At 42.9% G+C, this 129,162-nt stretch overlaps 3 protein-coding genes across 5 annotated transcripts; 1 reads left to right on the forward strand and 2 right to left on the reverse strand.

Annotated features, from left to right (window-relative positions):
• Positions 1 to 21,548: 21,548 nt before the first annotated feature.
• mturn (maturin, neural progenitor differentiation regulator homolog) lies at positions 21,549 to 49,836 on the reverse strand. The gene is made up of 3 exons (XM_033016867.1): positions 49,412 to 49,836; positions 29,110 to 29,232; positions 21,549 to 23,606 (listed from the first exon to the last, which is right to left on the reverse strand). Exons 1-3 carry the CDS (start codon positions 49,571 to 49,573, stop codon positions 23,496 to 23,498), a joined length of 396 nt encoding a protein of 131 aa, XP_032872758.1. The 5' UTR covers positions 49,574 to 49,836; the 3' UTR covers positions 21,549 to 23,495.
• A 678-nt stretch (positions 49,837 to 50,514) lies between these two features.
• On the reverse strand, positions 50,515 to 82,261 carry eaf1 (ELL associated factor 1). Its single transcript, XM_033016858.1, has 6 exons — positions 81,988 to 82,261; positions 68,450 to 68,544; positions 63,769 to 63,905; positions 61,130 to 61,296; positions 55,303 to 55,566; positions 50,515 to 53,059 (listed from the first exon to the last, which is right to left on the reverse strand). Exons 1-6 carry the CDS (start codon positions 82,088 to 82,090, stop codon positions 53,013 to 53,015), a joined length of 813 nt encoding a protein of 270 aa, XP_032872749.1. The 5' UTR covers positions 82,091 to 82,261; the 3' UTR covers positions 50,515 to 53,012.
• Positions 82,262 to 82,638: 377 nt separating this feature from the next.
• Positions 82,639 to 95,744, forward strand: mettl6 (methyltransferase like 6). Of its 3 annotated transcripts, XM_033016845.1 has the most exons (6): positions 82,639 to 82,777; positions 86,178 to 86,541; positions 87,466 to 87,600; positions 89,039 to 89,209; positions 90,667 to 90,808; positions 95,069 to 95,744. In XM_033016845.1, the coding sequence occupies exons 2-6, from the start codon at positions 86,203 to 86,205 to the stop codon at positions 95,221 to 95,223; spliced, it is 942 nt and encodes a 313-aa protein (XP_032872736.1). In that variant the 5' UTR covers positions 82,639 to 82,777; positions 86,178 to 86,202; the 3' UTR covers positions 95,224 to 95,744. The 3 variants fall into 3 exon arrangements, with proteins under 3 accessions (XP_032872736.1, XP_032872740.1, XP_032872743.1); XM_033016849.1 differs by lacking the exon at positions 87,466 to 87,600; XM_033016852.1 differs by lacking the exon at positions 90,667 to 90,808 and having other exon boundaries at positions 95,069 to 95,246.
• Positions 95,745 to 129,162: the final 33,418 nt, after the last annotated feature.

Consider the following 129,162-nt stretch of genomic DNA (forward strand, 5'->3'; position numbering starts at 1 on the left):
ATCTGCGCTCTGTGGACGACGCACTGAAGAGCTCTCCTCTCCGCCTCCGTGCAGCTGAGATACCACACAGAGATGCCATACGTTAGTATGTTCTCTGTCGTGCAGCGGTAGAAGGTTGTCAACAGCTGTTGGGGCAGACCAGTCCTTTTTAATGTTCTCAGGAAGAACAGTTGTTGCTGTGCCTTCTTGACCAGCGCAGCGGTGTTGGTGGACCATGTGAGGTCCTCTGAGATGTGAGTGCCCAGAACGTGTCTGATATTAATATATATCACAAACAATAAGGGTCCCAGCGTGGATCACTGCAGCACACCAGTAGTCATGGATTTCCAGTCAAAAAAACAGTCTTCCATCTCTAGTCTCTGCCTCCTATCCCAAACCAATTTTGGAGTTAATTAGCCTCCTTGGTTAGTATTCCAGTGTCCACGGACAGCTTCTTTGCAAGCATTGAGAGACCAATTGGTTCAACTAGCCTTTGGGCCAGATGATCATTGTTGGACACTCTAGGGATAACCATGTCTTCCCAGTGACCTGCCGGGCAGAGACTCTACCAAGGCTAAACCAATTATTTTCCTAAGGGATTATCCCCACTAGTGAACAATCCCAAACCCCTGACCCACTGGACCGAGCCGTCATCCTTCTTATTTCCCTACCAGGTCTTTAGTCAGCCCAGCATTAGCAGCATGACCCACCAATCTCTTCCTCACCTGAATCCACAGTGGATTTCCCCCCACAACTAACAGTACCATCGCCTCCACCCTCTCCAATCTGCTGAGATGGCCATGACTCAGCATTGGACCAACCATCACTTTCCACTTGAACCTCTAGTCAACCGAGGACCCAGATCCAGTGACATGTAGTCAGTCCTAAATGATACTCTTGAGGAAGCCTGATTTCCAACATGCCAGCCTCCCATGATCCCCAATGGATCTAACCCTGACTGCTCCCACTGCATCCCTCCACCCCCCCCCCCTCCCCCCCTCTCAATCGATCACCTAATCACTGACATGACACTTGCTTCCAACCAACCTCACATATCACTTGACAAAAACGTAACACTAAATCACGATGGGGTTTATAGCCACCATCCCTCTTTGAGACCATGAACCTGTCCTAGGCATCATTGACGTTCATATTTGCAGGTCCAGGACCAAAATTGCCATTCTCCGTTTATTTCTATGACCATATCGAACTTGCATGCCAGACCTTTTGAATTATCAGGAATACATTACTGACATGAATGAGACAGTTTATTTTATTTAGTTTTTCCCCCTCATCGTTGCTGGGGGCCGTGTTTCACAGGACACTCTCCCTTAGGAGATACGAGGGCGGGCACGTGACGTCATGGGCTAGAGGGAGTGTCCTGGTACTTAAGGTCTCTCACCGCGAGACCTAGAGGAGTCGACAGGTAGCTGAGCCCGAGAGAACAACCTCGCTCAGCTACAGCAACATTGTAATACAGTTAGAGCACCAACCTAACGTGTCACCACTGAATAAATGACTCTTTGAACCGGCCTGACGTCTCACCTTTATTCACCACGTATGGTGCCGCTACACATGTTTCTATTTTCTGATGACCATGGTTTTTGTTTAGATAATCCTGTGAACATACACAGGTTAAATTAGCATGAGATAATTTTATGAATTCAAATGCTGGCAGTTTTCTACAGGTGAAGATGAAAATACTGTACATCTGAACCCGCACAGCAGTAAAATCATTCCTATGGTTCTGTATTGCTTTACATAGAAACAAGGTGCAGGAGGAGGCCATTCGGCCCTTCGAGCCATTCATTGTGATCATGGCTGATCGTCCCCTATCAATAACCCGTGCCTGCCTTCTCCCCATATCCCTTGATTCCACTAGCCCCTAGAGTATCTAACTCTCTCTTAAATCCATCCAGTGACTTGGCCTCCACTGCCCTCTGTGGCAGGGAATTCCACAAATTCACAACTCTCTGGGTGAAAAAGGTTTTTCTCACCTCAGTCTTAAATGACCTCCCCTTTATTCTAAGACTGGTTCTGGACTCGCCCAACATTGGGAACATTTTTCCTGCATCTAGCTTGTCCAGTCCTTTTATAATTTTACTTCGGAGTCACGTGAAGAACGCCAGGACACATGCGTGTCATATATCGCTACACGCATTGCAACAAGTCACAGCAGGGGGAACGACGTTCCCCTAGCGGCAAAATTTGAAAACCAGGAACAGCAGACTCTGCGTTCCTTCCACTCACCTTTTAGGTGGAAACATGGACCGGATCCATGAAGGCTGCGGGAAAGCTGGCGGGTGAGAACCGCGGAGTCGCGGGCAGCCGGCAGCAGCAACCAAAGGCACGCTAAACTCCCGTAATGGCAACAGCTGTGCCCGACTTTACCTCCCGACTCGCTCCCGCACCGGACCGGGCGGGAGAGGGAGCAAAACTAATGTTTCCCCGCGCTGGGTCTGTACAGGAAGGGAAGCTGGACAAAGGAGTGTCCACAAGTACTGCTAGTGAAGCTGGCTGGGGCAGACAGCGGAGTCGCAGGCAGCCGGCAGCAGCAGCCAAAGGCACGTTAATCTCCCATAATGGGAAGAGCAGTGCCGACTTTTGGTCCCGCGCCGGCCAGAACACCACGGCCGGGCGGGAATCTATTCAAATGGGGCCGTTGACTTTTGACAAGTCAATAACGTCAGCAGACGGGGTGGAACGACGTTCACCCGTAGCAACAATTTTAACCTGGACCTGCAGGTAAGAACTGCGGTCTTTTTTGTATTTACCATGCTGATTGCAGGTGCAGAAACCAACGGGCTGCGACAAAGCTGGTGGCTAGATGGAATCAGCTGTGCCAGATGTCCTCCACACCGGCCATATCCACTCCACGGAAGGACAGTAAGGACAAAGCTGGAGAAGGAGGACCGTGGAGCAGCGGGCAGCCAGCAGCAGCCAGCGGCACTTGGATCACCCGTAGTGGGATCAGCTGTGCCCGATGTCGCCTCCGCACCGGCCAGATCCACGCGGCCGGGCGGAAAGGCTAGACACAAAACAAACAAGGTCGTGGACTCAGAGGAGTCCGACTTTGAACCACCGCGGGCGGCCAGCGCCCGAGAGCGCTGGAGCCGGAAGAAGCGGTGTATGGAGCTTTGCTCCAACGTGACAGACTCTGGAGATGGAGTCGGGTCACTCTGGGCCCTATGATAAACCCACAGCAGTACCTCTTGAATGGCTGCACACTGCTTCTACCTCATCAGAGGGGAGCACTGCGGGTCAGTTCTGGGCTGACCTGGAAGAGGGGTCCGCAGAAGAAAAGACAAGTGTGCAGGGGGTGCAGGAACAAGAGAACCTACTGGAACCCACTACGGCCAACGACAGCACCCCCACGCACCCACCAGCAGAACTGGTGAAAGCTCGAAGGACCGGTACCCAAAACATGAGTCTTTTTAGGCCATGGCCCATACCGGCCTTCTTGGAAGATGCGGGGACCTCCAACGCCAACCAAACCGAAAATCCAGACCCCAGCGCTACAGCAGCAGCGAAGAACCTACAAAAAGTAAACCTGCCACTGGTAACTATGGAGGTAGGTGGGTCTGGTTCCCTACAATATACAGTGGGCACGGAGATTGGGTGGAGATTACACTCTTTTCTGAATGCATGGAGCATGGTAACAACCGATACTTACATCTTAAGCAGTATCCAGGGATATACAACAGAGTTTATACACAAGTACAGCCCTCCAGTTCAACATATACTGAACTGAATGTTCGTGCCTTCTGATAAAGGAAAATCAAAAGCGCAAGCTGAACTGAAGCTGCTTCACATAAAAGGTGTAATTGAGAAAACTCAACACGAACCATTAGAATTCGTGTCCAATATATTTATCAAAAACAAAAAAGATGATGGTCATCGCATCATCATAGATCTGACAAAATAGATACCTTTGTTACTGCTTAACAATTAATTTCCAAAGGTTACTTCAATGGCCAGCATCGATTTAAAAGATGCTTACTATTCAGTGCCTATACGAGGTGACCACAGATGTTACTTAAAATTCAACTGGATGGTACAACTCTGACAGTATAAAGCACTGCCAAATGGGTTATCATCAGCCCAGACTGTTCACAAAAAATTTGAAACCAGCCCTAGCGTTTATACGGAAACGTACACACATGATCATGGCATATTTAGATGACATACTCATTATGGGCAAAACTTTGGAATTGGCCAAACAACCTGTAACAGCCACAAAAAAAGTTATTTGGAAAACTGGGATTCATTTTTCATCCAATTAAATCTAAACTAACGCCTTCCACTACTATGGACTACCTGGGGTTTCACCATTGACTCAGTTCACATGTCGGTGACTCTGCCTAAGGGAAAGGCTAGAGATTTAATAGAGGCTTGCAATAACCTCACTGACATCAGCAAACCATCCATCAGATTGGTAGCTAAAGTAATTGGCATAATGATGGCTGCCTTTCCAGCCACACAATTTGGACCTCTACATTACCAAAACATACAGAGAGCAAAATACAAGCACTCTAAATTATGCAGGTCACTTTGACAGATCTGTGAAACTACCAATCAAGCTAAAATGGAACTAAAATGGTGGATAGATAACATCTGGCCTTGTTCCAATCCAATCATTGTCCGTAACCCTTCCATGGTACTACAAACTGATGCCAGTGCACTTGGGTGCAGAGCCACCAATGCCATACCACCGTGGTAGCATACATTGACCACAGGGTGGAAACAAATCGACATCATGTGACAACCTGGCTATACAAATTGGCAATGGTGTATCCAGAGAGATATTTGGATATCAGCCACTTATCTACCAGGAAGACTAAATTCAGTGGCAGACACCAGGTCACGCAAATTTAATGAAAACAACAAATGGATGTTGAATAAAATAGTACTGCTGATATCACAGCAAAATATGGAACACCAGATATCGATTTATTCGCATCCAGACGTAACCACCAGTTATCAAATTATGTTACATGGGAACCAGACCCTGGGGCAGCGGCGACAGATGCATTTTCGCTGCATTGGGGGGAGGGGGGGGGGGGGGGGAATTACGCATTCCCTCCTTTCCTGCCTCATCAGTCGGGTATTAAGGAAATACAAGACTCTGCATCTGGTATTGGTAGTACCCGATTGGCCTACACAACCATGGTTCCCAGTGGTATCAAACATGGTATCAAAGACATGAACATCCCGTCTGTTCTGGAATATCTGGCAGGCCTCCACTATGATGAGGGGCTCAGTTACAGTGCCATCAACTGCGCCAGAAGTGCCCCATCGACTTACCTATGGCAGGGGACAGACCATTACACTGTTGGGACTCACCCACTGGTACAAAACCTATGAGGGGAACCAGATACTCCCAAATATGGGATGTGAGAATAATCCTGAAGATGCTCAGGAATTGGTCTCCAGCAACAGTTCTATCCCTACGCAGACTGACATTAAAACAGTCATGCTAATGGTATTGGTCACGGCACAGAGGATACAGTCACTGCAAAAACTAGAATGGACAACATGACTTCCTCAACAGAAAATATTACGTTTCATATTTATGAGATAGTAAGCAGAACAGAAAAGGGATCAGCAGGCCTCTATATACAATTAGGTCATACCCAACAGATGACCGTCTGTGTATAATAAGACATCTGTCGTTATACATGGAGAAAAATAATATCCTAAGAGGCAATGAAAAGGCACATTTTGGTCAGCCACTAGCAACCACACCAAGAGTGACGGTCCAGACCACCTCAAGATGGCTAAAACAGGTGCTAACACAGGCTGGGGTGGATACTAATTTTTAAAAATCTCTTTCCACCAGGGCTGCAGCTACATTGGCCGCGATACAGTTGGATGCACCAATGGACCAAATCCTCAAGGCAGCAGGATGGTCTGGAGGGGAAAACATTCCAATTATTTTATAATAAACCAGTAATGAAACCTGGAACGTTTGCAGAAACAATTTAAGTTCTGTAAATTAATTTAAACCCATAAAAAGAAGTTATAAATTTGTGTTAAACATTTTTATGATTTCAATGTCGAATTCATGTCCAAATTATGTTAACACAATTCCTCCCACAGTCAAGGCAGACGTGATGCATGGACTCGTTTCCACGGCATGAAATCACAGAGCTTTAAAATCTTCACGTAGTCACTCACGTGACTCCGAAGTAAAATAGTAATATTATACGAGAACTTACCAGTTTGAAGTTTGATCTGTATTTTATGAGGAGTTACGATGAGGGATTATGTGCCCTCCGCTCCCACCCTGATCATATACTTAACTGGTATCTCTTCTCTAATCTTACTATGTTTAGTCATTACAGTTATCTGTGATTTCACACCGCTGCTTTGAAGAATGACACGCATGCGTCCTGGCGGGGTTCTTCACGTAATCCCTCATCGTAACTCCTCATAAAATACAGATCAAACTTCAAACTGGTAAGTTCTCATTTAATCTTACTATTTTATCTGTTTCTATAAGATCTCCCCTCATCCTTCTAAACTCCAGTGAATACAAGCCTAGTCTTTTCAATCTTTCCTCATCAGATCACCAGATTGCTTCCATAGGAAGGCAGAGGGCATTTTAAGGTTCCATAAATAATGTTGTTGCAATCCACTAAATATGCCAGGTGATCTTTAGCATACCCACTATGTAAACAGCAGGTTAGCTAACTTATTGCATAGTTAATCAGCTGTCAGCTCTGCAATGTTAATTTAATGACGACCTTGCTTTTTTTTCCCCCCACTGTGCTATCATTTGCAGAAGTCTGACCCGTCACGTCTGCAGCCTGAGCTTAATGTCCTTGGAAAACCACAGATGGAGGCAACAATCCCACAGGCTAAAGCAGAAATGAGAAAACTGCTTTGTGAATTCTGCATAAAGGCTGCAGACAGAGAAATACTCACAAGAAAATCATTCTATTTCACAAAAGGTGAAAGATGAGAATCTCCCCCATTTACCCCTTGCAGAGGCTTGGCACAAGCTATCAAATTTGTTCACCCAGACTCCATCGGAAATCAATACATTTCATTACCTTGTTCGTGATTGCCATGTCACTCGACCTTGAATATCCCCAAAACGTGTGGGTTCGTAGGTTAAATGCGTACTGTAAATTTCCCCTGCTGTGGAGAAAGGGGTTTAATGTAAGATGAGTGTAAATAGATGGTTGATGAACAGTGTGGTACCGGAGGGCTTCAAGGCTGCTTCTGTGTAGGAAGGAACTACAGATGCTGGTTTATACTGTAGACAGAAAATGTAACTCAGCGAGTCAGGCAGCATCACCGGGAGAAGAGGAATAGGTGACGTTTCGGGTCGAGACCCTTCTTAAGGCTGTTTCTGGATCTCTCTGAATCTATGACCGCAGAATTGTCCACCATTTCTGACAAAGGGAACTGACCCAGCATAGAATGTAAATATTCTTCTGCATCATTGATGTAAATTGAATAATGACTTCCCGATTTTTTGTGCCAATTGAACGATGAAAGGATATTCATGCAGAGAAAAGGAACGTTTGTTCCTTTCAGGTGACACTGAGGCAGCATCAGTCATTTTCAGCTGAAACGTGGCAGAATAATACTATGTCAAGCACAGAGTTCCACCTTCTCTGTTCTTTGGTCCTAACCTCAGAGTTCACATGTTACCAGTCTGAATGCATTGTGATTCCTCCCAGTGAAATAAATCCCTGTTGGCCCGAAACGTTGCCTATTTCCTTCGCTCCATCGATGCTGCTGCACCCGCTGAGTTTCTCCAGCATTTTTGTGTACCACATTAAGAGTATTGTGTTCAGTTTTGGGCATCATGTTATAGATATTGTCAAGCTGAAAAAGGTGCAGAGAAGATTTACGAGGATGGTGCCAGGATTCGAGGGCCTGAGCTAGAGGGAGAGGTTAAGCAGGCTGGGACTATTCCTTGGAGCACAGGAGGATGAGAGGCGATCTCATAGAGGTGTATAAAATCGTGAGAGGAATAGATTGGGTAAACGCACAGAGTTCTTGCCCAGAGTAAGAGGATTGAGAACTAGAGGACATAGGTTCCTTTTAATTTTTTCCCCTCATTTAAACCTAGGGGGTAACTTTTTGCAGAAAGGGGTGGTTGGTGTACAGAAAGTGTTGCCGGAGGAGGCAGTTGAGGCAGGTATTATCACAACATTTGTGACAGAGATTTGTGAGTGTGGAATTCTCTGCCTCAGAAGGCGGTGAAGGCCAGTCCTCTGGATGCTGTAAAGAAAGATTTAGGTCGAGCTCTTAAAGATAGTGGCGTCAGGGGATATGGGGAGAAGGCAGGAATGGGCTACTGATTGTGGATGATCAGACATGATCACAATGAATGGCCGGTGCTGGCTCAAAGGGCCGAATGGCCTACTCCTGCACCTATTGCAGGGCTGCCAACTCTCACGCTTCGAGCTTGACACTCACGCATTTCAGCCAATTCTCACGCCCTCACGCTGATGACTGAATTCTCACGCTCTGTCTTCAGTCTCTGTCTTCGGTCCCTGCACAGCAAAGATCCTATAGCGGAGCTGTATAGCGGAGCTGTATAGCGGAGCTATAGGATCTTTGCTGCACAGTTTGTCTCTTTGCGCCACATGACAGCGATCTACACGGATTGGGGAAGCGCGTCGGTCCCGAGCAGCGGGTGTCAGCGCTTTTGTGCGCCGTCTGCGAGCGTTGCGCTGCCGGCTGCCGCGGCAACCTCGCTCCTTCCCTCCCTCCTGCCCTTCAACTCACACGGCAGCGCCAGTGCCGCCAATCCACGCTACACCGTGCCACCAGACACGGCCGGTAGTTAGAAGAAAAAAAGGGAGGGATGGAGGCAAAGAGAGACAGGGGGAGGGAATGTAGAAAGGGGATGAAGGAAGGGAAGGAGAAAGAGGGAGGGTGAGGAAAAAGAGGTTGGCTGAGGAAAGAGAGGGAGGGGGAGGAAAGAAGGAGGGGGAGGAAAGAGGGAGGGAGTGGGGAGGATGTGGGGGGGGAAGGAAAGGTGTGTGTGTGTGTCTGTCTCCCTCTGTGTGTCTCCTTGTGTGTGTGTGTGTGTGTGCCTTCCTGTGTGTGCCTCCGTGTGTGTGTGCGTGTCTCTGTGTGTGTATCCCCTTGTGTGTCTCCTGTGTGTGTGTGTGTGTCTCACTGTGTGTGTGTCTGTCTCCCTGTGTGTGTGTATGTGTCTGTCTCCCTGTGTGTGTGTGTGTCTGTCTCCCTGTGCGTGTGTGTGTCTGTCTCCGTGTGTGTGTGTGTGTATATGTCTGTCTCCCTGTGTGTGTGTATGTGTCTGTCTCCCTGTGTGTGTGTGTGTGTGTGTTTCTTTCTTTGTGTATGTGTCTCCCTGTGCGTCTGTTGTCACATCCTGGCCTTAGACAGGGCTGCCAACTATCACGCTTTGAGCGTGAGAGCCACGCACTTCAGCCAATTCTCACGCTGATGACAGAATTCTCACGCTGTCTTCAGTCCCTGCACAGTTTGTCTCTTTGCGCCACATCACAGCGATCTGTGCGGTCTGGGGAAGCGTGTCAGTTGGCGGCTGTGATGACGTCGCGTCACTTCTCTTCTCTTCTTTCTTGGTTGGATGTGCAGCCGCCGACAACATGAAGCAGCCGGAGATAAAACTAACCAGGTGAATCGGTTGTAAAACATGGGGGGACCACATTGAGGCCAAACATCTAGGACAGGGTTCGGCAACCTACAGCACACGGCCCGTAATCCGAAAAAACGCGTTTTGTTTCAATTCGTTTTCGCAAGGTCGGGGCAGGCGAGCCGACCTGAGAACTGCAGCCAGCCCCTGGGACGCGAGCTGATCTGGGAACGGTAGCCAGTCCCTGGGCGCGCAGAATGCCAACTTGATCATTATGGACAAATTGGGCCAGCCACGTACATGTTGTATATCCTCTCTGGTTATACAACATGGTACAAAAGCAGATCTGAATGGGCTTAGAATGACCATTTAAGCAAAATTGCCCCCACTTTTGAGATTAATATCGCTTTGCTCTGTTAACAGCGTTAAACTACTTATGAGGTCGAGTCAGGAAAGGGAACATGTTATTTATTTTTAGTTTGCTTTAATTTGTTAGTTGATTGTTTGTTGACTGCCATCATTTCTGAAATGGTCTTAAAGTAACTTAACTGTTATAAAGCAGTAATAAGTGATCTTTGTTCAAACAATTGGAACTTGCATAAAATGTTTGCATTATTAGCAGGGCTGCCAACTCTCACGGATTGAGCGTGAGACTCACGCATTTCACAAAATTCTCATGCTCTCACGCTGATCACAAAATTTCTCATGCTCAAAAATCTGCGGGTGCTGAAAGGTCAAAATAAAGCAAAAATTGTTTTAAAGGTGAGTAAAAACCATGAGGGGAATATCAGGTGAATGCATAGTCTTTTTCCCAGGATATGTGATTCAAGCACTAGCATTGGTTTAAAGCAGGGCTGTTAAACTACCGGCCTGTGGGATGATTTTGGGAGAAAAAAAAGTAGTTTAGTCTCTCCCATGCAGATGGTGTGATAGGTGAGACACGACGGCGGTGGTCCCAGCACCAACCCCCCTCCCCTTCCGGCACAGCACACACCTCCCACCCTCACCTCCAGCGGCTCTATGTCCACACCCCATGGAGTTTTAACCCTGGCCCGGAGCCAGGAGCGGACCGGGTGAGTGGGGGCCGCCTCCGGAGCCTATTATGGGAGGGGGAACACATCCTCCAACACCCCACCCACCCCCCCCCCCCTCTCGGTCGCTACGCTCCCTCGCAGTTTCTCTCAACTCTCAGCCAATGTTGGCAGCCCTGCTATTGTCTATTGAAACAATAATACAGGTACATGGATGGGCTAGGTTTAGAGTACTCAGCGGGTCAGACAGTATCTCTAGAGAACATGAACATTTCTGGTTGGAACAGTCTGAAGATGGTTCCCAACCAGAAACGTCACCTATCCATGTTCTTCAGAGATGCTGCCTAACCTACCGAGTTACTCCAGCACTTCGTGTCATTTCTTTTTAAACTCAAAGGTATTGGTTTATTATTGTCATGTGTCAGGTTTACAATAAAAACATAGTATACGTCCTATTCATTGAATTCATTATACACATAAGTACAAGCAAGCCACAGACAAGTAAAACAATCAGTGCAAAGCAAATAAAATAAGAGTGCAGAATTTACTCTGGCATGTTAAATGTTACAGAAATAAAGTGCAAGGTTTGCAATGAGAAGGTTTGAAGATCAGGGGATATGTAGCTTATTTCCATAAGCTACATATCCCCTGATCTTCGAACCTTCTTATGGAAATCAATTAATTATGAGACGCAGATTGAGAACCCCAAATCAAGACAACCTCTCTCTCAATGTCAGCAAGACAAAGGTGATTGAACCGGCCGATTCGCAGAGCTCGGATTGAGCCGCGAGACTGACCCGGCGGGGTCACAACATCGGAAGCCTGGATCGCCTCAGCGCAGAGGGAGAACAAGGAGGGAAGAGACAAAGACTTTTGCCCTCCATTACAGTGAGGAGGGGCCTGGTGAACTCGCTGTGGTGAATGTTAATTTTGTGTTTATTGTGTGTTTCTGTTATTTTATTATATGTATGACTGCAAGGCACGAAATTTTGTTCAGACTGGAAAGTCTGAATGACAATAAGGATACTTTACTTACTTTACTTTACCTGTGAGTGGCAGAAAATATTCCGTTGATATATGAAAGATGGGGGGGAAAAAATATTTAGGTACAGAACTTAGCTCAACATCTGACATTCGTAAAATGTTAGCTTTTAATAATTAAAGATATGGCAGAGAATTTCGAAAGCTCAAGGTATTAAGGCAAAGACACCATGGTTTTAATTGGACTTTGAATAAATAACTTGCCATTGATAAAGGGAACCAAAGATTGTACTGCAGACAGATACATCAGAAGGAATATGCCATGGTGCTGAGTGAAAACCTATTGCAGAAAATATAATTGTATGATGTAGAAAGTAACATATTGGCATGTATAGAACTTTGACAGAGAAGGCATAAATTGGTCTTTTTCTGGTTGGCATGGGATAAAGTGTACACCATGGGGATCAGAGTTAGGCCTCATTTTTTTTACAGTTGACATATATTATGTAACAATGAAGATAACTAAACCTGCTGATGCCAGAAAGTAGAAAAATAAGTTGTGAACAAGAACCAAGGAAGGTACATATAAATCTTGATGTTAAGAGAGTAGGCAAATGGGATATAATAGGGGAAAGTATGAGATTATCCATTTTGGCAGATAAAAAATCTACACATTTGCTAAATGGTGTATGATTCCAGACCTGAGAGTTCATGAGACTGATACTTGGAATGCTGGGGTGGTCTTATGAGCAAAAGATAGACATCCTAGACATGAATGATGGTAGTGTAGCACTGATCTAGAGTGGAAACAACCTGCTTGGGGGAGGAGACATAATGATGGTATTTGGGATGGATATTTCTAAGGTTTGCTTGTAAATTTGTCAGTGACAATTAATAGGATATCAGGGTTTGCTGTCTCAAGAGAGTCGAAGACGGAATATAATTTGTCCAGTGCCATCTTAGCATTGTTGACCGTTGATAACATTTTAATTTTAAGTATAAATTTAGGTTTACACTTATCATTGTCACATGTACCAAGGTACAGTGAAAATCTTTGTTTTGCATGCTATCCAATCAAATCAGATACGAGGCATAAATATAATCAAGTACAATAGGTAGCGCAAAGGGAAAGATATGGAATGCAGAATCTGATTCTGGAAATGGTACACCACAGGGTCAGAGTCAATGTTCAATACCTGTAATGGGGTAGAGGTGAATCAAACAGTACTCTAGTTCATGGACTGTTCGGAAACCTGATAACAACGGGGAGGAAGCTATTCCCGAGTCCGATGGTGTTCACTTTCAATCTTCTGCCTGACGCAAGTGGGGAGAAGGAGGAATAACCGGAGTGGGATGTCTTTGATTATGTTGGCTTCTTTTCCGAGACAGCGTGATATGTAGATGGAGTCAATAGTGGAGAGTCTGGTCTGTGTGATCGTCTAGGGCTAGGCTACATCCATAAGCTTCTGCAATTTCTTGCATTCTTGTGCAGAGCTGTTCCCAAACCAACCTGCGATGCAACTCGACAGTGTGCTTTCTATAGTGCATCTGTAGAGGTTTGTAAGACATACCAAATTTCCAGTCTCCTAAGGAAGTAGAGGCATTGGGTAGTACGTTATGCAGTACATGCAAACACTCAAACAGTCAAGTCTTAAACCCGTCTCACGGTGCGAGTCCACCCACGAGTGATCCCGAGTTTAAAACAAATCAAACTCGTGGTAATCACATAGAATTAACGTAGCGGGAACGTCAGAACTCGTAACACTAACGGCAGGTACTCAGGAAACTTGTTAACTCGTGAAAATCTTTCAACATGATGAAAGATTTCCATAAGTCAAATTTACTATTGAAGTAAAAATTTTAGACTCGTTGTAAGAACGAAGTAGCCCGTAGGTTTACCGTAGTGACTCGTGAGTCTACCGTGGGCGCTCTTTAACTCAGCGGGACAGGCAGCATCTCTGGAGAAGGAATGAGTGACGGGATGACGTTTCCAAAATTCTGCTGCGTCTTTGTGTTACTCCAGCACTGTGTGTTCCCTTTTTGTCAACCAGCATCTGCCCTTTCTTGTGTGTGACATTATTTGTATCCGTGGCAGTTGATTGTCGCTCGCTTCAGTTTCCCAGTGGATCGGGACCGGGGGTGGGGGTGGGGGGGGGGGGGGGGGGGGGGAGGTGCTGCCTGGTGACAATCTCATTTATCCAACAAGTTATGCTCTCTTTAAGGATTAATTTCTAAATAACCCGCCAATTTCTCTTCATTCGCTGTTGTATCCCAGAATTGCTCCAGATGAACTCCTGGATTTGATTTTTTCCCCTCCCGGGGGTAAAAGAAAAAACAAATGCAATTAAAGCACCAGGGGTGGAGTAGAGGTGTACGACCAACGAACGGGGCGATATTATCCAGAATTAGTAAATTAAAACAAAAATTGGAGTACTGAATAATGGCACAGAGTTGCGAAGGAACTGCATATGCTGGTTTAAACCGAAGATAGGCTCAAAAAGCTGGGGTAACTCAGCGGGACAAGCAGCATCTCTGGAGAAAAGGAATGGGCGAGATTTCGGGTCGAGACCCTTCTTCAGACTGCAGTCGCCTAGTCCATTTCTCCAGAGATGCTGTCTGACCCACTGAGTTACTCCAGCTTTTCGTGTCTCTCTACGGATTTGAGAGAGTGAGATTCACTGTCAGACATCGCCGCTATATTAAATGTACAAGAGTCGTTTCACATGACCGTAGTCAAGGAAACAGCAGCGTACCAATAGTCCGATTATTGTAGCAGTATAGCAAAGACATCTCTGCTGTCCGTTGTTGGTGTTTCATATATTTGTTCTTCCCCCCTCCCCCCCACCTTTCCCTCCCAACTCCAGTCCCGTCCCGACCCCCTGGGAAACTGATGGGTGCGACAATCAACTGCTACGGATACAAATAATGTCACACACAAAAAAGGGCAGATGCTGGTTGACAAAAAGTGAACACACAGTGCTGGAGTAACACAAAGACGCAGCAGAATTTTGGAAACGTCATCCCATCACCCATTCCTTCTCTCCAGAGATGCTGCCTGTCCCGCTGAGTTAAAGAGTGCCTACGGTAGACTCACGAGTCACTACGGTAAACTCACGGGCTACTACGTTCAAACAATGAGTTTAAAAGTTTATAATTTTTACTTCAAGAGTAAATTTAACTCGTGGAAATCTTTCATCATGTTGAAAGATTGTCACGAGTTAACACGTTCCTCGAGTACCTGCCGTTAGCGTTACGAGTTCCAACGTTCCCGCTACGTTAATTCTACGTGATTACCACGAGTTTGATTTGTTTTAAACTCGGGATCACTCGCACTGTGAGGCAGGGCCATTACCATTTTCAGACCTGGGTGTCATGGTACACCAGTCATTGAAAGTAGGCATGCAGGTGCAGCAGGCAGTGAAGAAAGCAAATGGTATGTTAGCATTCATAGCAAAAGGATTTGAGTATAGGAGCAGGGAGGTTCTACTGCAGTTGTACAGGGTATTGGTGAGACCACACCTGCAGTATTGTGTACAGTTTTGGTCTCCAAATCTGAGGAAAGACATTCTTGCCTTAGAGGGAGTACAGAGAAGGTTCACCAGACCGATTCCTGGGATGTCAGGACTTTCATATGAAGAAAGACAGGATAGACTCGGCTTGTACTCGCTAGAATTTAGAAGATTGAGGGGGGATCTTATAGAAACGTACAAAATTCTTAGGGGGTTGGACAGGCTAGATGCAGGAAGATTGTTCTCGATGTTGGGGAAGTCCAGGACAAGGGGTCACAGTTTAAGGATAAAGGGGAAATCCTTTAGGACCGAGATGAGAAAAACATTTTTTGTGGTGTGGCTCTCTGGAACTCTCTGCCACAGAAGGTAGTTGAGGCCAGTTCATTGGTTATATTTAAGAGGGAGTTAGATGTGGCCCTTGTGGCAAAAGGGATCAGGGGGTATGGAGAGAAGGCAGGTACAGGATACTGAGTTGGATGATCAGCCATGATATTGAATGGCGGTGCAGGCTCGAAGGGCCGAATGGCCTACTCCTGCACCTATTTTCTATGTTTCTATGTTTCATCCTTTTGCCAATACGATCCTTCATGTATTTAAAAAGATGTTTTGGGGCCCTCTAGCGGTGAAATGTGGAATCCTTATTAAATTGGTGCCTTTGCTGTTAGAGTGTGGCATTGCTCAACAAAGACTATAGTACTAGAACAAAACCTGGCAGATTCGCATTTTGGAGCAATTAATATCTAGATTTATGTTGCTACTGATTTTCAATAACAATTTTTTGAAACATAACTGTGCAATAACTTAAACATGGAGATATTGCAGTTTAGGGCATTTAAATGCATTTGTGATCTTACGTTAGCCCGATTGATATGACGTCTTTCTGGCTAATGTACAATCATCAGACAAGAACACTGAAGACCAAAGAGCAAGATTGTTGTATCAGAGGGGCATGAGAGATTGTGGAGTACTCTGTTTCATAGAAACATGGCTGTCACTCAACTCTCCAGCCACGGTGTTCCAGTCCAAGGCATTTTCCATCCTACATGGACCAGGTAGTGCCATCTGCTTCATGGTGAACTCATTATGGTACTTGAATGTGGTGGTCTTGCCCATTATTGCTCTCCTGACCTGGACCATCTGATGGTTAAATGTCAGCTGAACATTCTACTGAACACTCTTCTGCAATCCTGACTTAATCTTCCAACCTATATGCAAGAATTGAACTTTTTTTCTGGAACTGATAAGCTATAAAGCTGAAAAACGAGATTCTGCACTCTTATTTCTCTCTTCAGTTGTACCTATTGTACTTGTGTATGGCTTGATTATGTACAGTATTATCAGATTTGACTGGATAACATGTCAACAAAAGCTTTTCACTGTAATTCAGTATGTGACAATAATGAACCAACATCAACATTGCGACCACCAAATTGGATTGGAAGAAATGCAAACGAATTGTTCCTTTACCATGGGTCCATAAGACATAGGAGTAGAATTAGGCCATTCGATCCATCAAATGTGCTACTGCCATTTGATCATGGCTGATCTATTTTTCCTTCTCAACCCATTCTCCTGCCTTCTCCCTGTAACCTTTGACACTGGTAATTGGAAAAGTGTGAATAGACAGATGTTGCATCTCCTCTAGTTGCATGGTGGAGCAGACCAGAGTCACAAAGTGAATGATCCCTGCTGAAAGAGGTTAAGATGCCACCAGTGGAGGGATCATGTTAGTGCTGACAACATTTGTTTTTATTTCAGATTCTGCACTTTTATTTGTTTTCCATTCTTGGTAAATGGGATAGTGTAGATTAGTAATTGATAGTTGGCATATACACAATGGGCTGGAGGGCCTGCTTCTGTGTTGTAAGACTGTCATCTTCAGGATTAAAAACTTTGTGTGTTGCTTGAAACCTGATACAAATGGGATAATAGAAAATTCAAACTGTATCCCCCAAAAAGCAGTTTATACAAGACCAATGTTAAATTTGATAACTTTGATAAATTTACCTCCAAATCTTTTCCCGTGTATTGGTAAAGGGAATTGAATTATACAAGTGGTTTCAATGGCTGAAAGGGCCTTGTATGAGACCAATAAAAAGGATTAATTAGTTTCAAGTGGGCTATTAATCACACTTTGTCTGTCAGCCATTTGGATAACTTTCCTATCATAATTGCAGAATGCATACAATGTTCATCATATGAAACTGGCAGTGTTTAGTTTTGAACATTTTATTTTATGAAAAAAATAGAATGATTCAGAAATATTTCTTAAGTTTGTTTGCAGATGCAAAGAAGAATATTTTTGATAGTGTACTGTCTTTGGATATGGACACAGCCCAGCAATATACTTATTGGTTCAGGGCAGGACTCTTACATGTTGTGGATTCAAGCTTCATTCTTGAAGTTTAAGTGATTAAACTGGCAGAACAGTGCACAATACTATCTTTCAGGTAAATTTTCCATCTTCAGTGACTTAAAAATCCCATGGTAGTATTTGTAAAGCGGGGGAGCGCTCCTACAGATATTTAAGACCACTCCTCTGCTAATCACTGATTTTTATTTCCAAAGTAATTGTTGTTGAGATGTGCATAATTCTACTAAACCAGCAATCTAATGGCCATCTGCAATTGTTCTCATGAGCAATAAGAGTAAAAGCAGTGTCAGAGCAGTAATAGTGACAGTTCACCCAATTTGAAAGGAAACATCAAATATGTTGGTTTCCATACCATTATTTTTAAGAGTTTATCATTCTTGTTTCTTAACTTTCAATTTACCAAGTTGATTGAATTTCATTTCATAAATTTGTGGGGATTTTATAAACAATGGATTAAATAGTTCACATTACCAAATTATCTTCACCATTTTAGGCTGGGTAATGAGAGAAACAATATGGCTTGAGAAAATGATGACAAATGAAGCAGTCTGCACTACATGTGTTTTTTGCGCTGATGGTCCATTCAAATATTTTTTTTATCATTATTAATATTCAGCAAATTGCTAAATCTGGCCACACAGAACAAATATACATACCATCTTTCCTGTCAGTTCTTTATAGGGAGATGTATCTTTCCTGGATAATATTTTTCATACTTACTCTGTTATTTCAGGTGACATTGGTTGATTCTTGTGCTCGTTGGGCAATTGCTAATGGACTATATATTTGGACAGGTACAGGGATAGGAAAGGTTCAGAGGGAAATGGACCAAACACAGGCTAACCAGACTACCTTTTATGGGGCATCTTGGGGGAAAGGGCCTGTTACTGAGCTGTATGACTAAGTTGCCATTTTATCTGCTTAGATTCTCTTAGATTGCCTCTTTTAAATTTGCTATCATTAGATTACATCTTTGTAAAAAGAAACCTGTTGAGATAATTTCTATGAATTGCCAACATCCATAACAGTGTATCAAGATAAAATTGGCAATTTGCAATTAATAGGAACCCAAATATCAATATATTCTAGAGGGAACAGTTAGATTGGATTCATTCTAAAAAAGAGAAAATATTTAGAATAAGGCTAGAAAAGCCCAGAAATATTAGAAGGGACATGACTCTAAGGTTTGGGTTTACATAACTCAATCTTCACCAGACTGACTAAACATATTCAGGATGACTTCTGTCTTTAGAATTAATGTCAAATTTCCCTTTTATCTATAAATACTTTATAGAGATTTTTATGAAGCATCACAGGTGTGTTTTAAAAAAAAGTATAACACATATGATTGAAGTAACAAACAATAGGCAAGAATAAAGTTCTTAATATCTGAATCTTTGCCAAAGTTGCTGTGACCTGCCATTGTTTTACCATGGTGAAGGAGATGATTGTTACATTTTGTTTTGTCTACATGACCCATCCTGCTGCCAAGATGTATATTATTGTCACCACTAATACAGGAAAAATTAATTATTCGTCCCCCCATCAAATTCAGAAAATATCCATGGGTGTTGTAATAGTAAGAGGCCCAAATAATTTAGAGAACCAAGTTCAAATCCAGATGAAAGTTTAAACATTAAAACATCAGTTTAGTAAATTCAGTCAGTTTATAGTCTAAGGAAGGTCAACATGTCTCTGAGGACTCTTACCAACTTCTAGAGACACACCATAGAAAGCATCCTTATCCAAATACATTACAGCTTGGTGTGGCAATTACTCTGCACAAGACCACAATAAACTGCAGTTGTTAAAGCAACCAACGTAATCAAGGACAAAAAGCTTAAAAGCATGTACCACCAAATTAAGAAGAGCTTCTTCTTCAGTTATCAGACTCTTAATTGGATCTCCCGTTTCCTAGAATGAAATCCCAATCTTCCAATTAACCTCACTGCAGCCTATGCACTTTAAAAAAAACCTGTACATTCTCTGTATCTGTAACATTATTTTCAGCAGTCCGTTTTCACTTTTGCATTTCCTGATGTACTCATGTACATGATTTACCTGGGTAGCACGTTTTATTTTCACATCTCAGTACATATGACAATAATAAAACCATAAATCTGTAAATACTAGTCAGTCTTTACTAGATTGATACAAAAACATATTTTTTAAGTACTAATGGTTTACAAATGGCCCCCATGAAAATAAATCAGATATCCCCCATTTAATCTGGCCTATCCGCAATTTCACACCAATAGTGGCCGATTCAGATGGCTGACTAAACTGCTTGGATGCTTCCTCCCAAGGATGATGATGAGTGAAGGGTGGTTTAGTTTAGTGAGATAGCGCGGAAACAGATCCTTCGGCCCACTAAGTCCTCACCAACCAGCGATCCCTGCTTATTAATACCATCCTACACCCACCAGGGGCAATCTTTACATTTACCAAGCCTACAGACCTGTACATCTTTGGAGGTGGTAAATGCTGATGAAGCCATTGGTCCCTATACCATGACTAAATTACATTAAAAAAAAATCATACTTACCTGTGTGATACTTTAGAAGCCTTCCAAGTTCTCAATTTTCAGCCGTCACTATTTAACTGATTAATCAATATCCAGCTTCCATATCCATTTTCTTGCTGTCAGCAGTAATTTCTGCTTTTCTGGTAGCTATCAACAGTGACCATTATTGGAAGATTCATAACAACTAGACCTTCACAACATTCTCTGGCAATCAGGAAAAACTCAATTGAAAAATATACACGATTAAGCAACAGATGGAATGGGTCTTGTTTTCACACCAGTAGATCACCTCCCAAAATAGGAGTCAACCAATAAAAATGTTGATTAGATCATATTTAATCTATAAAAAAGGAAAGCCTAGAAATGCAATTGCAACCACAGGGACGGGTTAATCCCATGATTGTTTTGACGTGGGTCCAAACGCTCAAGAGTAAAATCAGTAATGCCCAAGGCATATTGCTTAGAGAAGTATTAAACAAGCTTTTCAAACTTGCCTTTGCATGCATTGCCACTAGAGAACATGAAGGAAAATAGCAGGCAATTCTCAGGAGGAAAATGCAGGAAGGGAAAGAGATACACTATCAGCTTGAGGCAGGATTGACACGAAAAAGAGCAGGTTAAAGTAAACAAGATTCCGCTGGGATAAGGCCTGCTTCTTTTATATGGTCCTTCTGACTGCAAGCAGCACTTTTAAATGTGGCTGTTACAAGAGAATGCACAACAGATGGGCTTTGGAACGATTTTTCCAGCATTATTCTAAATGAGCATAACACAAGGGATAGCATCATTAAGTGCATGTCGAATGTTATAAACATCAGCACAAATACAATTTACAGCCAGAAATATCTAGTTGAAACTCCAGTGGTGGAATTTGACCTCGTAATAACCGTCATTATGGTCTACCCTTAAAAGCTTTAAAAGATAAATCAACTTAGTACACACAGCACTATTAAGAAGCAGTGCTTCAAATCTATTCATACATGTTTAGCTAGCAATTGAATAGGATTAGTAGTCCATAGGTTAATTAGAATTAACAATTACAGAAAAATCCAGTAATGCCAGATGAATACAATTAAGGTGCAAAGTAAGAATATACTACAAAAGATAGACACAAAAAGCTGGAGTAAGTTAGCGGGACAGGCAGCATCTCTGGAGAAGGAATGGGCGACGTTTCGGCTCGAAACCGTTCTCCAGAGATGCTGCCTGTTCCGCTGAGTTACTACAGCTTTTTGTGTCTATCTTCGGCTTAAACCAGCATCTACGGTTCCTTCTTACACAAGAATATACTACAATTTTACCTGGTGGGAAGAGATACATAGCAGAATTTCTCCACAGATGGTTTGGAGAAATCTTGATCCTACTGCCCAAGTAGCTAGTTAAATTGACTGGACTGATTTCTTTTCCCTAACTATTCATTATTGTAGACAGATAATTGAAAGTCAGAACAGATGTCTCACTAAGTTTTGTCATTATTTTACAGCTGTTCACCAAACAGTAACAAGGATTTTTTTTTTTTAATTGACGATTTGAGTGAACATTTTACATATTAAGAGTTCAGAGAAAGCAATGTTTGAATAATTTATTTTCAGCATATTTAGTGTTGAGCATGTATTACAGTAGCCGTTTGTTAACCATCATAACTATTAAAACAAATAAACATGTGCTTTACAAATTGAGTCTAAATACATTAAAGTAATGCTTTAATGTGAAAGGAAAGATAATACTATATTTTATTAAATCCAATATAATTTTAAAGGTTTAAGAGGCTAATTTATATTAGAAATTGATTGGTTCAATTTATTTTTAAACTTTTTTTATACCCAGACTGATAGGTCAACAAAAGCATTGAGGTATCTATAAATGAAGTGCTGCAGATTGCAAAAGACCAGGACACATCAACTATAAAGTATTTTTTATAAACTACAGAAATTAAAATACCTCCTATATCAACCAGCCATGCATTGAGGTGCAAATCAACAGCTATCAACAGTATACTCCCTCCTTTGCAATGCAAAATACCAGATACTTAACTGTCATAACATTAAAACACTGGGTACTGCTTCACAAAGTACAGACCAAGCTTTTACTTTGATTATCTGTACAGTACATATACTGTAGAACAGAATATTTACATTAAACACTGCTGCTATCTATAGCCTGCCTTACCCAAGTCAATAACTAACTGCAGGCAAAGGAATACACCGACTTGCTTTAAACCATCAGCTCATTAAAAGGCATCTTAAAACATCACGTTTTTGTTTTGCAATCTCAAATGTTCTAGGATTACACAAGCCATTCTGTTTTATAATATTGACATACAGTACAAAGGATCCACAGGCCACATACAATACAATTTACCACTTACAACATACCAAATAAAACATTCATTATTCAATGAGTGTTACCTTTGTAATTCTTTCATACACAGTACTGTCCTCCTCCAACTAAAAGCAAGTTTACAGCTCCTTCTATTAACACACATTCACAAAGAGCTAAAGACGGTGCAATTTTTGATCTACAACTGGGAATGTCAAAGCTGTAAATTTGTCTAAGATGCTCAGGAAGTAAAACAGTAAAGTACCCAACAAACCGCAGTGCATTAAAAGCAAGCAATAATTAATGCAGTACAGCATAGAGTATCTGCAATAGGTACAGCCGTAGCAGAAAATAGTAATGTCCTCAAGCTTCTACTTAACAGCACATTCTTTTGATTTTGCTATGTAACGGTTTATGCAAGCAGATGTCAATTCTAAGTCAATGTTGCAGTTTAATTAAAGTGTCCTCAAGGACATTTAAATTTAAATAATCACTATAAAACTACCTGATGGAAACTTAGAGAAATCTATATCAAACAGTTACTCTCTGGACATCACAACTGATTGCTTAGTTTCAAATTTATTGTTGGGCAACTATACTTAAATAAGCACAATTAATATCCTTTAAACATTTTATCAAGAGGGTATTTGAAATACAATTTATGAATGATATGCAGACTGGTTTACATAAAGTAGGGCATGTATGGAACACAATACCAGCACAGTCTATTTGGGTCTATTTCAGTGCTGTATAATCTAAGCAATTCCATCTATTAATCTAATAATACTTTTTTTCCAGTAAAAATCCCTAACGACGTTGGAGTATTTTGGCAGGGAATTGTCCAGTGCTGCTTAAAAGTCACATAAATTGAAATTAATGGATAAATCAATCAACAACAAAAAAATCCCCATCTAAATAAAAGCCCAACTTAAAATACTCACCGCAAATCTCCTCAATGTAAGTATGACCATACAGTGAATTTTATTTTCCTCAAAAGGCAGTTTAGTACATTTACCTCCATACCATGACTCATTTTTTAAAGTTTTCAATGAGACAATTATGAACATTAAGCAATGTACAGAACAAATTTAATGTAATTTAGGTATGTTATTTGAACTTGATCCAAATAAAGGCTGAAAAGATGAAACAATAAAACAATTGAACTTCATGCAAGCCGACTTTGCTCTGCACACATTTATTGTTGGCTGACGCTCATGTGCTGGCTGTCTGCTTCAGGCTCCTCCTCTTCAACATCAGCATTGTAATCTTCAAATGCGTCGTCATCTACGTCTGGAAGACCCAGCAACTATGCACATGAAGTACAGGGTTAGTCAACAACCAAAAACAATAGACAGTAGACAATATGTGCAGGAGTAGGACATTCGGCCCTTCGAGCCAGCACCACCATTCAATGTGATCATGGCTGATCATCCCCAATCAGCACCCCATTCCTGCCTTCTCCCCATATCCCCTGACTCTGCTATCTTTAACTCTGTCTAACTAGAGCCTCTTAAAGATAGTCCCCCTCCTATTTCCCTCATCCCCCTCTCCCGCCACCCCAACTCTCCCCTCTATATCTCCCTCCCCCTCTCCTTTCCTCACTCATCATCTCTCCTCTTCTGAAGCCCTCCCTCCGGGCTCAGAAGCACCATGGGTCCAGTGGAAGACGCTCAACCGCCTGAGAACAGGAACAGGGCGATCAAAAGCTGCCATGGCCAGATGGGGCTATGAAACTGGCCAAACCACCTGTGAATGTGGAGAAGAGGACCATACAATGCAGCACTGCCTTGTCTGCCCCCTACTACCCAACCAGTGCAGCTCAAAGGATCTTGCAGTGTTCAACAAAAACGCAAAGGACTGTGTAAAGGAATGGGAAACTGTCATTTAGTCAACCAGCTTCAAAGACTCGAAAAGAAGAAGATCTCTCCTCTCTCCCTCCCTCATTCCCTCTCTTCATTCCCCTCCCCCTCTCTCTTTCTCTCTCTACCTTCTCCTCCTCTCTCTCCCCCATTTTCTCCCCCTATCCTCCCTCCCCCTCTCTCTCCCTCATTCCCCCCCCCCTCTCTCTCCTCTCCTCCTCTCTCTCTACCGTCTCATCTCTCCTCCTCCCTCATTCTCTCTCCTATTCTCTCCCTCATTCTCCCCCTCCATGCCCTCTCCACCCTTCCCCCTCTCTCCTCCTCTCTTTCCTCATTCTCTCCATTCTCCTCTCCCTCATTCTCTCCCTGATTCACTCTCTCCCTCTTTCTCTCACTCCCTCATTCCCCTCTCTCCCTCAATCCCACATTCTCTCTCCCACATTCTTTCTCCCCCTCCCTCATTCTCTCTCCCTCACCTGCAGCAGGAGCGGGAAGCCGCTCTTGATGCCGCAGACGTGTGAGCTCAGCAGGTCGTGTGTGAGCAGCCTCATGGCGGCCGGAAGCCAAATTTAAATTATTGAGGAAATTGCTAAGTTTCTCAATAAGGAGAAAAAATCTAATAAATAGCATTTATCTATTTATTTATCTTAATTACTATGCAACAGAATTATCAGAAATGCCAGTCAGATGCACAATGTAAAGATTGTATAGATCCCCAACAGACAACTGTATGCGCTTACTCTGGTTTGAGCCAAATTATTCATTGGGGGAATCGACATAGACAAGTGGCATGTATTGATTTGTTTCATGTACTCAAAATAACCCACAGTACATGTCTCCTCACAAGCAAGAGGATATTAGTGGGAAGGAAAAACTGTAAGTAGCTTCCTTATCTGAGCACTAGCGAGAGTCAGCAGTAACTAAAGTTCATACTAAAATTGCTGACCATTTAACATATCAGCAACACAAACAAAGCATAAACAACTCCTTCTGCAGTTGTACAGAGCCCTAGTGAGACCACACCTGGAGTATTGTGTGCAGTTTTGGTCCCCTAATTTGAGGAAGGACATTTTTGCAATGAGGGAGTGCAGCGTAGGTTTACTAGGTTAATTCCCGGGATGGCGGGACTGTCATATGCTGAGGGAATGGAGCGGCTGGGCTTGTACACTCTGGAGTTTAGAAGGATGAGAGGAAATCTCATTTAAACATATAAGATTGTTAAGAGCTTGGACACGCTAGAGGCAGGAAACATGTTCCCGATGTTGGGGGAGTCCACAACCAGGGGCCACAGTTTAAGAATAATGCCCCTGTCCCACTTAGGAAACCTGAACGGAAACCTCTGGAGACTTTGCGCCTCACCCAAGGTTTCCGTGCGGTTCCCGGAGATTTTTGTCAGTCTCCCTACCTGCTTCCACTACCTGCAACCTCCGGCAACCACCTGCAACCTCCGGGAACCTTGGGTGGGGCGCAAAGTCTCCAGAGGTTTCCGTTCAGGTTTACTAAGTGGGACAGGAGCATAAGGAGTAAGCCATTTAGCATGGAGACGAGGAAACACTTTTACTCACAGAGTGGTGAGTTTGTGGAATTCCTCCGTGGTTCAACTTACGGAGGTACCGACCCCGATAACGGACATTGTGACAATGGACACCAAGGACAATGACCATTACGGGATCTTTACTGTACTGTATTACCTTTTTGTTATGTATTTTTCTCCTGGTATTGATGATGTATTTCCCTAGCCCATTATCAAAACGTATACGTATGAGGGGCCATATGAAGTTTATTTATGAATTAAATATTCATGACTAAATGTGACAGTTTCTAATGTCACACTTTTGGTGTCCAAAATGATGGGAAAACAATGAAAAATTGTCTTTTATGAAACAAGTTTTTGACTTTCGGTCTTGAAGTTATCTAAGTTATATCCGCTATTTATAAGGTTTCACATGATGGGTAGATTTTTGTTAAGAACAGTGTGTTGGTGTAGAAAAGTGAATACTAATCTTGTTCGTCGAAAACTCTCCAGTATTGCAAATAGACACATATAATGAAAGGCCTGGATAGAGTGAATGTGAAGAACATGTTTCCACTAGTGGGAGAGTCTAGGACCAGTGGGCACAGCCTCAGAATAAAAGGACATATCTTTAGAAAGGAGATGGGGAGGAGTTTCTTTAGCCAAAGAGTGGTGAATTTGTGCCACAGAAGGTTGTGGAGGACAAGTCTTTAGGTATTTTTAACGCGGAAATTAACAGGTACTTGATTAGTGAGCGTGTTAAAGGTTATGGGGAGAAAGCAGGAGAATGGGGTTGAGAGGGAAATATAGATCAGCCATGATTAAGAGGCAGAGTAGACTCGATGGGCCGAATGGCCTAATACTGCTATTATGACTTATGAACGTATGAGCATTTAAGCATCTAAACAAGCAACTGAATAGCCAAGGCAAAGACAGCTATAGACCATGTGCTGGGAAATGGGATTATTATAGGTGGGTACTTGATGATTGGCATGGCCATGGTGAGCTCAAGGGCTATATCTATAACGTATGAATCTATGAACAAACTTTGTTTTCACCTACCACCACTCTATTTAAGTTTATTTAATTTAAAGGATTTCTAATAATGTGCATCATTTACCAAGCACAGTTGTGGTAAGCAATACCAAGCAATATTTTAGATTCTTGCAGGACCCATTTTCTCCATGAGCAAATTAAAGGCCAATAATACGAAGCAATTTCTTTCAACAATTAAACATTCATGTTTTATGGCATTCCATTTAAGTCCTTCTATGGAACCCAAGAACCAATTAAAGTTCTTAGTGTTAGGGTACACCTGTTCCAGACAACATCACCTCCCATTAATCTGTTTAAAATAGGCTCAAAATCCAATCCCATTCAGATCTATTCCTCATGAGAAATAATGCAAAGCAACTCTCCCAGCCGCGTTGGGAGAGATGCTGCGTTGAAGTGAAATGCTTTATTGAGGGCAAGTGCTTTGGCTTAGGCTTAGGGGGCTTTGTTGAAGGGAAGTGCTGAGGCACTATCTTAGATGGGCATCTTGGTCAGTGCATTGAGTACAAGAATTAGGAAGTCATGTTGCAGCTTGAGAGGACTTTGTTTAGGTGGCATTTGGAGTATTGTGTGTAATTTTGGTCATCCTATTACTGGAAGCATCTGGAGGCTTTGGCGAAACTTTGCAGACAGGGTTTACCAGAATGTTGCCTCAATTAAAAGGTATTAGCAATAAAGAGAGGTTGGGCAAACAGCATTGTTTTCTCTAGAACGTCTGATGGTTGAAGGACCTGATAGAATTATGAGAGGAAAAGGCACGTGACAGTGGGTCAGGTAGCATCTTTGGAGAACATGGACAGGTAACATTTCAGGTCAAAACCTGTAGGGAAAGGTCCAACCCAAAACATCACTTACCCATATTCTCCAGAGACGTTACCTGCCCTGCTGATTTTCTCCAGGACTTTGTGTCTTATTTTGTACCACCTGCGGTTCCTTGTTTCTAGAATTATGCAAGGCATATACGGTCGATAGTCAGAATATTTTTCTCAGGGTGGAAATGTCAAAGACCAGAGGGCATCACTTTAAGGTAAGAATGTTTTTTCTTTGTACGGTTGGTGCCTGGAACATCCATGCATGTTGGGGGAGGCAGATGCATATTTAAGAGTCTTATAGGTAGGCACATGTAATGCACGGAATGGAGGGATATGAATAATATGCAGGCAGAGGAGATTAGTTTAACTTGGATTCATGTTTGGCATGGACATTGTGGGCCGAACGGCCTGTTCCTGTGTTGTACTGTATTATGTTCTAATAACTCAATCTTATCCCTGTACCAAATAAAGTTTAAAGTAGCATTTATTTCATCCAAGATAGCAAAAATCAACATGGCCAGACCAAAAGCTACACTTTACAACATGTCATAATAATAATAATAATAAATTTTATTTATGGGCGCCTTTCAAAAGTCTCAAGGACACCTTACAAAAATTTAGCAAGTAGAGGAAAAACATGTAAGCGGAATGAAATAAATAGTAGACATGACTAGTACACAAATTAAAGACAGAATTCAATTCAAAACACAATATGAGGCAATTCAAGCACAGATGAAAAGGGAGGGGGACGTGGGGCTAAGGATAGGCAGAGGTGAAGAGATGGGTCTTGAGGCGGGACTGGAAGATGGTGAGGGACACGGAATTGCGGATCAATAATAGATTTTTAATAATAGATGTCATGATCAATAATAGATTTTTTGGATCAATTGTAATCCCATTCTGGCATATCTGACAAAGATACCATGTCTCACAATGAGCACATTATTGAATTTTTAAATTTACTTTACTGAAGGACAGATAATGGAGGGAGCATGTAGAGAAATTAAGAGGGAGATTGTTGGGAGTTAATACATTTAGTGGAGAATTTAGGACAGAAACAAAAAATTGTGCAAATATTTATAAAACTACATCTATGAATCTAAAGGAGAAGCTACGTTTGATAAGTTTAGAAACACAACTGGATGATCTACAGAGAAGTACATTTCGACAAGGCGCAACATCATTCAAAATCAAGTTTAACACAACCATAATTCATAGGAGTCAACAGTTATGATTAAATCTCAACCAAAGGGCATTGTACCATACCACAACAATACCACCATTATTAGCACCTGACAATATCAGGGGTTGAATGCAAAGATGGAGAGAACAAGGATAATAGAAAATGCAAGCAATTTTCTAAATCATACAGTCCTTGGACTGCACGTGAAAGGTAAATGTGTAATCTACTGCAGCATCTAGATTCTTCCTCCAAATAACCAGTGTCTATCAATGATCGTAATCAAAATTCCTTTGATTCCACATGTAATGGCTTAAAAAAATGGGGGGAAAAGGAAAATTAACCAACTGCACTGTATACTTATCTTAAGAATACTATAATTTAATACTTACAGGCTTGAATGATTTGAAGACTTTTTCCAGTACTTCAGAGAGTGTCTTCTTTCCACAGGATAAAATGTATTCTTGCACCAATTGTAGGAATGGTAGACAGTCTTCACTTTCACTCCACACATGCTGAAGAGATGGAGACAGGGATAAAGATGTTATTGTTAAATGGAACAGTTTATTATTACCAGGATACTTAAGGAAGTGACTCTAGAAATCGTGGATACATTGGTCACCATTTCCCAATGTTCTATAGACTTAGGATCAGTTCCTGTGGATTGGAGGGTAGCTAATGTTATCCCACTTTTTAAGAAAGGCGGGAGAGAGAAAACAGGGAATTATAGACCAGTTAGCCTGACATCGGTGGTGGGGAAGATGCTGGAGTCAATTATAAAAGATGAGATAGCCGAACATTTGGATAGCAGTAACAGGATCGGTCCGAGTCAGCATGGATTTACGAAGGGGAAATCATGCTTGACTAATCTTCTGGAATTTTTTGAAGATGTGACTAGGAAAATGATTTGGATGAAGGGATTCAAAGTAACATTAGCAAATTTGCAGATGACACAAAGCTGGGTGGCAGTGTGAACTGTGAGGAGGATGTTATGAGAATGCAGGGTGACTTGGACAGGTTGGGGGAGTGGGCAGATACATGGCAGATGAAGTTTAATGCGGATGAATGTGAGGTTATCCACTTTAGCAAAAACAGGAAGGCAGATTACTATCTAAATGGCGTCAAGTTGGGAAAAGGGAAAGTACAACGGGATCTGGGGGTCCTTGTACATCAGTCTATGAAAGTAAGCATGCAGGTACAGCAGGCAGTGAAGAAAGCGAATGGCATGTTGGCCTTTATAACAAGAGGAATCGAATATAGGAGCAAAGAGGTCCTTCTGCAGTTGTACAGAGCCCTAGTGAGACCACACCTGGAGTATTGTGTGCAGTTTTGGTCCCCTAATTTGAGGAAGGACATTCTTGCTATTGAGGGAGTGCAGCGTAGGTTTACAAGGTTAATTCCCGGGATGGCGGGACTGTCATATGCTGAGAGAATGGAGCAGCTGGGTTTGTACACTCTGGAGTTTAGAAGGATGAGGGGGATCTCATTGAGACATATAAGATTGTTAAGGGCTTGGGCATGCTAGAGGCAGGAAACATGTTCCCGATGTTGGGGGAGACCAGAACCAGGGGCCACAGTTTAAGAATAAGGAGTAAGCCATTTAGAACGGAGACAAGGAAACACTTTATCTCACAGAGAGTGGTGAGTCTGTGGAATTCTCTGCCTCAGAGGGTGGTGGAGGCAGATTCTCTGGATGCTTTCAAGAGAGAGCTAGATAGGGCTCTTAAAAATAGCGGAGTCAGGGGATATGGGGAGAAGGCAGGAACGGGGTACTGATTGGGGATGATCAGCCATGATCATATTGAATGGCGGTGCTGGCTCGAAGGGCCAAATGGTCTACTCCTGCACCTATTGTCTATTTTCTACCACCACCTCCCACAATTGCAATATTAATTACAACATTACAAAGTGTGAAAAAATTGTCTTGTGTAATACCTGTCCAATTTTATTCCATGAATTTCAATAAACCATACTAAATTGCTAATTAATATACTTACATGACACATTAATTTGTTGCAAGTTTATTCAGTTCTTCTATGCAGTCTTTTATGCAATAATTTAAGGTTGTCTTACAAATTATAACTTTAATTACTCTCATTGTATAATTATTCGAACTTAGGTATCCTGTCACACAGAAGCTTTTAATTAACAAATGGGTTATTTCATGCCATTGCTCATGCATAGTTAGAAATGAGTACTGTTTAGTGACTTGCCCATCAATTTCTAGAATTGAGTTAGGAAATAGAGGAAACAAGAGCCTGTTAGAATATAGGAGTAGGCCACTTGGCCCCTCAGGTCTATCACATTAATAAAATTGAAAATCATCCATTCATCGCAGACTGGAATAACCAACAAAATAACATGATTCAAGGAGTTAATGAACTTTGATAGCAACTAGCTTAGTTTAGTTTATTGTCATGTTTACTGAGGTACAGTGAAAAGCTTTTGTTGCATGCTAATCAGTCAGCAGAGAGACTATACAAGATTACGATCAAGCCATCCAGTGTACAAATACATGATAAAGGGAATAACGTTTAGTACAACATAAAGTCTAATATAGTCTGATTAAAGATAGTCCGAGAGACCGAGGTAGATGGTATCTCAGGACTGCTGTCTTGCTGTTGGTAGAACGGTTCAGTATTCAATTATTATACCTGCTACTAGTAGGTAAAAACTGAAGGTGTTTGCCATGAAGAGCAACCTTTGGTCAATTTCTAATCTTCTCACTATTCTCCACTCACTGCCCCCTCAAACCACCACATCAATACAGTCAATCCAAATCCTATTTAGCACATGCGATGTTTGCTAGCACTCGTAGACAAAGTTATACCTGGTATTGAAATTTGAGAATTTGAACATTTTTTAATAAGGCATGTTATTTAGAGGTACAAGTTGTATTAATATTGAGTTTTTAAAAAGCAAAAAAATTCCCATGAGGGACCTGAATTTATTACCCAAATCATCTAATGTGCCAAAACAACTAACACCAGGTCCATAAGACCTACCTTGCTCAACGAGATATTCTAAAACTAGGCAGGAACGTTATCAAATGATATTATCAAATGACATAAAAAGCTGGAGTAACCCAGCAGGACGGGCAGCATCTCTGGAGAGAAGAAATTGGTGACATATCAGGATGAGACCCTTCTTCTCGACCCGAAACGTCACCCATTCCTTCTCTCAAGAAATGCTGCCTGCCCCACTGAGTTACTCCAGCTTTTTGTGTCTATCTTCAGTTTAACCCAGCATCTGCAGTTCCTCCTTACATTTATCTAATGACATAATCAGATCACAGGCCAGCCACAGCAATCACATCCAAGAAACGCCTGCAAGCTTTTAGATACATAGAAAATAGGTGCAGGAGTAGGCCATTCGGCCCTTCGAGCCTGCACCGCCATTCAATATGATCATGGCTGATCATCCAACTCAGTATCCCGTACCTGCCTTCTCTCCATACCCCCTGATCCCTTTAGCCACAAGGGCCACATTTTGAAAGACAGCTGACACTCACAGCTTTGCTGTGTGCCAGGCCTGTTCAAGATCTTTGAATGCCCCCGATTAATCATGGTATAAAATCAGTCAAGTCACATTTATTTATATAGCACATTTAAAAAACAACTCTCGTTGGCCAAAGTGCTTTACATTTGTTATAAGAATAGTATAAGCAAACAAACTACATTACAAATATACATATAGCCCTCGCTCAGTGGACGTCAGGAAAGGCTTGGGAGTATAGATAATGAATGAATGAATGAATGAATCTCTTTATTGTCATTGCACATGGTACAACAAAATTTAAAAGTCAATCCCACGGTGCGATTCACAAGAGCAATTTTAAATATATAAGAAAAGGTAAAAATATATATATATTTTTTTTTTTAATTAAAAAAAATTACAGATAAATAACAATAGCAGCTGAGGTAGATCCATTCAGTTGAATGTGAGTGTTATTTCTTATTTTGCATTGTTAAGTTCACGTATGGCTATGGGGTAGAAGCTGTCTCTGAGTGTTTGTGCGAGTTTTGAAAGACCTGTACCGTCTGCCAGAGGGCAGCAGGTGGAACAGGTTGTGTCCAGGGTGGGAAGGGTCCTTCAGGATGTTGGCTGCCCTACCAAGGCAGCGAGAGCTGAAGATGTCCTTCAGGGAAGGCAGTGGGCAGCCAGTGATTTTTTGTGCGGTGTTGATGACCCTTTGAAGGGATCTCCTGTCCGCTGCAGAGCAGCTGGCATACCATGTGGTTATACAGTACGCCAGCATAAGATTTTAGTCTTGACTTAAAGAGTCGATGGAGGGGCAGTTCTGATGGGAAGGGGGATGCTGTTCCACAGTCTAGGAGCTGCAACCGCAAAGGCGCGGTCGCCCCTAAGCTTATGCCTAGACCGCGGGATATTCAGCAGCCCCAAGTCGGCCGATCTGAGGGACCTGGAGGTGGAGTGGTGGGTGAGAAGACTTTTAATGTAGGAGGGGGCAAGCCCATTGAGGGCTTTGTAGACATAGAGGAGGGTCTTGAAATGTATACGGAATCAGAATCAATTTGGTTTGAGTTACAAAACAGCAGAGTGAAGAAAACCTTGATGGGGATTACGTACAGGCTAAATAGTAGCTGTAATACTGAAACAATACAAATCAGGAAATTAGCTTTAGTTTGTGTAACTGGGGTGATAAGAGTAATTACAGGAGCCTTCAACCTACATAACGGATCGACAAGTCAAATTTGCTGTAATAAAAGGTGGAAGATGAAATTATGGAATGCATTTGAGATTCATTTCAAGATGACCCTGCTGAGGAACCAACTAAGGGTATTTGAATGTTGTTTAATGGAATGAGAATGGGTTGATTGATATGGAGCTTTGAGGGACAGAATGACCAAAGCATGACTGAACTCTACATTGAACTATATACCCAATGTGTAAACAAGGTAATAAATCCAATGTATGAAAAACCATGGCGGTATGAGAGGAGAGTTGTCTGGCAAATTAGGATTGAGAGAATATATTAAAAAACATGATAGAAAACAAGCAATGGTCAGCATTTAAAGAGAAAAAATGTACTGGCTGCATTATTTCAGGCTCAAAAACCCAATAGGAAAAAAGTGGTTCAATTGTAACAGATCAGACAAATTAATGCTAGTATTTAATCTAAGGCTTATAAAATTGACAGAGATAGCAAGAGGCCTGAGGGGTTTTTTTTGGAAGCCAATAGAGGACATGGAAATGTCCTGGTGTGGTGCATGCCTAGAATGCGCTGCTGGGGGTGGGGTGGAGGCAGATACAATAGTGGCATTTAGGAAACTTTTCGACAGGCATATGGATGTGCAGGTAATGGAGGAATAAGGATTTTGTGCAGGTAGGTGTTAGTCTTGGCATCGTTCAGCAAGCATTGTGTGCTGGTATCCCGGGGAGCCCCTCACACATAGTAGGAGTATCCCGCAGAGCTGCTGCCTGATAACTCGCCCAGTAGAACTGACTCGCCCACTGTGGGCCGGGGACCCCCCCCCCCCAGCGGGTCGAAGACCCACCCAGTAGGCCCGACTCGCCCTCCACGAAAGGAGGACCCATGTCGCAGACAGGAACCCACCTGGAGGCCCGGTTCGCCCGTCCAGGGTGGAAGGACTCGGATGGAGGGCTGGGAAGCAGATCGGCTGCGGGAGGCAGTGCAGTACCTTGATGGTGGAGTGGGCTGCTGAAGGCCCTGCAACAACTTGGGGCTCTGCTGGACCGGGCACCGATCCATGAGGCCGAGCACATGGTGGAGGACACCAACGCTACACCTGGTCAGGCCAGGAATTTGAACGATGAAATAACAACAATCATGGCGGTGCTGGCATTATATGCAAAATTAATTTTACTATGTAATATTTAATTGCATATGTGACAATAAATATCCATTGAACCATTAAAGGCCTGTGCTATGTTGTATACATTGTGAGCTGGAAAGATGATAAATGCTAAGGACTAGATGATCAACATCCCAGAGATTTTGCAAGGTACCTTTGGGGATATGGACCTTCTGGTTATCTCAAGGGTTCTATACATTTTTGAATATTGCTTGAGAAAATATTTGTTTTAAATGTAGTCAACTGTACTCAGGAAGGGAACTCTGTTGTCTCTAATCTTTTGAATCTTTTAAAAAACGTGATTGGCAAAATACATAAGAGAGAGCCAGTGGATTTTTGCATTTGGATTTCTGGAAGGCTTTCAATAAGATCCTGTAGAGGTTGATTTTCGAGGATAGAACATGGTATACCATTATGGATTGAGAAAACAGTGCTGGAGGCACCATCTGTGGGGAGAATGGATAATGTTTCAGGTTAAGATTCTTCTTCAGACTGATTGGAGTGGGGTGGGGGAAAGTTAAAAGAGAGGTGGAGGACAAAGCTTGCCAAGTGATAGGTGGATGTGGGTAGGTGTGTATGTGTGTGTGTGTGTGGAGGGGGGGGCTATTGGCAAATGGGGGGAGTAAGAGCTGAAGAGGGAGGAAATTCATAATTGAAAATTGGTTATTGGACATAAAGCAGTGTGGAAGTGGGAAAATGCAGGGGCTGGGGCATATCAGCTATTCATAATTTTTAACCAATGATTTGGCTGAGTTTGAAATGTCATATTTCCAAATAAGTTGACTAGGTGGGATTATTGGGTCAGGTAAGCATTTAAAAGAGACTTCAAGGGACATCCTGAATGGGTAAGGACAGATCAAAGGCAATGTGAATGCAATTTGATATAGTAAAGCAGAATACTGGTCAAATAGTGAGAGATTGGATAATGTCAGAAATCATAGTCACTTGAAGCCTTCAATAAATGATCAGAAGAGAAAATGGCCCAATAGCTCTTATTATGAGGTTATGATTACAAGAGGATGCAAGTTTTAGCACAATAATACAAGGACTTGATCAGCTGCACCCAAAATATTATTTTTTACCACCTGACTTAAGGAAAAAAAAATGTTCCATACAGCGGTGGCAGGTTTGCTATAAGAGTATCAAACGACATTCTATCACGTAAAAACAAACATTCATGCAGCAATGTCTGGTTCTGCAACGTTTTAAGAATATTAAATCGTATGAATTATACTTTATTATCACATGAACCTAGGGTACCTAGGTGCAGTGAAATGCTTTGTTTTGCCTTCCACAACATGTGACAGCAGCCCCACCCCACCAGTTCCTCCTTCGTTCTTGGCGCTCCTTCTGCCAGTTTCCCCTTAGTTCTCAGCGGCCCTCCCTTTGTTCTTGGGGGCCCCTCTCTGTTCTCGGCACACCACCCCTCCTTTGTTCTCAGCGGCCCATATTACGTAGCTCATACTACCAGGAATTTCACAGTTCTCTGCATTAATATGACCATTTCATTATTTGTCATATTTCTAAATTTCCTTATTAGTTGAAAATTCTATTTTGAGTCGCATAACCTCGCAGTTCTTTGGGAACTAAGTCTGCTGATTGTCCCCAAAATTTGATTCCTTTGACTACTAAGCACTATACTGCAAATGCATATTCAGACTGTTATTTACTAGTAGTAGGCCCCCTTCGGTCATGACTGACCATGGGTGATGCATCCTAGTTTGCAGATGATGTGTGGTCGGATGCAAGCCTGTTAGTTTGGCACCAGCGCATCGCAGGAGCTGCCAGAGCAAGGTTGTAGACAACAACGAACTGCCTAGGGGGCCCCGACTCCGGATTTTCTTGAGGTTTACTCCTGGAGCCTTTTCCATGACTGGATATGGCCACAAGGCAGTGGAGGTTTTAAATCAGAGTTTTCCCATCACCATGTGCTCGGCCTCATGGATCGGTGCCCGGTCCAGCAGAGCCCCAAGTTGTTGCAGGGCCTTCAGCAGCCCACTTCCCCATCTGCCTGAGACTCATGGGGGCAGGAGCATCTACCTTCCCGTGCAGGTCTATAGCACCTGCCCACTGCTATGATTTTTACCATGAATAAATAAATAAAATTCTAGTTTAATTTGACAGCATGCAGAGATTTCTACTGGTGAGTTGAGAGAACTGAGAGAAGTGCTTTGGATATTACAGGCTTCTCTAGATTCAGATTAGTTTACTTTCATATACACCAGGATGCAATAAAATTCCATGTTCACATGAAGATCACAATGTATACATACAGCAATGATATATGCAACAACAAAAAAAACAAGTACATAACAGCAAAATTGTAGTGCAATGCGAAGTAATGCAAAAAAAACATTGAAGTACAATAATGAAACAAGGTAGAGTTAAAAGCAAAAAACGTGGCCTTCAAGAAGGTGGTGTAAAAGAGGTGATTGCCATATGATAGTAGTGGGAAAGAAACTGTTCTCAAGTGGATGTCCACGCTTTCAAGCTCCTGTCCCTTCTCCCAGAAGGTAGAAGATAGAAAAGGGATTGACCAGGATGACAGGCATCCTTGATAATGCATCAAGCCTTCCTGATGTTAGGCACCGTGAAGGTGGACTGGATGAAAGGATGGAAGGAATTAGTGACACCACTGTCCGCAGATTCTGGTGGTCAAGATCTGAATAGTTACCATATCAGGCTGAGATTCATCCCATCAGAATACATTCTGTAGCACATCAAAAGAATGTTTGTTGATATGCGGAATCTTCCAAGATGCGTATGAAAGTAAATATGTTTATGCTCTTTCTTGATCACTGCACCAGTGTGAAGGTTAGGTTGCCAACAATATAGGTGCTCAGTAACTTGAAGCTGTCGACTGTCTCCATATCAGTTCCATTGAAGAGGTCATGTTTATGTTCAGCTCCCCGATTCCTTAAGTCAACTAACTCCTTCATCTTGCTGACACTAATGCCTAGGTTGACCTGACACTGTGACACTAGGTTCCCAATCTAGGAGTAGGGAAAGGAACTGAGAACGCAACCCTGAGGAGCACCTGTATGGAGAGTCAGGATGCAGGAAATATTATGACTAATTCTAACCAACTGAGGTCTGTAAGTCAGGAAGTCTAGAAGCCAGTTGCAGACAGAGGTTCCAATGCCAAGGTCCAGTAATTTGGAGATTAAATTATTTGCTATTATGGTGTTGTAAACTGACTCGTAGTAAATAAATAGCATTATAGTCAATGTTAGAACATAAACAGGCTAGCAGTCATTAACTCAGGTCATTTCACTTTATATAACGATGGAATAACGATGATTTCGTTTGAACTTCATTGGAGGTTCAAATGAAAATAAATAATTGTATTGTATTTCCTTGAAACAAAAGTGGGCAGCAGACTGTTGAAGTGAGAGGTGATTGGCAGACTGACCAGTTGATTGACACACAATTTCAGAACTTGTCCAGGGACTCTATCCACCCACTTTTCAAGTTTAGCCTTGTGAAAGCAATTCTGACTTCTGCCTTCAAGATGTATGGTACAGAGCCAGAGTGGATGGCCTGGGGCGGCGAGCCAAGATGCAACTTTGGTTGCCTGATTAAAATGGGCATAGAATGCATTGAGCTCATCCGGTAGAGATGTGATGTACACTTTAATTTTCCAGAGTACATAAAGTTTTCTATGTTGAAGATTGTGTTTGACACAACAGGAGAGTGTTTTTGGAGACTTCTACATTCATAATTGTAATGTATAACTTTGCACTTGACAGAATATTCCCAGAAATCTGAATGTTGGGATCTATTAAACGTGTTCTGCAATAATTCCTACTAAATAAATTTGTAATTCCTCATATACAGGCAACCCGTGTTACCCGGGACGGCAGTCACATTTCCTGGAAAATGGCTCTTATCATAATTTTTTGTTACGTGAAACCGCTCCTGCGCACGAGTCAAGAAATGAGCATGGAAGTAAAATAAATTTCGAACCCCGGTTATTTACAATATATATAGACAAAGGCACCAAGTTGGGTGGCAGTGTGAGATGCGATGAGGATGCTTTGAGGCTGCAGGGTGACTTGGATAGGTCAGAGTGGGCAGATGCATGGCAGCTGCAGTATAATGTGCATAAATGTGAGGTTATCCACTTTGGTGGCAAGACCAGGAAGGCAGATTATTATCTGAATGGTGTCAGATTAGGAAAAGTGGAAGTGCAACGATACCTGGGTGTGCTTGTACATCAGTCACTGAAATAAGCATGCAGGTAGAGCAGGCAGTGAAGAAAGCTAATGGAATGTTGGCCTTCATTGCGAGAGGATTTGAGTTTAGGAGCAAGGAGGGCCTACTGCAGTTGTACAGGGCCCTGGTGAGAATGCACCTGGAGTATTGTGTGCAATTTTGGTCTCCTAATTTGAGGAAGGACATTATTGTTATTGAGGGAGTGCAGTGTAGGTTCACCAGGTTAATTCCCGGGATGGCAGGACTGACATATGATGAAAGAATGGGTTGACTGGGCCTGTATTCACTGGAATTTAGAAGGATGAGAGGATATCTTATAGAAACATATAAAATTCTTCAAGGATTGGACAGGCTAGATGCAGGAAAATGTTCCGAATGTTGGGAGAGTCCAGAACAAGGGGTCCCAGTTTAAGAATAAGGAGTAGGTCATTTAGGACTGAGACGAGGAAAACATTTTTCACCCAGAGAGTTGTGAATCTGTGGAATTCTCTGCCACAGAAGGCAGTGAAAGCCACTTCACTGGATGTTTTCAAGAGTTTAATTTAGCTCTTAGGGCTAAAGGAATGAAGGGATATGGGGAAAAAGCAGGGTACTGGCTCGAAGGGCGAATGGCCTCCTCCTGCACCTATTTTTCTATGTTTCTATTATTCAAGGGAAGGCAAGTGGATACTATGGGTGTCCCTCCTCTCTTCCAGCTTTCTTTCCCCTCCCCCCCCCCCCCCCCCCCCCCCCACCATAATCAATCTGAAACGTCACAACCCAAAATGTCATCTAACCATTTTCTCCAGTGATACTCCTAACCAGCCAAGTTACTCCAGCTCTTCATGTTTTTAAAATTATAGGTCTGTTAGCTAACATGTGCGGCACAGTGGCGCAGTGATACAATTGCTGCCTTGCAGCACCAGAAACCCTGGTTTGATCCTGACTACGGGTGCCTGTCTGCAGGGTGTTTGTACGTTCTCCCTGTGACCTGCGTGGGTTTTCTCCGGAATCATCCCACACTCCAAAGATATACAAGTTTGGGGGTTAATTGGAAATTGACCCTAGTGTGTGTATGACAGCAGTATGTGTAGTATGCGGGAATGCTTGTCGGCTCGGTCTCGCTTGGCCGAAGGGCCTGTTTCCTCGCTGTATCTTGAAACTAAAATCTGATGTTGACAAAATGATGAAGTCTATTTCCAAGCAATAACAAGTCATTTAGATAAGTTTAATGTAATTAAACCAAATCAATATGGTTTTATTATAGGTACATCATGCTTGACACATTTGCTGGAGTTCAAGGCTATGACAAGCAGCGTTGACACACGAGAATCTGTTAATCTGGTGTATTTGAATTTTAAGAAAGACAATATATATAAGTTGTATATATGACTAAGATACTGAATAGCATATGAGGGTTTTTTTTTTTTTTTTGTATGGCTTTGTAAATATTTGATTAGTGTTTAAATGTAAATAATTTGGTGTACATATAGTGGCTGGTGTACATATGGTGTACATATAGCTGCTAAATTTGTATAAGATAATTATAAGCAGTTGAATAAGGGGTGGGAATTAATAAGCTTTGGCTTCTTCCTGCTCCTTTTCAGACATATGATTTTATTTATTTATAGATATTGTTTATGACACTTTATAAATATTTTTGTTTTGTTTTTTGTATGCTGTTTCACACTTGCTTTTTATTCTTTTATTCTGTTCGAAATAAATAATAAAAATAAAAATAAATAAAAATAATATAAATAAGTGCCATGCTGATGTCAAGTGAATGCAGATTCTAGAACCTCGAGTAAAAAATGAATTTCTGGGGGAATTCAGCTGTTCAGCAGCATCGGTGGAACAAAATGGACGTGTTTTTTTTTTAAGAAGGACCCCGACCCAAAACGTCATCTGTCCATTTATCTCCACAGATGTTGTTTGATCTTCTGAATTCCTTCAGCATTTTGTTTTCTTGCCACTTAAAGGCTGATGCATGATAAAAACACATATTGTGGGGAAGGGGACAAACAGAAAGTGTTAGCATGGGTTGAATATTGGTTCACATAGAAGACCATCAGAATGAACAGGTCTCTTTGTTAGGCTGGTAGATGGAATTTATGGACTGCCTCTACAATTAGTTTTGGTCCTCAGTTATTTGCCATACATAATAATGGCCTGGAGGAAGGGAGTCTAGGATATTCAAGTTAGGCAATTTTATATAAAGATAGTTTGGAGGACATATTGCCATGAGGATATTTGGATATTACAGCACGATACAGATAGGTTGAGTGGACATAAAAATTAGCAAATAGAGTTTAATGAGGGAAAATGCGGAGGTTATATACTCAATCGGAATTGAAATTAAGACAATTATCTAAGTGGAGTAAGATTGCAGATGAGTGAACTACACAGGATTTTGTGTGCACTAATAGCACACATTTGGCAGAAAGGTACAGCCAATGGTTCAGGAGGCAAATTACATGGCAGCCTTTGTTGAAGGTGGTTTGGAGCTTAGAAATAGAGAAATATTGGTACAAGAGTAGGGGTATTTGTGAGGCTTCACCTGGAGAAGTGTGCAGTTTTGATACTCTTATTTTAGAAAGCTCGTGCTGGCACTGGTGACTGTCCAAATAGCACTGAGTTAATTCCTGGGATGAGAAGCTTGTCCTATCACGTGGTAAATAAATTAAAACCATGTTTGTGCTCTTATTAAAATATACCAGCTCCTGAGGCACACAACACAAATGATGTTAAGATATTTCCACTAGCAGATAGTTACAAGACTAGGGAGCAATCATTTAAAACTGAAGTGTGGGAATTTATTCTCGCAGAAGATGGTGAATCACTGGTACACATGACAATAAATCTAAACCTATGAATTCCAAAGGGAATAATGTAAAATAAATGCAAGTCCTTTATTTTAAAATTTAAGATTGTCTAGAATAAAGGACAAAAAGTGATGGAGTAGCTCAGTAGGTCCGACAGCATCTCAGGAGAACATGAATAGGTGACGTTTCAGGTCCTGACCCTTCTTCAGTCTGATTGTAGGGTGGGAGGAAATGAAAGCAGGGAGAGAGAAGAGGCAAGACAAAGCATGACAAGTAAATGGTAAACACAGGTGAGGTTTTTCTGATTGGCAGATAGCTAGAACAAAGGCAGAGATTAAAACAAAAGGAGTATGACAACAGGATTAAAGAGTTCAGAGCTGTGAAGCTAGAGAAAGGAATGTGGGTGGAGGGGGAGGAGAGCAATGGGTGCTCGTCCAGGTGGGGCACAGGAGAGGGAGTGTGTGGGAGAAGAAGGGGAGGGGAGTGTGGAGGAGAATAGAATATTGTTTAGACTGACTTCAGGACACGTCTACGTGTTTTGTATTCAGTCTTCATTTGATAAATCAAATGCCACTGTATATGGAATATATAAAACTACCCTCATGATGTTTTAAAAGAATCCTTGACATCATGCCACAAAAAAAGTGGTCACCTAACAAAATGGTCAAATCCAGTCAACCCTTCATTTGCAGCCAAGATGATAGCTTGTTCCATGGTGATATTATATTTACTATTTGATCACTCAACTAAGTGTTTGTTGTCAAAAGCCATGAGGCAAAAATGTGGCTAAAATTTGATCATTTTGTTATTGAAGTAAAAGAGTGCAATTCAGATTCTTTCAGAGGGTAGCGAATCTCTGGAATTCTCTACTCCTCAGGGTGATGGATGCTCAATTATTAATTATATTCAAGGGAGGAAGATAAACATTTGAAAGCAAAGACTTTGGTGTACATGTCTGATCTTTCAAAGGATGCCAGAATAGATCAGCCATAATCATATTGAATAGCATGGGTAGCTTGACAGACCTGGTGGTCTATTTCTGTTCCATCTTTTCTGTGTTCTTGGATAGATGGTGAAATGAAAGACTTGCAATGTATTTTCAACAGAATGGATGGAGTGTGAATTGATGGATGCACTCCCATATGCTTGACCTTTGGTGTTCTTACTGGTGGAAATCACAGGTGTGGGAGGTGCCATTGCTGTAGTACAGGTGGATAACTGCAGCACACGTTGTAGTTGGTACAGACTGTATCTGCTGCTTAGGGTAATGATGCTGATCGAACAGGCTGTTTTGTCTAGGATGACGTTTACCTTCTGGATTTGCCAGCACTGAACTCCAGTGGAAAGTATTCCATCTGATTCCTGACTCACACCGTAGAAAATATTTAGTAAGTCACTCTCTGCAGGATATACAACATTTGGCCTACTCTTGTAGTCATTGCATTTGTAGCTGGTCTGGTTTAGTTATCAATTAATGGTGTCTCTATATTAACATTGTGGCACTCAGTGATAATAATGCCATTGCCAGGTGGTTAGATTTCCTTTTGTTTGGATATATTAAATACCTGATACATTTGTGGCATAAAGATTAGCCTCATTTAGCAGGACGTGATTGAATGCTGCATATATCTTGCTACATGAGACATGAACGGCTTCATTTGTTGTATTGTAAATACAATTGAATATTGTACAATCATCAGCAAACATCTCCAATTCTGACTTCATAATGGAATGAATGTAATTGAAACAGCATTTGATGACAGCTGGGTCCAGAATACTGCTGAAAGGAACTCGCTCAATGATGTGCTGGAATAGGTTGATTGCTTGCCACATCTCGAACCATCGTCCTTTGTGCAAAATACAAGTCTAACTACTGGACTTGTATTTTCCCGTTTGGTGCCTAAGGATCAAATTTACCAGAGCTCCTTGATGCCATACTCCTAAACAGTAGCGATCAAAAGGATAACTGGCTTGATCAGAGAAAGCCAGAATAGATCTGTTAAAATAAATCTCTAGTTACAAGTCTTGTTGATTAGGTAAGGAGAGTTAGGCATGAGAAATACACATGTATAGAGTTTCAAAGGCAACTGATAATGTAACTTAATAGGTGTTGGACGAAGACTGAAACCCATAGAATAAAAATACTAACAGCGTGGATGAAAAAAAAATTGAGAAAAGCCAAAGTTCAGTGACTGGAAGGAAATATATAGCTGAGTTCCTCAGGGTAGGTCCCAAGTTCTGGGTATACTGGGTAGATTCCCAGATTACAAAAATTGTACACAAATGAACAGCAAGCATGACACAAAGCTTGGAGGCACGTCCAATTGTGTGGAAGATCGTAATAAGGAAATATTGTGATAAGGGAATCACAATCTCACATTGGCAATTCAAGAAAAGATTACTTTTTTTTCACACAGAAGCTAAAGAATCTTTGAAATTCTGTGCCCTGGCTGCAGGTTCAGTTGCAGTGTATAGTCAAGACAGAGACATGGGATATAAATATTGAAAGGGGCAAGGAAGGTTGTACTTTAATTAAAGATTTGCCATGATTTCAAAAATGCCGAGAAAGGCAGGGGGAGGTTTTTATAGACATGTTTGTGGAATGGGCAATTGATGACGTGAAATTCAATGCTGAGAAATGCTAGCAATACATTTAGGTAGGAAGAATGAGAGAAGGCAATATAATCAAGAGGACATCATTCTAAAACGGATTTAAGAGCATAAAAGGTATTGAACATGGTACGGCAAACTGAGAGTGATTAAAAAGGTACACCCATTCCTGAGTTTCATAGAGTCAAATGAAAAGAGCAAGGAATTCATGAACTTTATAAAACACTAGTAAACCACTGAAGTACTGTGTTCAGTTCATAACATTTAAGGAAAAATACAAAAGCTTCAGAATGTGCAAAGAATTTACTCAAATTATTCCAGGGCCGCAAAGTAATGTGTCAAGTCAGAAGATGAGGTCCATATTCTGTTAGTTTACATTGAGTTTCATTTGAATAACATAGAAGGGTAAAGAGACAAAATTTATAGTAGGACTGGGAATGGACTTGCTTTCTGAAACCAGAGGCAACAAGGGAATCAGGGTCACACTTGCAGACCAAGTGAAGGTTCCGCAAAATTATCACACAATATGGATTTGGTTTCCCCAGTTAGAATAAATAAATCGTTGCTGCATTGGGGCAGAGTACTTGGTCTCTTGATTACCGAAAGGTAGTAGATGAAAAAGTAAAATGATACACCTCCAGCAGTTACATGGTAAGCATGCAGGCTATTTAAAGCAGTGGTTCTTAACCTATGGGGGTCGTTTGGGGCTTTGCCGGGGGTCATGAAGGGGACACAAATAACATATCAATTTATTTAACAAAGGTACATACCACATACAGTATTTTGTTCGCCTATGCCAAAAAGGTTAAGAACCACTGATTTAGAGTATGTGATAGCTTTATGAAGGGACAGGACAATGAATTCAACTTTGTTGGCACCAACAAACAAAATTGTTCAATATTTACAATTCCACAAAATTAACTCTTTACTGTTACTAATAACTCTTATTATTTTATTCCCATTGTCCATTTTGCAACATTGCCTACTTCATGTTGCAACTCCCAAAACACTTTCCCATTTCCCTAGATCATAATTTTTCTGTCCGAACAGAAAATCTACAAACTGACACTCCCAAGACTTCTCACCCATCAAACATTGCTGATTTAAAAAAATAATCTGCAATCTTCTTTATTATGCCCCCAACATTTAGTTATACAAAAAGGTGCTAAATACTGAACCCAACTTGCCACATTTTTTAATTAGAGAACCAAAAAAAAGCAGGCATTGAAGAAAGCTTTTTTGAAGAATTGGCCTTCATAACAAGAGGAATTGAGTATAGGAGCAAAGAGGTAGTTGTACAGGGTGAGACCACACCTGGAGTATTGTGTGCAGATTTTGTCTCCTAATTTGAGGAAGGACATTCTTGCTATTGAGGGAGTGCAGCTGTTAATTCCCAGGATGGTGGAATTTAGAAGGATGAGAGGTTATCTTATAGAAACACATAAAATTATTAAGGGATTGGACACACTAGATGCAGGAAACATGTTCCCGATGTTGGGCGAGTCCAGAACCAGGGGACAGTTTATGAATAAGGGGTAGGCCATTTAGAACTGACATGAGGAAAAACTTTTTCACACAGAGTTGTGAATTTGTGGAATTCTCTGCTTCAGGAGGCAGTGGAGGCCGATTCACTGGATGTATTCAAAAGAGTGTTAGATAGATCTCTTAGGGCTTGCAGAATCAAGGGATATGGGGAGAAGGCAGAAACGAGCTACTGATTGTGAATGATCAGCCATGGTAGCATTGAATGGCGGTGCTGGCACGAAGGGCCGAATGGCCTAATCCTGCACCTATTGTCTATGTATCTATATAAATATCCACCAAAGCCCTTTGCTTCCTGTCACAGCCAATTTTGGATTCCATTTGCCACTCTCCTTGAGATCTGTCTCGCATCTTCATAGCTGCTTCAACCCACTATTTTTTTTAATTCACTCCTTACTGTGGTAAATAAGCCTTAATTCATCACTGTTTCATTTTTTCCTTTTTTGATGTACAGGCTCAAACAGAATGATGGTTACTACTACAAAAATCATGTTCCACTAATACTCTTTCTAATTAGCACGTGTTTCATAAAAATAAATCCAGAATATCTTGTTTCTCTGTTTGGGCTTGCAACATACTGGTCCCAAAATGAAATGCAGGAATTCTGTGCCTTTTTTGTCTATGTATTAATTATATCCCAGGTACTATTCGGATAATTAGCACTTTAACACTTTTAAGAATTTTTACGACAAATATGCTCTTCAATTGCCCTTGGACCATTTGTCGGTGACATCCTTTTTTGTTCTTTAATTCAATGCAGCTAAACTTACTTGATGGGGTCAATGAAAGAGTGTTCACGTCGCAGCCCTGTTTCCAGCAATCTTTCCACCACCACGCACAAGAAGCGCAAGACAGACACCATTGTATGTAGATGCCAAGAAGTGTGCTCAGCTCTGGCTGAACAACTTCTAATCTGTGTGTGGACTCGAAAAGATCTTATTTGATTGTCTTAACATGCAATACCTTCTCACGCCTAACTTTGATTATGTCTTAAAAGAGTATTACTACCGAGTACATTTAGGTACAACTCAGCAAGAGTAATGAACAATTCAGTCCACTTTTAATTTTAGTTTCTAGGCCGGTTCATAGAGAACTCAGGAAGTTTAAAGGTCAAAAAGCAAAGTGATATAAATACTATTCTTCAGTGAACATTTGTTTCATTTAGGGGTTTTTTGGACTTAAAATCGACTGATTCTGATTAAGTTGGTTCAGACATAGAATCCCAAAGATTTGCATCACATACAAACACTTCTGAGTTGAAGCATTTGTGGTTGTGTTAAAAAAAAAAAAAGGCACAAAGTGCTGGTGTAACTTAATGGGTCAGTCAGCATCTTTGGAGAACATGGATGGGTGACGCTTGGGTTGGAACCCTTCCAATTAATTGAGATTTGGGGGGGCTAACCAAATTCCTATGAAGCTGCATCATGACATCCCAAATCTTATACTCAATGCCCCGAATTATGTAGACAAACATGCCTTCTTTACCATTCTATCTACTCGTGTTGCCACATTTAGAGAACCATGGACTTGGATGTGTAATTAAGTGTAATGCCATTAATTGTATAATCATGCATAGTCCACTTGTAGATACAAGTTGTAAGTACATATTCTGCATCTATCACTTTTTGTAAAAGGCCATTTATTTCATGATCGAACATTTCTCTGCTTAAATAAAATGAATTACCTGTCTGATTTACAGTGAAAGACTGATCACATTTGAAGTTTATCTTCCACGTTATGGTTATTTGTTGCTAATTATGCAAATACTGTTATCAGTTTAGCAATGTGACACAATTATTTTGAGACAATTTAATAACAGTAATTTTTAAAACAATTAAATTTGTTATACCATTGGCCCAACTGAGTCCCTGTAACAGGTCTGGTTCAAATGATAGATTTTCTTAACAGCTGGACTTTGCCCTCCCTACTAGAAGGCAACTGCAGACTAGGCCAATTACAATCTCAGAACTTCTCTTTCAGTGGCATTACCATTGTTTTCCCCACCATAAGCATTGAGGCCTAGCCAGATACACATCTTGACCGACACAATTAATTAGTTGGTGAGAGGGGGGTCTGAAGAAGGGTCTCGACCCAAAACGTCACCCATTCCTTTTCTCCAGAGATGCTGCCTGAGTTACTTCAGCATTTTGTGTCTACCTTTAATTAGTTGGTAACATGGATAAGTTAAAGGCGAGTTATCTACTGAGTTACACTTCGCCCCTTAATTTTCAATGGCCATTTGGCATTTAGATGCACAAATCAGGAGTGTGGCTGAATAAATTAAATTAATCTAGATGCAATTCGATCACTTAACTCACTTTTGGCTCTCCTGTTAGACCCTTAAACTTTCACCCCTTCAGTCCCAGCACATCATGCCTGTAGAAGGTAGGAATTGCAAGATGCACTGCAGCAACCTGTCAAAAGTTTATTTGATAGTATCTGTGACCTCAGCTTCCTGGAAAGATCACCAGGTACTAAGTAATGCCACAAACTCCCAAGTTTCATACCACCCCAATTTGGACCCATCAGTTTTTCTTATTGCTGGGATAAAATCCTTTAAATTCTGGACTAACACTTGTGCGTAGTTACATCACAACAATGCAACAGTTCAAGAAGGCGCCGTTTCTCATATGGTTAATTCTGGATGGACAATAGATTCTGGTTTTGCCAGCAATTACATCATATATCAATAAAAATGTAATGCAAAAAAAACTTCAGTGCTGCATGTTGTGATTAAAATGCTCTTCAACCATCAGTAGAAGCAACCAACTAAATAGTAAACGTCTCCTTCTGATGAGCATGCTTGTGGGGACAATGTACCGAGTGAGGCAAGGGGTATAATATGACAACCCAGCACGGTGATTAAATTATTTGATGTGAACAATGATTGTATTAATCCATTATATCGAGTAGGATGCATGCTCACTTTTGCACAGAAAATAAAGTCAGCTCATTCGACATGCGGGGCGGGGGAAGGGCTAGAGGCAGGATTCCTGCATGAATTATTTAACATGCAAAATGGGCTCTCCGCCTGCTGCTAGGCAATAACGCATTCGAAACATAATAATATAAACATACAGGTAGTAATAAATATTATATTTAATTTAAGGCATGCAAGTGTGTAACTTTTCAAAGAGGATTTAGCAGCCAACAGCAATACACGCTAAGGGCAGCTGAGGGAAGGACACCAGCCGCAGCTTTATTCGACTGCGTTTATACCGAAGTCAGTGTGGGAGTCGACTCGCTGTCCACTAGACAGGCACTGACTGTAAAACCTCAACCTCATAATTCCATAACTATCTCACAAGACTGTATTTAATAACGACAGATAACGAAAGGCAAGGGCGGTGCAGCAAGGTCTGCCGCTTGGCTTGGTCTTTGTTTTGCAGCATTGCTGAGGAACGAGGACACCGGCCAAGCGCCTCCTGTAATGTAGAAGCTTATTTTGGGGCCACGGTTCGGGAGGGGCGGAGACCACAGCCATTAACCCCAGAGAGATTTTGATGAGCATTGAGCAAGGTTTGAATGGTAGGGACCCCCCTTACACGGATTTATTCTCACTGTCATGACCAGGATAGCGGCGGCGGCCAGATGGAGATGGCAGGGACCGGCGGCCGTGACGCAGCAAGGCCAAGATTGACCAGAGAGCGAGAATCACCCCCCACCCACCCACCCCCTCACCAACTCACAAAATTATCCCTGAAGTCACTGTCTGGGCACAGGACGTAGAAAGAAACGCCGGGATCCGCGTAGAAATCCAGGCGGCTCTCAGCCTCCTCGGTGGCGATCAGCTCGAACGGGGTGTTGTAGCACCATTTGTCCGCGATGTCGACGAACTGCTGGAATTCCATGGCGACCGGCTCCTCCGGTGCGGGCGGGCGGGCGGGCGAGCGTCGTCCGTTACCTCAGCCGCGACCTGGCCCGCCGCATCAGCCTGGGGGAGTGAGTGAGTGAGTGAGTGGAGGGAGAGAGGAGAGAGAGAGAGAGAGAGCGGCCCAGCCAGCGAGCTCACCGCGCTTTGTTTGACTTGTCGCTCGCTTTGTGGCGCACTTCCGCCGCTCAGACTGCCCCCTCCCCGCCAGCCCCCTCCCCTCCTCACACCCACCCACCCACCAACCCGGAGCACGAGGCACAAGAGGGCGGGTGTCAGCGGCGCGTGCTGCGCCGTGCTGGTGTAAACGCTGCAAGGATGAGTACGGCGCGGCGCAGCGCGCTTTCTTTCATCCTTCAAGGACACCGAGATACCCTGTCACATTGATGCTCGGATTTAGATCTTGCCGGCGGTCTATAAGCACCAGATGTAACATTGATCAAATAGTGTTATAACACAATGAATTGCAGTTATGACCTCGCATAATCATAAAACAATCCGCAGGCAATGAACTACTTTCCAAGTGCAGTCAGTGTAATGTAACAAAATTACTTATGGAGACCAGGAATTGCATCAAAATAGTTATAGTACTGGCGTACAGTAAATTTAGCTAAATACCTACTGCAGATTATTAATTTGAATTACTGATTGGTTAATATCAAAACTAGCATATTGTTTTTTTAGACAAATATCCCTTAGGGAAGATATGTCATCATTATCCAATGTAGCCTATTTGACACTACGTTGAATCTGTTACAATTTACTCAGTGATACATTCAATTGACAACAAAATGCTGTGAGCGACCATATCAGATGGTCTGGATAAATTATGTAATTACTGTGCTGTAATCCTTCACCATTTAGGTTGGAGGGGAAAAAGCAGAAGCCACGCCGAGAAGCAGTGTAAAATAACACACCAGACATAGACAATTGTGTATATTTAGCATTTGTATATACATTCAAATTGAGGCCAAGGAATAGATCACTTGACCTTGCTTCAGTCTGGGCAATGTAATTTCATAAAACAATGAAGTTTAATATTGTTCCTCAAATCTGTATTTAAACCATGAATTTGCTATGAATAAACAAAAACTTTGTGAACAACAGATTTTACCTCACCAAACAGGTTCTGTTCATTATAGGATTGAGTAACCCTATATTAGTATTGCAGTGTTATAAATTAATTAAAATTACAAACCTACAAAATACAATTGTAATATTTTCAATTAACTCTCAATCTGATAAACAAAGCAAACTCAATATAACAAGATAGCTCTGGATTAAGAATAGACACAAAGTACTGGAGTAACTCAGCAAGTTAGGCAGCTTCTCTGGAGAACATGGCTCAATGACATTTCGATTTGGAACCCTTTTTACCCCTGCAAATTTGGATTAAGAATGTTCATCTTGTGAGAATACATTACTCTACATGCTGGATCGAGCTGCTGTATTAAAATCACTTATGAAAAAAGCAGAAAATTAGTATGGGTGTGAGGGTTGAATTAGAATATCCTTACAGTGTGCCAGTTATTTAAAAAAAAATCAGGTATCAGGTGTAACTGGTTAAATGTTTAACTCTAATAGGCTATGGCATTAGTGGTACAAGGTCACATTAATCAGAAGTACTACAAATATACAAGCTAATCAGATTCATCAGCTAATCTCCTCTATGGTCCTCTAATTATTGGAAGAGTAACTCCATCCTTGTGTAGTGAGGCATCCATACTCTCAGATTTTCAATTTTCACATATCCCCCAAACAGTTTTCCGTGGAAAAGAAAATTGTAAATGTGGAAAAAAGGAGTAAGAGAACTTTAGTGGAATAGGATATAACAAAAGCAGCCATAAAATGACCACCGGAGCTTGGTTTAAGGAATAATTAAATGTGGAGAGAGGAAGAAAGGTGATTGAAGATAAGCTAAGACATCTTCTTCCAACCTATATAATGTCATGGAGAAATTAGGCATTTCTAATCAATCACTATTTCTCAATTCATTATTTAGCAGAATATAACAAATTCTCAATGCATCTACTGTCATTTCTTTCATATTTAATTCATAGCCTCATGGCTTGGCAAACTGAAGCATTCAGTATCTGTTTACATTCTTACACGTCAATTTTGTTGGAATACGTTAAATATTATCTGAATTTACTAAAATTTTGTTGGATGCTTCATTTTGAAGTAGAAATCTTTTTTCATTCATAGGATTTAATTGTCAGAGTTGGAAAACCAATGAAGATCAATACTATGGTGAATTGATACCAAATTTCTGCTTCAATTGGAATTTTTTGAATAATCTTTCACAGGCACGTGCATATACAAATCATTAGCCACAGATGATGAGGTCTTTAACCTGTTGCTTGAAAGTAGACTGACCAATCTTACAAAAACAGAAAGATACACCAACTGTTGAGATAATAATTGAGGTCTGGGAGAAGATCATCAGCCCACTCAGGCCAGTAGTGATATGTAAAATTTGTGAATCAGATGTTGACAGAATAGCCACGGAGCAGCAATGTTTTTTTTCTATTTCATAGATACAAGATTGAAGAGCATCATGAATTAAATTAAAGAATTTAAAAAAAATCAAAATAAAATGTTTTTCAACTGAAACATTAAATAGTAACAAATGTGTAGAAATTCTATGTATGTAGAAATGTGTAGAAATTCTAAAACGATAGGAGAACAGTCAGAATATCCAGTTTCAAACAAGTTCCTCCATAAATAATGGTGTTCTTATACCACTCAAGAAGTACTACAAGTATATCGTTGTTTTTACATTGAAATGTCTTGTTTTAGGAAATTAAGCCTAGTCTCATAACTTGTCTCACCCAAAATACTCTAAGATTTCAGAAACATTGTTGCTGTTAATTTCTAGAGTTGCACATCTGTGGTTCTTAAATTCAGGTTTGTAACCACAACTGTTTCCCACAATTAATCCCAATAAACCACATAGCTCAATACCTATTACCTCACATAATATTGGTATTTGTGGGCATTGGCCCTGCCAAAGGATTTCTACACTGTGTGACATATGTTCTGTTTATACAAACTTATTGTATAATTACACTTTAAAATGCAAGATAAACATTGCACATATACATGATTCAGCATCAATGTCATTCCTGTTTGGTAGTTTTGAAAATGCATGTTTACTTAAAAGATCATCAAGCCTTAAGAAAATGAATTAGAATACCTGACAAAATATACAAGTGAAATTAATGTTTCTAATTTAACTTTTAAAAAGTAATTAAATATATTTCTAAATCGTACAGCATTAATCACCCCATATTTGATCTTCTGTAAGGACACACACAAGAAATGTTTTGTTTCACACAAAATCTCTAATCTAACCAATGTAACAGCACACTTTTCCTTTTGGATGATTGTGGAGGTAGATGGCCCGTTTTCCTCAGACTTTAATCATCACTGTCACTCCCAGATTCACTCAATTGTAAATCACTTCCTGAAAACAAAGATTTTGTATTATTAACAAGAGGTTATGGACAATAGACAATAGGTACAAGAGTAGGCCATTCAGCCCTTCGAGCCATTCAATATGATCATGGCTGATCATCCCCAATCAGAACCCCGTTCCTGCCTTCTCCCGTCCCCTGGCTCTGCTATCCTTAACAGCCCTATCTAGCTCTCTTTTGAAAGTATCCAGAGAACCGGCCTCCTCTGCCCTCTGAGGCAGAGAATTCCTCAGACTCACAACTCTCTGTGTGAAAAAGTGTTTCCTCATCTCCGTTCTAAATGGCTTACCCCTTATACTTAAACTGTGGCCCCTGGTTCTGGACTCCCCCAACATCGGGAACATGTTTCCTGCCTCTAGCGTGTCCAAACCCTTAATAATCTTATATGTTTCAATAAGATCCCCTCTCATCCGTCTAAACTCCAGAGTGTACAAGCCCAGCAGCTCCATTCTCTCAGCATATGGCAGTCCCACCATCCCGGGAATTAACCTTGTAAACCTATGCTGCACTCCCTCAATAGCAATAATGTCCTTCCTCAAATTAGATAACCAAAACTGCACACAAAACTCCAGATGTGGTCTCACTAGGGCCCTATACAACTGCAGAAGGACCTCTTTGCTCCTATACTCAACTCCCCTTGTATGAAGGCCAACATGCCATTCACTTTCTTCACTGCCTGCTGTACCTGCATGCTTACTTTCATTGACTGATGAACAGGGACCCCCAGATCCCATTGTACTTCCCCTTTTCCCAGCTTGACACCATTTAGATAATATACCTTCCTGTTTTTACTACCAAAGTGAATAACCTAACATATATCCACATTAATCCACATCTGCCCACTCACCCAACCTGTCCAAGTCACCCTGCATTATCATAGCATCCTTCTCACAGTTCACACTGCCACCCACCTTTGTGTCATCTGCAAATTTGCTAATGTTACTTTGAATCCCTTCATCTAAATCATTGGTGTATATTGTAAATAGCTGCAGTCCCAGCACTGAGCCTTGCGGTACCCCATTAGTCACTGCCTGCCATTCAGAAAGGGACCCGTTAATCCCTACTCTTTGTTTCCTGTCTGCCAACCAATTTTCTATCCATGTCAGCACTCTACCCTCTGTCATCCGTCATTAAGCAGTTTTTAATATCTATTTTCACTTTGTTGCTGATTTCCTTTCGTAGGAAAAATATTAAGTCTTGCATGTGCCACGTGCCCAAGAAAAGCATTATGAATTCATTTCAATTTCTGTTAAAAGGTCTGCCAATTATCAGCCTGAAATGGCAGTTACATTAAATTTGGCTGTGCAAAGAACAGGCAGCTCTAAAGCCACAAGTAAACACAGGTAGCAGAATGAGTGGGACGTGGAAATAATTATTTTTTATGTGGGATTCAAAGAACTACACCTTAGTAGATTATAAGGAAGAAGAGCTTAAAGTCAATTCAGATATTATTATTCATTTTGTCCATTAGTTGGAAATTAATATAGCCAAGCTAAATAATGATGCAGATGTTTTTAAAAAAGTGGTTTTACTGATGATTATTTTATATAGAGGTCTTTAGATAGCAATCAAGGACAGCTGAAGCCTTTCATAGTTGAAATATCGTTGGTTAAATTGCACAGGCTGGTATACTGTGTGCAGTGTGGTCTTACTTACAAATGTACTAGCATTTGAAGCAGTTTAGAAGATATTAGAAGAAGGGTTTCGGCCCGAAACGTCGCCTATTTCCTTCGCTCCATAGATGCTGCTGCACCCGCTGAGTTCCTCCAGCAATTTTGTGTACCTTAGAAGATATTCAGTAGGCTAGTTCCTAAGATATTCAGTAGGCTAGTTCCTAAAATGAGATGGTTGGCCTTCCACAGATGATCTTAATGGAACATATAAATTCCTAAGAGGGCACAACATAGATGTTGAGATAATTCCATTAAAGGGCAAGGAGAGAAATCAATTAGGACTGGGTTGCCTGGGAATTTCTTCTCACAAAGTGGTGAAACTCTAGAATTCTCTGTGCCAGGGTGTTGTGAAGGCCATATTACTGCTGATACTTAACAGGGTGAGACACATTTTAAAAATGGGGAGAGATCAGCTATGGTCATGAGTGATGGGGCAGGATTGAGATCTCAAATGTTTTGATGTTTTCAAAATCCTTCAATTAATTCTTTATAAAATAAAATTTGTATTTTACACAATTGTGATTATTTTTTTTTAAAGCAATTATATATTGAATACTTACTCAGTGTGGTCATGAGCTGGTTGCTTCCAGGTCTGCTGGTGCCATTTGTAGCTGCACTTCTGTTACTGTAATTCTGTGGCTGCTGTTGCTGATGGGGTTGGGAATGGGATTGCTGCTGTGTTTGCAGCTGTGGCAGTGTAGATGGACAAGCTTCATTTTCCACATCACTACTGGAGCTGTCATCACTGCCAGATGAACTTCCAGATTCTGAAGAACTACTGCTGCTACTCATCTGTTCAATAATATCAACTTCAGCTCTCAGTTCTGGAAAATTGTAAGAGAGAATTGTAAGATACGAGCTTTCTTTCAACAAAAAAAAAAATATCAGAAAGCTAAAATTCTCAACAATCTTACACCATCTTGCACCCAAATTAATTTTTTTGTAGGCATGGCTGGAAAGATGGAATACTGTTCAAGAAACTAAATGGTAACAATTCAAACCTATATTACTGATCCAGTTAATCTAAAAATCTGATCTCTTCCCTTTTGATATTTCAATCTAGGGACTTTAATGATGTTATTGTTTTATAATCCTCATCTTTAATAGTGCCTATAGAACCTGCTTATATTTTGAAAGGAAAAGTGCAAACTCTGAAAAGTGCCTATGATAGTCACAGATATTTTAATTAATCACAGTTAAAATATATTAGCAGCAAAAGTGTAGCTAGGGAGACTCAATATCAAATGAAAGAATTTATGTGTAGTCACAAGAAGTGGGCAATATGCATTTGCGAAGGTAAGAAATGTTTGAGGATGGCTTTGTACGTGGGAAATTTGAATATTAATGAGGCCAATGCAATAGACATTGTCTACATGAACTTTAACAAGGCCTTTGACCAAGGTACCGCACAGAGGGTTGGTTTGGAAGATTAGATCACAAGGGTTCCAGGCTGAACTAGCCCATTGGATACAAAAGTGGCTTAAAGGTAGGAAACAGAGGGTGGTGATAGAGTTATTTTTTCAGAGTGGAGGACCACTGGTATACCAAGTGGTTTACCACATTGATTTGTGCTGGGTCCACTGTTGTTCATTATGTGTATTGACGATTTGGAGGCAAATACAGGTGGCACAATTAGTAAGTGTGCAGTGACACTAATATTGGTGGTATAGTGCACAATGAAGAATGTTAACCAAGATTACAGCAGCATCTTGATCCTGATACATTGGGCTAATGGAGTGGCACAGGGGAGTTTCTCAAATTAAGGTAAAGTATTGCACTTTGGTAAGACAAACCAGCAATGGACTTGCACAGTTAACGGTGAGTCTACATGCCCTGGGAGTATTCTAGAACAGAGAGATCTAATGTTGTAAAAGCATTGATCCAAGAAAGTGGTAGCATGGTTAAGAAGGCGTTTGGCAGACTCAACTTCATCAACACAGAATTGATTACAGGAGCTGGGATGTCATGTTACAACTAAACCATCGTTAGTAAGGCTGCATTTGGAGTTCTGGTCACTATTGTAGGAAGGATGTCATTAAACTGAAAAGGGAGCAAATAAGAGGCTGCTGTTGGATCTGGAGGGTTTAAGTTAGGAGAGGTTCGACAGGTTGGGTCTTTTTCGCTGGAGCATAAGAGTCTGACCTTATAGATGCATATTAAATGAGGCATTAATAAGATGAATGGCCAGTCTTTTCCCAAGGCTAAGGGAGTCAAATGCTAGAGAGCATAGGTTTAAGGAGAGAAATGAAAGATTTAAAAGAGACCCGAGGTCCAACGTTTCCACAGAGGGTGGTGCGTACATGGAAAGAGCTGCCAAAGGAAATGGGTACAATTATGGCATTTAAAGGCATTTGGATTAACATTTGCTTTAAATCCTATAGCCTGAAGTCCTGACCTCCCACATATTCATAATTTTGATTATTATCCAGTGACACAGAATTTTGCCCGGGTAGCAGGAGAGTTAGATAGAGCTCTTAAGGAGAGACGAGTCAGGGAATATGGGGAGAAGGTAGGATCACAGTGAATGGAGGTGCTGGCTCGAAGGGCCAAATGGCCTACTCTTGCACCTATTGTCTATTATCTAAATCAAAGCCAGCAAATCATGAACTAAGTAGTTTGCTCTTAATCATCAGCAAACCGCTAATTTATTCACTTATAACCTGGTCATCGATATTCTGTTTCAGATTTGTGAGGACCACTCAACTCCTGAACTTATCACAATCTTAGACTAAATATGATCCAAACAACTAGTGTAACTGGGACATGTTGGCTGGTATGGGCAAGTTGGGCCGATGGGCTGTATCATGTTCCATGCTGTATCATTTTTTGACTCTCACCTTAAACATACCTCCTCTTGTTTTTGATTCCCCAATGCCGGGTAAAAAAACTCTGTGCTTTCACCCTATTATTCCCCTCATGATTTTATAAACCTCCATAAGATCACCCCTCAGCCACCTGCACTCCACGGAATGAAGTCATAGCCTGCCCAACCTCTCCCTATTGCTGAACCCCTCAATTCTTTAACAAATGAAGCAAAGCATGCCTGTGTGAAAATAGACAATAGGTGCAGGAGTAGGGCGTTCGGCCCTTCGAGCCAGCACCGCCATTAACTGTGATCATGGCTGACCTAAACATTTCGGCATGAGCTGATAACAGGCAAGAAACATTCACACAACAAAATAGCACGAGTGTTTATGTGCACGTGATAGTGAGAGGGAGAAGGGGCGATGAGGTAGCTGTGACAAGAACAAGGAGTGCAGAGGAAAATCCTGATCCATATTCTCCACGTTATCCTGAAACTTATTCCATTCATCTTGGGATGGGTGGCATGGCACAGCTGGTAGAGTGCTACCTCACAGCGCAATAGACACAGATTCGATCCTGACCTTGACTGCGATCTGTGCGGAGTTTGCATGTGATTGTATGGGTTTCCTTCAGGTGCTACAGTTTCCTCCCACTTCCCAAAGATGTGCTGGTTTGTAGGTTAATTGGCATCTGTAAATTCCCCTAATGTGAAGGAAGTGGATGGGAAAGTGGGATAACAGAAGTAGTGTTTCTATAATGGCATGTTTCTATGTTGCATCTTTCAATCTTGAAACAGTCACCTTGCTCTTCTCCTCGTGATGTTACATCTAAAAATACTTGGTAACACAGAGGTAGGGCAGAACTCCACAGAGACTGACGCAAATTTTAAATAGACAATAGATAACAGGTGCAGGAGTAGGCCATTCGGCCCTTCGAGCCAGCACCGCCATTCAATGTGATCATGGCTGATCATCCACAATCAGTACCTCGTTCCTGCCTTCTCCCCATATCCCCTGACTCCGCTATCTTTAAGAGCCCTATCTAGCTCTCTCTTGAAAATATCCAGAGAACCGGCCTCCACTGCCCTTGAGGCAGAGAATTCCAGACTCACAACTCTCTGTGAGAAAAAGTGTTTCCTCATCTCCGTTCTAAATGGCTTACCCCTTATTCTTAAATAATCTCACTCGAGATTATAAAGACAATGCGTTTTATGCTAGGCTGTCGACGAACAAGAAAAATACTTGGTAGTAAGTGCAACCAAGCCATTTGATGACAAACATCATAAATGAAGGAAACTAGGAATAAAAAAGTCCAGGACAGTAGGCTATGTGGTCTATAGAATGAATAGAGGTAGGGCACAACCCCACAGGGAGAAACAAATATGATGACAATTTTAAATGATCTCACTAGAGGTTATCAAAGCAAAGTGTTTTCCACCAGACTGTACAAGAACACCTGTACTCTATTATTGTTTAACAGTCTGATTAAACAAGGGCAGCACAGTGGTGTAGCTGGTTGAGCTGCTGCATCACAGCTCCAGAAACAGGGGTTTGATCCTGACCTTAGGTGCTGTCTGTGTGGAGTTCACACGTCAAGACGCGTGGGTTTGTAGCTTAATTGGTCTGTAAAATTGACCCTAATGTGAAGGGAGTGGATGAAAAGTGGGATAACATAGAACGAGTGTGAATGGGGAAAGTGGGTTCGATGGTCAATGTGAACTTGGTCGGTCAAAGGGCTTGTTTCCATGCTGTATTTCTAAACTAAACCACAAATAACAAATCTAGAAAAACAACATTTGCTTGGCAATCCTAGAATAAACTTTGAAGAAAAATCAGAACCTAAAAATATTACTCCAAAAATGACACAACGTGCTGGAGTAACTCAGTGGTTCAAGCAGCATCCCTGGAGGACATAGATATGTTTCAGGACAGGACCCTCTTCGGAGAAGCAAGTTTGTATCTCTAAACTAAACTAAAGATGCTGCTTGATCTGCTGAGTTACCCCAGCACTTTGTGTCCTTTTTGTGTAAACTAGCATCTTGCAGTTCTTTGTTTCTACGTCCAAAAATGATTCTGATGCTAGATCAAATAAAAAGATGAAAAGCAGCTTCCATTTATATAACATTCTTAAACTGGCAAGCTCCAGAATACTTCAGAGAGTTATTAATAAATCTGTTTTGGTTCATTGTTACTGAGCCACATAAGCAGATTTCAGAACATATGACAAAAAGCTTGTCAGATATGTGTTTTTTAAGAAATGTCAGAGAAAAGGGGCAGAAAGCATGGATATTTTTGTAGGGAATAAAGAACTAAAGTGATTTTGCAGATAGGAAACGATTGACAAATGTACACCCCTTATAATAGGGAAATAGGGAAGCCTCAGAACACCAGAAATAGAGCGAGGGGAACACAAACTTCTTAGAGAGTTGTAGGGCTCAAACTATGGGTAAGAGGCAGCACCAGGGAGAAGTTTGAAAATATTTTAAAGCAGAGATATTGGTTCATCGGGAGCAAGTGTGGTGCTTGTTGCATGCACAGGGATGATGGATGAAAAAGTGAGAGTTACAACATAAGCATGAGAGCTTTGGATGGCATTATCATGTTCATATGTTCTTGGAGCAGAATAAAGCCATTTGGCCCATCAAGTCTACTCTGCCATTCAATCATGGCTGTATTTACAGTATTTTCTGTTTTTATTTTAACCAGAAATGTCCTGCCCTCTCCTCATTGTGTGGCATCTTGGTCTATTTGGTCAGCTTTATTTTAGAAGTACCAAGTCTCCATTTCAACTATTCCAAGCCCCAACACCACTGCATTATTTTGTTTAGCAATTCTTAAAACACCTTGATCATTCTAAATTGATAGCCTCCGCTGGAGCAGAAAGACATCTCCAAGATTTAAAAACAAAAACAAAATCTCTTCTCCACTCCTTATATTCTAGTGATTGCTGTCCCAATAATTTGAATATCTCACCTTCATTCAAATCCCCTTTTTTGGAATATCTATCTGGTGAATGCAGATATTGAATGTGTGACTTTAATGCCTTTTAATGTAAACAAGACAAATTTGACATATTGAAATGCATATTTGTGTCTCTGCACTGATCACCATGGACTACCATCAAGAAGGTTTTTGTAAACCAAGAAAAACCTAATTAACCGAACCCTCAATTTCTAATTCACCGTCCTATCTGTGCAACTATAATTATGTAGCAAGCCTCTTATGAAATATTTGTTTCCCCTAAAATTTCATCAATACAGTTAAAAGAATGTTTTAAACATCCAAATTAGTCATTTAATCATTTATGTACATGAAAGAAATGTATCCAGATCTATCAAAACTTGCATATGAAACAGCATTCGAGCTTGGTTGACTTTGACTTTATAAACACCTTCAGAAGGGCAAACTCATTAATACATAGAAATAGAGATGAATTGTAGAGAAACCAACTGGGCTTTTTTTTTTAAAGAGAATATATAGGAAATATATACAAAACCATAAAAGATGTTTTGTGGCTTGTTGCATCAATTATTCTGAAAAAGTCTCACGTTCCTTTCCACACAGACCATATGTATTTGTTTACCTCTTTTAATGTCATCCAGCTGTGGTTCAGGTGATGGGTTGTCCTTCGAGGGAGATGTTTTGGGCCCAGTGCATGGTTTATTTGGGGCTCTATATTGCGAAGTAGGCTGAGATCGTCTCACTGCCTGTGATTCCAATTGAGCTTGGATTTTACTGCTTCCTTCAGCTCTAAAAAATGATTAATGAGAAAATAGTGTTTGGCCACCAATCACTTTATACTAGTAAGAAGGTAGACAAAAATACTGGAGAAACTCAGCAGGTGAAGCAGCATCTATGGAGCAAAGGAATAGTTGATGTTTCGGGTCGAGGCCCTTCTTCAGCCGAAGGGATAGGTGAAGTTTCAGGTCGAGACTGAAGAAGGGTCTCGACCCGAAACGTCACCTATTCCTTCGCTTCATAGATGCTGCCTCACCCGCAGAGTTTCTCCAGCATTTTTGTCTACCTTCGATTTTTCCAGCATCTGCAGTTCTTTCTTAAACATTTATGTAGCAAGCCTCTTATGAAACATTTCAGATTACTATATCAAAAGTTTACCTCTGAACATGTAAATATATGTACTAAACCCATATCATTAATATCATCAACATCCAAAAATCTATAAATCCTTGACCCTGAAAGTACTATTGACTGAGCCTCCAAAGCACCTCTTACACCGAATTCCAAAGATTCACAAACCTCCGAGTGAAGAAATGTTTTGACTATGACTCAAGTTCTAAACCAAAGTGGTGCAGCTGGAAGAGCTGCTGCTTCACATGACCAGAGACCCGGCCGGGTTGGATCCTGACCCTGGATGTTGTCCATGTGAAGTTTGCACTTCATTCCTGGAACCATGTGTGTTTCCTCCAGGTGCTCCATTTTCCTCCAACATCCCAAAGACGTACAAAGTAATTTCCTTCTGTAAAATTGCCCCTAATGTGTGGGGAGTGGATGAGAAAGTGGGATAACGTAGAACTAGTGTGATCGATGCTCAGTGTGGACTTGGTGTGCCAAAGAGCATTTTTCCATGATGTATCTCTAAATTAAACTAAAATCCCAACTGGTGAAACATCATCCTGCATTAAAAAAAATTATGTTTCAATTAGATCCCATCTCTTTCTTCTGGAGAGTTTAGATTCAGCCTGCTTAACTAATACCCCTTGCAACACCCATCTAGGAATTACCCTGTAAACCTTAATTGTATTTCCTCCTTGATAAGTATACATTTCCTTAGAAAAGGAAATCAAACCCTTAATATTTGAAATAGGGATCTCACCAGCATCCTGTATTTGTTCACCAGCATCCTGTATTATTTCACTCCATGGTGTGTATATCCTTTTTCACACAGGGAATTCAAACATAAACAATATTCCAGATACTGTCTCAGCAAGAATTATATACATTGGTAGGGCACCTGCACAAAGATCTCTTAATGAAGGCTGTTGTACCTTCTGTGGTAATTTTCAGTACTCTGCCTATTCAATCTGTATCTTTATTTCTATTAAAATTGGTATCTATGAATGTTTGTATATCCTTCTGTCATATTCTGCCAGATTTACAAGGATGTTGCCAGGACGAGAGGGTCTGAGCTATAGGGAGAGGTTGAGTAGGCTGGGACTCTATTCCTTGGAGCGCAGGAACATCTTATTGATGTGTATAAAATCATGAGAGGAATAGATCGGGTAGATGCACAGAGTCTCTCGCCCAGAGTTGGTGAATCAAGGACCAGACGACATAGGTTTAAGGTGAAGGGGAAAAGATTTAATAGGAATCTGAGGGGTGACTTTTTCACACAAAGGGTGGTAGTTACAGGGAACAAGCTGCCAGAGGAAGTGGGTGTATGGAACAAGCTGCCAGAGGGACCATTCCAACATTTAAGAAACAGTTAAGACAGGTACATGGATAGGACAGGTTAGGAGGGATATGGACTAAACGCGGGCACGTGGGACTAGTGTAGCTGAGACATGTTGGCCGGTGTGGGCAAGTTGGGCCACACTGTGTCATTCCATGACTTTATTCTGGTCAATTTACTTAACCTATTGATATCTCCTTGAAGCCTCTTTGCATGCTCCTCACAACTCTCATTTACAACCATCTATGTCTCATCAACAAATTTGAATACATTCCACTTAATTCTCTCATTTAAATCACTGATATGAATTAATTAATAAAAATAAAAGGCATTAATCCTCACAGCACCACACTTGGTACATCCTCCAACCCTGGTATCTTGTTAAAAAGGGTTTAGAGAAAGAACAATGATTTCAACTGTTAATAGCTCATATGTGATGGATTAAATAAACTCTGTCTTGGCATAACTAAATCTAAGATGCAATTAACACCAAGATTTTAAATGTATTCATTACAGTCTGATTATCAAAAATGTATCATCCAAAATTAACACAGAATAATCAACACTATACTATGTATGAAGGTACACAAAAATGCTGGAGAAACTCAGCGGGTGCAGCAGCATCTATGGAGCTCCATAGATGCTGCTGCAACCGCTGAGTTTCTCCAGCATTTTTGTGTACCTTCGATTTTCCAGCATCTGCAGTTCCTTCTTAAACACTATGTATGACATTGTTAAGAAGCTATGTAACTATTCCTCACACGCAAAACTGCTTTGCAGATTCAATTGAAAAAATGGCTTTGTGTTCTTACCTAGTTTTCTTCACCTGTATACTGCTACTGAGCTTCTCAAGCACAAACTCTCCAGTGTCATGGTTAATGATAAGTACACAGTCCTTCTGATATGGCCTTTTGTTACCTTTGAACACAGTCATTGGTGGGGTGGAGCCCTGGTGACCAAAAAACATTTATTGTACATCATTAACATTTCCTTGCCTAATTTGAGAATTGTTTGGGAAAATAATACCGATAACTTCTCCAAGTATTCTACGCAATTATAATATAGCATCTGGTTACATCTCCTTTATTATATAGATGTTATATGGAAACAGACAAATTGACTTGATCCCATATTTAATATTGATGCAAAGTAATTTTTTTTGGACGTTAAATATACAACAAGTTGAATGGACCAGCACCCATTACAAAGGCGCAGGGAATTTAATTTAAAAGGAACTGAAAAAAATGTCCACATTATTTCAAAAGCATCTGCATTGATGCATCTTATATGCATTTTTGGACACAGCAGTGTGATTAAATATCAATCAAGTAGTGCATTGGTGGCTGAAAGAAGTCTTTTTATTATGTCATGAATACAAAGTAGCAGCGTAGGCAGGTAAATTCAAAAAGCAAATTAAATATTATCCGAAGTAAAGACAATCCAAAAGTAACAATAGGTGGGATTACTATCCAAAGTAAACTGAATCCAAAATATAAAATTTGATTATTAAACAGCTTTTATTTCTTAATTTTTTCAGTTCTAATGACTCATGCATTAACACTCTCTCCCTACAGATACCATCAGACCTGTTGATTTTATAAAAAATAATTTGTTATAAATAGCCAGACTGGGCATGTGTGGAACTGACAAACATTGAATCAAAAACTCCTGAAACAGTCATTCATAAATATCTCCTTTCTCCCAACTCCATCAATTATTTTCTCTTTGTGGATTCACTGATCATCCAGTGTGACCTGTTCAGGCTCAAGAGACACTATCACTGTTACTAGAGTTTATTTTATTATTATTATCACATGTACCGAAGTACAGTGAAATTCTTTTTGTTGCATGCTAGTCAACGAAAAGATAATACATTATTAGGTGATACAAAGCAAATATAAAACTCTTTGTAAATTAACCCCCATGACAAATGCCTGTTCGGCCTAGAGCTAGGTACTTACAAAATTAAGTAACGGATTTGGTGGTTTCCAAATAAAACTCATGCAGCTCACAAAGCCCTAAACATTGCCTCATTGTACGGTGAGCCCAGTAACTAAATATAGAGTTCAGCGAGTCATACAGCTTGGAAACAGACTGTTCAGTCCAACTTGCCCATGCCAACAAAGATGCCCCCATCTACACTAGTCCCACCTGCCCACATTCGACCCATACCCCTCTAAACCTTTCCTATCCGCTGAGGCGGCGTTCTGGCGGCGGCGACCTGGATCCGGGGCTCGGCCGCGGGCCAGTGGAGGACAATGTCGGGAGCTCGCAGGTCACAGGCTGGTGCCTGTTTTCCGGAGCACCCGTTGCAACAGCTGCGGGCAGCTTCGACCACCCCCCGGGCCGCCATCGCCCGGTGGGGTAACGCCTCGGCGCAGAGGGAGAAGAGGAGGGAAGAGACAGTAACTCTAAGACTTTTGCCTCCATCACAGTGAGGAGGTGTTTGGTGAACTCACTGTGGTGGATGTTAATTTGTGTTTATTGTGTTTTGTTATTATTACATGTGTGGCTGCAGGCAACAGCATTTCGTTCAGACCGAAAGGTCTGAATGACAAATAAAGGATTCAATTCAATTCAATTCAATTCAATCTATGTACTTGAGTAGTTATAGCATCTCCAAATGTCTTTCAAATGCTGTTATGATGATAATCTTTGTGCCTTTCGATATAAAAAGATTCTGAATGCAACTTCTTATGATACCCATAGCAGAGTAAAAAAAAATCTACCATTGATGACGAGGCAAGGCAGTCCATGAACTTATTTCCTCAAGATACACACACAAAGTTGGAGTAACTCAGTGGGACAGGCAGCATCTCTGGAGAGAAGGAATGGGTGACGTTTCAGGAAAAGACCCTTCCTCAGACTGGTTCAGGATAAGGGAAACAAGAGATATAGACGGTGATGTGGAGAGATATAGAACAATGAATGAAAGATATGTAAAAAAATAACGATGATAAAGGAATCAGGCACTTGTTAGCTATTTGTAGGGTGAAAATGAGAAGCTAGTGCGACTTGGGTGGTGGAGGGATAGAGAGAGAGAGGGAATGCCAGGGCTACCTGAAGTGAGATAAATCAATATTCATAACAGCTGCCCAAGCGAAATATGAGATGCTGTTCCTCCAATTTGTGTTTAGCCTCACTCTGACAATGGAGGAGACCTAGGACAGAAAGGTCTTTGTAGGAATAATAAGGAGAATTAAAGTGTCCAGCAACTGGGAGATCAGGTAGGTTCAGGCGGACTGAGCGAAGGTGTTCCGTGAAACGATCGCTCAGGCTGCGTTTGGTCTCGCCGATGTATAAGAGTCCACATCTTGAACAACGGATATAGTAGATGAGGTTGTGGGAGGTACATGTGAACCTCTGCCAAACATGAAAGGACTGTCGGGGTCCCTGGACAGAGTCGAGGGAGGAGGTATAGGGACAGGTGTTGCATCTTCTGCAGTTGCAGGGGAAGGTACCTGGGGAGGGAGTGGTTTAGGTGGGGTGGGCTGAGTTAACCAGGGAGCTGCGGAGGGAAAGGTCTCTGCGGAAGGCGGAAAGGGGTGGAGATGGGAAAATGTGGCTAGTTGTGGGATCCCATTTGAGATGGTGGCAATTTCGGATGTTTATGTGTTGTATGCGACGGCTGATGGGGTGAAAGATAAGGACTAGGGGACTCTGTCTCTGTTGCGACTAAGGGGAGGGGGAGCAAGGGCGGTGCTGCGGGGTACCGAGGAGACACGAGTGAGGGCCTCATCTATGAGAGGGGATCCCCCGTTGCCTAAAGAATGAGGACACCTCGAATGTCCTGGTATGGAACATCTCATCATGGGCACAGGTGCGGCTTAGACAGAGGAATTGGGAGTTGGGGATAGAGTCTGCAAGAAGCAAGGTGGGAAGAAGTGTACTCGAGATAGTTGTGGGAGTTAGTGGGTTTGTAATAGACGTTAGTCATTAGTCTATTTCCTGTGATGGAAACTGTGAGATCAAGAAAGGGGAGGGAGATGTCAGAGATGATCGAAGCAAATTTGAGTGCAGGATGAAAATTGGTGGTGAAGTTGATGAAGTCCATGAGTTCTGCATGGGTGCAGGAGGTAGCATTGATGCAGTCATCAATGTAACGGAGATAGAGTTCGGGGATGGGGCCAGTGTACGCCTGGAACAGGGAAACAATGTGTCTGCCAGGGCAGTTGTGTTTATGGATTTTGAGGAGACGGTAAAGGTTTTGAGAAGGTTTTGTGGGGCTGGGAAACGATTCTGTTGAGGCTGTGGAAAGCAGACAGCCTTCTCTTTATTTCCCTATATGGAACAGGTAGCACAGCCATAGCTCATTCCACTTATTATATGTTATTTATTCCAACATAATAAGCACATTTTTAATGATGTAATCTTTAGCAAAGTTTAAAGCAAAAGTCTAATGCAGGACATTTAAGGTGCATCTTTTGAATGAAACATTGCAAATGATATTATTCCAGAGCAGTGCAGTCTCCCAGTGCTCTAACCAATAACGTATAATGATAAAGCGTCATATTAATGCAGTGTTATTTTCTTTCTTACAACTTCTGTAGATCATTTTCATTATACATGATACATATTTTGAAAACCCTTGATCTATCTCATAGCTACCATGCTGACTATATGCCCATCTTAGTGCTGTTAGATTGCTTTCCCATTATCAGAAAATCAGCAATTGAATATCATACAAATTGAGGGAGTTTATTTGACTACCACAGTTTTAGTGGTTATTCCATTTTACTGCATGCCTTTGTGGGGGTGGACTATTGCATTCTGAGTTGGGCGGTGGTTTGGAGAGAAAGCAGCTGGAAATGGAACTGTGTGGATATGGGGACCGATTATGCATCGTATTTATCTGAACTAAGCTTCAAACCGTTCAATCAGTCACCATATTCTTGTGGGCAGCAAGGTGGTGCAGCGGTAGGGTTGCTGCCATAGCGCCAGAGACCCGGGTTCGATCCCGACCACAGGTGGTTGCCTGTACGGAGTTTGTACGTTCTCCCCGTGACCTCGTGGGTTTTCTCCGATATCTTCGGTTTCCTCCCATTCCGCAAAGACTTACAGGTTTGTAGGTCAATTGGCTTGGTATAAATGTAAATTGTCCCTAGTGTGTGTTGGATGGTATTAATGTGCGGGATCAATGGTCGGTACAGACTCGGTGGGCTGAAAGAACTATTTCCGCACGATATCTCTCAAACTAAATTAAATCTCTAAAAAACTAAACTAAACGTCTTCCAATTCCATCAATATTGTTTGCTCCAGCATTTGCTTCCTCTTCCAACCTACCCGTATATTCTTCACAGCTCCGAACTACATCTGCACTGTTTCCACAATAAAAAAAGACACAAAGTGCAGGAGTAACTCAGCAGGTCAGCTAACAACCCTGGAGAATATGGCCAGGTGACGATTCGGGTCAGGACCCTTCTTCGGACTGATTGTATGTGTGTGGGAGGTCTTCCCTCCCCCCCACATAATCAGAAAAGAATGGAAACTTACTGGAATGTGTGGCAACGTTATGGTGACTTGGTCACCTTTTCCAACTTGTAGCTCACCCTCACAAGATGTATCGATTGATGCTGGTTTAAAATCATCTGAAAGAAAACAGATGCACAGATTAATTGACAAAAGAGAGACCCTTTTTATTAAAATCATTTTGTATGTTTTTGTGAGAACGAGTTATAGGGAAATGTACCCCAGCTAATTTGATTGCATTTCTGTTTAACCTCCGACATTTAGTTTAGTTTATTGTCATAAGTAGAATTAGGCAATTCGGCCCATTAAGTCTACTCCATCATTCAATCATGGCTGATCTAGCTCTCCCTCCTAACCCAATTCTCCTGCCTTCTCCCCATAACCCCTGACACCTGTACTAATCAAAAATATATTTATCTCTGCCTTAAAAATATCCGCTGACTTGGCCTCTACAGCCTTCTATGGCAAAGAATTCCACGGATTCACCACCCTCTGACAAATAAATTTCTCTTCATCTCTTTCTTAAAAGAACATCCTTTAATTCTAATGCTATGACCTATAGTCCTAGACTCGCCCACTAGTGGAAACGTTCTTTTCACATCCAATCTATCCAAGCCTTTCTTTTTTTGAATATACTCTTTTATTGGCATTCCACAGCAAACACATTTCCATAAAACGGGTTTCAGATATAATACTATATGTATACATCATCCACTTATGTTTGTCTTGAATTGCCTCTTTTTGAGATTTGTACAAAACAAATATAGAAACAGGAACACATTAAAAACTACAGATACTTAGGGAGTCATCCTTTCTTTACCATATAATCAAAAATTTGATTATATGGTAAAATAACCAAAAGTCTGGCCTACGAGGCGTTACATAGTTAACCCAGTTTTCCCAGCGTGACACAAATAAATCCAGTTTATAGTTAACATATGCTGTTATTTTCTCAATTTTATAAATGTCCATTGTGATGTCCATCCATGCATTCAGAGTTGGGCTCTCCTGTGATAACCATTTCTTTGTGAGAGCTTTTTTATCAGCTACCATCAATATATTCAGTAAGTATGAGTCCAAAAAACATGGTCTTACTCTCCAGGGGCACATGACATCTAAAACTGTCTTGTAAGGCATCATGTAACTCTCTCCAAAAATCTTTAATAACAGGGCAATCCCAGAGAACATGGTAATGATCTGCCTTTAAATTTCCACATTTTCGCTAACAAACTGGAGAGTTCCCACCATAATGGGATTTCTGAGAAGGCATAATAAAATACCGTATCAGGCTTTTCCAACTAAACTCCCTCCAGTTTTGTTAGCTGGTACACTTCCATTGATACCTCCTTTTGCTGTCTATTCTTCCTCGGATATAATTATTCCCCCTTCCTTCTCCCATTTCATTTTAATATATAAGGTTGAGTGTGATTTAAGATTCAGTAACCCTTTATACATACATTAAATAATTTTACTACCTATATTTGAGTTATACGCTTTCCTAAATAATCCCATCAAACATATACTCGACTCCGTTATATTTTTATTAACATAGTTCCGCATCTGTAAGTATCGACAGAAGTCTTGTTTTTCTAACAAAAAATTTTCTTTAAGCATTTTAAAACTGAACAGTGTTCCTTCTTTCATTATGTTACAAAGAGCAGTTATGTCCACTGTCCACTCTTTAAACCCACTATCTAATTTATTAGGAGTAAAGTCTGTGTCATATGCGCACCATTTAAGGATTGTAATGTCTTCCTCTAAATTATACTCTGTTATAAGTTTTCTATATTTTAAGTTAATTTTACCCAAGGATATTCAATAGCATTTATATAGTCTTGTAGGTTGCTGCCAGCTATGGTCGCTTGTACAGGAATGGCGAGTGTTCTCTCTTCAATATTTTTCCATTGAGCATCATATGATGGGTTGAATCAGCATATCATAGGTCTTAACTGTGCTGCCTAATAATAGTCTTTGAGAGAGGGTAGACCCCATCCCCCCTTTTATTTTGTTAACTGTAAGGTTTTGAGACGGGTCCTAGGCCTTTTACCTTGCCATATATATCTTGACAATATTTTGTCCCATTCTTTAAATAGTTTTTGATTAATCTCTATTGGTAGGGTCTGAAATAAATATAAGTCTTGGCAATATGTTCATTTTAATAGATTCAATTCTCGAGCTGAGACTAAGAAAGGAATTAGGTTCCATCTAGCTATATCCTCCTTAATTTTTTGGTGTTTGGGTGAATATTTGCATTCTGATAGTTCTGATCTCAAATATTTGGGCATCATTATAGTGATGCCCAAATATTTGAGATGTTCTGCTTGCCATGCCAGAGGATACCTACTTCTGACTTCTCCTGATGGGCTGTAGTTGTATGTAAGCAGTTGTGTTTTACCTATGTTAATCTTGTGTCCTGATAGTTGACCGTATTGTTCGAGTGATTGCATCAATTTAGGTAGAGAGTTTGTTGGTTGCCCCAAATAAATCAAATGTCATCCGCATAACAGGCCAATTTATGTTCAGTCCCTTGAATAGTAATACCTTTTATTTCTTCATTTGGTCTTATATATTGAGCTAGTGGTTCCAAATATAATGGTGGTTCCAAGAGTAATGGTGACCACGCACATCCCTGTCTTGAATCCCTTTCTGGAGAAAACCTCTTTGATAAATACCCGTTAACTTTAATTCTAGCAGTGGGCTTATTATATAGTGCCTGTATGGATTTTATAATAGTGACATGCAGGCCAAATCTATGTAGAACTCAATCGAGAAAGTTCCAGTTCTCAGAGTCGAATGCCTTTTCAGCGTCCACACTTCTCACTATTGCTTCAATTTTATTTTTTTGAATGTAGTCCACAATATGTAGTGTCCGTCGTATATTGTCCTGTGTTTGACGCTGCCGAATAAAACATGTCTGGTCATTGTGTATTAATTTAGGCAAGAACTGTTCTTACCGTTTGACCATGCACCGATAGAAGTGAATAATTTATAATCTATATTAAGAACTGATATCAGTCTAAATGACCCACACTCTGTTTTATCTTTATCTTCTTTTGGTATAGCAGAGATAATTGCCTCCCTCCAGCTCGGTGGTGTTTGAGTCTTTTATAAAACCCAGTTTAATATGCGGAGTATAATAGGTGTTAACTCATCTTTAAATTCCTTATACAGGTGCACAACCTTTTATCCGAAGATCCAAATAACGAAAACCTCCGAATAGCGGACATTTTTTCGGTCCTTGAAGAAAGGTCCTTGAAAACGTTCACCGAGGACGGCCCGCAGAGGTGACAGCGGAACCTCCGGTCGGTCCTCGAAGAAAGGGGAACTAAATCCCCATTCATAAAAGAGAAGGTGAGGGTATATTGCGCGGGAGGGTTAATAATTGACAATATGCTGCTGCCTGCCCGCTGAGTTAAAAAGTTCCCACGGTAGACTCACGATACACAAACTTTTTAACTCAGCGGGCAGGCAGCAGCAGCAGATTGTCGCTGCCTTCAATTTCACCCCACCTACACCCCTCTGCTTCCTGGCCATGTGTGTGACCCCTTCCCTCCCCTCTCCAGCTCCCCGCCCATTGCACCGGCGCGGGGGCTATGCACTGTCTTCATGTCGGCGATGCTAGCAGGTCAGTGCCAGTCACCGGAGACGTCAGGACCAACGGCACACCGACCCCCAGGCCCACTGCAAGCACGGAGATCCCAGAGACCCACAGCCAGCAGCAGCCCAGCCCCGTTCCAACTCCAGAGGAAAACTGCAAACTGGCCGGAGACGTCAGGACCACCAGAAGCCGCTCCCCGATGGGCCGCTACGGCGACAAGTGGCAGTTCGCCCACAGCCCCCTCATCGGGACACCGACCCCCAGGACCACTGCAAGCACGGAGATCCCAGATCAGCAACTCCAGCCCAGCCCCGCTCCAACTCCAGAGGAACACGCTCCCCGTAGGGGCAGAAGCTGATGGCGTGCAAGGTACGTCTTTTTCTTGGGCTCGGGCTGTGGGCGAACTGCCACTTGTCGCCGTAGCGGCCCATCGGTGAGCGGATTCCTCTGGAGTTGGAGGTGGAGGGGGGTATTGTGCTGTTTGATCGCCCCCTGCTATCCCAGGGACACAGGACGTTCACCGAGGGCGGCCCGCAGAGGTGACAGCGGAACCTCCGGTCGGTCCTCGAAGAAAGGGGAACTAAATCCCCATTCATAAAAGAGAAGGTGAGGATACATTGCGCGGGAGAGTAGGAATCCCAAGACAAAGTTGAGTGAGCGTTCACCGAGGGCGGCCCGCAGAGGTGACAGCGGAACCTCTGGTCGGTCCTGGAAGAAAGGGGAACTAAATCCCCTTCATAAAAGAGAAGTGGAGGGTATATTGCCCGGGAGGGTATATCGCCTACCTGGAAGAAACCGGACATTTTTTCCAGGATGTCGTCTGCACACCAAAGCTCACGTTTGGCGCCAAACGCACGTCACCTCTGCTGCACACGCATATAAGAGTGTGAAAATGTCGCCTTAGGCCGCCTAAGGGCATGTAGCCCCGCTAGGGTGACATGAGTGCGAGAGGTGATTCAATGCTGCGGTCACATTTACAAATTCAGGAATTCATTCAACACACTGCATTTCATACAGACATTTATTCTGCAAGAAAAAACTACATTGAAGACTCAAACTCGCGACCGAGGAACTGCCGGGATCAAGGCGCAAACTCGCGACTTTGCGGATATGAGCCGAGCACTCTACCACTGAGCCAGCCATTAAAATCTACGCTAAAAAATGTCCATTCCGAAGGCCGACAAATTCCGAATTACGAAAAGTGTCTGGTCCCAAGGCTTTCGGATAAAAGGTTGTGCACCTGTACCATTTTGCCGTATAACCATCAGATCCTGGTGACTTACTCAACTTGAGCCTACTAATTGCAATTTTTAATTCACCCTCTGTTATGTCCAGTCATTGTCTTGGTTTGTTCGTCAATTAAGGTGGGCAAATCTAAGGAATTCAGAAAGGTGTCTATTTGAGTTTGGCTACCTACTGGAACTTCAGAATAGAGAGTTCTGTAGAATACTTCAAAGACTTCCTGAATTTCACTTAATTTACGTTTCAATATTTTTGTTCTTGGGTCTTTGATTCTGTGAACTGTATTTCAGTTTCAGTTTCAGTTTCCACCCCAATACTTTCATAGATTTAGAACCACTTTCATAATGCCTCTGTTTAGGGAACATTAACTTGTTCTTGATTTCTTGTGCAGCCAGATTGTTGATTTCATTCCTAGTGTTCCTAATTTCCTCCAATGTATTCCGCGCCAACGTCAATTTGTGTTTCCTTTCTAGTTCCTTCAGCTTATTTTGCAAATCCTCAAATGTTTTATTCCTTATTTTTTTCTTATATGAAGATATTGCTATAATGTTTCCTCTTAGGACAGCCTTCAAAGCATCCCACAAAATAGGGGGAGAGACCGCTCCATTATCATTGGGTTCTAAATAAAGACTTATCTCCTTTTTAATTTGTTCCTTAAATTTAAGATCATTGAGTAGGCTCAAGTTCAGTTTCCATGTAGCATTCTGTGGACGGCGGTCTAAATCAACAGATAGGTTAATAGGTGCATGGTCACTTAAATCTATTGTTCCAATTCCACAGGTGTGTATTTTATCTTTATCCTTTCCAAATGTTATATTCTTGTGTATAGAGAGTGTGGGGCCGAGTAACGGGTGTAATCCCTTCTATTAGGGAAAAGGTCCCGCCATATATCAATTAAACCGACCTCTTTAAAAAGAGTTTTGACTTTCTTATATAAAGACTTTGTATCCTGAGTTTTTCTACTGGACGAGTCTAGCTCTGGTTGTAAATGTATATTTAGGTCTCCCCCACAAATAAGAAGGCCTTCCGTTTCCGTTATCATTACATTAATAATTCTCTGGAAGAAATTAAAATCACTTCCATTTGCATATACATTCAGCAACGTTACTTGATTCCCATCCATATTCCCCCTTACTAAAATAAATCTACCCTCCTTATCACTCATTTCAAATACTTTCTCAAAATGTAACTTGCTTGAGATGAGTAGCGACTCCTCTCCTACGTCCCGATATATATGAGCAGAAAAATATGAGCAGAAAAAGAGATTAGTGAAACCCATTCTTTTAAGTTTTTTGTGTTCTTTGTCATTTATGTGGGTTTCCTGTAAGTATACTATATGGGCTTGTTCTTTCCTCATTTTAGTTCGAATTTTGTTGCGTTTAATTGGGTTTAACAGTCCGTTCACATTAAAAGAGATGAATTTTACCTTGCCACTAGCCATTTGTATTTAACTTTCTGTTTATCAGTAACATGGTGAAATATGACATAACAGATCTACTCCCTGAACAGACAAAAACAAAAGAACATATGAAAAAACAAAGGCGTGATTCCCAGGTAGGGGTCTCCTGTGGATGACCCTGGGCTAGGCTTGAGGAAAACCTAGTTGTGGGGGAGAGCCTCTCTCATCTGTGAGCTGAGGTCCCCACTGCAGCATCCAAAAAGAAAAAAAGCTCCGTCCATAAGGCAGAACACACTTCCCTGTGCATTCCTCCCCTGTATTTATCTTCATTTAAATAGGGGGAAACAGTTGAACGTAACAAATTAAATAAAGCACCATCGACCTTTAAGTTCTGTTCAGCTCACCCACATTTTTAAAGTTATCCTTAATGACTTAAAGCTCTTCTGAATATGAGGGCTTTCTTCTGAAGACCCGTAGTCTCTCCGCGATGTCCTTCTCCCGCTCCTCAGCCGTCCCCTGCGGTCTTGATCTTCCTACCATCTCCCTCGCAGTGCGGGACAATTGCTCAGCCAGGCTCTCTTTCGGTGTGGTCTGACGGGCAGCCCTATGTTTCTCATGTCAGTGGTCGCCTCAACCACCTTCTGGTACAGCCGTGTCTCGTCATGGTAAAATATTCGTAACTTGGCGGGGAACTGCGTCTCGAAGCGGATCTTGTTCTGCTTAACACCCGTTTCGCCTCAGAATATTCTTTTAACTTCTGTAGCACTGCTGGGGCGTAGTCTTGATCGAAATATATTAGTGTCCCGTTCAAAAACAGCTGTTTCTTACCCCAGGCCTTGCGCAAAATCTCCCCATTCGTTTTGTAGCGGAGAAATCTGATTATTATGGATTGTGGTTTTATTTCCTGGGTCTCCGCGGGGTTTGGGGGCGAGCGATCGGTGCGCTCTCTCGATGTGAAACTCAGTGGTGGGTGGAAATTCAAGTGTGTCCCGCAGTAGCTTATCCACAAAGTCCACCAGACAACCCCTCAGCTCCTTCAGGAACATTATATATCCGTATATTCTCCTGTCTAGATCGCCCTTCTTGGTCGTGTAGCTTGTTTTCTTGCTGGTTTATCACTTTTATCATCTTAGCTAGCACCTGCTCCACGTTTAGCACACGGTCTTCCATCCTTTCGAGACGTGTCTCCGCCACCGCTATTTTTTGATTAACATTGGTGAGTTTGCCCTTAATATCGATTAGCTGTTCTTTTGTGTCTTTGCGAAAGTCCCATATCTCCTCCAAAACAGTTGCTAAACTTAGCTCTATGTCTTTCTGGTGCGGGTTGTTACTAGCTCCACCATCTTGTACCTTTGTAGGTGAGACGTCCGTGTTTTCTTAGTTTTCGGTTTGTTCAGCGACGCTTTTTTTATTTACATCTCGTCTTCCCTTTCTTGCCCCTTTCATCATAGAAACATAGAAAATAGGTGCAGGAGTAGGCCATTCGGCCCTCCGAGCCTGCAGCTCTGAGTAAAGTCTGCCTGTGCTTTCAGGTCAGTTATTCTCAATAAATGTTATATTTGACAAACTAACAGGGCAAAATAAGTATTTTTCAGAGCTGTTATCTTATGCTGCTATTCAGGATAGTGACATCACCAGAACCCGTTATCCAAGCCTTTCACTATTCTGTATGTTTCAATGAGGTCCCCCCTCATTCTTCTAAACTCCAGCGAGTACAGGCCCAGAAATGACAGACATTTGTCATTAGTTAACCTAGTCATTCCTGAGATCATTTGTGAAAAACTCCTCTGGACCCTCTCCAGCGCCAGCACCTCCTTCCTCAGATATGGCGCCCAAAATTGCTAACAATATTCCAAATATGGCCTTACCAGTGCCTTATAAAGCCTCAGCATCACATCCGTTTTTGTATACATGAAATAGTCAAGTGTTTTACTGTCATATGTCCCAGATAGAACAATGACGTTCTTACTTGCTGCAGCACAATAGAATATGTAAACATAGTACACTGTAAACAATATGATAAACTAGAGAAAAGTTCAGTGTATATATATACCCACTCATGTTACACACACACACAGATTTATATATATAATATATGTGTACATACATACACAAAAAACAAGCAATAGTAGTGCAGTAATAATAATAATTATTTATTGTTCAGAGCTTATTTGAGGTTGTAGTGTTTAATAGCCTGATGGCTGTAGGGAAGACGCTGTTCCTGAACCTGGACATTACAGTTTTCAAGCTCCTGTACCTTCTTTCCTATGACAGTGGTGAAATGAGTGTGTGGGCATGATGGTGTCGATCCCGGATGCTGGCTGCCTTTTTGAGGCATCAACTCCGATAAATCCCTTCGTTGGCGGGGAGGTCAGAGCCGATGATGGACTGGGTAGTGTTCACAATATTTTACAGTCTTTTCCGCTCCTGGCCATTCAAGTTGCCGAACCAGGCCATGATGCAACCAGTCAATATGCTCTCCACTGTTCACCTGTAGAAGTTCAACAGAATCCTCTTTGACATACCAAATCTCCTTAATATTCTCAGGAAGTAGAGGCGTTGATGTGCTTTATTTTTAATTGCATCAGTGTGCTGGGTCCAGGAAAGTTCTTCGAAATATGCACGCCCAGGAATTTGAAATTTTTGACTCTCTCCACCATATAAACAGGATTGTGGGTCCTCATCCTTCCTCTTCCAAAGTCCACAATCAGTTCATTGTTTTTACTGATATTGAGAGCCAGATTGTGTGCTGGCACCATTTGGTCAATCGATCGATCTCACTTCTATACTCTGACTCATCAGCATCTGTAATTCGTCCAACAACGGTGGTGTCGTCGACGAACTTGATGATGGAGTTCACACTATGTCCGGCTACACAGTCATGTGTATAGAGTAGAGCAGGGGGGTGAGCACGCAGCCTTGAAGTGCTCCCGTACTGATTGTTACTGAGGATGAAGTATTTCTGCCAATTCAGACTGTGGTCTATGGATGTGGAAGTGGAGGATCCAATTGCAGAGGGATGCGCAGAGACCCAGTTCAGTGAGCTTAGTAACCAGCTTGGAGGGGATGATGGTATTGAACGCCAAGCTGTAGTCTATAAACAACAGCCTGACGCAAGTATTTTTATTATCCAAGCGGTCCAGTGCAGATTGGAGAGCCAGTGAGATTGCATCCTCCATTGACCTGTTGTGACGGTAGGCAATCTAGTTGGTCGAGTTTCTTATTGAGGTGGGAGTTGATATCCACCCTAACCAACCTCTAATAGCACTTCATCACCACAGAAGTTTGTGTCACTGGTCGAGGGTGGTTGAGGCATGTCACCTTACTCTTCTGGGCACCGGTATTATTGATGCCCTATTAAAGCAGGTGGGAACCTCAGACCTCGGTAAATGAGAGTTGAAAATGTCCGCAAAAACCTGAGCCAGTTGATCTGCACAGGTTTTGAGAATTCGACCGGGAATACCATCAGGAGCGCTTTCCAAGGGTTTGCCTCACTGAAGGATCTTCTGACTCTGCCTCTGTGACTGTGATAAAATCAGGGCGTATGGGGGCTCGGGAAGGCACGTCAGTGTTCTCCCTGTCAAAGTGTGCATAGAACACATTGAGCTTGTCAGGGAGTGATGCTTCTCTGTCGCTTGAGCTACCTCTTGGTTTTGTCTTGTAGGTGATGGCATTCAAACCCTGCCACAGTTGCCAAACATCCGCCCCATCCTCCAGCTTTGAGAGGAAGTCCCTTTTGATGGCCTTGTCAAGGTCCTATCAGACCTCTTATAGACCTCTGCGTCACCAGACCTGAATGCCCAGGATCAGGTCCTCAGAAGAATGCGGATTTCCTGGTTCACCCAAGGCTTCTGGTTTGGAAACACTCGGCAGGTTTTTGTAGGAACACAGTCCTCCACACATTTCCTTATGAAGTCTGTGACGACTGGCGTATTCATTCAGGTCCGTTGCCGAGTCCTTGAACATTGCCCAGTCTACTGATTCCAAGCAGTCCTGGAGTTGTTCCTCTGCCTCCCCACACCAGCTCTGTGCAGTCCTCATCTTTGGGGGTGCGCTCTTCAGTTGCTGCCTGTATGCAGGAAGAAGCAACGCAGCTGAATGGTCGGATTTCCCGAAGTGAGGGCGAGGGTTAGAGCGATAGGCATCCTTAATGGTCGTATAGCAGTGGTCAAGGGTGTTTAATCCTCTGGTGCTGCAGGCGACATGTTGGTGGTAGTTTGGGAGTGATTTCTTCAGGTTGGCTTTGTTGAAGTCCCCGGCTATGGTGGTAAATGCTACGGGGTACGCTGTCTGGTGCTTGTTGACCATGGCGTGCAGCTCCTCCAATGCTAGACCGACGTCTGCCTGGGGTGGGATGTAGACCGCGGTCAGGGTGACGGAGGTGAATACACTCGAGATGTAGAAGGGACGGCACTTCACTGACAGATGTTCCAGGTGCAGAGAGCAGGAGTTAGACAGAACTGTGACGTCTGAGTACTACGAAGAGTTGACCATGAGGCAGACGCCTTTCCATTTCCCAGATGCATGCGTAGGGTCCATACGATGGATGGAGAAACCTCCAGGCTGGACGGCTAGGTCTGGGGAGCTGGGAGTTAGACATGTCTTTGTGAAACAGAACACAGAGCATTCCTTCAGCTTCCTTTGGTAAAGCAACCTTGACCTTAAGTCCTCCACTTTATTTTCCGGTGATTGTACATTGGCTAGTAGGATGGTAGGGAGAGGGGGTCGTAGTCCCCTGCGCTTCAGGCTGACGTAGTCCTGCCCGCCAGCCACGTTTCCGGACACCATGGAGACCTCTCCGGTGTTTCCAGGAACAGTATTTACTCTTCTTGCGATCGGGAATTCCCTAACAGTCGGCACCTCCGTTGCGGCCGGTACATCGCAATAGCACAAATATGTTTAAATGCATTAGCAGCTTGTCAGTTGCATCGCTGGTTTCTGCTGTTTCTTTTAATCAGGTAAGCTGAGAACTAATATATTTGATGATTTTCTGCTGTGCTGCTGGCCAGACAGATGCCATCTTGCTAGCATTAAGTTTGCTTTCTTTACTACAGATTCGATTTGCAGATTCACTTTTTGGGAATCCTGCACGAGCACTCCCAAGTCCCTTTGCACCTCCCATTTCTGGATTCTCTCCCCATTTAGAAAATAATCTACGCCTTTATTCCAACTAAAATGCATGACTCCACATTTTGATACACTATATTTCATCTGCCACTTCTCTGCCTACTCTCCCAACCTGTCCAAGTCCTTCTGCAGAGTCCCTGCTTTCTCTACACTACCTGCCCTTCCACCTATTTTCGTACCATCCGCAAACTTGGCCACAAAGCCTTCAATCCCCTTGTCCAAATCATTAATATACAAAATGAAGAGTAGCAGCCCTAGCACCGACCCCTGCGGAACGCCGATAGTCACTAGCAGCCAACCAGAAAAAGCCCCCTTTATTGCCACTCTTTGTCTTCTGCCATCCAGCCAACCTAATATCCATGCCCTTTGATGCCGTGGGTTCTCATCTTCCTTATTAGCCTCACGTGTGGCGCCTTATCAAAATCTTTCTGAAAATCTAAGTAAACTAGACACAAAATGCTGGAGTAACTCAGCAGGAACCATAGAAACATAGAAAATAGGCGCAGGAGGCCATTCATTGTGATTATGGCTGATCGTCCCCTATCAATAACCCGTGCCTGCCTTCTCCCCATATCCCTTGACTTCATTAGCCCCTAGGACAGGCAGCATCTCTGGAGAGAAGGAATAGGTGACGTTTCAGACTGACTGATCAGTCTGAAGAAGGGTCTCAACCCAAAACGTCACCCATTCGTTCTCTCCAGAGATGCTGCCTGTCCCGCTGAGTTAATCCAGCATTTAGTGTCTATCTTCGATTGAAACCAGCATCTGCTGTTCCTATACATCTAAATAAACAAGTACTGACTCCCCTTGGTCTGTCTTGCTATGTATTTCTTGAAAGAATTCCAGCAAATTTGTCAAGCAAGACCTCCCCTTCACAAAGCCATGCTGACTTTGGCCTATTTTATCGTAAACCTCTAAGTACTCCGTAACTTCATCCTTTGTAATGGACTCTAAAATCTTGCCAACCACCGAAGTCAGTCGGCCTATAGTTCCCACTATTCTGCTTTGCTCCCTTCTTGTGCAGCTGAGTAATATTGTCACGTGTACCAAAGTAGTGAAAAAACCTTTGTTGATGTTTGCTATCCAGACAGAAGAAAGAACAAACATGATTACAATCATAATAATACAGGATAAAGAGAGTAACATTTAGTGCAAGATAAAGCCCAGTAAAGTCTGATTAAAGATAGTGGCAGGGTCTCCAATGAGATTGATGGTCAGTCAGTGCGGGGAGAACGAGGAGACTTCACCGTGGCAACACGATAGGCTGATCAGTGTTTGCCACCCGGGGTCTCAGAGCAACCGGGAGCCTCACCGTGGCCTCCCAGCCATCTGCTCACTTTAACACTAACAGGAAATTCTCCCGACCCACATCGCCTGAAAGGCCTAGATAGAGTGGATATGGAAAGGATGTTTCCACTAGTGGGAGAGTTTAGGACCAGCGATCATAGCCTCAGAATAAAAGAATGTTCCTTTAGGAAGGAAATGGGGAGGAATTTCTTTAGTTAGATTGTGGTGAATCTGTGGAATTCATTGCCACAGAAGGTCAAGTCAATGGATATTTTTAAGGCATGGATAGATAGATACTTGATTAATATGCGTGTCAGGGGTTAAGGGGAGCAAGGGGTTAGGAGGGGAAGCCATGATTGAATGGTGGAGTATATGCTGGAGAAACTTACAAAATTCTTAGGAGGTTGGACAGGCTAGATGCAGGAAGATTATTCCCGATGTTGGGGAAGTCCAGAACAAGGGGTCAGTTTAAGGATAAGGGGGAAATCTTTTAGGACCGAGATGAGGAAAACATTTTTCACACAGAGAGTGGTGAATCTGTGGAATTCTCTGCCACAGAAGGTAGTTGAGGCCAGTTCATTGGCTATATTTAAGAGGGAGTTAGATGTGGCCCTTGTGGCTAAAGGGATCAGGGGGTATGGAGAGAAGGCAGGTACAGGATACTGAGCTGGATGATCAGCCATGATCATATTGAATCAGGCTCGAAGGGCCGAATGGTCTACTCCTGCACCTATTTTCTATGTTTCTATGGGCCGAATGGCCTTATTCTGCTCCTGTCACTGATGAACATCACTGTGAGCCGTGAGGCCTAGCCTGCTGACTGACTGACTGCCCGATCCGGATCCCATCCCCATGGAATGTGTTGGAGGACGGGCGGACGGACGGACTGCCGGCTCTGTGGCCACTCACAGCGGATGGTGTGGAACGAGCTCTTGGGCCGTTTTTCGAAGCTCTCGCCCAGTTTCAGCACATGCTCCTCCTTGCCCAGCGCCGGCTGCGCGGTGCCGTTCATCGCCGTACTCCTCAACCATCAACCACTGGCGGGAGAGAGGGGGGGGAAACACACACCTCGGAGCCGGATTAAAAAATAAAAACAAACGCCGGGCTCGCGGCGGCGGCCGTTAAACCTGGAGTGTAAACATGTCCAGCCCGCGCATGCGCGCTCTCCCAGCCAGCCAGCGCATGCGCGCTCTCCCAGCCAGCCAGCCAGCGCATGCGCGCGCTCCGGTTCTGCAGGGAGAGAGAGAGAGAGCGCATGCGCGTGCTCCGGTTCAGCCGAGAGAGATAGAGCGCATGCGCGCGCTCCGGTTCACCTCCCCTCGCTTGGCAGCAGAGTGCTGGGAGTGCGCGCATGCGCTCGTTCCAGTCTCTCGGCGGGCAGGGAACTCACGCATGCGCACAGACCACCCTCTCTGCAGACGGGTGGAGAGCACGCATGCGCACGTCCCGGTTCTGCCGTGCGGCTGCGCCGTCAAGTGGGGAGAGGATGTGAAGTGGTTCTTCACCCACCTGTGGTCAAGGACGGGTCCGGGTCCGGGTCCGGGTCCGGCCTTTTGTTATTGATCCCTACCGGGTGCTTCGGTATCTTTTCCGTTATTGGCGAATGCTTATCTTAAAGACTACATCCACCACTGACTGAGGATATTATATTCTCCGTCTAGTAGTGGGTGGTCTGGGCCTACTTTAACAGGGACAGCCGGTATGTTCTTTATCCATTTACTTGCCTGAGAGTTTATTTCTCCGTATTTCTTGAATTTCTGTAACGGCATCCAACTTGATAAAACAATTATTCCAATCGGTCTGAAGAAGGGTCTTGACCTGAAACATTGTCTGCCCATTCCCTCTGCAGGTGATGACTGACCCGCTGAGTTTCTGCAACAATGTTTTATCTTTGGCCAAACTGATCTGATGAAGGGTCTCAACCCGAAACATCACCTATTCTCTCTCTGTCGCTCTCCCCCCCCCCACCCCCACAATGGTAGTTTAACATTCTTTTCTGTTTGTTTTCTCCGCTTCCTCAGCCAACAATGGACCCTGGTGGACTCTTTGGCTATCAATGCCGACTTTGCTTTGTTCATACCTCTAGTTTTCCTCTCCCCTGACGGTCTGAAGAGTGGTCTCAACATGACATGCCACTAATTCCTTTTCCCCAGAAAATCCCTTTTCTTTCCTGTGGCTTCACAATCCTTTTACACCTTTTCCCTCTTCACCCAGTCACTAGGCTTTCGCTATCAAGAGCTCTCCTTATGTGACCTGTACATGTACTCCAAAGATGCTGCATAACCCGCTGAGTTATTCCAGCACTTTGTGTCGTACCGTTGATAAATAGAAACGTAGAAAATAGGTGCAGGAATAGGCCATTCAGCTCTTTGAGCCAGCATCGCCATTCAATGTGATCATGGCTGATCATCCAAAATCCATACCCCGTTACTGCTTTCACCCCATATCCCTTGATTCTGTTAGCGCTAAGAGCTCTAACTCTCTAGAATATATCGATGATGTGGATGTGAAAATATATTCAAAGTAAAAAAAACTAAAAATGGTCAGCAGTTCCATGGTTCATCCTGGTATGCAGATGTGACAAAACCTATCAGGTCATAAGGAATAGGAGTAGAATAAGACCATTCGGCCCATCAAGTCTACTCTGCCATTCAATCATGGCTGATCTATCTCTGCCTCCTAGCCCCATTCTCCGGCCATCTCCCCATAACCTCTGACACACCCGTACTAATCAAGAATCTATTTCTGCCTTAAAAATATCCACTGACTTGGCCTCCACAGCCTTCTGTGGCAATGAATTCCACAGATTCACCACACTCTGACTAAAGAAATCCCTCTTTCACTATTCTGTATGTTTCAATGAGGTCCCCCCTCAATCTTCTAAACTCCAGTGAGTACAGGCCCATTGCCGACAAACGCTCATCATAGGTTAACCTACTCATTCCTGGGATTATTCTTGTAACCTCCTCTGAACCTTCTCCAGAGTCAGCACATCCTTCCTCAGATATGGTGCCCAAAATTGCTCACAATATTCCAAATGCGGCCTTACCAACACATCATAGAGCCTCAACATCATCCCTGATTTTGTATACAAGCCATCTTGAAATAAATTATTGAATTTGCTTTCTTTACTACTGATTCAACTTGCAGATTAACTTTTCGGGAATGCTGCACCAGCACACTCAAGTCCCGTTGCACCTCCCATTTCTGGATTCTCACCCCATTTAGAAAATAGTCTACGCATTTTTTCTTACTACTAAAATGCATGACTCCACACTTTGCTGCACTATATTCCATCTGTCACTTCTCTGCCCACTTTCCCTGTCCAAGTCCTTCTACGGAGTGCCTGCTTTCTTTACACCACCTGCCCGACTACCTATTTTCGTATCGTCTGCAAACTTTGCCACAAAGCCTTCAATCCCCTCGTCCAAATCATTATTATAAAACGTGAAGAATAGCGGCCCCAGCACCGACCCTTGCGGATCTCCACTTGTCACTGGCAGCCAACCAGAAAAAGCCCCCTTTATTGCCACGCTTTCTCTTTTGCCATCCGGCCAACCTGCTGTCCATGCTAGTATCTACCCTTTGATACAATGGGCTCTCATCTTCCTAAGCGGCCTAACGTGTGGCACCTTATCAAAGGCGTTCTGAAAACCTAAGTAAACAACATCTCTGACTCTCCTTTGTCTGTCCTGCTAACTTCTTTAAAGAATTCCAGCAACTTGGTGACAGTGTGAGTTGTGAGGTTGCTGAGAGGCTTTGGGCTATGACTGATTAAGTTGAAGGCAGATGGAAGAATCTGAGGTCAGCCTTTTTGGTAGTGAAAATACAAGCTATTGGTGTGGAAATAGATCTGGGTATCTTTGCAAAGGAAGCACTAGAAAGTAATGTTTACGGAGAGTCAAGAGTCAGATTCGAGTATCACGTGTACCAACAATAGAACAATGAATGTCAGCAAGACACAGAAGATAGTGATCAACTTCAGGAAGGGAAGCGGTACACATACACAATCCCCAGTCTGTATTGACGGTGCCGAAGTATACGTGGTTGAAAACATCAAATTCCTAAGAGGCTATAACACCAACAAATTCTGGACTACCCATATTGATGCAACGACCAAGAAAGCGCACCTCTACTTCCTTAGAAGGCTGAGGAAGTTTGGAATGTCCCCTACAACTCTTTCACTTCGACTGATGCACCATAGAAAGCATTTCATCAGGATGCATCACAGCTTGGTTTGGGAACAGCTCCATCCAAACTACAAGAAATTGCAGCAAATTGAGGATGCAGCCCAGATCATCACACTAACCACCCTCCCTTATATTGACTTCATTTATACCTCACCCTGCCTCGGCAAGGCCAGCAACACCATCAAAGACAAGTCGTACCCCCTCTTTTCCCCTCTCCTACCACTCCCTCTTCTCCCCTCTCAGGCAAAAAGTACAGAAGTGTGAAAACGCACACCTCCAGATTCAGGGATAGTTTCATACCAGCTGTTATCAGGAAACTGATTTATCCTACCACAACCAGAGAGCAGTGCTGAACTACTATCTATCTCTTTGGTGACCTCAGGCTATCCTTGCTTTACCTTGCACTAGACGTTATTCCCCTATCATGTGTCTATATGCTGTAAATGGCTCGATTATAACCGTGTATTGCCTTTATGCTGACTGGAAAGCACGCAACAAAAGCTTTTCACTGTACCTCTGTAAACGTGACAATAAACTAAACTGAAATTCTTACTTGCAGCAGCATTACAGGCCTATAACACAATACACATAAGATAATGTATAATAAACAGACAAATGTACGAGGAAAAAAAGTTTAAAGTCCTATTGCAGCCAAAGACAGTCGCAGGTTTTGTGTTGTGTGTTCAAGAGCCTGATTGTTGTTGGGAAGAAACTACTCTTGAATGTTTTTACAGTTTTCCATGATTGTAATTCTTGAGATGGTTGAACTGATAACTTGTTACTCATGGGAGATATTCTGTAAATATGTGAAAAAATCTGCAACAATAGTTTTTATTATATTTTTATTCAGTGTTGAACAATCTGGAATTCAAATACACTAGGATCTAAAGTTTGTTTTTCCTCTTGAAGCTTGACTGGAATTTTGAAAAAAACGATGAATTATGATGTGGAGGCAAATGGTTCAAGTACTAGTCAAATGCATGCAGCAGAAGGAATGGACAGTTGCTCTCAAGGGAACAACACAATAACAGCAACATCTTCCAAATCAGAAATCCCGTTACATGTAACAGGGAATAGGGGAAGGATCCTTACCCCGGCAGAAGCAGAAAAGCTCATGAAAGACCAGAGCTTTGTGTCAGATTACAAACAAAAAAAACTTGAAAGAGAGGCACAGCGAAACTGGGATTTGTTTTACAAGAGGAACAGCATCAACTTCTTCAAAGATAGACATTGGACAACCAGGGAGTTTGAAGAGCTGAAATCAAGTAGAGACGTAAGTAATGTTCAATAAATTAATCCAGAGCAGTGAGATATATATCTAGCTGTGTTTCAACAATTTGGTTCACTTTTAAATGCAATCTGAAATGGCTCAGCAAGCGGTTCAATTAGAGGTTAATTGGGGATGGACAAAACTGTTGGCCTTGCCAGTGATGTACTGATTAAGGATTTGATCCCATTCTACCATTTCTAATGGTCCTATTACAGCCAAAAACATCTCTAGCAATGGTATATCCTGCTGCCTGCATCAATTTTCCCAGCCCCTTGTTATGACCAGCATAATATGAAATCCCATGCTTGCTCCTTTTTCATTGCCTGTTTCATCATGGTTCTGCCTACCCTTGTTTACATACCGTTTCCAACAAAGTTAGCACAGGCTGCAGGTCCTTTTCTCTGTCTATTGACATCAGGAGCTTTATCTCTCTAGCACTGTTAAATTGATCATGATGATTTACGCAAGTGCTTACCAAATAATTAATAAATGAACATGGATTTTGCCTACTGAAAACTGAATCCATATTGTCATGAATGCCATACCCTCACTTGTAAGTTCCAATTGTTCATTCAGGTCAAATCAGATGGTACTCAACGTGTTTTTTAAAATATAAGCTTTGTGTTCTGTTCTCTCTCCACCACCAATATTACTTTCCTCTGCCTCAAAGGTAATGGCAACTCTTTTGATTGGAGCTTCAATTTATCTCCCCTTGCTGCTGATCTATTAATGACATGCCTTTACACCTTTCTAGTTTTCAGTCTGTTACTGAAGCTCATCACCATTCCACTCATTTTCTTAATCTCTTTTTTTAAACCATGTGCCTAGTTATCTCTTCTGTCTTTGGTTTGATGTCCATTCTTTATTATGTGAAGCACACTGTTACCCTTGTATTATGGTAATGTTGTTGTAAATTCTTTCTTGCAGCTTGAGCATCGGCAACTGATTGTCTTGGAAGCAGGCTGTGGAGTTGGAAACTCTTTATTCCCTCTGTTAGAGTGTGATCTGAATGTTTTCATTTATGCTTGCGACTTCTCTCCACGAGCTGTAGAATTTGTGAAGGTACAATTAAAAGCATTTTAATGTTAATATAAATATTTCTGACGTGTATTGACACTTTTGTTATTTATATTTTTGCTGCTGAAAATCTTCAAGGTGAAACATATATTAAACGTAGTATGGTGGAGGTATCCTGCGCAATAAGGTGGCACAGTGGTGCAGTGGGGGTGGCATGATGGCGCAGCAATAGAGTTGCTGCCTAACAGTGCCAGAGACCTGGTTTCGATCCTGACTACGGGTACTGCCTGTACGGAGTTTGTATGTTTTCCCCGGGTACCCCCACACATCAAAGATGATACGATACGATAGAACTCTGTTTATCCCAGGATGAAAATTGATCAAACCAGTCTGTTGCTGAAGGTACTCCTCAGGTTGACCAGTGTGTCATGGAGGGGTGAGCTGTATTGTCCAGTATGCTCCGCAGTTTGAGGAGCATCCTCCCCTCCAAGACCACCTCCCATGAACCTAACTCCCCCCCCCCACCCCTAGGCCGGAGCAGGTTTGCTCCGGTACAGGTTTGTAGGTTAATTGGATTTGGTAAAGATTGTAAATTAACCCTAGTGTGTAGGATAGTGCTAGCGTACGGGGAGCACTGGTTGGTGCGAGCTCAGTGAGCTGATGGGCCTGGTTCCGCACTGTATCTCTAAACTACAGTAAAGAAACATAATTTGTACAGATGATAAATTGCAGCTATGTTAGTGCAGAAGTAAATGCAATCACTGTGAAACAAGAAGGGCAAACAAAATAATCTACGTTGTTATACCATTTAAGAATGAAAAACGTGTCGAAGTGTTTCTGAAGAAGGTTCCCGATCTAAAACCTCACATCCATCTTCTCCAGGAATGCTGCCTAACCCACTGAGTTACTTCAGAACGTTGTATCTTTTTAGATCAAATTACTTTACAGGCAACTGAAGTACTTTTGAATGTTGACAATATTGTAATGAAAAACACCATGGTCTCTATATGTACACTTGGATTCTTCACATAACGATCTTTCTCACACAGAGTTGTGAGTTTGTGGAATTCTCTGCCTCAAGAGGGCGGTGGAGGCTGGTTCTCTGGATACTTTCAAGAGAGAGCTAGATAGAGCTCTTAAAGATAGCAGAGTGATATGGGGAGAAGGCAGGAACAGGGTACTGATTGGGGTTGATCAGCCATGATCACATTGAATGGTGGTGCTGGCTCAAAGGGCCGAATGGTCTACACCTGCAACTATTGTCTATGGATGTTAGAAACTAGCTATCAACTGAATATGTATCTGCTTTGTTAAGACAAGCAATTTACTCAAATTCTGAGATATTTTTGGCACCGAATGAAGTATTTATTATCAGCACCACGTTAACGCTGATATGATTACATTTTGTGTTACAGGGGACTATTGTTGTGAACATTTTTCACAGAACATTTTTCATTTATTGCAATTTTTTTTTTTTTTAAAGGAAAATCGCTTATATAACACTGAACGATGCAAAGCCTTTCAGTGTGATCTGACAAAAGATAATTTACTGGAGAATGTGCCTGCTGACTCAGTGGATGTTGTTATGCTGATTTTTGTGCTCTCCTCCATTCATCCTGAGAAGATGCAGCTGGCCCTAGAAAATATTTATAAAGTAAGTATTTAACAAGCTCTCTTTTATTTGACAATCCAATCCAAACTTAGAATGTTTTCTATGGTGCATCGGAGTTTGAGGGGAGACCTGAAAGAAGTGTATAAAATTACATGAGGCATAGATTACATCAGGATAGACAATCGGATGCTTCGGAATTAAACCGATTTACGAACTGGGTGATGGGTGGGGAGAGAAATGAAGCAGGTATATCAACACTTTTTGTTTTTTCCGTTTTTGTCTTTTTATTTCTTTACGGTTTTCCTATTTATTTATTTATTTTTAAATAGGTGCAGGAGTAGGCCATTCGGCCCTTCGAGCCTGCACCGCCATTCAATATGATCATGGCTGATCATCCAACTCAGTTTCCTGTACCTGCCTTCTCACCATACCCCCTGATCCCTTTAGCCACAAGGGCCACATCTAACTCCCTCTTAAATATGCCCAATGAACTGGCCTCAACTACCTTCTGTGGCAGAGAATTCCACAGATCCACCACTCTCTGTGTGAAAAATGTTTTTCTCATCTCTGTCCTAAAAGACTTCCCTCTTATCCTTAAACTGTGACCCCTTGTTCTGGACTTCCCCAACATCGGGAACAATGTTCCTGCACCTAGCCTGTCCAACCCCTTAAGAATTTTGTAAGTTTCTATAAGATCCCCCCCTCAATCTTCTAAATTCTAGCGAGTACAAGCTGAGTCTATCCAGTCTTTCTTCATATGAAAGCCCCTCTATGTCGAATATAAAAGTTTTACTCACTCTTTGACTACACTCATTTGGTAGTTTAGGGGTTCTATTCTTACACATTCACTTTCTCTTTCATTCTCTTTTTTTCTTGCTCTTTCTCTCTTTTTCTATTTCTTTCTTGCTATTTTTCTATTTCATCTTTGCTAAAATTAAAATTGAAGCTGTACAATAAATGTATTATGTCATATGCCGCGGTTTATACTTTTGTACACTGCTTGTAATAAAAATATTTTAAAAATGAAATAAAAGAACAATCGGAAACTCTTTCCTATGGTGGAAATACTAAAGGGCATAGCTTCAAGGGGGAGAAAGTTTAAAGGAGATGTGCAGGAGAGGTTCTTTTACGCAGGGAATGGTGGGTGACTAGAACCAGCTGGTGGCAGAAGTAGATACGATAGTGGAATGTAAGAAGCTTCTCAATATGCATATAGAATTCTGGGAATGGAGGGATGGGGATCACATGCAGGCAGACGAAGATCAACTCAGCATCAAGTTCGTTACAGAGTTGATCGACCAAAAGGCTGTTGATGTGATGTACTGTTCTATGTTCTATTCTGCTGTAACACTGAACAGAGTTTTAAAAATCAATTAGAATGCTCCTCAGTGTTTTAATACAGGTGAATTACTCAAGTAGTCACACTTTTTATTTGGGAGTGCGTTATGATAAAAAAAAAGATACCAACTGTGAGTTTGATTGTTATGTTTGTCGAGCAGATACTAAAACCAGGTGGATGCATCTTATTTAGAGATTATGGACTGTATGACCACGCCATGCTCAGATTCAAATCTGGCCATAAGCTTGGCCCAAACTTTTATGTTCGACAAGATGGAACCAGGTCCTTCTTTTTTTCCGATGGTAAGAGTTTATTATTTACATTTTAGGAGAGAGTTAGATTTAGCTCTTAGGGCTAAGGGAATCAAGGGATATGGGGGAAAAGCTGGAATGGGGTACTGATTTTGGATAATCAGCCATGATCCTATTGAATGGTGGTGCAGGCTCGAAGGGCCGAATTGCCTACTCCTGCACCTATTTTCTATGTTTCTATTTAGGATTTTTCTTTTAAGAATCTTATCAACTATTATATATTTGCATACAAAATTCATACAGGTCCACCGGCAACCGGTGGTCCGGTTCCTCCCTTTAATCCCGACAAAATCCCCCGCCCCTCCCCAGAAGTGGCCCCCAGAAATGTGGCGCCTAGGCCGGGCGAGGCGGCCAAACTTGACCTCATCGGACTTCCATGCCATTCGGCGGGTCGGATTTGCCCCCTGCAACCAGGACTCTGAGCCTCGGCCTGGCTGGATCCTACATATCCAACATATTCCGCAACCAATCGACGTCAAATTTGCCATCTTTGGCCGGGGCACTGGGGCTCTATCTTTATTTTTGCTTCATTAGTAGATTAGCAACCAATCCTTCGGTGCCTTCATATTATTTATATAAATTGTCAAAAGTCAAAGCCCCAGCCCTGATCCCCATGGTACAACATTCATTATATTGTGCCAGCCAGAAAAGACCATTTAGGTTATTCCGTTTCTTATTAACTATTTGATTTTGATTTGATTTGATTCAATTTATTGTCATTGCACTTTTCAGTGCAACGAAATGGTTTAGCCTGCAGTCATAACATAGAATAAATAACAAACACTCAACACAGTTTAAAGTCCCAAAGTCATTGTCTCTTCCCTCCTTCCTCTCCCTCTGCGCTGAGGCAATCCAAGCCTCCGATGTTGTGACCCCACCGGGTGATGGTAAGTCAGTCCCGCGGCTGAATCCGTGCTCCGCAAACGGGCCGGTTCAAACTCCGCGGCCCGGGGCGGTCGAAGCAGCCGAAGCTGCCGTCCTCCAGTCCAGCGGACGCAGCTGTAGTTGCGGGAGCTCCGGAAAACAGAACTCGAGCCCTCCGAGGCTCCAAAGTCGGGTCGGAAGTTGGGTCGCCCCGCAACCACAGCCCCGAAGTCGGCCAGCCTCGCGTTGGTAAGTCCTGGCTCTGCCTCCGCAGCCTCGAGGTCGGTCGCAGTTGGAGGCCACCAGCACCGCGACAGGCCTCAGCGCAGACGGACACGGAGACGGGGGATACGGCAGGAAAGGTCGCATCCCCCCCGAAGGAAGAGTCATAAAACATGTTACACCCACCCCCCCCCCCCCACACACATACACAACTAAATAAACCGAAATAAACTAAAAACGGGACAAGAGAAAACAAAAAACAGAAAAGACAAACGGACTGCAGGCGAGCCACAGCTGCAAGGCAGCGCCGCCACTTCCGGAAGCTAGCCACTCTTCTATCCATTCCAATTTATTCCCACAGCATGAGCTTCCTCACAATTCTATGCTACCTCAATTCCAGTGACTGGGATTCAATCCTGACTGCTGGTGTTGTCTGCATGAGTTTGCACATTCTCCCTGTGATCGCCTATGTTCCCTTTGAGTTATCTTGCTCACAAATCCCATTCCTCCACTCACTTTGCCCTCACACCCTCTAATTTCCTTGTTATTCATGTACACTAGGTATAATTTACAATAGCCAATTAACCTAGCCTCCAAAACCAATTCTTTATGTATCATATCCTACCTGTTGTATTGGCACAGTGGTATATAGTCTGCATGCAGTGGTGTTGAGAGACGTTCATAACCATGATATCTCAAAATATCATTTTATATGTGGACATTGAACTTTCCTGTGGTTTCCCACCTACTGCCCTGCTTAGCTCATGAATGACTACCCCTTCACATTAAATATCACCTGGGAGATGCAGTAAACACAACAAAGGAATAGAATGTGTTTAACATGCCAAAAACAAACATCAAGCTGCACAAGACCTATCAACTGCTATGATTAATGTGTCAAACTGGTTGCAGTTTTCTGATCTACATCTTAATGTGTCAAAGACTGTCTGTATGTTTTTTCCAAAAAGGCAAGTACTGATACCACTGTGCCAAGGCTTTCGACAAGGTCCCACATAAGAGATTAGTTTACAAACTTAAAGCACACGGCATTGGGGGTTCAGTATTGATGTGGATAGAGAACTGGCTGGCAAACAGGAAGCAAAGAGTAGGAGTAAACGGGTCCTTTTCACAATGGCAGGCAGTGACTAGTGGGGTACCGCAAGGCTCAGTGCTGGGACCCCAGCTATTTACAATATATATTAATGATCTGGATGAGGGAATTGAAGGCAATATCTCCAAGTTTGCGGATGACACGAAGCTGGGGGGCAGTGTTAGCTGTGAGGAGGATGCTAGGAGACTGCAAGGTGACTTGGATAGGCTGGGTGAGTGGGCAAATGTTTGGCAGATGCAGTATAATGTGGATAAATGTGAGGTTATCCATTTTGGTGGCAAAAACAGGAAAGCAGACTATTATCTAAATGGTGGCCGACTAGGAAAAGGGGAGATGCAGCGAGACCTGGGTGTCATGGTACACCAGTCATTGAAAGTGGGCATGCAGGTGCAGCAGGCAGTGAAGAAAGCGAATGGTATGTTAGCTTTCATAGCAAAAGGATTTGAGTATAGGAGCAGGGAGGTTCTACTGCAGTTGTACAGGGTCTTGGTGAGACCACACCTGGAGTATTGCGTACAGTTTTGGTCTCCAAATCTGAGGAAGGACATTATTGCCATAGAGGGAGTGCAGAGAAGGTTCACCAGACTGATTCCTGGGATGTCAGGACTGTCTTATGAAGAAAGACTGGATAGACTTGGTTTATACTCTCTAGAATTTAGGAGATTGAGAGGGGATCTTATAGAAACTTACAAAATTCTTAAGGGGTTGGACAGGCTAGATGCAGGAAGATTGCTCCCGATGTTGGGGAAGTCCAGGACAAGGGGTCACAGCTTAAGGATAAGGGGGAAATCCTTTAAAACCGAGATGAGAAGAACTTTTTTCACACAGAGAGTGGTGATTCTCTGGAACTCCCTGCCACAGAGGGTAGTCGAGGCCAGTTCATTGGCTATATTTAAGAGGGAGTTAGATGTGGCCCTTGTGGCTAAGGGGATCAGAGGGTATGGAGAGAAGGCAGGTATGGGATACTGAGTTGGATGATCAGCCATGATCATATTGAATGGCGGTGCAGGCTCGAAGGGCCAAATGGCCTACTCCTGCACCTAATTTCTATGTTTCTATGTTTCTATGATGGAGATCCTGATGTGTTTGTACATGGAACAAAACTTAAAATTGTACATGAGTTTAAATATTTAGGAATCGTGATCGATTCACAGCTCTGCTTCAAACAACAGGTGAAAAGAACAGTAAATTTAATAAAATTTAATTTGTCCAACTTTAGATATATTAGAAATAATTTAACTATTGATTCAGCCAAACTATACTTTAATGCAATGATTGTGCCATACATGACCTACTGTATAACAACTTGGTCACTGGCATGTAAGTCCACACTAAAGCCTGTTGAAATTGCTTATAAACAAGCCCTAAAAACTCTTGACAAAAAGCCCAGAATGTACCATCACTGTAGCATCCTGAAGAAATTTGATCTGCTGAGCTGGGAAAACGTAATAAAATATTCAGACTCGATTTTGGTTTACAAAATCTTCCGTGGACTAGCCCCACCTCCGTTAAAGGACTTCATAAAGAAAAACACAAATAGGTCGACAAGAGCAGCCTCCAGGGTTGATTGTATAGTCCCGTTTAGGAAAAGTGTCTTTGGGCAGTCAGTATTTTCATATCGAGCGCCGCAGACCTGGAACGCGATACCATGCGTCATACGGGATCTGCCAACCCTTACCTCATTTACCAAACATCTAAAAACATGGTTACTGCAAAATCAAAATTGCAATCATAATCTACCTTAAAATTATCCTATGGTACTCTTTAATTGCTACTTTTTTACTTTATTGTTTGTTTTGTTTTGTTTTTGTCTTTTGTTTTGTCTTTTTTCTTATTGAATGATTGTGTTGTGATGTGTTTACCTTGTTTACCAGAGGGACTAAAGATGGAAATTAGCTACTGGCTACAATCTTGCGTATTACATGTAAATGTTTATTAATATGCACTGTCCCCTAAATAAATAAATTACAATTACAATTACAACAAAAAGTATTTATTTCATGGAACTTATTTCTGTCTGTATTCATTTTTATAATTTTGTACATTTTTACCAGACTATGTGGCACAACTCTTGGCATCTTCCGGTTACGAGGTGTTAATGAACGACTATGTTTCCCGAGTGACTGTTAATAAGAAGGAAGATCTGTGTGTTCCAAGAGTTTTTCTTCAGTGCAAATTTAAGAAGTCAAAAAAAATCGCTGAGCATTGAAGTGATTTCAACTGCTGATTTAAAAAAAGGTTTCAATGTTTCACTTAGACAAACTTTGTAGAACCAGTAGAACTGAAATGGTGTCTTGCTGAATTCCATTCAATTCAGAGATACACCACAGAAACAAATCATTCAGCCCACCGAGTCCATGCTGACCCAAGATGCCCCATCTCTGCTCGTCCCACCTGCCTGCGTTTGACCCACATACCTCTAAACCTTTCGTATCCATGTACATGTCTAAATGTCTTGGAGGAATAGTAAAGGAAAGTTGGAAGAATGAGAAGATCGTTTGTTGCTTTTATGCTCATTCCAATGGCTGACATGGTGAAAAATATTGAATTTATTTGAAAGTATGATAATTGCAAAAAGAAATGTTAAAACAAATTATGCGTGTTCCAAGATTAGAATTTTAGGAAATGTTCTATCACTTGTTTAATTCACTTTTGTAAAGTGTATATGTTGAAGTTTTACAAACTTTCCTCATACTTTGTTTTAATAAACTATATATTTTTAAAGTACAATTCATTCTTTGAAACAATTTTCAGCATTTATTAATTGCAAAATAAATATTGAATTTAGACTTACTGATTTACGTTTCCCAAATTTTTCAAAACATTCTTTGTATTACATCTAGATTTAAATTCACTTAAAATGCTATATACTTTTTGCTGGCATAGCACATTCCATCGAATGTGTAAAAGTAGGGAAACTGAATTAGACTTGCCATGTAAATGCCATAGTAAATAGAGCACATTAGAGCCAAATACAAGGCACGCGCATGGGCACAAACTATGCCTGCCTCTTTGTCGGGTACGTCGAACAATCTTTGTTTGAGACGTAACAGGGCCCTATCCCCAAACTCTACCTCCGCTACATCGACGACTGCATTGGTGCTACTTCCTGCACCCACACACAACTCACTGACTTCATGTCCTCATTCTTCAGGGAACGCGGGTTCCCCTCTTCTACTATAGATGAGGCTCTCACCGGGGTCTCTTCTATACCCCGTAACTCTGCTCTCACTCCCCATTTACCCACTCGTAACAAGGGCAGAGTCCCCCTTGTCCTCACCTTCCACCCTACCAGCCGTCACTTACAACAAATAATCCTCTGACATTTTTGCCACTTCCAACGGGATCCTGCTACTGGCCACATCTTCCCATCTCCTCCCCATCTGCTTTCTGCAGAGACTGCTCCCTCCATAACTCCCTGGTCAATTTGTCCCTTCCCACTCAAACAACCCCTTCTCCTGGCACTTTCCCTTGCAACCACAGGAAATGCTACAATTGTCATTTTACCTCCCCCCTTGACTCCATTCAAGGACCCAAGCAGTCTTTCCAGGTGCGGCAGAGGTTCACCTGCACCTCCTCCAACCTCATCTATTGCATCCGCTGCTCTAGGTGTCAGCTGCTCTACATCGGTGAGACCAAGCGTAGGCTTGACGATCGCTTCGCCCAACACTTCCACTCGGTTAGCAATAACCAGCCTGATCTCCCCGTGGCTCAGCACTTCCCCTCCCATTCCAATTACGGCCTTTCTTTCCTGGGCCTCCTCCATGGCCAGAGTGAGGCCCACCATAAATTGGAGGAGCAGCACCTCATATTTCTCTTGGGCAGTTTACACCCCAGCGGTATGAACATTGACTTCTCTAATTTCAGGTAGTCCCTGCTTTCTCCTCCCCTTCTCAGGCTGCTGTCTCCACCTCTTCCTTTCTTCTTCCCTCCCTCCCCCACCCTCACATCAGCCTGAAGAAGGGTCTCGACCCTTGAAATTAAAGTAACTAATGGAAAGGCTTGAGGGAGATGGGGAGATGGAGAGGGGGGAGATGGGGGAGATGGGGGGAAGGGTAAGTTGTAAAATTTGTTAGCCACAGGGAAGAAGGATCTCCTGTGGCATTCTGTCCTACATCTTGGTGGAACCAGTTTGTTGCTGAAGGTACTCCTCAGGTTGACCAGCGTGTCATGGAGGGGGTGAGCTGAATTCAATGCTTTCCACTTTTCTCCACTTATGCATAACTCCAATAATGCTCAGTTAGCTCAATGCTATCTAGGAAAAAGCATTGATGTTCATCCACCCTCTTTCATCAGCATACTGTAGTTCCAGAATTTACCGTATGTCGAACAGCTACAGCTATTAAGACATCAAAAGGATACAAAGTGCTGGAGTAACTCAGTGGGTCAGACAGTATCTATAGAGGACATGGACAGGCGACACTTCAGGTCGAGACCCTTCCTCAGTCTACTCCGCCATTCAATCATGGCTGATCTATCTCTCCTAACCCCATTCTCCTGCCTTCTCCCTATAACCTCTAACACCTGTTCTAATCAAGAATATCTATCTCTGCCTTAAAAATATCCACTGACGGCCTTCTGTGGCAAGTAATTGCTCACAATATTCCAAATGTGGCCTTTCCAGTGCCTTATAGAGCCTCAACATTGCATCCCTGTTTTTGTATACAAGCCCTCTTGAAATAAATGCTCGCATTGGGTTTGCTTTCTGTCTTGAGTTTGCATTAAAATAGTAGTGTTCCCACGCCCTGCTGCACTTCTAGGTGTTTAGAAGTCCGGGTCTGATCGGGTGAAACCCCTGTCCCACGGTACGAGTTTATTCCAAGAGTTCTCCCGAGTTTGCCCTGATTCGAACTCGGAGATTTACGGTAATGGCCATTCGTCTGTACTCGGGGCTCTCGTGGATATTTTTCAACATGTTGAAAAATCTTCACGAGTCTTCCCGTGATTACTTGCTGTTAGCGAATCTTCCCGAGTACCTGCCGTTAGCGTTACGAGCCGCTAAGAGACGTCCCCGAGCTTCGACGTACCCGCTACGTTCATTATCCGTGCTTACCACGAGTTTGATTTTTTTTAAACTCAGGAGAGCTCTTGGAATGAACTCGTACCGTGGGACAGGGCTATTAGCTGGCATCTCTGTTAATTACATTATTGAATGGGTAGGGAATAAATAAAGTGAAGGTAAATCAGCTGCAATTGCAGTGATGGTAATGTATTGCATTAAAATACAGCAGAACTCTGATGAACCAGCATATGTTTGTTTGGAAAACCTGATGGTTTGGCATTTAGCCCTCTCATTAATCTGGATGTGAGGCAGGGGCTCAGAGTGCAAGCAGCCTGTGCGGCAAGAGGCGGGGGACATATTGTGATCAAATCCGACTGAGCCGTGAACACAATGAAAATCAGAATTGACATCCAGAAGACCAGGGGCAGGAACATTAGTTCCTTTGGGATTGGAGCTATTACCTGGAATATTGGCATACATTCATCTTCCTTTAAACTAATTGGGTCGACTGGAAAAATGTATTGTACCACTGTGCAAAGCTAAAATAAAAATGGGGCTACCTATTAAAAGGAATAGTATCCAACAGTCTGGATCTATAGTTGATCCTTATATCACACCTTTTGTCTTTTCATCTCTGCCCTTTGTCCAACCATCTGCCTATCAAACCGCCAACTCACCAATATCCGCCTATCACTCACCAGGCTTTGTCCTGTACTTCCTTTCTGCCAGTTTTATCCCTCCCCCACCATAATCAGTCTGAAGAAGTCCTAAGCCAAAATATCACCTTTCATTCCCCTCACAGATGCTGCCTGACCCACTGAATTCCACCAGTACTTTATGTTTTGGTGAAAAGGTCTGAAATGCAAAAACCAACAATGCTGGATAGGAATAGGAACTGTGTAGATAGGAACTGCAGATGCTGGTTTATACCGAAGATAAACACAAAGTGTTTGAGTAGGTCAGCGGGTCAAGCAGCATCTCTGGAGAAAAAGGACGGGTGACGTTTTGGGTCGGGCTCTTCAGACCAGAGTACGAAGAAGGGTCTCAACCCGAAACATCATCCATCCTTTTTCTCCAGAGATGTTACCTGACCCGCTGATTTACTCCAGCACTTTGTGTCTGTCTTCAGTACTGGATGTAAATGTGAGAAATGGCACCTAATTGGTTCATGCACATTGCAGCCTTCTGGCCTCAATATTGAATTCTATAACTTCAGGTGACTTTCTTTCCATGTCTGCATCAGGACTGGGCACTCTGCTCTTTCCATTTGCACTGCTTGGCATGCCATACAATCCTGCATCTTGCACCTTTTCATGTTCCTTTTTCAGTATTCTCACTCTAACTGTTCCATTTTTATTCCTCAGAAGGCAAGAGAGTGGGGTTGAAAGGAAAAGATAGTTCAGCCATGGAATGTCAAAGTAGACTTGATGGACCGAATGGCCTAATTTAGCTCCTTGAACTTATAACCATATAACAATTACAGCACGGAAACAGGCCATCTCGGCCCTTCTAGTCTGTGCCGAACACTTATTCTCACCTAGTCCCATCTACCTGCACTCAGACCATAACCCTCCATTCCTTTCCCGTCCATATACCTGTCCAATTTATTTTTAAATGATAAAATTGAACCTGCCTCCACCACTTCCACTTGAAGCTCATTCCACACAGCTACCACTCTCTGAGTAAAGAAGTTCCCCCTCATGTTACCCCTAAACTTCTGTCCCTTAATGTACCTTCTTGCTAGCTCAGTAAACACTGCAGCCTATCCCCAGGGCAATCCCGGCCTCAACGCATCAGAGGTTTTCCTTTTGTTCTTTCTATCTCTCCTCTGCCTTCTTTGCAACATTAAAGAATTGTTATCTCTGTCCCAGTTCTGCTGAAAGTTCTAAAAACCTGAAACGTTAACAGTCTCAGTCCTTTTCCTTTACCAATAACCCATGAATCGGATTCGGGCAACGTTGACAATTCACCTAAGCAGATGGTGTAACACACACACACATTTAGAATAAGAGGAGGGTAGCAGAAAACCGGTGAGGTTCTTAAAGCTGCACTAAAGAGCTCCATCTTAAGAAAGAATGCTGACATTGATGGAGCAGCCATCACAGGTGGCATATTAGCAGTCGCTTCAAGATTAGCTTTAAAATTAGCATTGAAGCTAATGTTATGTTTGTATCCAATTCCACTTTCTCCTCATACCATACCACAAACTTCTAGTTGACAAACTACAAACAATATAATATTAAGATTAAATGAGAACTTACCAGTTTGAAGTTTGATCTGTATTTTATGAGGAGTTACGATGAGGGATTACGTGAAGAACCCGCTCAGTGCGCAGGCGCGGCATACTTCCAAGCAGCGGTGTGGAATCACAGATAGACACAGTTATTTGAAGTAACATAGTAAAGACAAGGATACATCAGTTTATTAGTTTGATCCATATAATGAGGGTGGGAGCGGAGGGCACGTAATCCCTCATCGTAACTCCTCATAAAATACAGATCAAACTTCAAACTGGTAAGTTCTCGTTTAATCTTACTATTTTACTTCGGAGTCACGTGAGTGACTACGTGAAGATTTCAAAGCTCTGTGATTTCAAACCGTGTAACAGTTTATTTCACTCACTGCCGAAGTTCTTGAGGGAGGAAGTGTTATCGTAATCAACCAATGAATCGGTTTCCAAGAAACAAAAGGTATTTATTAACAATAACAAAAATTAAATTGCTCCCCCGGGCTTAAATTAAACATTTGCAGCTTGTAATATCCTGTGTGCAAATAAGTCAGGCTTCATCAACGGCTTATTATAAAAAGTTCTGAATGTCGTTTCCCTCGACCATCCTGCTGTATTGAGGATATGGTCAATCGGTACGTCCATTCTCTCGGCCACTGATGTAGATGCTGCCCTAGTGGAATGAGATTTAAACGTATTAGTGTCTATTCCGGCAGCCTTCAGTACCTGTTTGAGCCATCGTGAAATGGTTTGGCTCGTTACCCGGCCATGAGGTTTTTTGTGGCTGACCCATAAGGCTTTTACACTCCCTCTGATATCGTGGGTTGTGTCTATGTATTGTTGTAGATGGGTCATGACACACAACCGTGGCTCTGGTGGGTAGGTCCGGAATGCCACCAGTGGATTAGCTGTTCCTGGCCTGCTTTGTTGCACCAGACCCTGAATGATGAACGTGATCTGGTCCGGGGTGACCACCATGTTGTCCAATCGTAACTTGTGTAGTGACTGGACCCTCTGAGCGGATACGAGTGCCATCAACATAAGCGTTTTTAATGTAGATTGCTCCAGGCTGAGGGATCTGGCTGGTGGCCATGCCCTGAGGTATGTCAGTACCACACTGATATCCCAAATGTGGGTTTACCTGGGTTTAGGGACCTGAGTGAAATCCAGGTTAGTCGGGAAGTGGTGTTGGGTAAATTGAATGGATTAAAGGCCGATAAATCACAAGGGCCAGATAGGCTGCATCCCAGAGTACTTAAGGAAGTAGCTCCAGAAATAGTGGATGCATTAGTGATAATTTTTCAAAACTCTTTAGATTCTGGAGTAGTTCCTGAGGATTGGAGGGTAGCAAACGTAACCCCACTTTTTAAGAAGGGAGGGAGAGAGAAAACGGGGAATTACAGACCAGTTAGTCTAACATTGGTAGTGGAGAAACTGCTAGAGTCAGTTATTAAAGATGGGATAGCAGCACATTTGGAAGGTGGTGAAATCATTGGACAAAGTCAGCATGGATTTACGAAAGGTAAATCATATCTGACGAATCTTATAGAATTTTTCGAGGATGTAACTAGTAGAGTGGATAGGGGAGAACCAGTGGATGTGTTGTATCTGGACTTTCAGAAGGCTTTCGACAAGGTCCCACATAAGAGATTAGTATACAAACTTAAAGCACATGGTATTGGGGGTTCAGTATTGATGTGGATAGAGAACTGGCTGGCAAACAGGAAGCAAAGAGTAGGAGTAGGGTCCTTTTCACAATGGCAGGCAGTGACTAGTGGGGTACCGCAAGGCTCAGTGCTGGGACCCCAGCTATTTACAATTTATATTAATGATCTGGATGAGGGAATTGAAGGCAACATCTCCAAGTTTGCGGATGACACTAAGCTGGGGGGCAGTGTTAGCTGTGAGGAGGATGCTAGGAGACTGCAAGGTGACTTGGATAGGCTGGGTGAGTGGGCAAATGTTTGGCAGATGCAGTATAATGTGGATAAATGTGAGGTTATCCACTTTGGTGGCAAAAACAGGAAAGCAGACTATTATCTAAATGGTGGCCGATTAGGAAAAGGGGAGATGCAGCGAGACCTGGGTGTCATGGTACCCCAGTCATTGAAAGTAGGCATGCAGGTGCAGCAGGCAGTGAAGAAAGCGAATGGTATGTTAGCTTTCATAGCAAAAGGATTTGAGTATAGGAGCAGGGAGGTTCTACTGCAGTTGTACAGGGTCTTGGTGAGACCACACCTGGAGTATTGCGTACAGTTTTGGTCTCGAAATCTGAGGAAGGACATTATAGCCATAGAGGGAGTGTAGAGAAGGTTCACCAGACTGATTCCTGGGATGTCAGGACTTTCATATGACGAAAGACTGGATAGACTTGGCTTATACTCGCTAGAATTTAGGAGATTGAGAGGGGATCTTATAGAAACGTACAAAATTCTTATGGGGTTGGACAGGCTAGATGCAGGAAGATTGTTCCCGATGTTGGGGAAGTCCAGGACAAGGGGTCACAGCTTAAGGATAAGGGGGAAATCCTTTAGGACCGAGATGAGAAGAAAATTTTTCACACAGAGAGTGGTGAATCTCTGGAACTCTCTGCCACAGAGGGTAGTTAAGGCCAGTTCATTGGCTATATTTAAGAGGGAGTTAGATGTGGCCCTTGTGGCTAATGGGATCAGGGGGTATGGAGAGAAGGCAGGTACGGGATACTGAGTTGGATGATCAACCATGATCATATTGAATGGCGGTGCAGGCTCGAAGGGCCGAATGGCCTACTCCTGCACCTATTTTCTATGTATCTATGTATCTATGGTATTATAAATGCCCTTCATCAGTCTTGCCACCAGTGGATGGGATCCCATTGCCTATTGTCCTGCTGGTTTTAGATAAGCAGAAAGGGCACTTCGTGCTGTGTTGATGGCACTGTAACTGATCCCCTCATCATGGTGTAGATGGGCCAGGAACTCCAGTACGTTGGTGGCTGTGGTAGTTTCATATGTTGTCCCTGTTTCCTGGCAGTACTTCTCCCATTTTCTTATGGTGGCTAAATACTGCCTCCTGGTGGATGTTCGCAGGGATGCCGACATGGTGGTGATGGTTCGTTCGGACAATCCCAGTTCCAGGTAAGGTCTGTTCAAACTTGCAACCCAGGCGTTTAATTTTTTCATGGCATGGGTGGCTTATGCCTGATACTGAGTTAGTTAATAATCCTGGGTCACTGAGGAAGACCATAGGTGATTCAACCACCATGTCATGTAGAACTGGGAACCATGGCTGCGTAGGCCAGTCGGGCACCATCAAAATTCCAGAAGCAGAGTCCATCTGTATTTTGCGAAGTACCCGACTGATGAGGCAGAAGGGAGGGAAAGCATAGAAGAAGAAATTTCCCCAATCCAGCGTGAAGGCATCTACCGCTGCTGCCTCTGGGTCTGGTTCCCAAGTGACATACATAAGTAACTGGTGATTTAGTCTTGATGCAAATAAATCGATATCTGGCGTTCCATATTGCTTAATAACTTTAGCAAATACTTTAGGGTTTAACATCCATTCGATGTTATCATTAAATTTGCATGACCTGGTGTCTGCCACTATGTTTAGCTTACCTGGTAAATAAGTAGCTGATAGCCAAATATGTCTTTCGACACACCATTGCCAAATTATGTGGACCAATTTGTCGCATGATAATGATTTTATGCCACCCATATGGTTAATATAAGCCACCACCGTAGTATTGTCAATTTGTAACCGAACATGCAAGTGCTGCATATTAGATACATATGCTTTTAAACCATAAAAGGCCCCCAACATCTCTAGATAGTTGATGCCCAGTGTAAGTAGTAATGCTGACTCTGGGTTAGTCCATCTACCACCTGTGCTGGATATGGAGTTAGTTGCTCCCCAGCCTTGAGCACTGGCATCTATTTGAATAACTAAAGTAGGGTTAGTGATGATGATAGAGCTGAAACTATGCCAAACGTTATCTGCCCACCACTGTAGCTCTGATATTGCTTCAGTGGGTAATTTCATGACTCGATCGTAATGACCTGAATGTCGTTTTAGTGCCCGTACCTTTGCTCTTTGTAAATTTTGATAGTGCAAAGGTCCGAATTGTGTAGCCGGAAATGCTGCTACCATTTTCCCAATCACTCTTGCTACTTGTCGAATAGTTGGTCGTTTGTTGACCATTAAATTGTTGCATGATTGTGCTAATGCAACCATTTTCCCCTTTGGCAAGGTAACAGTCATATGGACTGAGTTAATTGTGAAGCCCAAGTAGTCCATGATAGTGGATGGCTTCAACTTAGATTTATCTGGATGTAGGACAAACCCCAGAGTTTCAAGGAGCTGTTTTGTAGCTGATACTGCTGCCACAGCTAATTCCTTCGTTTTTCCTACTATCAGAATATCATCCAGATATGCCATGACAATATGTTTTTGTTTCCTTAGTATTGCCATGGCTACTTTCAATATTTTTGTGAATAATCTTGGGGCTGAAGTTATGGCATTGGGCAATGCTTTGTACTGCCACAGCTGCCCCAACCAGATAAATTTTAGGTATCTGCAATGATCCTTGTGTATGGGTATTAAATAGTAAGCATCTTTGAGATCAATGCTTGCCATAAAGTATCCTTTGGAAATCAGTTGTTTGGCAGTAACAAATGTTTCCATTTTGAAATGTATATACTTAACAAACTTATTTAGTGTTGTTAAGTCAATGATGATGCGACATCCACCATCTTTTTTAGTTTTAGTGAATATATTTGATACAAATTCCAAAGGTTCATGTTTGGTCTTTTCGATGACCCCCTTTGCGATAAGCCTTACCAGTTTAGCCTGTCCCTCACGTTTCTCTTTGTTGGAGGGAGAAAATACCCTTTGGGGCCAATGTTGAACTGGCGGCGTTTTTTCTGATATAAATTGAATTAGGTATCCACTAATGCTGTTGAGTATATATTTGTCAGTTGTGACAGTACCCCATGCTTCTTTAAACAAGTGTAATCGCCCCCCTGTTAGTAAAGCACCCTTATTCTCTATATGCTGGCAGGAACCAGACCCACCTACCTCCATGGTTATTGGCATTTCCTTTGTTTCCTCTTGTAGGCTTTGGTTGCCTGACGTGCTGGCAATGTTGGGGGGTGGCGCATTTTCCATGGGGTCCGCTCTGGGCCCTGATCTAAAAAAGACCTTTGGGGGTAGTAATATGCGGTCCCCGAGCTTTCACCAGTCCCATATTGAGGACGTCGACTGGTGGATGCCATGGGGTGCTGCCGCTTAGGTATTATAGGCCTTGGTTTGCTCGTCCCAGGGCCTGCCCTCATGAGGCCGAAAGTTTTTGCTGCCTCCTCTATGTCCCTCAGTTTCTTGTTGAGGTCTTTCCCAAAAAGCAGAGCGTCCGTTTCTGCAGCTGTAGCTTTGCACAACCCCGCGAATTTGGGATTGAGGGCAGGTCTTATGATATCCCGTCGGAGATTATTGATCTCAAATTGTGTATTACACATGAGTGCCAGCACATCCTGCTGGCAGGGATCCATCTCCGTGTTTTCCACGGAACGAGCAAAGGCTGTGATGGCCGACGTCAGGAGCTTTAGGATCCGCTGTAGCTTTAATTCTTGGCTTCGAATATGTGACCCCACGTGCCCCCAGACCTGGCTGTTCACACTCTTCACTTTGAGGGCCTCACAGTTGTCTGGTGCGGTATAGAGTTCTAGAGCCTCAGTGAGCACCTTGTCCTGCAAGGGTTTGTTTGAGAGGTGATTGATGCTGGCCGCCATCTTTGGTTCCAGCGGTCTTCCTGCACGTGGGGTTGCTACATAGCGGTCCACAACACCCAGCAGCTCTTCCTGCTTCTGCACCCCTTGCATACTCCCGAACTCGTCCGCCAGCCCCTGTTTCAGACCAGCCCAGCCCTGGTCACCAATGCTAGCCTCCAGTAATGAGGGAGCAGATGGCAGTGCACAAGACACTGTGGAGGAGGTGCCTGACCTTCCTCCGCGAGAACGCTCTTTCTGCGTATCCCGCTGGAGCATCTGCTCCAGGAGCTGTTGAATACAGCTCAGGCGGCTGTCTCTCCTCCGTTTGGGTGGAGACATTTCCCCCTCCGACGAATCGGAAATGACCGGCCGATTTGTTTTTCTGGTAGAATCTTTCCCTGTCCGCCGTTCAGGCGTTAGCGGGACTGGGCTTAGCTCGGTCTCGGGGATAGCGGAGCGCTCTACGAGCGGTCCTGCCGCCTGTTGCTGCCCTCCCAAGATTGAACACTCCTCTGGTGGAGTAGAGCGGGGGCAGTTCTCTTCGAGAGTCTTTTTCTCAGTGTACTCATTCTGTAAGACACTCGACAACTCTCCTCTTCCGTTGAAATTTCCAGTACTTCAGTATACTTACCAACGGTCCTGTTTTTAACTGCAGCTGGAGAGCCTGACTCCAGCTGCCGCCGCTGTTGCACTGCTGGCGTAATGCCGCGCCTGCGCACTGAGCGGGTTCTTCACGTAGTCACTCACGTGACTCCGAAGTAAAATTATGCTTCTTTCCCTCCTCTCTTAACAGCTTCACCTCCTTTCATCGACCATTGGCTGATTAACAAGGGAGTGAGTGGTTCAATATGACACTATCGAGGGGTGCAAATGAACCAGATATTCAAGGAACAGAACTTTGGAGAGGATAAGAACAACGGCTGTGGTGCTGCTGTGCCTAAAGGCGAATAAATTGTTACATGCAGAGTAACAGTAGCACAGCTTACACAAGTGTTTCATTGCTTCAGATCAAGTGCTGTCACAAACTTTGGCAAGGAAGTATTATAGGAACACATTTTGGTCTTTATATTCCCTGTTGGAAATGTATGATGTCATGCAGCATGGAAACAGGCCCTTCAGCCAAACTTGCCCACACCAACCAACATGTCTCATCTACATAAGTCCCACCTGCCTGTGTTTGGCCCGTATCTCTCTAACCCTATTCTATCATAAGTGTCATCCTTCAAAAGACTTCTGAGCACCACAGTATATGTGTATAAAGGAATTGCAGACGCTGATTTACATTGAAGATAGACACAAAATGCTGGAGTTACTTAGTGGGACAGGCAGCATTTTTGGAGAGAAGGAATGGGTGACAATAGACAATAGGTGCAGGAGTAGACCATTTGGCCCTTCGAGCCAGCACCGCCATTCAATGTGATCATGGCTGATCATCCCTAATCGGTACCCCGTTCCTGCCTTCTCCCCATATCCCCTGACTCCGCTATCTTTAAGAGCCCTATCTTGCTCTCTCTTGAAAGTATCCAGAGAACCAGCCTCCACCGCTTTCTGAGGCAGAGAATTTCACAGACTCACAACTCTCTGTGAAAAAGTGTTTCCTCGTCTCCGTTCTAAATGGCTTACCCCTTATTCTTAAACTGTGGCCCCTGGTTCTGGACTCCCCTAACATCGGGAACATGTTTCCTGTCTCTAGCGTGTCCAAACCTGTAATCTTATATATTTCAATAAGTTACCCTCTCATCCTGGAAAAACTCCAGGGCCCAGCCGCTCCATTCTCTCAGCGTATGACAGTCCCGCCATCCCGGGAATTAACCTTGTAACCTACGCTGCATTCCCTCAATTGCAAGAATGTCCTTCCAAATTAGGGGAAAAAGCTGCACACAATACTCCTACTAGGGCCCCATACAACTGCAGTAGGACCTATTTGCTCCTATACTCAACTCCTCTTGTTATGAAGGCCAATATGCCATTCGCTTTCTTCACTGCTTGCTGTACCTGCATGCTTACTTTCATTGACCGATGAACAGGGACCCCCCCAGATCCCGTTGTACTTCCCCTTTTCCCAACTTGACACCATTTAGATAATAAGCTACCTTCCTGTTTTTGCTACCAAAGTGGATAACCTCACATTTATACACATTAAACTGCATCTGCCATGCATCTGCCCACTCACCCAACCAGTCCAAGTCACCCTGCATTCTCATAGCATCCTCCCCACAGTTCACACTGACGCTTTGGGTCAGGTCTGAAGTAGGGCCTCGACCCGAAACATCACCCATTCCTTCTCTCCAGAGGTGCTGCCGGTCCGGCTGAGTTATTCCAGCATTTTGTGTCTAACTACTGTATATGTGCAGTCCACAAGGTGGCCCTAGAGATTGGATGGAACATTTGTTTTGCATTGAATCTCAGTGTTGACTTTAATGTTATACTGATCTCATGAATCTTATCTAAAGCAATGATCATAATATGATAGTCTATTCTACCAATATCTGATGCCATAGTAATAAACTTGCAAGATTGTGATTGAACTTGCCTCCAAATTTAAACTTAAGCCTAGATAGATAGACAAAGTGGGTGGGTCACAAATTAGGAGCCCGTTTAACCCTGGCGATTGACTATTGCTGATTTAAGAGTGCCATTTAAGAGTAATTTCAATCCCTAATCAGTTTGCATTCCTCATGCTATGAGAATGCAGGGTGACTTGGACAAGTTGGGGGAGTGGGCAGATGCATGGCAGAAGAAGTTTAATGCGGATAAATGTGAGGTTATCCACTTTGGTAGCAAAAACAGGAAGGCAGATTACTATCTAAATGGCGTCAAGTTGGGAAAAGGGGAAGTACAACGGGATCTGGGGGTCCTTGTACATCAGTCTATGAAAGTAAGCATGCAGGTACAGCAGGCAGTGAAGAAAGCGAATGGCATGTTGGCCTTTATAACAAGAGGAATCGAATATAGGAGCAAAGAGGTCCTTCTGCAGTTGTACAGAGCCCTAGTGAGACCACACCTGGAGTATTGTGTGCGCTTTTGATCCCCTAATTTGAGGAAGGACATTCTTGCTATTGAGGGAGTGCAGCTTAGGTTTACAAGGTTAATTCTCTGGATGGCGGGACTGTCATATGCTGAGAGAATGGAGCAGCTGGGCTGGTACACTCTGGAGTTTCGAAGGATTAGAGGGGATCTCATTGAAACATATAAGATTGTTAAGGGTTTGGACTCGCTAGAGGCAGGAAACATGTTCCCGATGTTGGGGGAGTCCAGAACCAGGGGCCACAGTTTAAGAATAAGGAGTAAGCCATTTAGAATGGAGATGAGGAAACATATTTTCTCACAGAGAGTGGTGAGTCTGTGGAATTCTCTGCCTCAGAGGGTGGTGGAGGCGGGTACTCTGGATGCTTTCAAGAGAGAGCTAGATAGGGCTCTTAAAAATAGCGGAGTCAGGGGATATGGGGAGAAGGCAGGAACGGGGTACTGATTGGGGATGATCAGCCATGATCACATTGAATGGCGGTGCTGGCTCGAAGGGCCGAATGGCCTCCACCTGCACCTATTGTCTATTGCCTATTTCACCATTAAAAATTGCAGTAACACCAATCTCTGACTGGCTAACAGACCAATATTATTCACCAGCCATGAAGTACTGCAAAGAAGAAAGTGTAACTATTCTGTGATTGTCTGTCACATGCCAGCATTTTCACATTTCAAAAACATTGCATAAAATTTTGCTGGACATCTGCTTCCAACAGAATTCTCAGTGGCAACCATGTAAAAAGCAAATGTGTTAACGTCTGCGTCATGAGTCTCCTGCTGAGTCCCTCGGTGGTTTTTACTTGTAAACCGAGCACCATCAGCAATTCCAGCAAGGAACATTAATATTATTCAGCAGATTGGAAATAGTGACCTATTTAAATGCAAATTTCCCAATCAAAATAAGAACAAATTACCATTTAGGAACAATTTGCTAATATGTTAATCAATGCCTGTAGCAAAATTGATAATAAATAAGCAAATCAGCTGGAATTATTTATTAAAGAGACAAAGGAGAGATGTTGTACCCACGTCAATGAGTCTACCTGAACGTTTTATAATAGTCACATTCAGTTCTGTTATGATGACTGCTGATATGATAGACTGCTTTTGGTTTTGTCCTTCTGCCTTTGTCCTTCCAAAGTAAGCAACTGGGTCAACAATTATAGTATGTATTTAATTAATACAGTATGTATTAAGTTAAGAGAGAGTTCAATAGAGCTCTAGGGGCTAGTGGAGTCAAGGGATATGGGGAGAAGGCAGGCACGGGTTATTGATAGGGGACGATCAGCCATGATCACAATGAATGGCAGTGCTGGCTCAAAGGGCCGAATGGCCTCCTCCTGTACCTATTTTCTATGTTGCTATGCTTCTATGTTAATGCTGGGCCTTTGACACCTTCCATTTGAGCTGTTAATCCCAATTAAATAATTCCATATATCAGTTTTAAATTTGCATTTTTCAATCATTTATTTAATCCTTTATATTTTTCTTTCCTAGCAATCAATTCTCAAATGTTCCTAAAATCCCATGGCGATTTTGTTGGGGCCTTGAAAACGTTATTCAGCTTTCACCACCAATTAGTTTCATCTTGCATCAATGTCATAACTAGGTATTCATGTCATAACCACACCTCAACTTCCTTAGAAGATCGAGGAGATTCAGTATGTCAACGTACACTTTATTGAACTTCTACAGGTGTCCACTACAGTGCATATTGACCGGTTGCATGACAGCCTGGCTAAGCATCTGGAATGCCCAGGAATGAAAGAGATTGCAAAAAGTGGTGGACACCATTCAGTCATCACGGGCACTGACCTCCCCACTGTCGAAGGCATCTTTGGGAGGCGCTATCTGAAACCATCACACTCCGCTGCATATTGATGGAGCTGCTGTGGAGAGGGTCAGCAGTGTGAAGTTCTTGGGGCTTCACCTGGCGGATGACCTGACCAACACAACAGCAGTGATCAAAAGAGCTCAGCAGCGGCTCCACCCCCTCCGGAGACTAAGGAAAGCAGGTCTCCCTACTGTTCATCTAAGGACCATCTACAGGGGCACCATCGAGAGTATATTGACCTACGGCATCACTTCCTGGTTTGGGAGCTGCAAGGCTTATGAGCAAAACCAAATCAACAGGATAGTGAAGACAGCCAGTAGGATCATTGGTGCCCCACTCCCTTTCCTGTTGGAGATCTATGAGAAGCACAGCATCAGCAGAGCCATCTCCATTATTAAGGACCCCTATCATCCATCACACCACATCTTCTCCATTCTGCCATCTGGGAAGAGGTACAGGAGCATCAGCTGCAAACCAGTAGGATGCTACACAGCTTCTTCCCACAGGCAATAAGACTGGTTAACGGACTGTGTCCCCTCCCCCAAATATCATACACCAACACATCTAACCTCGCCCATACTTTGACAGCTAGGCACCTGTCAAAGCAAAGCCACTGTTCGGTCTGAGTGTTTTTATTTCAAATTTTAGGCCTATTTTAGATCTGGTAATTAAAATTTTTAAAGCTATATGTATTTATTCTGTTTTTATTAACTGCACTGACGGGAACTGATTGAGAAACAATTTTTCGTTTCATCTGTGTAAGTACTCAGTTAAAATGACATTAAAGTAAATACTGAATACTGAATACTGAAGACAGCCCACGTCATCAAGGACCCACACCACTCTGGCCACGCTCTCATTTGATTCCTGCCATCGGGAAGAAGGTACAGGAGTCTGAAAACTGTGACCTCTAGGTTCAAGTACAGCTTCGTCCCAATATCCATCAGGCTCACAAACACTATAAACATCAAATAACCTATGAACTATGAACTGTCTTGGTTGCAATATGAATTTAGGGCTTTTGGTAATAATAGTTTTTATAATTCTTTGACATTTTCATTTATGTTATCTGTAAGTAGTGTTTACATGCCTGTAATGATGCTGCAAGTGATAATTTGATTGTTCTGTTTTTGGTACATATGCCAATTAAATACTCATGACTCTCTTGATTTATATTACAAATAATTTATATTACAATGATGGCTCCCCAGCCTATACAGGGTCTTCTGTACTTGATTCATCTGATTCTTGTTTATAGTCCATTTCCATCTGCAATACCTACAATCATTTTACTTCACTACCAAGTTGTTTATATAAGCCTCACAAGGAATTTACCTGAAATGTTTGTTACAATCCAGTACAACCTGCAATATTACAAACAGTTTCACCTGTGCTAAAAGTGTCCAAAATAAAACCTGGCAATATATATACAGTTATAACATAGTCATATGTGTAGGAAGGAACTGCAGATGCTGGTTTAAACCGAAGATAGACATAAAAAGCTGGAGTAACTCAGCGGGACAGTCAGCATCTCTGGAGAGAAGGAATGGATGATATTTCAGGTCAGGTCCCTTCTTCAGACTGAAGAAGCTTTTTGTGTCTATAACACAGTCATAGTTTGTTTCATTTATAACCAGTTCACATTGTTTGGGAATTTTGAATGATGAATTAATTAGTATACTAATATTTTTCTTTATCTCCTCACTTTCTGTCCTTTCCATGATGTACAGAGGCTTTTTTTTTCTTACTTCCAAGGTACAAATAGCTTCTTTTAAAGTAATGCCTTTTGTTACTGCTGTGAGTAACTGTTGACATGAGAATCAAAAGTATTTCCATTGACAGTCAAACTTGGTGTGAAGGTTTGGATTCAGATTCAGATTCAATCTTTATTGTCATTGTGCAGTGTACAGTACAGAGACAACAAAATGCAGTTAGCATCTCACCCAGAAGAGCGAACATAGAATAATGGAACAGTAAAATATATATACATACATACAGTAGCAGTAGTGCAATTTTTCTGGGGGAAGGAGTGTCCGGAGGGGGGAAGCTATTCCTGAACCTGCTGGTCCGGCAACGGAGAGACCTGTAGCGCCTCCCAGATGGTAGGAGGGTAAACAGTCTGTGGTTGGGGTGAGAGCAGTCCTTGACGATGCTGCGCGCCCTTCGCAGACATCGCTTGCTCTGGACAGACTCAATGGAGGGGAGTGAGGAGCCGGTGATGCGTTGGGCAATTTTCACCACCCTCTGGACAACTTGGTGTGAAGATATAATATTATGGATTTAGTTTTTAAACTCCTGCCTTTACACAAGTAACCTCGGCATTTGCTTCAACAAACTGTGATCTGTGACAGGGAGAATTTGCATTCAGAGTGTCCCAAGTATCTTTACAACCAATCAAACTGTAGTCAATAAAGTAAACAGAAAATTAGGTATAGAATTTGCACCCAGCAAACTCTCACAATCCCAGTTGGATTGCAACCTTGTCGTGGTCGGGGAGCTTGTGTGTCTCAGTGACCCCTAGAGCTATGCCAGCGGGAGATTTGTCTGCTGTTAGGGTCTCCCATGCTGGACAGGTCGAAGGGTAGAGGTGAGACGAACAGCGATCCACTGGTCCTCCAGGTTGGGGGTTGAGCACAGGGCTAACAACCCTGTCTCGTAAAACACATATATTATGGAAACAGCAGCTGAAGGAATCAACACTACTGAGTGGAGGGACCTTCGTTGCTGCTCTACATGCCCGGAGGCATAATAGGCAGTAAGTAAGTAAGTAAAGATGGCGGCCTCTGCAGTCCATCTGTCTTTTTGAAAAATGTTTGTCCTGTAGAGTGTATAGTTTGATTGTAGTTTATATATTGTTTTTAGCTGTACGGGACACCCAACCTTTTCCCTGTCGGGTCTCCGTTGTTGTTGGGGCCTAGCACCGTGGAGCGGCCTCCAACCGGAACGACCTGGGGGCTCCAGTCACGGAGCCTGCGGACTCACCATCGTGGGGCTGGCCGGCCTCGGAGCATGGAGAGCTGTGGTGGCGCGCGGCTGCAGCCCGACTTCAGAGCTTCGGTGGCTGCAGCCGCAAGCCCGGTGGACGGTGACATCGGGAGCTCGCGGGTCCCTTGTGGGAGACCACTTTACGGAGCTCCCGCAATAGCAACTTCTCCCGCCCGAATTGCGGGGTTGAAAACGACCCGGAGCCTAACATCGCCCGGCGCAGCTTTAACGGCCGCGGGACTTGCTATCGCTCTCTGGGGGCTCCAACATCAAGACCCGGAGCATCGCTCGGCGCGGTCTTAGCGGCCGCGGAACTTGCCATCGCCCGCCGGGGGCTTTAACATCGGGAGAAGAATGGAAAATAGGGGAAAGACAAGACTTTGCCTTCCATCACAATGAGGAGGAGATTCACTGTGATGGATGTTTGTGTAAATTGTGTGTCTTGGTTTTTTTTCCTTGTTGTATGGCTGCAGAAACCAAATTTCATTTGAACTTCATTTGAGGTTCAAATGACAATAAACGGTATTGTATTGTAAGTAAGTAAACTCTCACAAGCAATAAAGAAATAAATGGATTTGATCAAGGGATAAAAACATTCAGGTCTTCATAAACGTTATACTCTTATATACACTAAGTTAAGGAATAAAAGTCTTGAGATCTTGCACTTATGTAAATCTTATCTAATTAGCATAGTGCAAAAATTTACATGTATATTCTATGGCTCAGGCACCCTAACATGCCAAAGATTTATTGTGGAATTCTTTGCCACAGAAGGCTGTGGAGGCCAAGTCAGTGGATATTTATAAGACAGAGATAGATAGATTTTTGATTAGTACAGGTGTGAGAAGTTATGGGGAGAAGGCAGGAGAATGGGGTTTGGAGGGAGACATAGATCCGCCATGATTGAATGGCGTAGACTTGATGGGCCGAATGGCCTAATTCCACTCCTATCACTTTTGACTTTATGACCGAATAACATGACATGACATGAAAAAGGAAATGTCACTCATTCATTTGTAAAAAAAAGTAGAATACTTCTTAGATATTTGCTCTCAATTTTATTTCCATCAAATTTAGTCAGAGGTACATGAAGTTTACAGGTATGATAACTACGCTATAGCAGAGAATTGATGTTTACTACTTTTCTTTATTTATTTAGATTTTTTTAAATGTCTCCACTTGCTCTGTCCTCTTTTCGAGGTCAATTATTTACAGTTCGGCTCAGTCACAAGCACAGAGATATCAATACCAAAACAGAGGCTAAAATGCTGAAATAAATCCAGATATTGCTGGAAATTCTTTTCAGGTCAGCCAGCATCTCTAGAGACAGAAACAGAGACTCCAATCCTCACTCCGTCCTGATGCCCTGACCCACCTCCCCCCCTGACACCCCCCTCCGACCCCAACACTCACTCCGTCCTGACCCCTCCCCCCCTCGTACCCCCTCCCTCTTCCGAACCCCTCCCCATCCGCCCGTCTCTCTATCCTGGCCGCCTGACCCCCCCTCCCCATCTTTGACCCCCCCCTCCCCTGCCCTGACCCCCCCCTCCACCGATCCCCTCCCCCTGCCTAAATCCCCCCCCACCCTGACCCCATCTCCAACCCTCTGCCCCTCCCTCCTCCCTGTGACCCTCACTCCGTCCTGACCCCCTGGCCCCCTCCCCCTGCCCTGACCCCCCCTCCCCCTGCCCCTCACTCTGTCCTGACCCCGACCCCTGCCCCTCTCTGACCCCCTCCCCCTCACTCTGTCCTGACCCCCTCCTCCCCCCTTTGACCCCCCTCCCCCCCACTCCATCCTGACATCTGACCCCCTCCATCCACTGACCCCCCATCCTCCGCCCCTCACTCTGTCCTGACCCCTCCCCCTCTCTGAACCCCCTCCCCTGACCCCCCTCCCCCCTCACTCTGTCCCTTCACCTCCTCCAGTTTAAATTCCATTTGGAATATTTTGGAGGACCAAGAAACCAAGACCCAAGAACCAGAGTTCAAACTGGAGACCTTTTAGTGACCTTTCATCCTTTCCATTAAGTCACCAACCACATAAACAGGTTTTGACAAAGAACTACCAGAAAGTACACAGTCAGAAAGCGAAGACAATGTTGACGTTGAATGAGAAAACATTTGAAATATTTTCAAAAAGATTTGATAGATCCCAGCTCAAAAAGCCAGTCATGTTGACATTGCTTGCATGCAGAAAGCATTGTTCAAATTCCAAAACGACATTGAGCACAAATGCACTAAAATGCCAACATAGAATGTGTTGGAATATCTGTTCCAGCTTACATTTCATTGAAGGCTATCTTTTGAAAATTGCAATAAAATATGATCACTGTTTGTCTTAAGATAAGTAAGAAATAACGAACTGTGAGAACAATAGCAACATTTTTATTAGCTTCTGAGAAATTAAATTTTAGTGGCAGATTGTTGCTATTTTCAGAAAATTATGCTGCGTATTATAGAATCTGAGACAAAAATAAAAATGGGCACCGATTGACAGTAGAATTCTTTCCTGAACATTGCAACTTTGGGAATGCATTAATTAAAAATAAATAAAAACAAGTGGTATTTATGGCCATTTTAATGTTTTCATTCTTTTTATTTTTTTTATTCTTTGATGTAATTCCATGTAATTTGCTTTCTAGGGGATAGACCTTCACAGTGAATGGTAGGGTTCTGTAGGTGTGTTGAAGAGCTGAGGGATCTAGGAGTGCAGGTACATAGTTCCGTGAATGTGACGACACAGGTAGAGAGGATGGTCACGAAGGCTTTTGGTACTTTGGCCTTCATTAATCAGGCTACTGAGTATAGAAGGTACACAAAAATGCTGGAGAAACTCAGCGGGTGCAGCAGCATCTATGGAGTGAAGGAAATAGGTGACGTTTCGGGCCGAAACCCTTCTTCAGACTGATAGGGGGTGGGGGGGAGAAGGAAGGAAAAGGGGGTGGAGGAGGAGCCCGAGGGTGGGGGGATGGGAGGAGACACCTCGAGGGTTAAGGAAGGGGAAGAGACAGCAAGGGCTAGCAAAATTGGGAGAATTCAATGTTCATGCCCGCCGGCCGCAGACTACCCAGGCGGAATATGAGGTGCTGTTCCTCCAATTTCCGGTGTTGCTCACTCTGGCAATGGAGGAGACCCAGGACAGAGAGGTCGGATTGGGAATGGGAGGGGGAGTTGAAGTGCTGAGCCACCGGGAGTTCAGGTAGGTTCTTGCGGACTGAGCGGAGGTGTTCGGCGAAACGATCGGGGAGGGGGTGGTACGGGAGGGAAGGGAAGAATTGACAAGGGAGTTGCGGAGGGAGCGGTCTTTGCGGAAGGCAGACATGGGGGGAGATGGGAAGATGTGGCGAGTGGTGGGGTCACGTTGGAGGTGGCGAAAATGGCGGAGGATGATTTGTTGTATTTGCCGGCTGATGGGGTGAAAGGTGAGGACTAGGGGGACTCTGCCCTTGTTGCGAGTGCGGGGATGGGGAGAGAGAGCAGTGTTGCGGGGTATGGAGAGAGACCCTGGTGCAAGCCTCATCTATGGTGGAGGAGGGGAATCCCCGTTCCCTGAAGAGCGAGGACATTTCCGATGCCCTGGTGTGGAACATCTCATCCTAGGAACAGATGCGGTGTAGGCAGAGGAATTGGGAGTAGGGGATGGAGTCCTTACAGGGGGCAGGGTGGGAAGACGTGTAGTCCAGATAGCCATGTGAGTCAGTGGGTTTGTAGTGTATGTCGGTCAGAAGTCTATCCCCTGCGATGGAAATGGTGAGGTCAAGGAATGGTAGGGAAGTGTCGGAAATGGTCCAGGTGTATTTGAGTGCCGGATGGAAGTTGGTGGTGAAGTGGATGAAGTCAGTCAGTTGTGTGTGGGTGCAGGAGGTGGCCCCAAAGCAGTCATCAATGTAACGGAGGTAGAGGTCGGGGATGGGGCCCTGGTACGTATTGAACAAGGATTGTTCGACGTACCCGACAAAGAGGCAGGCGTAGCTGGGGCCCATAGCTACACCTTGTGATGCCTTGTGATGTTCATGCCCACCTGGGTAGCCTGCGGCCGGTGGGCATGAACATTGAATTCTCCATATTTGCTAGCCCTTGCTGTCTCCTCCCCTTCCTTAACCCTCGAGGTGTCTCCTCCCTTCCCCCCGCCCTCGGGCTCCTCCTCCTCCCCTTTTTCCTTCCTTCTCCCCCCCCACCCCCTATCAGTCTGAAGAAGAGTTTTGGCCCGAAACGTCACCTATTTTCTTCGCTCCATAGATGCTGCTGCACCCGCTGAGTTTCTCCAGCATTTTTGTGTACCTTCGATTTTCCAGCATCTGCAGTTCCTTCTTGAATACTGAGTATAGAAGTTAGGTCAACAGATAACCTTCCAACATTTTCGCCACCTCCAACAGGATCCCACCACTGGCCACATCTTCCCATCTCCTCCCCTTTTGACTTTCCGCAGAGACCTCTCCCTCCGTAAATTCATTGGTCAATTTGTCTCTTCCCACTCAAACCACCCGCTCCCCTGGCACTTTCCCTTGCAACCGCAGGAAATGCTGCACTTGTCGCTTTACCTCCCCCTTCGATTCCATCCAAGGACCCAAGCAGTCTTTCCAGGTGAGGCAGAGGTTCACCTGCACCTCCTCCAACCTCATCTATTGCATCCGCTGCTCTAGGTGTCAACTGCTCTACATCGGTGAGACCAAGCGCAGGCTTGGCAATCGCTTCGTCCAACACCTCCGCACAGTTCTTTTAAAAAAAAAAATATTTCAAAATAGACTTTATTCAGGTAATAAATATATACAATACATGAACAGTGCGAAAAATTCATCCGACATTTTCGGAGGCTATACAAAACATTCAATACTGTTTACATACATTGCTCAAATTTCACAAATTTATCCCCCAACCTTGCCATTCATGTGTCCCACTGGCGTGGGATCCCTTCCCTTATTTTGAGGGGCAACTCCACCACACCCTGCCCCCAATGTCCAGCAGCGGAAGGACCCTAGACTGTGGTCCTCCCCCACCGAGCCTTGGCGTTGGCTGCGCCGAGCTTCAGTGCGTCCCTCAACACGTCTGCAGCGGGCCAGTCGGCAACATTCCCCGACGGACATCGCGTTCCGCTGGGTGGTCAACAACGCTCGGGCAGACCAAGGAGCGTCTTTCACCGAGTTGATGACCCTCCAGCAGCACTCGATGTCAGTCTCTGAATGTGTCCCTGGGAAAAGTCCGTAAATCACAGAGTTCTAAAAACCTGTGCGGACCAACTGGCTGGAGTTTTTACGGACATTTTCAACCTCTCACTTCTGAGGTCTGAGGTCCCGACCTGCTTTAAAAGGGCATCAATTATACCGGTGCCCAAGAAGAGTAAGGTGACGTGCCTCAATGACTATCGACCAGTGGCACTAACGCCAGTGGTGATGAAGTGCTTTGAGAGGTTGATTATGGAGCAAATCAACTCCTACCTCGACAAAAACCTGGACCCACTGCAGTTCGCGTACCGCCACAACAGATCAACGGTGGATGCGATCTCGCTGGCCCTCCACTCCGCACTGGACCACTTGGACAACAAATACTCATATGTCAGGCTGTTATTCATTGATTACAGCTCGGCATTTAACACAATCATCCCCTCCAAACTGGTTACCAAACTCGCAGAACTGGGTCTCTGCGCATCCCTCTGCAACTGGATCCTCGACTTCCTCGTCCACAGACCACAGTCTGTTCGTATTGGTGGAAATGTGTCAGCCTCGATAACAATCAGCACGGGAGCACCTCAAGGCTGCGTGCTCAGCCCCCTGCTGTACTCACTCTATACCCATGACTGCGTAGCGAACCACAGTGCGAACTCCATCATCAAGTTCGCTGATGACACCACCATCGTGGGGCGTATCATTGATGGGGATGTCAGAACATAGAAGAGAGATCGAGCAACTGTCCATATGGTGCCAGCGCAATAACCTGGCCCTCAACACCAGCAAAACCAAGGAACTGATTGTGGACTTTGGAAGGAGTAGGAGGGGGACCCACAGCCCCATTTATATCAACGGGTCGATGGTTGAAAGGGTCAAGAGCTTCAAATTCCTGGGCGTGCACATCTCTGAAGGTCTTTCCTGGTCCGAGAACACTAATGCAATCATCAAAAAAGCACATCAGCGCCTCTACTTCCTGAGAAGATTACGGAGAGTCGGATTGTCAAGGAAGACTCTCTCTAACTTCTACAGGTGCACAGTAGAGAGCATGCTGACCGGTTGCAAAGTGGCTTGGTTCGGCAATTTGAGCGCCCTGGAGAGGAAAAGACTACAAAAAGTAGTAAACACTGCCCAGTCCATCATCGGCTCTGACCTTCCTTCCATCGAGGGGATTTATTGCAGTCGCTGCCTCAAAAAGGCTGGCAGTATCATCAAAGACCCACACCATCCTGGCCACACACTCATCTCCCTGCTACCTTCAGGTAGAAGGTACAGGAGCCTGAAGACTGCAACAACCAGGTTCAGGAATAGCTACTTCCCCACAGCCATCAGGCTATTAAACCTGCCTCGGACAAAACTCTGATTATTAACAACCACATTCTGTTATTTGCACTTTATTTGCAGTTTATTTATTCATGTGTGTATATATTCATATCATGGTATATGGACACATTTATCTGTACTGTAGTAAATGCCTTACTATTTTTCTGTGTGCTTAAGCAAAGCAAGAATTTCATTGTCCTATACAGGGACACATGACAATAAACTCACTTGAACTTGAACTTGAACTTGACGGAGCTGTTCGGGATAAACCATGACAGGGTCCCCTTGCAAACCTCTCCAGACTGTCTTTGCAAAGAGGTGGGCAACTGTCTCCTCTCCATAGCAGCCGTCCCGAGGGCAGCGTGCGCTGGCAGTGAAGTTCCGACGGTGTAGGAAGGATCAAGCCAGGTCTTGGTGCTTGTTGGTGAGTTCTGGCGATGAGGCATTTTGCCAGACGAGCTGGGCAGTCTGCTCAGTGAACCACGCCACAGGATCCATCGAGTCCTTTCCCTGCAGGACGTTCCATGCTGACCACTGCCCGATGGACTTGTGGCCAAAGGTGTTGGTCCAAATGAACCTTTCCATGAGTGACAGATGATGCGGCAATGTCCAGCTGACTGGCACATTGAGTGGCATCTGCGCCCACCTCACAGTTGGCATTAACCAACCTGATCTCCCGGTGGCACTTCAACTCCCCCTCCCATCCGACCTTTCTGTCCTGGGCCTCTTCCATGGCCAGAGTGAGTCCCACCGCTAATTGGAGGAGCAGCACCTCATATTCCGCTTACGTAGTTTACACCCCAGCGGTATGAACATTGACTTCTCCAATTTCAGGTAGTCCTTGCTTTCTCCCTCCTTCCCCTCCCCTTCCAAGCTCTCCCACAGCCTACTGTCTCCGCCTCTCCCCCCCCCCCCCCCCCCCCCCCCCCCGCCCCCCACATCAGTCTGAAGAAGAGTCTCGACCCGAAACGTCACCTATTCCTTCGCTCCATAGATACTGCCTCATCCGCTGAGTTTCTCCAGCACTTTTGTCTACCATAGAAGTTGGGACGTTACGTTGCAGCTGTACAAGACTTTGTTGAGGCCACATTCGGAGTATTGAGTTTCGGTTTTTGTCATCCTGCTGTAGGAAAGATGTAATTAAGCTGGAAAGAGTGCAGAGAAGATTTACGAGGATGTTGGCAGGTTTTGAGGTCCTGAGTCATTGGGAAAAATTGGTCAGACTAGGACTTTTTTCCTTGGAGCGCACGAGGCTGAGGAGTGATCCTATGGAGGTGTACAAACTCCTGAGGGAAATCGATAGGAATGCTCAGAGACTTTTACCCAGGTAGGGGATTCAAGAACCAGAGGACATAGGTATAAGGTGAGAGGGGCAAGATTTAATAGGAACCGGAGGGACAACCTTTTCATTCAGGATGTGCTGCTTATGTGGAATGGGCTGCCAGAGGATGTAGTAGAGGCAGATACTATAAAAGAGTCCAGGACAGGTACATGGATAGGAAAGGTTGAGAGGCATATGGTCCAAACAGAACTAAATGGGGCATCTTGGTCAGCATGTACGAGTTGAACCGAAGGGCCTGGTTCCGTGCTGTTTGACTCTCTCTGAAGAGCACTCACGAGGTGGAGGTAATTGTAAATGATTGATGTTACACAGGTCTGGAGTTTAAAGTCATCCTTAATTGTAACACATAGTATAGCGGTACAGCAGGTTGCTAGTTGTTAGTTCATCACTACCGCTTCCAAGACTACTTAATGTAGGAAGTGGGTGCTAATATAAAGCATACAGTGAGGTGGAGTTAATGATGCTATTCTACTATGATTGGTTCACATGCAATAACCAATTTACAATAATGTCAATATTGTTTGCAAATGTAATGATGATTCAACATAAGCTAATAGTGACACAAAAGACTAAGTGCCTGGATCTGGAACAAAAACAAGCCTCTGGGGGAACTCAACCCTGCCAGGCAGCATATATGGAGAATCAACATTTCTGGTCGAGACCTTTCCCCTGGATTGGGACCTTCCATGTCATTCCCCAGTCAACCTCCACAGATGCTGCCTGACCTGCTGAATTCCACCAACTGTTTGTTTTTTGCTCAATACAAAATAATGTCCACTGCAGACTTTATGAATACTGCATATTTTTGATTAAAAATATAGGCCGCCTTAATAAACAGTTGTGAGAGGACACGATTTTTGGGCCGACCAATGTGACACTTTTGCTGATCTCCCAGTGCAGGGAGCTCTCTACAACTGAATGTCGCAGACTGGAACATTTCATGGCACAAGACTACAGACTGAGAGATGCATCCACTGCAAAGGCCCTATGGGAAAGGCCCACTGTTTAGGCAGCATCTAACCACTGGAAAGCTGTAAACAACTACCTCAGACACTTATATTATGTATATGAAAGGAAACTTGATCAAGTCAGTGGAATATTTTCTGCCATGAACATTGACATAGAATGTATTACATTATAAACTTTCAAATGTTACGAATAAAATATATCCATAACCACAAGAAATTGTGGATGGAGCCCAGATCATCACACAGCCAGCCCCCCATCCATTGATTCCATCTACGCCTCACGCTGCCTCCACAAGGCCACCAGCATAATCAAAGATCAGTCTCGCTTCTCCTCTCTCTTATCAGGCAAGAGGTACAGAAATTTGAAAAACTGCATACCTCCAGATTCAGGGACAGTTCCGTCCCAGCTGTTATCAGAGAACTGAACAGTCCTCAGGTAGAATGTAGTTCTGACCTCCCATCGACCCCATTGGAGACCCTTGAACTATCTTTAATCGGACCTCAATGTTGTATCTTTGCACTCAATGTTATACCCTTTATTCTTTATCTGTGCACGGTGGAAGGCTTGATTGTATTCATGCATATCACGCAAACCAAAGCTTCTCACCTACCTCGCTACATGTGAGAATAACTAAACTAAAGTAAGAATATTTGTTGATGACAACAAGGGGAGTTTCCATGCTGTATGATTCTATGACATTAATCTTGTACCTAAATGGAATGCTCTGCACTGTGACCATGACATACAAATGCCACATGTATGTAACGATATTACCTACTGCCAATATTATAAACAAAGTTTTTAAGAAGGAACTGCAGATGCTGGAAAATCGAAGGTACACAAAAATGCTGGAGAAACTCAGCGGGTGCAGCAGCATCTATGGAGCGAAGGAAATAGGCAACGTTTCGGGCCGAAACCTATCAGGTTTCGGGCCGAAACGTTGCCTATTTCCTTCGCTCCATAGATGCTGCTGCACCCGCTGAGTTTCTCCAGCATTTTTGTGTACCTTATAAACAAAGTTGCTTTTTCAGGAAAAATAAATAGTTTTCCTTGAGACTCTGTTCACTTAATGTGAGATTCAATACAAAATTAACCCATAATGCATGACACATCTAGTGTACACTTTTTTTACGACGTTGGCAACTAGTTTTGTTTTGAGGTCTTGAATTAGTGCGAATAAGCCACATGACCTTTGCTGCCAAGTTCACACCCTCAAGATTCAGTTTGCCCTTTCTCCATTCCGTTGTGAAGACTCATTCCAGTGGGGTGTGGGTGGCAGAGAGTGGAAGGGGTAGGATGTAGTTATTGTGACTAGTGGGGGATGGTGAAGCGGATGGTGGAGCAATGAGAGGTGGGGGTTGGCTTTTGGTTTCTATTGAATTTTTTTCTGTTCCTACGACTGGAACCACTCACATCAAGAAGTGCTTTAGAGTTTGTTGCAATTCATTAATTTAAAGGCAATAGAAACATAGAAAATAGGTGCAGGAGGAGGCCATTCGGCCCTTCGAGCCAGCACCGCCATTCATTGTGATCATGGCTGATCGTAATGGACCTAATGCTCGAATGTCTACTCATTTTACTATTGTTAGCAACAGGCACAAAGCTTAGTAGTTGAAAGTGATTGGTGGCAGCTCTTTAGAGAACATGGCTGTGTTCACCCCTAAGCTTGTGTACAAATTGACTTTATATTCCCCACAGGTTTTGGAACAATTCACTTGGTTAGGCATAGCTCTTTGGAGTCAGTGGGTTGTGAAAATGAGTGCGTGTAACTGAGGCTGGCAAAGCTGAAGGATTCATCCATTGGACTGCCATAATTTGGTGCTTGCTGTCCCAAAACTCATTCTCATATTTCTTATGCCAAGTAGGAGGTCATTCATCCCATCAAGTCTTTGCCATCTCTCAGAGTATGTCATTAATTTAATTCCCTGTGATAGACACAAAAAGCTGGAGTAACTCAGAGGGTCGGGCAGCATCAATGGAGAAAAGGAATAGGTGACGTTTTGTGTTGAGACCCTTCTTCAGACTGAGGGTTTGATTCATAATTCCCTGTGACCAATTCTTATTGTGCCTACAACTTTACCCTGACTCTCAAATCACTGAGTTACACTATGTAATTTATAATATAGTTTTAATATTGCCACGTGTACCGAGGTACAGTGAAAAGCTTTATTTTCCATGATATCTAAATGGATCAGATAATACTAAACTCAAGAACTATAGATAGAGAAAAGAGGATGGTGAAGAATGTAGAATATAGTTCTCAGCATGTTAGCGCATCTGTTCCACAGACAAAGTCTAATGTACACAATGGGGCAGGGGTGATTCGGACAGTACCGTGGCTCGAAGGGCCAAATGGCCTACTCCTGCACCTATTTTCTATGTTTCTATGTTTCTAAAGGAAGGACAATGCAGATGCCTGATAAGAGAGGAGTTGAAGCTGCTCCAGTCAGGTGGTGTGCATTTTTATATACCATTTACATAGAAACATAGAAAATAGGTGCAGGAGTAGGCCATTCGGCCCTTCGAGCCTGCACTGCCATTCAATATAATCATGGCTTATCATTCAAAATTAGTACCCCATTCTTTTTCCCCATATCCCTTGATTCCATTAGCCCTAAATCTAACTCTCTTTTGAAAGCATCCAGTCAACTGGCCTCCACTGCCTTCTGTGGCAGAGAATTCCACAGATTCACAACTCTCGGGGTGAAAAAAGTCCTCATCTCGGTCCTAAATGGCCGACCCCTTATTCTTAATCTGGGAGCCCCTGGTTCTGGACTCTCCCAACATGGGGAACATTTTCCTGCATCTAGCCTGTCCAATCCCTCAAGAATGTTAGGTAGACAAAAGTGCTGGAGAAACTCAGCGGGTGCAGCAGAATCTATGGAGCGAAGGAAATAGGCAACGTTTCGGGCCGAAACCCTTCTTCAGACTGATTTCCTTCGCTTCATAGATGCTGCTGCACCCGCTGAGTTTCTCCAGCACTTTTGTCTACCTTCGATTTTCCACCATCTGCAGTTCCTTCTCAAACACCTCAACAATTTTATATGTTTCTATAACATATCCTCTCATCCTTTTAAATGCCAGTGAATACAAGCCCATCATTTAACCTCCTAACCACTCTAGACTATCCTGGAAAGGTTCCAGTTTTTAAAATATTCATAATTATTTGACTTTTTTTAAGGACTGAGCCAGTTCAAGTTATTTTTCCTGTCAGCCAGGCGTAGTTGTAATACGATAATGTAATGGCAAGCAGGGAGCTGATTTAAACCAGACCAATTTGTTATGCACTGCTGCAAAATCTCTTTTTTATTACCTCAGCGCTTCTTTGCACTGCCCGTTCCTGCTAAAAGTGTGCAAAAGTTCATGCAGTTGTTGCCAATCTCTTATGAAGATATGCCTGAAAATTCAATGCCAAATGGGGTACAGGGGGCTGCCTTGTAACTCTGCCATAGGTGTTAAAATGTCCTATGGGATACTGTTCTGGATCTCAGTAATTCCAGTTTTAAACAATATTTCCAGATGTATGAGCAAGCTAATGTAAGAAAATTGGCAGTGTCTTAAAATATCATGCTGCTGAGGGTGAGTGATGTAATTGGAGCCCTGCTACAAGTTTAACTTTGGCCTGAGCCATTGGGCGGGGACTGGGTAAGGAGAAGAGAAACGCTATGGAAAGAACAGAGTCAACATTTCTGGTTGAAAATCCTTTCTCAGGGTAAGGAGAATGAAATCATTGACGAACACCTCGGAACGTTCCACAGCCGAGCCAAGAGGAACGGGAATTCACCTTCGAAACCCACAAGGAAAGTTTAGCCTTTCTCTCCTCTACCTGGTTTTCATCTTTGGAAGACCCCTGTGATCAAAGATGACTTGCTTCCAGTCTAGTTTTGTGCAATGTGAAGTAATTAATGAGGCCAACATGGGAATGACAGATCCACCAGTCTCCAATTAGTTTAACTGATCACTGCACTTAGAGGGCAGTCTAATAGCAAAAGGATTTGAGTATAAGAGCAGGGAGGATCTACTGCAGTTGTACAGGGTCTTGATGAGACCACAGCTGGAGTATTGCGTACAGTTTTGGTCTCCTAATCTGAGGAAAGACATTCTTGCCATAGAGGGAGTACAGAGAAGGTTCACCAGACTGATTCATGGGATGTCAGGACTTTCATATGAAGAAAGACTGGATAGACTCGGCTTGTACTCGCTAGAATTTAGAAGATTGAGGGGGGTTCTTATAGAAACTTACAAAATTCTTAAGAGGTTGGACAGGCTAGATGCAGGAAGATTGTTCCCGATGTTGGGGAAGTCCAGAACAAGGGGTCACAATTCAAGGATAAGGGGGAAATCTTTTAGGACCGAGATGAGAAAAACATTTTTCACACAGAGAGTGGTGAATCTGTGGAATTCTCTGCCATAGAAAGTATTTGAGGCCAGTTCATTGGCTATGTTTAAGAGGGAGTTAGATGTGGCCCTTGTGGCTAAAGGGATCAGGGGGTATGGAGAGAAGGAAGGTACAAGATATACTGAGTTGGATGATCAGCCATGATCATATTGAATGGCGGTACAGGGTCGAAGGGCCGAATGGCCTACTTCTGCACCTATTTTCTATGTTTCTAATTCAATTCCAGCTCTATGGCAAGATGGACTTGGTCTTGAGTATGTTTCCTTTTGGTGGCAATAATCAGTGATTAGCCAATCTTGCTGTTCATACCCATATTCATCAGCGTCGTACAATATTCAGAGCTGGTTAGTAAGTGATTGCCAATGGTTCCTTCCCTTAGAATTACAAATTGTTGTAATTTTACCTCAAGATTTAGCTCAGTCTGAATGCCTCATACATGCTGCTTCTCTAATCTCCTCTGATGAATACTTTGCCAACTCTCCCACCATCTCATTGAAACCATTTAGTTTGTTTGAATTGACACCTCATTGGATTCATATACTGACAACCTCATTGGATTGATTTAGAAATATAGAAAATAGGCCGGAGTAGGCCATCCGGCCTCACGAGCCAGCACCGCCATTCAATGTGATCATGGCTGATCATCCAAAATCAGTACCCCGTTCCTGCTTTCTCCCCACATCCCTTGATTCCGTTAGCCCTCAGAGCTATATCTAACTTTCTCTTAAAAACATCCAGTGAATTGGCCTCCACTGCTTTCTGTGGCGGAGAATTCCACAGATTCACAACTCTCTGGGTGAAAAGGGTTTTCCTCATCTCAGTCCTTAATGGCCTATCCCTTATTCTTAAACTGTGACCCCTGGTACTGGACTCCCCCAATATCGGGAAAGATTTTCCTGCATCTAGCCTGTCCAATCCCTTAAGAATTTAATGTTTGTATAAGGTATCCTCTCATCCTTCTAAATTCCGGTGAACATAAGCCCAGTCGATCCATTCTTTAGCCCAGTTATATTGACCAACTCATTGGATTCATACAGTTTTGTTATATTGACCAACTCATTGGATCCATTCAATCTAGTTGTATTAACCACCTTATGGGGTCAAGGAAAGAGCGTTCACGTCGGGGCCCTGTTTCTACCAATCTTTCCCCCACCACGCACAAGAAACACAAGAAGCACAAGACGCAATTGTATGCAAATGCCGAGAAGTGTGTTCAGCTCTGGCTGAACAATTTCTAATCTTGTGATGTGGACTCTATATTGCCATAGAGGGAGTACAGAGAAGGTTCACCAGACTGATTCCTGGGATGACAGGACTTTCATATGAAGAAAGACTGGATAGACTCGGCTTGTACTCGCTAGAATTTAGAAGATTGAGGGGGGATCTTATAGAAACTTACAAAATTCTTAAGGGGGTGGACAGGCTTGATGCAGGAAGATTGTTCCAGATGTTGGGGAAGTCCAGAACAAGGGGTCACAGTTTAAGGATAAGGGGGAAGTCTTTTAGGACCGAGATGTGAAAAAAGAATTTCACACAGAGAGTGTTGAATCTGTGGAATTCTCTGCCACAGAAGGTAGTTGAGGCCAGTTCATTGGGTATATTTAAGAGGGAGTTAGATGTGACCCTTGTGGCTAAAGGGATCAGGGGGTATGGAGAGAAGGCAGGTACAGGATACTGAGTTGGATGATCATCCATGATCATATTGAATGGCGGTGCAGGCTCAAAGGGCTGAATGGCCTACTCCTGCACCTATTTTCTATATTTCTATAAGAAGAACCACCTTATCTGATCCATTTGCCATTGCTCTATATTTTTTACTTTGGACTTGAATCATACAAAATGCCAGTGTGTAAACTATGATTTTGACACTCTTGCACTTAAATATGTTTGCCCCTGTGTAAGATTTTTACTGATCTGTATGCAAAAAAATGGGAATATAACCATATAACAATTACAGCACGGAAACAGGCCATCTCGACCCTTCTAGTCCGTGCCGAACACGTATTCTCCCCTAGTCCCATATACCTGCGCTCAGACCATAACCCTCCATTCCTTTCCTGTCCATATAACTATCCAATTTATTTTTAAATGATAAAAACGAACCTGCCTCCACCACCTTCACTGGAAGCTCATT

This window comes from Amblyraja radiata, chromosome 2 (assembly GCF_010909765.2).
Source record: "Amblyraja radiata isolate CabotCenter1 chromosome 2, sAmbRad1.1.pri, whole genome shotgun sequence".
NCBI lineage: Eukaryota > Metazoa > Chordata > Chondrichthyes > Rajiformes > Rajidae > Amblyraja > Amblyraja radiata.

Bases quoted from the DNA above. Each gene is read 5' to 3' on its own strand.
- mturn (XM_033016867.1), bottom strand. From the start codon at position 49,573: ATGGAATTCCAGCAGTTCGTCGACATCGCGGACAAATGGTGCTACAAC. The intron at 29,233-49,411 runs GTGAGTTGGTGA...CCATCTCTTCAG, and splicing joins GTGACTTCAGGGATAATTTT to CATGTGTGGAGTGAAAGTGA. The intron at 23,607-29,109 runs GTAAGTATTAAA...TCATGTGCATAG, and splicing joins TCTTCAAATCATTCAAGCCT to TTGCTGGGTCTTCCAGACGT.
- eaf1 (XM_033016858.1), bottom strand. From the start codon at position 82,090: ATGAACGGCACCGCGCAGCCGGCGCTGGGCAAGGAGGAGCATGTGCTG. The intron at 63,906-68,449 runs GTAAGTTTCCAT...TTTGGTCACCAG, and splicing joins TAACGTTGCCACACATTCCA to GGCTCCACCCCACCAATGAC. The intron at 53,060-55,302 runs GTAAGTATTCAA...CTTTGTTTTCAG, and splicing joins CCAGCTCATGACCACACTGA to GAAGTGATTTACAATTGAGT.
- mettl6 (XM_033016845.1), top strand. From the start codon at position 86,203: ATGAATTATGATGTGGAGGCAAATGGTTCAAGTACTAGTCAAATGCAT. The intron at 86,542-87,465 runs GTAAGTAATGTT...TCTTTCTTGCAG, and splicing joins AGCTGAAATCAAGTAGAGAC to CTTGAGCATCGGCAACTGAT. The intron at 87,601-89,038 runs GTACAATTAAAA...TTTTTTTTAAAG, and splicing joins GAGCTGTAGAATTTGTGAAG to GAAAATCGCTTATATAACAC.